The 144,179-nt window shown below is 42.9% G+C and overlaps 5 protein-coding genes across 12 annotated transcripts in view; 3 read left to right on the plus strand and 2 right to left on the minus strand.

The window, feature by feature from the left end:
- Positions 1-17,043: 17,043 nt before the first annotated feature.
- LOC143136461 (crystal protein) lies at positions 17,044-29,141 on the minus strand. The gene is made up of 8 exons (XM_076297184.1): positions 28,659-29,141; positions 28,258-28,459; positions 27,798-27,931; positions 26,816-26,943; positions 25,957-26,075; positions 25,277-25,417; positions 19,846-20,018; positions 17,044-17,496 (listed from the first exon to the last, which is right to left on the minus strand). The coding sequence occupies exons 1-8, from the start codon at positions 29,139-29,141 to the stop codon at positions 17,044-17,046; spliced, it is 1,833 nt and encodes a 610-aa protein (XP_076153299.1).
- Positions 29,142-38,986: 9,845 nt separating this feature from the next.
- On the plus strand, positions 38,987-42,690 carry krr1 (KRR1 small subunit processome component homolog). The gene is made up of 9 exons (XM_076297373.1): positions 38,987-39,119; positions 39,216-39,350; positions 39,478-39,603; positions 40,096-40,179; positions 40,445-40,501; positions 41,186-41,356; positions 41,498-41,575; positions 42,175-42,271; positions 42,491-42,690. Exons 2-9 carry the CDS (start codon positions 39,252-39,254, stop codon positions 42,625-42,627), a joined length of 849 nt encoding a protein of 282 aa, XP_076153488.1. The 5' UTR covers positions 38,987-39,119; positions 39,216-39,251; the 3' UTR covers positions 42,628-42,690.
- A 7,006-nt stretch (positions 42,691-49,696) lies between these two features.
- Positions 49,697-51,796, minus strand: glipr1a (GLI pathogenesis-related 1a). The gene is made up of 6 exons (XM_076296805.1): positions 51,460-51,796; positions 50,827-51,084; positions 50,539-50,654; positions 50,206-50,294; positions 50,073-50,099; positions 49,697-49,966 (listed from the first exon to the last, which is right to left on the minus strand). The coding sequence occupies exons 1-6, from the start codon at positions 51,643-51,645 to the stop codon at positions 49,812-49,814; spliced, it is 831 nt and encodes a 276-aa protein (XP_076152920.1). The 5' UTR covers positions 51,646-51,796; the 3' UTR covers positions 49,697-49,811.
- A 59,036-nt stretch (positions 51,797-110,832) lies between these two features.
- LOC143136216 (uncharacterized) lies at positions 110,833-117,796 on the plus strand. The gene is made up of 6 exons (XM_076296806.1): positions 110,833-111,107; positions 111,532-111,764; positions 112,000-112,072; positions 112,286-112,376; positions 112,840-112,949; positions 115,052-117,796. Exons 1-6 carry the CDS (start codon positions 110,972-110,974, stop codon positions 115,420-115,422), a joined length of 1,014 nt encoding a protein of 337 aa, XP_076152921.1. The 5' UTR covers positions 110,833-110,971; the 3' UTR covers positions 115,423-117,796.
- A 2,196-nt stretch (positions 117,797-119,992) lies between these two features.
- The window catches only part of kcnc2 (potassium voltage-gated channel, Shaw-related subfamily, member 2), a 66,820-nt gene continuing 42,633 nt past the window's right edge, over positions 119,993-144,179 (plus strand). For all 8 annotated transcript variants that reach the window (XM_076297376.1, XM_076297379.1, XM_076297381.1 and 5 more), the window contains exon 1: positions 119,993-120,550. In XM_076297376.1, coding sequence (XP_076153491.1) covers positions 119,993-120,550 — 558 coding nt within the window. The remainder of the gene's footprint in view (positions 120,551-144,179) is intronic.

Raw genomic sequence — 144,179 nt, forward strand, 5'->3', positions numbered from 1 at the left:
ACCTGACTAAAAAAGCAGTAAAAGTTGTTTATGTGGTTCAGACAGCTGTTGTGGTCCCCCAAACCCTGTTGAGTTGTCTTCACTGTGTTGTCTTCACAACCGTAATTTATTACCCATAATATTGCTTAATTTCTCATTTTCTTTCATTTCAATGAACCCACTGTGGAATACAGACACCGCGGTGCTGCAATTCTCTCTTCTCCTCCCCTTCCTTCAAAGGACTTCGTCTCTTCTCTAGGCTGAGCGAGGAACAGAACATTCCAGAATGAAATATGGGATTCAGGAGATGCCACCACCACCGTCCATGCTGTTGCCATGGAAATGGGGACCCTCACAGAATCCTGAGTGCAGATTTACATGCATGACAGACACTTTAGTGCATATTAATTTACCCACAGATCACACCGCAAGGCACATCTGTTTAGGAAAACTGTGCAAAGTGTATTGTGTACCCTTCTTCCCTGTAAAAAGAAGGTGTATGATGATGCTTGTTCCTGAAGCTCTTTTTGGGCATGTGCATGAAAATCACTTCTGGACACAACTTCTCAACCCTACACGACCATACTGTGATGTTTTCAACAATGGGTGCACAGATTATTTTTGTTTACCCAGCATTCCATCTGTCATTATGTCATCTGCATAATGGACATGGAGTGGGTTTCCCAATGTATTAGCATTCCACTTGGAACGTTTACCTTACTAAAATCTGCTGTCCAAGAGGGTAGGCCAATGGGCAACCATAGACCATTTTCACTTCTGCTAGCCCGCTAGTTATATTCTGACTGCTGGAGAACAGGCTTGTAGATGAGGGGTTTTGTTCAAATTCAATACTTGACCAATTTTATTTGTTTATATCCACAATGAAAATGTATACCAAAAATATCTACACATAGGGCCCAGGTTGAAAAGTCCCTTTTACAGGTTTTCGCAGGTTTCAACAAGTTAGAGTCCCAGAATTACTTTCAAAGTAGTAGTTGTAGTTTTATTACAGCATACTAATACCTGTGGAAACCCTGCTTTCAGAAGACTTTGGAAAACATATCACTGACCACTACTGCTTACACCTTGAATTTACTGTAAAGGTTATATGTCTAGAGCTCTCTGGTGTGATATACAGGAACCAAGATTAACAGGCTAAACTTTTCTTTGGAGTGGATTAAGGTGGATCTTTTCTGTCTTTTAGAAAATCCCTGATGTTGGGCATTAGGGGGCAGCCGTGGCCTACTGGTTAGCGCTTCGGACTTGTAACCGGAGGGTTGCCAGTTCGAACCCTGACCAGTAGGCACGGCTGAAGTGCCCTTGAGCAAGGCACCTAACCCCTCACTGCTCCCCGAGCGCCGCTGTTGTTGCAGGCAGCTCACTGCGCCGGGATTAGTGTGTGCTTCACCTCACTGTGTGTTCACTGTGTGCTGAGTGTGTTTCACTAATTTACGGATTGGGATAAATGCAGAGACCAAATTTTCCTCACGGGATCAAAAGATTATATATACTTATATCTTCCTCTGTAGGTCATCTGAGTGTAACCTGAAATAGAGCCAAAATGGGCAAATTCTGGAAGTTTTTAGGGGGGAAATGTTTATTTTGCTCCAATAGCTGGGGTAGCTGTGCCTACAGTATTTAAGCAATAAGCTCCGAGAGGCCGTTCTATATTGTGGATTTGGCACAGCTGAGGGGTGTTGTTAGGCACGAAGCGAGCGAAGCGAAGCTGAATGGCATCTAAAGCGATTCAACCAATCATAATCAAGGACCGGAACTATCCGTTTTATAAACTGTATACTAGTGATGGGGACGAGACCGCATATGTCGAGACCGAGTCTTTAAAGGGTCAAGACCGAGTCGAGACCGAGACCGTTGGTTTTTAAATGTAGCCGAGACCGAGTCTTTGAGGAGACAAGACCGAGTCAAGACAGAGTCTTTAAGAAGTCAAGACTGCATCGAGACCGACCAAAAAAAGAGTAGATTTTCATGATTTACTTACATTTAACATCACCCAAGTATCATATTCAAAAGTCAAATTCCAAATGGTAGAGTGGGAATTGTTTGCTATAGGAGCAGTCTAGCACATATTTGTCTACCAAACTTCTTTTCTGAACAATATTGACTAGGAACTCAGCTGGAGTCAAAATTTCGTATGGCATGATGTCAACATTTCATTAAAGTTGAAGGTGTTGAATTGTGGTTCAAGTAACCAAATTTAATAATTGCGGATTGCTCACTCATCTCGTCAATTATTACAACCAGACGCATGCTTTGGAATGTCAGATTATGCCAAAACCGTAGGTCAGGCTACTTCAACCCTTTCCAGAATAACTGCTGTGCCTTTTGGACAAAGATTATATCTCTCAAAACCTTTGCACTGTGCAGCATAGCACCATGAGACATAATTTAACGCCAGTCAATATCATATTTTTTTATTAAAATAAGAATATCTGTAACGGTGGATATTTTAGAATATACTATGAAATATACTGTTACAAAAAAAAAGGGGTGGGGGGGACTCGTGGTCTCGCTCTAAAATCACGAGTCCACCTCTTTCCAATGTAGGTCGGACCGAGTCAAGATCGAGTATTTTTGCTTTCAATTCCAAGACGAGACCGAGTAAGCAAAAAATGGTCTCGAGACCGGACTTGAGTACTACAACACTACTGTATACAGTACACATATCAATGACTACCATGATGAGATGTATAGATTCCGAAACCTATTGAGTGACCATGAGTGTGGAAAAGTAGTTTAATATCATTTGTTTTACAGTTGGTATTCACAATCTTCTCTGACCCATTAGGCATAATTCTCTCTCTGAATTTCTCTTCCTCATCACCCACTCTCAGCAGTGCTCCGACCAAAATCAATATTCATAATTAATCGCCTTCTCCCAAGCGTGTCCTCGTATATACGCGTGCCTTTCATGAATAAATAACGTGACATCAAACACTTCCTTTTATGTAATCGGCGGCATCGCCGAGCGAAAAGAAGATAGAGAGAGAGGGAAGATGGGAGGATGAATCATTTCATAGACGCAGAGTTAGATTGTTTACGCTTCCCCGACTCGTTTCTTCATTCGTTTCTTCCCTCATTTTTCTTTATTCCTTTCTTTTTTGGGAGAAAGAGAGAGGGAGGGAGGGAGAGGGGCAGTGGCTCCGGCCGGTCGGTCCCTCGCCCTGGCCCTCTGTGAGCGAGCCATGAATAAAACATGTGAGGCAAATCCACAGACGCCCGACACGTGGCAGAGAGGAGGCCATAACTCATTATGAACCCCTGACTTCCTGCATTAGCCGGGCTGGTGTGAGATGGCTGACAATGAGGACAGCCGCTGTCCCCCCGCCACAGGACGTGCACATGGACCAACACGTAAAGTGGCACTAGGGAAACACACGTCTATTTTGTTTTAATGAAAAGCTGAAGTTTTATGGAAAATGGAGGTTTTGCTGCTTGGAATTACTGCTGAGGACACTTATAATGATAAGTGCCTAAACACCCACACGCACACACACACTGACACACACAGATACACAGACACACACACACACACACACACACATACACATACACACACACAAACACAGACACAGACACACAGAAACACACACACACACACACAAAATGGCACTTAGGCTTTGGCAGTAAGTCTCACAAATCTTGATGAGATTTAATGAACGCCTGAAGTCATATGGCAAATGGACTCAAGGAAGTGCCAGGGCTCCCTTAAATTATGGACCTCCTCAATAGACACTGACCCATCCTCATAATTATGTACCGCTCCTCTCCCTGCCTCCCACACAGCCTTCAGTGTGCCTGTGCACTCTGCAGCACCATCACAGACCAACTGTTCAGCAACAAACTTGTTTGCTCAGATAAAAATGATGGCAATTAAGGAGACCCCAAATCGAGTGTGGGTGTGGGGGAGTGAAGCTGCACATTTGTTCCAATATCTCTGCAGAAGGAACCTCCAAAATCCCCCTAATAAAACAGAAGGGGGTTGAAAAGGGGGGGGGGGGCTTTCTGGAACTGTCGCTCTCTCTGAATCCTTTTGCTTGAACCCCTTCTGATGCGCTGTCTCTCGTTATCACAGTGGCTGAGGGTTCCTTCATTTACGCCAATCTGCAGTGCGGCATGATTTGCATCCAAAGTGACACTCACACTGGCTTCTACTGCTTATTCTCCCCATTGAGCGACTTTATTGGCCAGCCAAGATATCATGCATTCTATTCTCATAGCAGAAGTGTGTGCTCCAGCTCAGCGGTTGTCTCCCAAACCTGGCTATGCCAACGGTTGCATAAGGGTATGCAAAGGGTGCACTAACTTTCATGGCTCATTTGTTGGCCGTTGCACAGGGTTTCACGGGCCGAGGAGGGAGCCAGGGGTTTTGATTTATGAAGGTCGGGGAGGCGTTTGTGATTCAACGGCTGTTCACCGTCCTTTCACATTCCACACCACACCACGCTGGACTGACCCGGGCTTGTTTGTGTAAACAGAATATTCCCAAGTCATCCTCTCTGTCTCTCCTTCCCTCTCTCTAACCTGTTCTTTCTCTCTCTCTCTTTCTCTCTCTCTCTCTCTCTCTCTCTCTCTCTCTCTCTCTCTTTCAGTTACACACTTTCCCAAAGTCACAATAGTCCTTTGAGACGGTTGATGTGTGCCACTGACATTTGGAATGCTTTGTTACCTTTTGGTAAATACATTGGTAAATAACCAAAGTTGATCATGATCGTCACTCAGACAGCACATCCATAGGCCACCAGTCAATAATCGTGAAAACAAGGCCAAAAGCAAGTGGAGAGAACTCTTACCATAACCCATAACCAAATCCACATCATATATAATGTGTGTGTGTGTGTGTGTGTGTGTGTATGTGACTGTTACCACCAAAACAGTAGGTCGAAAAGTTGAAAAAAATCATAAAACCATATCTGAAAACATTATTCCCTCTCCTGTCTCGGAGGGGAGGCGCCTTACCGTCAGACCGGTGTTGTCTTCGCACCTGCATCGTCTCGTTGCCGTGGAAACACCACCTGCCTTGACAGGTGGGGACTCGTCGTTCCCATCCTCCTCTCCCACCTTCCTGTCCCTGTGTGGGCCGGCGCCTCCCAGCGGAGTCGCTAGCGCTGTTTCGGCTGCCGCCCTGACAGCTCCTGATATCACCCAGGAGCGGGTATTATCTGAATAGGAGCAGGAGCAGGAGGTGGTGTAGAAGGAGGAGGAGGAGGTGTGGGGGGAGAGAGAGGAGCCTCCTGGGGGTGCTCTGTTTCCTGTCTTCCACTCTCTTTTTTCCTCCCGTCTGCTGGTGTCTGGGGCTGACCCAAATTTAACAGCCAGGGTCAGCGAGGGCCAACTCAGCCTTTATCTAGCATCCTTCCTTTCTCCATGCACCCAGCTTTTCTTCCCATTCCACTTTTCTAAACACCCTGAAGACACACTCCCTCTCTCTTCCTTTCTCTCCCAATTTCTCTTTGGTTTGGCCTTCTCTCTCTCTCTTCCTCTCTCTCTCCATTCTCTTTCCATTCTTTCCATCCCTCTTTTCTAAACACCCTCCTACCTCCACCCTCTCTCTCTCTCTCTACCTCTCTCTCATTATTTCCATCTCTTTCCCCCTGGACAGCACAACTGAGGGTGGAGTGTGAAGCCGTGTCTGTTGTGACTGCCCGTGGCCCACCGGGGGGCGTGAGAGGTGCCGACGTGCCGGCGTGTGGTTTTGTGCACTGCACAATGGTTCCGTCTGGCACAGAGAGTGCCGCTCAGACATGCCGGTTCTATGGAACTGGCCCATTCCCACCCTGCTCGGGTTTCCACTGGCTCCTGGCAGGACACCACAGGAGTCTCTGGTGGTGGTGTCAGATGAACAGGTGAAAGAAGGGAGGAAAAGGAGGGAGGGAAGAATGAAAGAAAGGGAGTAGCGTTGGTGGTGAGCTCTGCAAGAGATACTATTTGCTTTCCTTTTGCTTTTACCTGCCCTGAGGGCAAAAAGAGTGAGAGAGAGAGAGAGAGAGAGAGAGAAATAGAAAGAGAGAGAGGACAGTGAGAGAGAAAAGGAGAGAGAGTTGCAAGGAGATCACAGAGAGAAGCTCACAGCACCTCATAGTGTGGGACCGAGAGCTGATCTGAGATCAGAGTCATTGCCCCCTCCACCTCTCTTTCTCTCTCTCTCTCTCTCTCTAATGAGGAGGCGTTGAGCCTGAGAGGGGCTGAGAAACCCCAGTCCCAGATCTCTGCTCTATGACTAGTGATTACAGATTCTCTGCCCCTGAGTCAGTGGGGCCAGCATAGGGCCAACAGAGGAATCCACTCGCAAAAACTTCCAGCTCATGTAAACTAACACCGGCTTGCCGCTGAACTCGTCACAGTCGGGCCTTTAGAGCCTCATTGTGTGTCCCTATTGTGCAGATGAAAGCCTCTAATGACTAAGTGACACAAAATTAGAGGAACGCAGTAATAGGGTGTGTGTGAGTGCGTGCGTGGGTGTGTGTGTGTGTGTGTGTGTGTGTGTGAGCGCGTGTGGTGGGGGTTGGTTGGTTTCGTACAGAGGAGAGATTTTTGCGCATTTTACAACTGGGTAACAGTCTGCAATAGGAGCTTAAATTACATGATTGCATGTGTACATGTGTGTTTGTGTGTGTGTATGCATGTGTTCTTATTGTCAGGAGGAAACTGGCCCAGGGACCAGGCACATGGTGTACATCCAGCGACTAGCTTGCTTTGTTCAGGCAGTGGCTTATGGGTAGATTAGAGCTGGCATTTTCCTTCTCTGTTCCAGAGGCACCACTGGCACCGCTCTGTCAGCCCGTATTCAGGCCAGTAGCTGTGGCCGTCAGTGGGAGATTCAAACACACACAGACACTGGTGCTCACCCACTTGCATATCTCTCTCGCACACACTCGCCTACAGACACATACTAACACACATATGTGGACACACACACACACACATACACACACTCTCACGCTGAGAAACACACTCACACACACACACACACACACACACACACAAACACTCACTCACTCTTACTCACAAACACACACACACACACACACACACACACACACAAGCGGACATGTGTTATCACTATGCCTGTTTTGTCTTTGTTTGGTGACCTCGCCTCAGGCAGAAGGCGAGTGAGGTTGTGGCACATCGGCGTGGGATGAGGATGTGAGGGGGTGTAGTTCCTGCAGGCAAGAAACAACAGCCATGTCTGGTACTGTGTGTGTGTGTGTGTGTGTGTGTGTGTTTCTGTGTGTGTGGCCACACAAGTGTGTGTGTATGTATGTATGTGTGTGTGTGTGTGTGTGTGTGTGTGTGTGTGTGTGTGTGGTGGTCCGTTGTTTGTGAGAGCAGATAGAGAGGCAGAATGATTCCAGAGAGCAAAAAACAATGCGTCTTGTTTACCACATAAGATTTCCACAGATGAGTTTGTGTGTGCTGTTTGATGTGAAAGTTAATGTCCATGGGTTTTAATGGGAGTAAATTATGAAAGCTACTTCCTACTGGAGTACTGTGTGTTGTGCTTCTCTGTATAGGATATTTTGTGCAGAGGTTTCAGAGGTTGATCCATTCCTCTCTCCGACCATTTTCTTTTCTTTCTTTTCTTCCTTGCCTGTCAGCCTTCTTTCTGTCTATTCTCTCCGTGTCACCTGTCATGGTGGCCTGCCAAAATGTATTCCCTGAAAGCATGGCACTGTACCAAACAGACAACAAGGCCAGTGATTAAGTGCTCTGAAAATGGTGCCATTTTGTGACAACAGAAAACTTTTCCTACCAGTTGAGATAGAAAGCAGGAGAAAGTTTGCTAGGTCTAAAACTAGCCAAAGAACAAACAAATTAATATATTTGCCTTGCAAACACCAAACAAAAGATGTTCAGACATTTTATTTTCATGTCTAACACTGAGAACAAAATATATATTTTGATGAGGTATATTTATCTCTCCTTCACATAACCAAAAACGATCACAACACATTCTGATGTTATCCTAACTAAACTAACTAACTGACTAATCCTAATCATTACCGGTATATACGGTATATATATATATATAATTTTGAAATGTTCCCACAGCACTACCATGACAGGGAACGAAAGGGTAAACGAAGCAGACTAATGACACCGTTCATCACTGCTTGGTGCGATATTTCCCTAAAACGAAACTTCTAAACAAATCACCGGAGAGCGCGCACGCTGTGGTTCTCTACACACACATCTATCAGAGCCCAGCCCGAGCCCGAGTCCAAGCCATCCCCAGCCCAGCCCATAATACTCCTTTTCTGTCTGCCTCCGTGTTTGATTTACGACTGCAATATCACTAAAAGCCACCCTACGATTTTTCCCAGAGAAAAATGGGCGTTTTGGAGCAGCCGCTTTGGTTTGTTTATGGCGTCCGTGTGGGCAGACGGCGTCACAGCTGCACTCACCACGGTGACGGTTAATGTCTGTAAGATTATGAGGAAGCTCAGTGCAGTGCCTCGCCCATGCTATACGCGACTGTCTGGGAGACCATAGAAATTAAGGTGGAGGGTAATGTAAGAGCCTAGCTAAACTGTCTGCTCGGTGTGGGGGGATTTTTGGTACAAATTTGGCCCTGATTTGGCAAGGATCCGACCACAGTTTGAGAACAGGCTAAGACAGACAGACAGACAGGCAGGCAAGCAGGCAGGCATTATGACAGACAGATACATTCACACAAAACATTCAAAGTCAGACAGGTAGACAGACAGACATAAATGAGGGCAGACATACACATTCCCACAGAGACAAAACAGACAGACGAGTACGAGGCAAGACAGACATATTCAGATACACTGATGCACACAGACAGAATACTGTATAAACATACAGGCATACAAGCCAGTCTTTGCTCTAGACTTGACTCACTGTACGGAGCAGGTAATGAAACAAATAGACAGTTGAAACATCAGACAGGCAAATTAACAAACAGACACACAGACGGCTATACAAACAAACTGTGTGTGTGTGTGTGTGTGTGTGTGTGTGTGTGTGTGTGTGTGAACAAGACGAACACAAAGTCAAACAGGTAGAGAGGTTGACTCCCTAGTATGTAAAGTAACATACAATCACACAGACAGGCAGACAGACAAGCTGCCAAACAGACATCTGAGCAAACACTAACGTCTGAAATGGCCAACGGTCAGTGCAGTGGCTGCGTGAGCTCGCCCTGGTCTGCTCCTGTGGCGAGGGAGGACAGAGGCGGTAATTTAGAGACAGCAGGCTGACTCATCGGAGCTAATGGGCTGGTCCGAACCCATTGAGGTCTGCTGTCATTAACTGCCTCGCTACAGCAACAAACCTCTTAATTACTTGATTCAGCCTCAACCTGCTGTTAAGTCGATGTTTAATTGCATTGTGGAGCATGTAATGTGGGTTATGGTCCCCTGTATGGTTGTTTGAGTGCCCCATGTTACAGTCATATTGCTTGCATGGGCTTCTCTGTTTATGTGTGTGTGTGTGTGGAGTTATTAATGAGTGTGTGTGTGTGTGTGTGTGTGTGTGTGTGTGTGTGTGTGTGTGTGTGTGTGTGTAGTTGTTAATGAGAGTAGGTGCATGTATGTGTCTAGATCTTTGCACGTACACTTTGCAGAAAGTTCCTGCTTTTCTCAATTGGCTGAGCATCATGTTAACGACACCCAGGTCATGAGCTCGGAGCCCACGGGGTTTGTGCATACGATAAAATGTAAACTTCGGGGGAGTACTGTAGTGTAGTGCATGCAACTGCAGTGTCCATAGAACTCTCAGGTACATGTACAGGAAGTGTCCACGCGGTCATTACTTGATTCCCACCCTCTATCTCTCTCTCCTTTCCCACATCCTGTCACTCTTCACAGTCATATCTGATTAAAGGTAAAAGCCTGAAAACATGTCCGGTGAGCAATTCAATGTGTATGACAGCTTCCTTTGAGTCTTTGTTTGATCTATGGGCCTTGGTGGTACTGTGCATATAGTAAATAAATAGTGATGAAAATTGCTGCAGACTACCTGTAATGTCACTACACAAAGTTAAGGTAGGGCTACATGCTATAACTGAGTGGTGTGGATTTAATAACATATTAATGGAGAAGAGCTTGGTGTATGAGACACGCACGCACACACGCACGCACGCACGCACGCACGCACGCACACACGCACACACACACAGTGACTTTGACCTTGGCGACAGCCACTTCCTCTATTTGCATGCTGACCTCAGGCACAGTATGGAGCTGGGCAGGTCATCCAAGTGAGAGTTCCCCTTTGGATATTTATGGCGGCGCTGGACTGAGTCACTCCACCTCTGAACCAGACACCGTGCTCACACCCACACCCACCTCCGAGACTGATCTGATCACAGGCTTCCGTTGGACTCTGGCTAGAACTGTTTGTCTTGGAAGGTTGAATAAGCTGCAGCGTGAGGCTGCTTGAGTATCAGTTTGGAGGAATTATAACAACATGTGTCCCTGTACTGGCTGCTCTCATCCTTCTGCCACAGGTGGTCATGTATGGCAAGTAACAGAGTGACAATGCACATGTATATGATGATAATGAATATTTACTTTCTCATGAGCACAAAGGAATATCTGCATTATCATGAGCACAAAGGGATATCAGGATAAGATATAAAACATGAAGACATTAAACATGAACATAGAAATGGTGTCATATCAGAGATACAGAGATGTTGTATTCCACAGTGGAGTTTTTCCCCCCTCTGTTCTTAATTGCGGATGTGCTTTTCTACATTTCTTCTGCTTTTCTGCTTACAGCACATGTTATATTTCATAGTCCTAATGACAATTGACTCTTCCCACTGTCTGAAAAGTAAACACAGTCTGTGTTTGTGTGTGTGCGTGTGCGTGGGTGTGTGAGAAAGAGAGAGAGAGAGAGAGAGAGTATGTGTGTGTGTGTCTGTGTGTGTGTGTGAATGCGTGGGTGTGTGTCCGGGTGCTGATAGTGGTAATGTGTGTGTGAGGGGTAAATGAAACTACCCTCAGTAATATTTGCAATTCTGTGAGCGGTGGCATGTTTACATTCATAACAGCCTGGTGGTTTTGCTCCTTCTGAAAAGCACTGTGGTTTCATTTGTCTTGGAAGCCAATAATGTTTGGCGACAGGCTCACCTCCCTTCCCTTCGACTTGCCTCGCACAGGTCTTTCCCATATCGCCCAGCACTGCATTAGGATACCGTGAAGCATTTGGAAGAGCATGTGACATAATTACCCCCCTCCCCCCCATAAAACGACACCGTAAAGAGACTTCATAACAAGAGCCATAAAATGTCTTCACCCCTGAGGTCTATGGCTGGAGTAAGTGTGCTGTTAACCCTGCGGTTATGGTTAAGGGCTCCAGTGCTCCTTCCTCCCCTTAGCACGAGCACACCTGCCTCAAGAGCACACGGAGAAACTCCACCAGCCACGCACGGGCCATTAGCATTCAGAACAGCACCCACCCTGTCCAGTGTCCACTGCAATCCCCAGAGAGAGAAAGAGTGGGGGGGTGTGAGAGAGAGAGAGAGAGAGAGAGAGAGGATGGGGGGTGAGGTAATGAAAGAGGGGTGAGTATGAGAGAGAGAGGGGTTGGGGGGAGAGGAGGCTTGGAGGAGGAGGTGAGATAATAAAAGATGGGGATGAGAAGGATGAGAGAGAGAGAGAGAGAGAGAGAGAGAGAGAGAGAGAGAGAGAGAGAGAGAGAAACACATGGCCATTAGTACCTGTATGTGTATTAATTAGGGGATAATGGTGGCTGACAGAGCAACACTAATCATGGCAGGAACAAATGCCCTGACGCACATGTCCTATGGGTGGCTCTCTGTATGTATCTTGTGTCATATGGTTGTTTGTCATCTAAATGTGTGTGCATGTGTGTGTAGACAAAATGATACGAAGAATATGTGTGTTTGTGTATGTGTGTGTGTGTGTGTAAATGTGCATGTGTGTGTGCACGTTTATGTCCACATGTGTCTCTCAAATACAGCAACCACGGCTAAATGTGTCACAAGTACAAGTATCACAAGGCTTAGACAGAAGGGCTCTAGCAAACATGCCTGTTAGCACCCTTAGCTATAGTTCACTGCAGAAGAGCCTCAACAACGACTTCTACTCTTTCTGCCTGCTCCAACATAACAGTAGGAGAGCCACAGCAGCAACATTAATCAATTACTGTGGCCAGCAAACACCAAATAGTTGCTGTGGTCCCCACGGGCCCCAGGGCAGTAAATGAGAATGGGATACTGACACCCTACTCTTCCAGCTCCACAGGAAATCAATACACACCAATAGCTACCTTTCAGCTAATCCATCTAATTATTTACCAACACAATTACTCACAGTCACACACAGTACACACACATGTCCGCACACGCATACGCACACGCACACGCACACACACAGATACATGCACATGCACGATTACATGCACATACACACACACACACACAAATTCTTCCTATCATTTTGTCTACACACACATGCACACACACACACATATTCTTCCTATCATTTTGTCTACACACACACACAAACACACACACACACACACACACACACACAGGGAACTCCTACACAAACAAACAAAATACTGTGTATACACATGTGGTGGCCATCTTTAGGTAGGTAAAGGTCTTCAGAAACCTCACCTTTGTTAGCTGCTGTTTGGGGACAGCTGGTCGGTGTGATGTGAAACCAGGGCAAGGGCAAACACTGTGGCGGCATGCACCATAAAAGGGCAAACAAAAGGAGCGTTGTCCAGATGAGGGGGATTTTTCCTCTCCACGACCCGGGGGATGTGGTTTGTGGTGTCGTGTGTGACCAATGCACCGCCACCGTCCGTGACCCCACATTGAGATCAGGTGGCGACATGAGACGTTGTTTGCTCTTAGGTTGTAATGCAACACAAATTCAAATCCAACAGCAGTTGATCAGAACAAGGAAGAGATTTGTTATGTTATGAGCTCAGTTTCTGCTGAGGACTTTGCCCACTGCTTGGTGGCTTGTCAGTGGTGACATATTCATACCTCTGTGGTCTGGTCTCGCTCATATATCATTGCCATCTGGGTGACATGTTTGTCAGATATCAAGTTTCCACATGTGTGGTGTCTTAAAGGCTGTGTGTGGGCCCACACAAGACACAAGACACATGTAGTTGCTGTGCAAACAACGTAACAGAATGCAGTATTGCTATAGTGGGAGCAGAAATGTTCATTACACCCTCATGCCCTCACTGGACATTGTTATGCCTCTCAAGATAAAAAGCGAAGTGCTCTTCGATTTCTAGCCCCCTCGCAGCTTATTACAGCTTAGCCCATTGGTGCAGAGGTGGGCAGGCAGCCATTTTAGTTGGTGCTGAAGTGGGAAATGTCACGTCCGGTCTCTCAAACAGAACTGGAGCTGGAACTGGAAAGGCCATGCAGGAGCTCAGAACACTTCTAGGGCCGATCTCTTAGGAGTCACCAGACCTGAGAGCTGACTAAAGCTCAAGCTGGGCTCTATCGAGTGCCCTCAGGTTGTAGCGTTATTGTAAATAAAAATGGAACTGAATTGAAAAAATAAACTCTGACATGTGAGAGACTGAAGAAGAAATAGAGGCAAAGAGAGAAAGAGAAAGAGAGAGAGAGAAGAGCTAGAGAGAGAAAAGCGAGATGTAGAAGCTTTCATGGTCATGTTTTCATTACATGGCAACTCCATGGAGACCAGCAGCGATCATGCGAGTCAGCACGGCTGGCCTCCTCAGGGCCTGAACAAAAATAACCAATTCAAGAGGACCTCACTTCCGCGCCGCTTCTGCAAAGCCACACCGCACAGCAATAAAAAGCTGATGGCGGCCATTCTTAATTGCCTATCCACTGGGCCCTTACATGCATGAAGGACCGCTGCGGAGAGGATGTCATTGAAAGCAGCCAGGAAGTGGAAGTGTGCTTCAGCAAACTCCATTCAGGGTGATTATGCTGTTTCTGCAGCGAGTGAGTTAGCCATGGACCCCCGAGAGAGAGCCGCTCCTTTTCATCCCACAGTTAAAAGAAAATTGTGAAAAGATGCTGATGCAACCTAGGGAAAGAAAGGTGGTGGTGATGGGGGGGGGGGGGGGGCATGGGTGAATGGACTGTACTCTGAGCATCATAAACAGCAAGAGGAAGGGCAAAGCTGTCATTATACTTCATCAATGCAAGTGTTGGGTTGAATAGGTGAGATCTCTCTCTCTCTCTCTCTCTCTCTCTCTTCTCTGAGCTCAGGGGTATCGGAACTTGGAGAAATGGAAGAGGAAAGCAGAGCGGCCGAAGGGCCCAAAGTGTCAAAGAGAACGCTGAAAAATTCAAGTTCACTTCAAAGTGAGGCCTGGGGGGAGGGGGGCAGTGTCATTACTGCATTCTGATTCTGTGCGCACCCCTTCCGAACCAGCAACACTCCTCCTCTAGCAAGATCTTTTTCTCACCGATCGTCCATCAATCTGCCACATGCAGTGCCCCTCAGCTGTGTTCCCTCTGCATCAGTAAAAGCATGGAAGCAAAACATTACAGGGAGGACCACGTTTTTCAACCGTCTGGCTTCAAATCCTCAGCCTGTCTCTGGCCCACTGTGGGCCGTTTTTATGTGCAAGCTCACGTTTGTGTTGCGCTCTGTGACCCTGCAGTTCAATTGCCCGTGGAGTCGTTGCTCTGTCGGAGCATTTCTGAGAGGTACTCTGTTGTTAATTAGATCGGTCTCTCTCTCTCTCTCTCTCTCTCTCTCTCTTCCTGTGTTAAAGGATTCTGTGTGCATGGTGTCTGCCAGCCTATGCACACACACACTGGGGGCCTGTCCACTGCTAATCTGATGCTTGCTGGACCATGCAGTGGCGCGCATACATAGCTGTCATCTGATTTTTAATTGGTGCCTCCGTTCGGCTGTAATCAGATTGTTCTGGAATGCGATGTGCCCATGTGCCCCTTCTGGTGTAGCACACACACACACACACACACACACGCACGCACGCACACCCAGGCATGCATGCACATACATACACACACACACACACACACACACACACACACACACACACACACACATACATACATACACACACACACACACACACAGCCATAATCAATCACAGTCTCATGCACATGCTTTCAGCTGTTGCACAGTGGAGCACTCATAATTTCAAGGACTCGGCCAACCACTGACTCCAGCAGTGGCAAATCAACACAGGATTCTTGGGAGGCAAAGCCATAAAGGGGCTTCCAAGAATCTGTTGCTTTTTTCATGATGCAGTTTATTAGAACTGATTGGATGGATGTGTTGGAACAGAGTACAATCAGTGAGTCAGAGGTGGACACCCTAACAGACATTAATGACCTCAGCATTAGGATTACATTTTTAAACAGTCAAAAAAGAGGCAATAATGGATCAATGACACATTATGAAAACTGCTCTGATTCATACTTAATAAGCTTAGCAGAAGCGCATTGTGTTGCGGATTTAGGAGCGGGCCCTCTTGTTGGACAAATGTGGGCAGTGCACTTAGACATTGCAGTGTGTTTCTTGGCATCTCTATAATTGGGTGGTTTGTCTGGAGAAAATAGGACACATTTCTGAGCCGGTCTCTTGACATTGAGCCCCAAATCCACGTGTAATTAACTCATTAACACAGATGCCTTAAGACAAAAAGCAGTGATACTCTTTGGGTTGCTCGGATGTAAAGCGCCAATTGAACATGCAGAGGGGCTCCATGCAGCAGAGATGTGGAATTAAAACCACCAAGTTTTTTTGTTCGGAGCTTTAAAAACAGTCTATTAGAAGTCTGTCCCTGTCCCTGGGGCTGTTCTCCATTGCGACTGCAAATTAAATTATGCAAGACTATAACGTTTGGACTCCGCAGCTTCCGAACCCCCCCCCCCCCGGACATTCACATAAAACCACAGGCCTTAACACATAGGTGATACAACGCTTTTTGTAAAATTGCTGTATAATCACACACGGGTACCTTTTATTCCAAATATAGGTAAAATTATGCTTATAGAGGGGAATAAAAGCCTGACTCAGAAGCACTTGCTGAATCACTTCATATAACTGGAATGTACTGTCCTCCTTATTCATGCATGCTTGGTGACAGATGAAAGACTGCACACTCAAGTGAAATAAAACACTTTTACTGTAGAGAAGCTCTGCAGGCAATAGGATGATTATATATGAAAGATCCACGGGTGGTATAGATTTTCATTTAAAACGTTTTATTTTACCCTCATCGGAGAACAGAGAACATCATAGTGCCTCAGGACGTGGCACGTGAATAACACAACATAGTCTTTTTTTTTATCATTCGGAACGCTCCCCCAAGCTTTTATCAACATACACTTAGGCCCTTTGAAATGATTTTACCTGCATAGTCTTCTGAAATAAAAAATGTCCAGTGAGAGCATTCATTCTGTACAGCAGGTTGGTGAGTGAAGAAAATGGTTATTCAAAGCAACAAGAAAGAAAAGAATCTGTGTTAATATATAAAAGGATCTCCCTCTTGCTCTTTCTCTCTTCCCCTTCCTTGAACATGTATCGCACAGCTCCTTTGGTTGCAGTACTTTTGAGTGGGGCTTTGCAGCACACAAACCTTTCATTACCTCTTGCCCCTGGGGTCAGAGGTCAACGAGCCTGTCAGTGTAGAGAGTATGGGGTTGGGGTGGGGGGGTATGTACTCATATGTTCAGTTGCACTGAGCGTGTGCAGACTGTGTTAGTGTGACTAACTGATCCTACAACCGCGCCTACAAAATTGCTCTACCATAATGACCTAAACTGACTCCGGGAAAAGGCCGGGCAAAAAAAAAAAAAACCCTGGGTTCTCTGAATATGCTCATCACAACAGCCCTACAACTATCCTTCTCACCTCACTACAGATTACCTGACATCCCCATTACATTAAACACAGTTTCATCTCATCTTATGACCTCCTTACACCAAACAACTTTGACAAGAGAAGACATTTGAGAAAGATTCTTGAAAGATGAAAGTTGTTTGGTGTAAGGTGACCATTAGGTGTACCTGACCTGGCCTGTGTGCTTACCCCTCCCCCAAAATGTCCTTTCCTGGAGAGAGACTCAGTAGATGCCCAACTTGTCCCAGAAGTCGCAGATGTCGTTGCGAGAGCCGGCCTGCGCGTGCGAGTGCACGGTGAAGTTCATGACGAGCCAGCCGGACGAGCCGGCGTACTGGGGCCAGGCGGGCGGCCGCTGCTGCAGGCAGAAGTTGCTCTGCTCGAAGCGCGAGCTGGGGTTGCCGGCGTGTGCGAACGCGCCCCAGTAGCACAGCATGCGGTTGGAGAGCAGGCGCTCGGGCGGCGCCAGCGAGAAGTTGCCCACGCCGGCCGAGTCGAAGAGGAAGGGCAGCTCGGCGCCGTGGCACACGTGCTCGTAGCACATGGACATGCCCGACCAGATGCGCGGGTCGCTGGCCACGTGGTCGAACACGTACATCCACACCGAGCTGCCCGCCAGAGCGCCGGCGCGAGCCGCGCGACGGGACGGACACAGGAACACGTAGTCGGTCACGATCTACAGAGACAACAGACATAGAGACAACAGACACAGAGACAACAGACATGGGACGAAGAGAGATGGTCAGGAACACTGGCAGTGAATGAACTGAAAACAAACACTGAGATTGCAATGGAGTTTGTATATATGAGCGGTATGGCTGGCAGAAGCTACATTCATCTACAACTGTTGCCTACAGTTCTAAATAGCACAGACACTGATGACACATGCACTTAACACTTAAAGCCCTACCCATGATTGTAAATCTTTGATACAAAAATGTATACAAAAACCTTCTTTTATGGAATGCATCTTATATACTTCACACTGATCACACGCACGCACGCACGCACTTCTCACATCCCCGATTCCCCCTCTTCATTTCCCCAGGTCTCTCATTTTTTAATATTCATGAGACCTGACATTTGTGTGGAGACCTTTTCCATCTCTCTGGCGGAGACCCTACTGACAGGCTGCATTTAAAAGTCAGACCTCAGCCTGCAAGCTGTCACACCATAATAACCCTCTCCTGTTCCAGATCTCAATCATTTCACACACTAATAACATATCTAGTCTAAGTGCTATTCTAGGCATTTACCTACACCATCTATAATAGTAAATCTAATCTTGCGGCTGCTGCTGTAGCCCACTGGTTTAGGGAATCAGACTTGTGATTGAAGGGTGGCCAGTTTGATCCCTGACTGGTAGGGCAGGGGGAGTGATTGAACATCACTCTCCCATGTGCACATCCACAGCTGAGGTGCTCTCTTGAGTAAGGCGCCCACCCCCTACTGCTCCACATGTGCCGCAGCAGTGGCAGCAGTGGTTACATTTATTTCTCTCTTTCTATCTATCTCTCTGAGGCCAAACTGTGATATTTTAGTCTACATATGGGCTGATGAATTCTCTGTGGCTCAACATATTCAAAATCTTCTATTATTAATCAAAGCTATCTCTTGCCCCGTCTCTCTCTCTCTCTCTTTCTGTCTCTCTCTCTGTCTGCCCCCCCTCTCTCTCTGTCTGTCTCTCTCTCCCCTCTCTCTGCATCTCTCTCTCTCTCTCTCTCTCTCTCTCTGTGTCTGTGTCTGTCTCTCTCTCTCTCTCTCTCTCTCATCTCAGTGCTCTAATTCAAATAAAAGCATCACCATCTGCATGACAGTCTGCCTTGGCAGTTAGACATGGGGGGTTCTCATCCATTCCGGCCAGCAGTCTAGAGCAGAATCCTGTGGATGGGCTCAGCGGAGGGGAAACTGGGGCTGACTCTTATCAAGCGTTCCAAAGACTCTAGCGCCCTCTGCTGGCAACATGTGTAGCCAAGTTACTGCCACCATCACAGCAACTGTCACATAACATTGCAGCAGTTTGACAAAGCCAGACTGTCAGCTGAGCTGATTGAAGTCTGTTTCTAGAGATCTCACAGGTCTCATCACCTGTGTAGCAAAGCTATTGACAAAGTTTTACTGATTTTGTAGCTTTAGATCAATCAAATTTAGAATAGCCTACAAAAAATCAAAATGCTTGTAACATCAAGGCAATGGATTTTTATTAATTACTTTTACATTCTCTGTCTGTTTTGATGATAATTTAATTTTGACTGAACAGACCCCTATTAGAGGGTCATTCAGCTTGTCTGGAGTGAATATGTCTAGTTTTGCCTCTGATTTCCAATTAACGGCAAGGACACCTCTCCTCTTAATGCTATGAGGCTGCTATCTCCTTGCATGACTCAAATACTTCTAATGGCTAATAATGGATTGAGTGCTCGTTTTAATCCAATGTGGGTTAGCTACAGCAGCCCAGCGGCACGCAGCAGACAGGCAAAGGAGACAGCTGCGTCCTCGTCACGCTCCGTGGGCCTCCTTGTCGGGCCAACTCAGGAGATCAAGGAACGGATGTGACTGGCCTTAGAATTTTGAGGAGTTACACCACCCCACCCCACCCCCCAGTCTAAGGAAGTTGTGCGTCCTCTATACCATCCAATGTTGTCGTGGATTATTTCTTTCTCACACAAGACATTACCAGGAATCTTTTAAACACTTTTTATTAAGTTGGTGTATTTGGGTGTATTTGGAGTCATAAGATGTTTACCATGCATTGGTATAACATGTATACCAATGCATTGACCCTGAATGTTATGGTAAGGTCACATGATAATATCTGAAATAATTCTATATGGCTCTGAGCACATCACCATGTTTGTGTGTCTATGTATGTATGTATGTGTATGTATGTATGTGCATGTATTTATGTGTGTGTGTGTGTGTGTGTGTGAGAAAGAGAGCGAGTAAGTGAACTGGAACATTTGGCCATGTACACGTGTGAGTGAACACGTGTGCATTTGCATGTGAAAGCTTGTGAATGACTCACCTGAGACAGCATGTCCCTTCGGTCTGCATCCTTGTATAGCGGCAGGTACTTGCGCAGGATGCGGATGGTGTGCTGTTTAAAGATGGCCGTGGTGTAGACTGTGCACTCCACTGGAGACACAGGTTTGGTAAAGACCCCAAACACAAATATTACCCCCTCCTCTGATGTGGTGCCTGCCAAAAACATATTACAATATAACAAAACAATATGGCGGTCTGACAGCGCACAGTGTAGTTTATGGAACATACCCAATATCTTTTTCTGAAGTCCTATGGCCACACCCTAGTATACATAAAGTTCAACTACCTAAAAAAAACTTAACATTATAGAGGGAAGTACTGAGATATTCCATAAATGCTATGTCCTCCATTTTAATGAATTTTCATAAATCATTCTTTTTTATTGTTTTCCTAGTAACTTCAGTGGAACTGTAATTGGGTTATTGTTATTTGATTTATCTTAACTCAATCAAAACACAACTGCATTTTTATTGATATTACCTGAAATACATAATTAAATAACATGACTTGTTAATGTTTTAACCCTTTCGTGCCCGTGACGAACATTCCATTTTTGGTGCTGGATGACCTCCTCACACAAAAAACCTTATTTCTTGAGTATAATACATACCATCAATGGGATATACATACCATTGTAATCAGAAGGATCAGTTCTATGAAATTATGTATAATACATATGGTAATGTTGATATAGTAATGAACAGTATTTGAAAATCCTCTCCAAATGTATATCCGGAATTTGTCAAAATTTAATTTAATTCACATAAAAATGAATTTTCATCATATTTCTCTACAAGATAGAGACAAATATAGAGTGTATGAAATGTTCAGCAAGTTGTGGGCTATTTAACAAAAAAGACTGTATTGGAATATCATTAACCTTTCAAAAGTTATGATAATTTTAGTGATCAGTGTAAAAAAATGCAGGAAACGGGATTTAGAATGTTGACAGAATTCACATTCACTTTCTCACCTACAACATAAAAGTATGTATAAAAACTAATAATCAAGTCAGAAACAATGGTTTAGATGTATTTGGTCTATAAGAATAAACCATTTATTTGTATATAAGCAAATGCTACAGTCAATAAGAATGACATTAAAAAAAAACATACTGTACCTTACCAGTAATACAGGAAGTAAGTATACTGTATTCATTGAAGACCATTTCGGAAAAGAGACATAAAATACATTTGATTCAACAAATACAACTTCCTTATATAAATCAGTATAATATGAAAATTATATACATATATAACATGTATTATTATTCATGAAAAGCTAGGAATACAATCAACATCATTCAAAAATCAATGTGTTCTAAACATTTGAAAGTGGATTATATACTTAGAACAAGCCTGTGGAGAATAAACACATACACACATATACACACAAACTCATACCCACACACACACACACTTACAGAGGAGGATAGGGAAAGGTGGGGTGGGGAACCTGAAGGTTGAACACAGAAGAGCTATGACTCATTACTAAACGCATCCCCTTTTGCAGAATGCCAAATCTGACAGCAATTTGTTTATCAATAAAACAAATTCGCCTACCGTTACACTCCAGGGCCATACAAGCTACTTTAGTTTTATTATGTACGTTTTTTTATAACAAGCTCCTGCTGTACAGGAATATGTACTTGATGGAAAGACGACAGAGTAGTAGTTGGAGCAGCTGAAGGTGAGGCTGAAATTTCAACGGAAATGCCTACCAGCTGTTGTGATAGATTTCCTCCAAATTCTTTCTGGTTGTAGCTACCAAACCTAGGTTCAACACCAGATTCTGCATTGCATTGTCAAACTTGAAATAACAAGAAGCTACACGGCAATGTCAATGGAGAAAAAGTGTTTTCTGGTATTCTGCGTTTTTTGGAGTACACAATATGTATTCATCATTTGGTCAATGTCCCCTGATCCCTGCCAAGACTTGGTTCCCCAGTAGCAATGGATATTAGGGAGGGAAGTGAACCCCCATGTAAATGATCAATCCCAGAAACCTGTGAAACTCTTCTGGGGTCTTTGTCCCATGCCCCTGCACTGTTTGCATACGATGGCCTACTAAGCACAAGCTCCCATTCCTTCCGGTTGGTAAAACCACATATGCCTGGGACAACAATGTGAGTAAAAAAGAACATAACAAGTCTATTGCACACAGTTATTTAGTCTGCACCATCCTACGCACGGCACATAAATCTATACCTTCTTCCTCCATCCCCTCATGGTCTTCAGCATTGTGAGCGCAAGCTCATGAGCAGTCAGCTACCTCTTCAGGCTTGCGAGAAGGTCTGTGTAGGTCTTGTCATCCTCCATCTGAAACAAGAGCGAAATCATACAAATACCTTTATTAATGTAAAAAATGAAATCACAAAACTACAGATTTGTGCATGTATGCACACAAAAGAAGAGGTAGCCTAAACTATTGAAGCATCCTCAGAATATACTCGAAATATTTCTAAGTAGGCCTATGAAAAGTCATTGTATTACACATGGGTTTAGCTACCCTAAATCCAGGGCCGTAGTCACCATAGACTTTGGGGGGGACGTGTCCCCCCCAATATTCAGACGTGACCAAAATGTCCCCCCCAATATTCGGACATAATAAATAAAGAAAGAAACGCTATAGGCTTACAGGAAACCAACAAGTCCCGCCATCTGAAATGCAATCAAACGTAAATAACGCACAAATTAGTGACCTGTTGATGGTTTCAGAGAGAGAAGCCTACACTGTGAGTGGTTTGTCCTGGAGGTTTTGCGTTTATCGTTTGAGGCGTGCGCTATTAAAAGCTTCCTGCACCCTGCTGCGGTGCGGGCTGTCACAATATCGCAAAAGATACCGGTATAATTCTCACAAAACTTGTTGGAAAGGTGTAGCACTGTCTAAGGAAACCCCATTCATTTTTTAAGCTGATCAGACTCAAAGGGAACTTTGAAGCAATTCCATATTGTAGCCTATTTTCTCGCAATGCTAGCGAAAGTGAAAAAGCGAAAGTGTCCTTTTATTTGAATTTGTGCGTGCCTGTGTCATTCATTTATTTCACATGTCTTACAACATAAATAATGTATTCATATGCTAGTAGTAATGTCAGAAATGAACCGGTTTATAAGCCTTAGAAATGGCTGTTGCATCTTGCATGTTACATTTAGATTCGCGCTCAATCACGCATCCACGCAGGCAAAACGTATAGTAGCACTCAAATGTGGCGACGGCACAAAAGTTGAAAAAACGTTTACAATGGCGGTGATAGCCTACAGTTAATGTGAATCGCGGACAATAACCAAAGAAAGGAATTTCCACCTCCAGTCACCAAATAAAGGCTGTGTTTCTACATGTTAACACAAAACGTAATTTCTGTCAGAAACCAGCCTATATGCATTACTTGGGGTGAGTCAGACAGAAGAGGGACATGACTTAGTAGGCTAGCCTATCTTGAATCCCATCCCTTTCAAATTACCTTAAAATTGTGTGATTAGCTGCCAGAATAATAAAATCAAAATACAAAATATTATTGGGCTATAGGTCCAAACCTATGAGTAAGCATTCAGTGTAATATAGAGGTTATCAAAGATACTCTAGTTTGTATTTTCTTTTAAAATATACATTTTGGAGACAAATGGAGTCATACCACAGGTCTATATCCAGGGATGGATTATTGAATGGACCTACTGTGCCCAAGAGCTCAGGGGGCCCTGAAGCCTAAGACTGTGTGAAGTTGCTTCTCCGCCCTTCTCTTCTATTTCCACAAAACTCACAAGTCGTCATAATATAAAGGGTCATTTTTTTTAAGTCTTCCGGGAGAAGTATGCCCCCGGGCGCCCCTATCTTAACAGGGGAGGTTTTTTTTGCATCTATGCCCAGAGGTTCATAATCCATCCGTGCCTATGTCCGTCAAAAGTTTGGTATATCTTAATTGACTGACTTAACTAATGACTTGTTTGTGAATTTAATAATATTTTTGCATGGCAGGAAATGTATTGAAATTCTGCTATTAAAATTCAGACCGCACCACAGATTTGGTCCCCCCCAATGTTGACATCATGGCTACGGCCTTGCCTAAATCTGATTGCCTGGCTGGCATCAAGATAAAGACAGATTACATTTCACCTAGTAACAAACAGCTGAAATGCAATAATGACATTTCTGACAGAATATGTGATTTCACATCATGTTTTCTATAACTAAATATTGAGAGGAGTTGTGCTTCATCTATTTCAAGTCATGCCATCTTAGAAAATGTTGAGACAAGCACGTCTGATGTTTGTCATTTAGAAGTTAGCAAGCTAAAATAGTTCACTACAGACTGCACAACAGATAACAACCGGAGGAAAGGCAATAAGTTAATTACATTTCTGACAGAATATGTGATTTCACATCTTATATTCTACAACTAACGTTACATATTGAGAGGAGTAAAAATATCGCTCAATTTATTTCATGTAAGAGAACGCAACTTAGAAACGCGGCGCCCATTGATTTATTCAGCTTTGGTTTGCTATACTGTCTTGCCAATATAATGCTTACCTAACAAGCAAATTGGTACTAGAAAACAAACTTACCTACAGGTTATATACTAACAGGTTTTTAAATGAAACTGTCAAATGAAAATAACTGACATCAAAAGCAAACGATAATATTGCAATCAGTTCAGAATTATACAGTTACGTGACGATGCACTAGCGCCCCGCTAAGCCATAATGTTGACGCTGATGAGAAAGCATATTACTGTCAAATAACATGATTTAAGGACTTCAAATTAAGATAAACCATAACTAGAAACGATGTAAAAACAATATTACCTCAGTTTATCCAGCTGTGTGGTTTCCAGTCGAGGTAAACTCCAACTTAAGTGCAGGTGGCATCCGGCTGTCCACGTCCAATGCACCGACTCCAGTGAAAATATTTTTTCAAGACTCATCTTCAAGTATCCAAAACATTTCGCGCCATAAACCCCTTAACCAATCATATCAAATTGAAGCTTATGTTGTCAGCATTACGGGGAAGATTTCAGAAATAAAATCAGTCATTGGACAGCTGAGATATTAGACGATTGGCCATCGTTACTTTTGTAACGAAATTAGAACGGTCGGGCTCGTAAGGGTTAAAAAAATAGATATAGCATTTTGGAACCAAACAAATATAACAAGAGAGGCATCAAGAGGAACCACGTAGGGAGCCAGGTCCATATCAAGTCCACCTGAAGTTTGTTTTAAACAGTAACTTACTCATACACATGCTCATGTGTGGCAAATGAATACTTAACAAATGTGCAGAGTTCTCAAATCTTTTCCTTTTTTGTGTGAGATTCGAGAAATGTCCACTTTTTAAGAATTTACTGACCGTGTTTTTTTGTCCCTCACCTGGGATGTGCACAATGACTTCCCTAAACCTAACATGTGTGGCCTTACCCAAGAGCACTGGCTTCTCTTTTTGCCAGTGTCCCTTCTGGAAGGCAGTCACAGCCTGCTCTTTGATGAGCTCTCCATCAATGTAAGGCCCCCAGGTCTCAAAAATCTCCAGGAACCGGAATGGGTTGATCACCTTTGAGCCTGGGGAAACACAGATACATGCTTGTGTCATTTGAGCAATGTTTGCAGTAACCAGTGATGGGCAAAATGTAGTGAGCTAAGCTCTTAAGCTCTAAGACAGTACTTGGTGACCTCGAAAAACAGAGATCTATATGAAAAATGGCTGGATTTCTCCTTCATTTAAGCTACATTTTGTAAGTAGCTTACCCATCACTGGCATTAACTTGCCTTAACATTCTATAGAAACCAAAAAGAACAAAAGCACTGAAAAGGACCCATACAGTGTCTTTGAGCAATACAAAATTGTCTTCAATATTTATAATAATAAAACATCACCCTCAGCTTTTGTAATTTACTGCAATGGAATCATGGCATATGAAACTAAACATGGAGTCATCACAAAGACTATTCATCACACAGCAGATAGACAAAAAGATTAGAGATACAGAAATACTGAGATACTGGAGGCCTGTCTGTCAGTCCAGTCTTACAAAGCATGGCTCTCATGGCCTCAGGTGTAACAGAGAGAGAAGGAGTGAGAAAGAGAGAGATCTTCTTACTGGACTTCATCTGCGCAGCGAGAACAGCCTGGGGGCTAAGGGACAGCAGGCACACAATGTCCTTCACTGAGCAGTTGGCCTGCTTGGCAAAGTCCTTCCCCAGCTTCAGGGCATCATGTCTGCCAGACAGACAAACAAGACACACACACACACACACACACAAAAGTGAAACCAAAAAACACTTTTATTCAGCACATAAGTGAATGTTATTTTTTCTTATTAAAATGTGGCGTAACTGAGGTGAGTGTGTGTTTGAGTGGTGGTGGTGGTGGGGGGTCTTTTCCCTTGTCATTTTCAGTCATCACTGATTATCGGATGGGTTCCATGTTAAAGGAACTGTATGTAAGAAATGTATTTCAATTAATAATAAAATGGCCCTGATATGTCACTAGACATTAAGAAATCATGTTCATTTTAAATACTTATATCACTGACAACAGTAGTACGGCCAGGATATTGTCATTTAAAAAGTGAAGTTGCAGCCCTCAACTGATGTTGATGTTGTGTTTTGTCATTTCATGTTGTGTTTTGGTTTGGCCTGATGTGCCACCTCCCACCTATCTACTAATCACAAAGTCAGTAGTGTTTCGGCATCCGGGTTGGCAACCTCGAGTCAGGGGGGTGGGGGGGGGGATACACCGCTCTACAGTTTGAAAGTGGTTGCAGTACCAGTTTTGGCCACAATCTTACATATGGTTCCTTTAACACAAATAATGAAAAAGCTATTCCTCTAGTCTAAAACATACATTCATACATTTGGATGAATATATAGGCTATATATAATATATGCCCTAGTCATAAACACATACATTCTATGCATTCTATATGCGTGATGTGCAGGCTTTGCCTAAGCGCCTACCTGGTCTTGAGAGGGATGGAGAAGGGCAGACTCTGGAAGACGGCCTGCTTGAAGAGCGGCTTGCTGCTCTGGATCATCAGGTGTAGACTCACACTCTGGGCTCCAGCACTCTCCCCAAATATGGTCACCTGTCTCAGGGACATACAGCAAAATACATGAGGACACACACTCAGTACAGTACATACATACTGACATGGACTGTATCTATTCTGTATATACTAGACTGTATATATGCAACAACTTGTACGCCTCTCTCTCTCTCTAGTTATTAGCACTTTTACTCACACATACAGAGAGAGAGAGAGAGAGAGAGAGACAGAGAGAGAGAGAGAGAGAGAGAGAGAGAGAGAAAGAGAGACAGAGAGAGAGAGAGAGAGAGAGAGAAAGAGAGAGAGAGAGAAAGAGAGAGAGAGAGAGAGAGAGCGAGCATGTGTTAAAGTGTGTGCATGTGTGAAAGAGAGCGCAAGACAGACAGGCTGATGTCTATTTCTGTTCAATTCAATTTTGTTTCCCCCGACGCTGCCTCTGGTCAGAATGGATTGGTATGACTCACAAAATTGTTGTTTAATCTCAATGCAAAGGGAATGGGTTCATTAGAGAAATCCCCCTCCAGCAACAACATGGCATATGAAAGAAGGCCTTGTCTGCTCCGCTAGCGAGTCTCCCAACTCAGCTCTCCTCAATTTTGACAGACTGGGGGGGGGAGTTGTGTCGCATCACTTAATCATGTGAATGATTAATATGAGGCTTCAACGGTGCTCAAGATGTTCCTTCCACATTTGCTGGGGGAAACGCTCAGTTAAAAAGTCAATATACCCTTCACAAATGTTTGCATCCTAAACAGTTATCTGGGTCACCTACATCAACAATCAAGAAACAATTTCCCCCCTGTATGTTGTGTACACGCAGTCAGATAGATGTGTGTCCGTGTGTGTGTGTGTGTGTGTGTGTGTGTGTGTATGTGTGTGTGCTGTTGTCCTGCCTTGGTCGGGTCACCTCCAAACACTGCTATGTTTTGTTGGATCCAAAGGAGGGCTGCCTGCTGATCCAAAATACCATAATTCCCCACAGCCGAGGTCTTAGAATCTTTACCGGAAACCAGGAAACCAAAAGCCCCTGTAATGAGACAATATTGTTTAGAGATGAGTTAGAATTACTGTCACTTAGCATGTGCATTCCTGAAGGTGAAGGTATGATGAAGCTTTGCATTTTTAATCAATAATATTTGCATTTCAGGAACTGAACACATTTGACTACCCTTCAAACTAGTCTCAAGAGTGTATAAAATATATACCATACTGTATAAATATATACATGCAGAGTTTGAGTAATATACAACAAGTCACACAAAATCAATCCATAGCCAACCACAGGGGGTCGCTGGGAGCCCAAATGTCCATGATGAATAGGGGACGTATGACTAAGGGGTCTGGGAGTCTTACCCAGACGGTAGGCCACGCTCACCACCACGGTGTGGGTGAAGTTGCTGATAAAGCGGCCGTCGTACAGGGGCTTGGAGGCTGTTCCGGCAATGAAGTCACCCCCATGGACCCACACCATCACGGGCATGGGGGAGCGCAGAGGGGAGGTGAAGTCCACACTCCGAGGGACAAAGATGTTCAGGTAGAGGCAGTCCTCACTCACCTGGAAGCACACAGTGTAGGACAGGCCTTTATATGGCTGGACATTTAGGGCTGTTTTCACATCCATGGATTAAACCTAGTCCTATTTTGCAGAATATTTATTTTTGCTTGGATAGCAATAGGCTGGGGAAATTATTTCACCCCACTCTAATATATGCATGACATTGTGATGGTTGGTGAGGTCCCAATGCCACACTCACCTTAGCTGGGCACTCTTCAGAGATGGGCCCAATACAGCCCTGCATGCACGCAGCCCTGGGGAAGGTGGCATCATACTCCCCTTTCCATGGGGTCACAGGTCTGGGCGGTTTCCATCGGTATGCGGCCAGTGGCGGATCTGCGAATGGGATGCCGTAAAATATGTGTGCCTTGTCCACGGTTTTGCCTCTAATAATGCCATCTTTGGTCAAGACTTTGGGTCCCTGCTTCGTGGGGTCGGCGTTGGAGATCTCAGAGGCCTGATTCAGCTCTGGTTCCAACATGGGGATTTCGTTACGCTCCACATCCTCCTTTTCCAAATCGTGCAATTCTCTGTCAATCACGACGGGCTCGTTGCGGACGAGAATCCCCGAAGAGAGACTCCTCAGCAACCCTACCAGGCTGAACGAGGAGTCATCAGGCTGCACTGAGGAGAAAAGCAATACCACGATGCAAGCTGACAACCAGTATCTGAAGACGCCCATCCTCTCCTTATTCTTGAGGTGGCCTGGGTTAACTCAGCTGTGCTTACCTGCTGTCATTAATGTCTCCACCGGTTCCAGTTCTTTCTGTTTTCTGCTAGACCATCCTGCTGCTAAACTATAGCCTAGGAGAATGAGCCCGCAACATTCGCCTATACAAATGCCTTATCGTCCTACAGTTTGGGCTGTGTTAGTGCTTGTGACTTCAATTAGTGAAGATATCTTTTGGGGGCTGTGAGCGGGATCGGCTACAACGGATCTTTTGTTGTGTGCCAGGATGAAGGTGGACACATGACGTTGGTTTCAGGGGACAGGCTGTGTAGGTAATTGAAAGCAGCTGGTCTGCCCTTTAGTAGCAAATGGGATAATGCAGGTTCCCATGATGTACATATCCACTTCACTGTTTTCACATTTCGGAGAGACAACTTCTTTATGTCCTCTATTGTATCGGTAATCTGGACTTGTTAAATATAGTGTGTGTGTGTGATAGAGAAAAATAAGGCCAGTAGCCTAAAGAGTATGCGTAATTGTGTAGCCTATGTGGTCTGTCTTGCTCAGTGGTACCACAAAGTCTCGTGTTATGTAACTACAGGCCCAAATATAACTTTACGTACACTTAGACATGCATGGATGTGTATGGGGTTGATATTTGAGTATATTCAATCGATGTCATTACCATTTCTTTGGAAATAAACTCATTTTCAGAAACAGCCTAATTACTTGACGGGAGACGTCAGCTGTGCGCACTCGTGCGACAAGTTTTGATTACGCCAGGAAGTCCTGGAGTGACAACCTTGAAATGAAAGGAAACTAAACGTTTATAGCCAAACAAATCAAAGTGATCAATTAAAACATTGAAAGTAATCAAACAACTCTACGCAAGAATGACGACGATGTGCAAGAACATCGTAATATTTGCGTTGATATCCGTGCACATCCAGTTCTCACGTTCTTTGGGTAAGTAACTTGGCATATTACAAACTGATAATTTTATTAGCCAAGTACAGCATGGCTGTATTTATCCGAAGGTCCACCAAGCCCATGCACAATCTACCCCTTTCTCCAATGTTGATTTACATACAACATTTCATGTAATAAATTGAATGCATTTCTGTGTGGTGTAGGTGACTGCACCATATACAATTTCTCCATATGCTGGTTGCTGAAGGACACAAACGCTACACCTACTGCCAGGTAAACATTTTTTCTTAGACAACTTGATACCACCTGCTTGTTTGATACACGTTAAGGGGCCCCTGCGGTTAATCTCAATCACAGACCAAATATCAGTGCGTGGCTGAATGAAGCTGAACTGATGTCCATTGGGAAGTTCGGAAAATTTAACTCCCTCACCGTCCAAACATCCGAGCGGCACTCTCTCAAACTTCAATATGGAGACCTTGCGCGAACTTGGACATTTTCTGTCAGTGACAGTGAGTTTTCTTCTATTATTTACCCTTCATTGCAGAACAGTCTTTTGGGGTATGCCATATTTATTTGATACCTAAATCATCCCAAAGTAGTACATAACAGTGGTAGAAAATAAGAAAGGAATGAACATTTGAGTTGACACAGTATATAGTGTAAAATGGCTACTGTATTGTGCTCAAAATTATAGGCTTACATACCATAGAGCTCCAAAGTATAGATTCTGCAATAGAGGAAACACCCAATGAATTTTCAGTGGTGAGTGTGACAGACATGCATGACAATTACATGTTTGCACTTATGTATTCTAATAACACTGTAGAATTTTGTGAATGTAGAAAGTGAATTGTGAAAATTCTTGGCCTTCACAGGATGCGTTCAGTGTCTTTTCACCCGAGCAATTTTTTGCATGTGAGAAAGACCCTCTATATCTCCATCAAAGTGAAGACTTCATTCTGATGTTGGGTATGTCACTCTTAAATTAGCAGTCAGATAGTTTGCATTAATGCACTAAACATTTACAACTCATGCATGTGTGTTTATGTGTTTTACTAAGTGTGGAAGTAAAAGCTTTGTGGCTTCTCAGGCCACACCACTCGCTTTCCTCTGAAACTGGAGTCCCACAGCTCCTCGATGTTGCTCGTGTCCTGGAGAGAAACACACGACCCCACGCCCCCTCTTCCTCAGACCCCCCATCACTCCTCTGTCTCCATCTACCACCGGGAGCTGGGGGCCTACACTACACTCAGTGTGGACACCACAGAGGCTCAGTACTACCGCTTCAGCAGTCTCCAGGGATGCATGCCCTATGTGGCTTGCCACGAGCTGCCGGCGAGACCCTCGGTCACCTGTCTGTTCACCATCACAGGTAAAGTTTTGCAATACAATGAATGATGTAGAAATTTCAGTAGTCATTCTGAAGCCATGCTTTCAGTATTTACCGTTGTTCTGGCCTCTGTATAATCAAAACACAAATTTTACTCCCAATGCAATTCCCAGAAATGTTTTAAAACCATCTTCCTTTCACCATGCATTAAGAGTTGAATCATTATGGTAGGCTTGGAAAACTCTCAATATGTGGTAACGAAAGCTAAGTAATGATGTTAAGCCAGTGATGGTGCTGAGCATTCATTTGTGCTGCATAGACATGTTTAGAACGCTAGATATCTCCATCCATATTCATTACAATAAAAATGATATTGTGTGTCTCCTCACTTGATCTCTATTTCTCCCCGTCTCTGTCTGTGATAGATCCAGATGTGCCCAGAAACTTCCAGGTGACGTCGTGGAACACCAGTCAGGTGACCGTATCCTGGGACTGCCCCAGGAACAATAGGTTCTCTCTCTTCCTGCTCACAATGCTACACCTCAACGGCACAGACCACGTGGTCGAGGAGACAATCTACCGGCACACGCGGCAGCCGTTCATCTTCACGGCGTCCGACCTGCCACCGTGCAGCCGCGTTCAATTCGGCCTCCAGACGGTATGTGTGTCTGGCATAGAGTCCCGCACCAGCAAGACCGTGATGATTGACGGGAACTCTGGTAATCCACGATCCTAAAGTCTCTCCAAAGGATAGAACCAACTTCAAGCACACTTATGGTGTAGTGGTGGGGTATATATTATGTATGTACCATGATTTTGGCCTCACTTGGATTTTGACATCACTTTGACACTTGGATTGAGCACTGAAAACATGAATAATGGGTACTGGAGTGTTAGATTAACCTTTCAGTGAAGAAACTATGGCATAATCTGATTAGTTATATGGTCAGGATGCCTTACCTTGTAGGCCAGTGTTATCCTCACAATAATGGGAAAATTCCTTCTGGCACCCAGGACTGGGTAGTAACCTTTCATCTTTATGGCACTTTTTATAGAAATGTAAAAGGTCATTAATCCTCTCTCATTGTTGCCACCCACAATCAAGGTAAATTTCCCCCAAGGTTAACTCAAGAGGGTTCATTCAGTAAGATTGCATATAAGTAGACGGAAGGTCTAATGTGTTTCATTAGATTTTATGTGGAGGAGAGAAAGCAAAGGTATGCAACCTTATCAAATTGAATACCAGTGATGCCTTTTATTTTACACTCTGTCTTTCTACTGCCAATATTATATTATGGCCTGTGGCAAATTTATTTAGTCTCATAATTTACGGTTCAGCATCTCATCTGCCTTTCAGCCCATTCTTCAATCCAAAGCATCCGTCAGTCTTCTGCGGGCCCAGACAACTACACTTTGAGCTGGTCGGTCATGGATGCCTCACTGATCGCAGTGTTCAAAGTGTACCACCAGGGGGCACTGCAGGCCTCCACGTTCCTTACCACCCACACGGTGGTGGGTCTGGTCCCATGTCAGCGCTACGCGGCCAGGGTGGAGGCTGTGTGTGGCGAGAGCATCGTCATGAATGTGAAAACCCTTCAGACACACACAGGTGTGTATAGATGTGTTTGAGTGGGTGTCTATCCCCCACCGACAGTCACCTTACTGGCTCAAGGTCATACAGTCTTCTGTTCAGTGATTGACACGTTTATTTAATTTGGGGTTCATACCATCCTAGAATTATTACATGTGTTTCTAACCTTATCTTTAATATCCATGCACAGCTGTAAAACTGCCATGAATTTTATGTTTTTTTTTTAGTAATTTGGCCCCATACCCAACAGCATCTTCACTCCAGTGTCTTTGTGTGTTTGTTGTGTGTCCTAAGGTCCCAGGGTTGTGTCTGACTTGCGATATCAAGCGGAAGACTCCATCGCTCTGTGGAGCAGCCCCTCCAGCCCCGGCGGGGCCTTCAGTTACAGTCTCACCCTCGAGGATGGCTCGCCGGTCAGGAGCGGACGCCTTCGAGAGCCCCTGCTCTCTCTGGGGCATCTGCCCCCGGGCCTGCCCTACGCGCTGGAGGTGTGGGAGGAGTGCCACGGGTGGGAGTCCCCCAGCAGGGTGGTGCTGTGCTTCGACGCACGGAAAGCGCCAGAGGTGGATGTCCGTCGGACTGACAAGGCCCTGCTAATGGGGAATGGAGACATGACAGGTGGGGCGCCACAAGTGAAATGTGTCTCTTTTTTTTGTGCCTATCTTTATTTATGCCTTTCTTTTTTGACAAGGAAGATCATACCACATAAACATAGGCATCATAAACAGGCCTACATATAAATTAAAGGACCATCGGATCCATGGGACTGAGATGGGAAATGTAACGTGAAACCAAAATGTGACTAATATTTTAACGTTACCATTTTGGTGGGTGATGGGGTCAAGCTTGAAAATTCCCCACATCCAAAGTGGAGAATGACAGGAAAAGTTTGAGAACCACTGGTATAAGCCAACATGTTAACTCTTTAAATGTTTCCTAGCTGATGACTTTATGAGGTCTTCTCTGGCCATGATTGTACCTTGGAGGCTGCCTGCCGAGTTAGAAGACCCAAAGTCACCACCACGACTTCAGCTGAAGCGCATTGTCATAAACAAAGTGAGCTTCTGATCAAAGGAAGAGATGGTCGAATCAAACAATGAAATATTGAAAGGAATGGAAAGATTTTTTCAGTTTGTCCCATATTGTCTCCCCTCAGATCTCAGAGCTTGTCAAAGACTCCCCCCACCCTGAAAGTGTTGATGTTTTGACATTTGAAGACTATGGAAATGGAACACAGACGAAAATTGGTTTTGTGATGAGGAAGGCCTCTGTTAAAGAGGCAAGGGTTCCATCCTCTTCAGCTGAAATGCTAACATTTATCCGGTCTCATTCACAAACTGGAATTACAGTCAATGATGACATTATCTACTGGGATGGTGAGATGGAGATTCCTCTCAATTATCAGTTCATGGTGTATTTCCTATTTAATAATCATTATATGGTGACACGATAGAAATAACCTGCTCAGGATATTTGCCCATTGTAATGTATATCACAAGTGGTCAGTTCTAAATACAAGTGTAAGCAATCACCAAGACGCTTTGTGATCTGATTACTCAAACCACTTGCTGAGGTGTTCTGAGACGCATTTGACCACATCTCTTTTGTAGTGTAAATGCTAATGCATTCTATTGAATGTGACCTTAGCAATAGCAGCAATCTAAACACAAGTGGTCAGCAATGTCTCTGGCTGTACACCTTGAATACATGTGTAAACCATAATGGGTCTCGGCTGACAACTTGTGATTGGATCACCCAGGACACATTCTTAAAACAAATGTAAACAGGCCCCATTTGTACACATGGCATGTTGCATTGGAGAGGGAACCATGACAATAGCTAATACTATGCTTGTTTGGTCCACTTTTGAGTGCGCACTTTGTGGTGTTCTGCTTTTTGCATATTTTTAGACCCGGATGAGTGTTCCATGCTTGAGCTAAACCAGTGCACTCCTCACTCTGTGTGCATCAACACCTTGGATTCCTACACCTGTGTCTGTCAAAGCGGCTACTATGATATCAGTCCCTTCCTAAGTCCAACCACAGCATGCCGTGGTAAGAATCACTAATATAATAAATTTAATATAATTAAATGCGATACAAATCAAAGCATCAAGATCGTAGAAGCCACTTGCTGTGTTCTTTATCTGTTAATCTCCATGTATTTTTTTTTTTAGGGTTTTAAAATCCTATCAGTTACACAGTTTGGTGAAAAATGTGATGCTAAAAATAATCAAAAGTACCATATTCACAAGTAGTGGTATATCTGTATAGATGCCCTGTGGGTTTGTTTGTCTTCTCCTCTGTGTTCCCCATGTCTCCAGAGAAGGGCTTGTTCACACAGTGCTCACAAGCTTTCATCACGGGCAGTGTTGCCAAGGCACACCTGGTGGACTACTTAGGGGGCAACGTAACCGTGGTGCTGAATGACGGGCGATGCCCCATTTCAGAGAGTGGGACCCTATACTACTTCAGGGCATCACGCCACCCCAGTCACTGTGGCACCAAAATAGTGGTAGGTCTACACATGTGTCCCTCTTGTCTGTGTGAAGACATTACCATTTAAAGACGGTTTAACAGAAAGAAGAGGGAGATGAGCACTCTGTGTTGCTATTGAATTATGTATCTAAGAAGATTTTAATGTTATATGAGATACCGAACCCTACAGAGTTCGTGGAGTATGTACTGATATGTAGTATGTACTGATGTTTATTACAAACCACTTTAACAAATCATTCTACTGTCCAAACCTGGTGCCCAGGTGAACAGGACCCACATTGAGTTCATAAATGTGCTGATGGTGACACTGAGCAGAGAGATGGTCATTACTCGGCGAGACCTGAAGGTGGTCTGGAAGTGTATTTACCCCAGGAGCTACCTCCGCAACACCGAGATGAATGTCCCCCTGGAGTGGTGAGACTACAAAGGCTCCGGACTACATCAAGCAATGTGTTATTGAAAGCTGCTTTCTTTCTTCTAGTTGCCATCTTTAGGCCTATTTCCCATTTTTCCCCATCAAAAAACGTTTTCTCATTTATCGGAAAGATACATTTGTCTATCTCTGACCATTGTGTTGAGAAACAAACAGAAGAATTATATATTTGTATTGTTTTTATAAAGTTGGTCTGCATGCTTACCATTTGCCATTATACTGTTGCATGCATGTTGGGGTAACAGCTAACTAGTTCTTTTAGAACTAATCAACAAAAATGTAGGTCTTGACTTGTTTGCGCAAAAAAAGTAACATTTATGATCTACCATGATTTTACCAGTACTCACATGAGTTTTTCATAAGTAAATATCTCAACCTTTTCTTCAGGGTGCCCTCTTACACACTGATAGAGTCCAACTCCTCTCATATCCTGGAGGTTGTCATGGCCTTGTACAAGGACAACTCGTTTACGGACAACTACACAAATGCCGTCACCCTCTATCCGGACGACTTCCTGTATTTGGAGGTGATCCTGAACGCACACAACACCTTTGCATCTGATCTACTTCTGGAAGTGGTGACGTGCTGGGCAACAGAGAGCAGCAACCCTCTGGACAAAACCCAGGGTATACTACTCAGAGATGGGTGGGTGGTCACTTCAAACGACGTTCAAAGACAGAGAGGCATCTGTATTTAGAGAAAGTTAGAGGCAGAACTAACCTCCTGTGCTGTATAAGGATGCTGAACCAGAGTTTAACCATTGGTCTGTGTCAGGTCTGAAATAACTCTTTAATTAAATTTGCATTTGACTTTTAGGAAACAGTTAGCTTAGAAACATTTGAGCACATGTTACGTATATTTGATGTTTGTTTATCTACAAGAATGTATAACTCAGATTTCCATGTTTTAAGTTGACAGTGCAGTATGATCTACCTAAACAAACAAGTAAATGGAATTCTGCCCTTGTGGTACTACCCCTTTAGGTGCCCAGTTGACAGAACATTTATGTGGCTATCAGAAAATGGCATGGCACAGATGACTCGGTTCTCTGTCCAGATGTTTTCTATGCCGGCTGGACTGCCATTCTACATCCACTGCCTCACCAGAGTCTGTGCCCCAGATGAAAACTGTACCACGGTAAAGTTCTACATGACCTGTAGTTCTTCTGTGACCATTGTTAGAATAACTGAAAAAAAAAACCTAGGAATGTAAATATTTGAGGTTCCTACTTTAGTTAGTTAGTTAGTTCTTAGTTAGTTCTAGGCATGCATTTATTCTACCCCCCAGATAAATCACCAAGACACTGGAATGGCTTTAGAGGCACTTTATTTTCATAAAAAAAATCTGAAAGAGGGCACCATAGACAGTTGTCAGCTAATTAACATTAACTGTTTGCAAAGGTTCAGGGACAAGAGGAACCAATTTGGTGAGGTAGTACAGCTTGCAAAAAGCACAATGGCATTACACTTGATGATTTCAGAAAGTGATAGGAAATGCCCACAGCCCTCCCAAAGTTATTTTGATAGAATAATGAGCTGCCAGTAGGATAATGTGGATTGTGAATTCTAGACTTGCCCTGCCAAGATGTCATCCAAAGTCCGCAGGGATCTACGCCAGACTCCATCGACTGTCGTATCTGCTGGGCCGTTGTTGGTTGGTAACATCTCGTCAACTCGCAGCACACACTCAAAATGTAAGTTAAGGCCATGAAATGTATGGGGCTGGATGTTTTTCTCTTTTACCCAGATAGCAAGAGGCTGGCGGACCACTGTCGGTCCATTGGGGGCATAGCAGGCGGTCTGCTGGCATTTTGCTCATCGGTTCTCTGGTGGTCCACTGGCGGGTTGCAGACAAATTGCCCAATATTTTGGCACTATTGGTCTAAAACCTTTTTCATTTGTTCAGTTATACTCCATATATCATTTTATTAACTTTTCTTAATATTCATGACAAGTTAAATTTAAAGAGGTGGTGGTCCAATGGCGGACCACAAGTGGCACGCTACTGGCGGCATACCACCAGCGGTCCGCTATCTGCCAATCTGATTTTGCTATCTGGGTACTTAAAAGAGGTTTGTTCTCTAGAGTGATATTTCAGTAAATGGATGAAACATCACAGATGCATTAGAGGGAAAGAGATGTTTTAGGGGTAGCCTATGCTGATGTTTTGTCTTTGTCAGATGTTGATTCCCCCCCCCCCCCCCCACTCTCTTTTGTAGGGAAGGAGGTTGCGATGCTTGTGACAATACTTGGAGGAAGTATAGGCTTTCTGGTGTTGACCCTCTTAGTTGTAACTGCAGTGAAAACACTTCTAAACCACTCTGGCAGAGTTCAATAAATAAACCTAAAATATTGTGTAATGTTATTTTGTCTCTTTGATTTTAATGTTTGGAAGCCTGTGTGTTTGGGTCTGGGGGCATACATAGCCTACATGGCAGTGTTGGTATACTTCAACCATATTTTACCTGATCCATAGACAGTACAGAGTGGTTAGCCTATTTACCAGAGTAGACTACTGGTAGACTACTGTAGTAGACTACTGGTAGACTACTGACTATTGTCACTAGGTGGCAATAATGCTCCGACGAATGGAAGTCACGCGTTTACAACAAAACGATGAAAAGAACATCCGGTTGTTTCAAGATGGCGCCTCCCGTGGAGGAAAGCGTGAAAGATGCACCACCTGAGAAAAAGGCTAAAAAAACAAAAAATCAAGGTACTTTGGTTAAAATTCCATATGCAAATAGACGTGTGACTGAATTATCTATGATTACAAACTAGTGTTTTATTCGCTGATAACTAATAATCCGCCGACAAACGGTAAATAAAAGCCCCATTCACTTTGCCAGTGTGGCTTGTTTAGATACGTAGCCTAGCTCGTTGGCAAGCATGCCTAGTTTATCATTAGACTAAAACATCGACTTCTGAAGTGTACGTCCAATCACGGTCTTGGACACCTTTGTTTCGGGATCTCATGGTGAATAACCGTAACCATAAAAGTTTCATGCTAACACATGTTTACATTGACAGTTGATGAATCGGAGCTACTGACTGTACCAGAGGGATGGAAGGAACCTGCTTTCACCAAAGACGACAACCCCAGAGGTTTACTAGATGAGAGCAGTTTTGCCACCCTGTTTCCAAAATACAGGGAAGCATATCTGAAAGAATGTTGGCCCCTTGTACAGAAAGCCCTTGGAGAAGTAGTAAGTTAGCCTACTCTACATGCAATTGTGTTCACTGCCACCACAGCAGACTGGGCAAGTAAACACACTAACAACGCAATTGTGATGTTTTTGCAGTTTATTAATGCCAATTTGGATTTGATTGAGGGAAGTATGACCGTCAAGACCACAAAGAAGACGTTTGATCCATATGCCATCTTGAGGGCTAGAGATTTAATAAAGCTACTGGCACGAAGTGTACCATTTGAACAGGTGGGTTTGTGTTTTTGTTCTAATATTTGTCCAACAAGTGAAAATGGGTGATACGATTTGCCAGTGTGTCAGAATTCCTTCTCAGATTCTATGGTAGTATTAATAAATATTTTTATTAATTTCTCAGGCTGTCCGAATACTGCAAGATGACATGGCTTGCGACATCATAAAGATCGGCACATTGGTGCGGAACCGAGAACGCTTTGTAAAAAGAAGACAGAGGCTGATTGGACCAAAGGGATCCACATTGAAGGTGAGAGTCGGCCCTCCCTATGAATGATTCACAGTATGCTAAATTATTTTTCCTCAATGTGATTTTTGTTGGATGCCTCACTAACAACTCAACTATTCTTAGTATATGCTCATGCTTGATCATGTCAGTGAGTTTGATTGTGTTTGATTGTGGAGCATTAGTTCCCTATATAAACAAATATTTATTGATTACTATGAATCAAATGTCCACATTTGTGCTTAATTTTCATCTGAGGGCTGCAATTGAATAAATCAGGGAAGACTCAGAGCTTAGCATCTTTTGAGTGTACCCCTTGATTGTAGCACTCTTGTTTGGTAAAATACTTCAGGAACACATTTAAGAACTTTTATAATGTCAGGACCTCCTGTGTCTGCATCTTTCAGATGAATATGTCTTGACCTGTATTGCAGAAAGTCAATAAAAGAAAGTGTAAAATGTAAAAACCTACTCTTGCCCTTACGTGTTTTACGTCTATTTCCTTTTCCCCCTTAGGCTCTGGAGCTGCTCACAAGCTGCTATGTGATGGTGCAGGGCAACACAGTATCAGCCCTGGGTCCGTTCAGTGGCCTCAAAGAGGTAATAGCCCTAAAGTCTAACTAAAGATAATTTGTTAATGAGGCAATGTCTGTTTGCTAATTTAACCCCATGACCAAGGTCGTAAGCACACACATTGGTTGGTCAGCTCAATGCTCCCTCAAGTCCTGATGCACTTTAGTTCATGCATGAGGCACTTTGCTCATTGAGTGACTTTGCCCATCATTTTAATTAGTGCCCATTGTGTCTGTGATCTAGTTAATGATCATTAGTTATTTATGATTAATCCTTTAACTGCTCTTGACAGGTGCGGAAAGTGGTGTTGGACACAATGAAGAACATCCATCCTATTTACAATATTAAGGTACTTAATAAGATTCCAGTAGAATATTGACTATGATATCAATACTATTTCAGTAGGTTTGAGATGTACTGGAGGTAGAGCTTGTGGTTGCTCTGCAAAAAGTGTTAGGCTGATGGTTGTGCCCACCGACCCAGTGAGGAGTTCCATCCTTGTTCTGGACCACCTGATTGACACACTGTCATCTCTGGGTGCAGTTGCCACTGGGGCATGGCCTGGAGCTGAGGGAATCAAAGTTGGGCACAACATCTTAATATAAAGAATGTCGCAATATCCTCTTATTATTTGAAATATGCATACAAAGATAATTGTCAGTTTTCATATCTTAGCCAAGTCAAGGAACTAGCTATTTTAGTAGTAGTAGTAGTTAGTGGTTGCAGGTAAAAAAAAAACAACAACTTTTAGGTCCACACTGCCCAGACAGTAATTGAGAACAATGACTTTTGGACATGTCAGACTTGAACAACTCCATCCAATAAACACCAACAAACAGACTGATAGTGCACACTGACCCAACTGTTGTTTGTTTGTGTTTGTTTGGACAGTGTGCAAGCACCTTAAGGCGTCATATCAACAACATACATGCAGTCAATTTCTTATTTGTTTTTAACTCTCACTATTGTGTTTTTGAGGAGAAAAAAAGTGTGAACGCTGCCTAACGCACTAAATGTATCGTCCCTGCTCCAGACGTTGATGATCAAGCGCGAGCTTTCCAGCGACCCCGAGCTGCGCACCCAGAGCTGGGAACGCTTCCTCCCCAAGTTCAGGCACAAGAGCCTGGCCAAGCGCAAGCAGCCCAAGAAGAAGGTGGTGAAGAAGGAGTACACGCCATTCCCTCCACCGCAGCCGGAGAGCAAGGTCAGTCACGTGCCCACTACAGGAGGCTAACCTCACCAAACACCCAAATTAAGAACAAAAATGTCCCCTAAGTAAGTAATGACATTTCATGTTATTTTCACTGTCGGTGATTGTGTGTGTGTTTGTCTTTTAACTTTGCAGATTGACCAAGAGCTGGCAACAGGAGAATTCTTCCTACGCGAGAGTGAGAAGAGGAGAAAGAAGATGAGTGAAATAAAGGTAATAGTGGCCATGTGAAGTATTTTGTAATGCCAAAGTCTTTTAAATTATATATTTATCATTATTTTTTTTAACACTTTTTTTAACACTGTTGATGAAATTGCTAGTCTTTTACTCCACACATATACATTTATGCAAAAAGACTTGCTGTAGATGGGCAATTCCATGGAAAATTACATTTTTTGTAACATCCATAACGCCAATAAAATGTGATGGTATGGTATGATGTGAATGATTACATGAAATTTGAGCATTTGCTATTTTTGGCTGAAGAATGTAAATGAGAAAAAATGCACAAAAAATGAATTATCATTCACATCATACAAATGCCAAGGCATTTCACTGGTGTTATGGATGTGACAAAAAGTCAATTTTCCGTGGAATTGCCCAGATAAAGAGTTCTATAAGTGGAATATGATCCATGGGTATCCGTGGGGACCCCTGATCTTGGTACAGATATCTATTTTAAGTTAATGCTCATATTGCCTGGAGTTTTGAAGATGGTGCCTTCAGCTAATTGTTTTGACTTCTGATTACATCTTAATTTGTGTGCGTATGCGTGTGTGTGTGTGGTGTGTTTTTGTTTGTTTTTACCAAAGGTGAAACAAGCTGAAGCCCTGAGTAAGCGACAGGAGGAACGGAACAAAGCCTTCATCCCACCCAAAGAGAAGCCTGTAGTGAAGAAGGACAAGAAAGGTACAGTCTTTTAACCACACCTTCTCTCATTTTCCATTCCAAGGCAAACTGATTGGCATGCCAAATATGCATGTCTAATCATCCTCCCCCCAGACATCATAGTAAATTGTAGTTTGGTACAACTGATGTTGACATATAGCTTGTTTTCCTTTAGTTCTTTAGCTTGTTTATATATACTTTATGTGAAATTACAAGAATGGACCCTTTTTGTCTTTGCAGACACAACAGAATCTAAAATTGACATCCAGGCCATCAAAGACAAAGTGAAAAAAGCTAAGAACAAGAAGCTTGGCGCACCCCCCACCCCTCAGCCCAGACCCTCAGATGAAAAGAAGAAGAAGAAGAACAAAGGATAAGCTTCCCGTAACCATGAGGACCATTATTTTCAGTCGACAAGGACAATGAAGCTGTGAACCACAGTTGTGCCGTGTGTCTTTATTTCGATGAAACAAAAACAAACAAATGGAGTAGAAGTAATGGAAGAAATGTTTTATAAAAGTTTTTTTTTAATAACCTGTATTCCCTGAAATAAAAAAAATGTGTACATATCCATCTGTGAGCTGGAGAAAGATTACTTTATCCAAAAGGGTCTTTTGTTTTATCTCCTGGGCCCTATTATTTAGATCCTTTTGAGTTATTTTTGTTTTCTTTGGTCAAAATTATCAAAGTGGGTCCGGTATTGACCAGGTGCTAACACAAGTGAGAAAGAATATGGAATAATGAATTACTGTTGTTTTCCACACCATGGAAATTTGAGTGAAGGCATAGAATAACTAAAATACAATAGGTCACCCGCCTAGGAATACACAAAATAAAGAACAGTGACAAAGCAATCAGTTTGGAAAAGTCTGAAATGTATTTGGGAAAAGGGCAAAGGATTGATCTAACCCTGAACTTGGAATTTCACCGAGGTTAACGTTTTGTTGGTTTACACTATAGACTGACATGGCAATGCATTATAGCAAAGTCCCCTCTGTCTTTAGTACAATGAATAATTAAAATTTGTTTAAGCCAGCTAAAACACCGACTACCGGGCAATAAATAAATATAATAGCATGTAGCCTTGACGATTGTCTCCATAATTTGCCTTTGGGGATAAATAAAGTTATCTATCTATCTAATTATTTTAAGAATCACCTGATGTCACTAGCATAGGTCGCCTCGGCAACAGGTCGGGACCAAAGATTCTAGAACAGAGCTCTGTTCTAGAATCTTTGGTCGGACGCTTTGGGCAACCTCATTGTGACATCATTCGGTTCTGATCGCATATTGTGACGTACATAGAGAATTCAGAATTTTAGCCGTAAATGTTTAACTTTAACTCAGTTGTAACTTGACACACTTCGAGACGGTCGACTTTTGTTATAGCTTGCGTTAATAACCCACCGCAGTCAAGGCTGCCTTTTTTCAGACGGTGGTCTTTTGCGCCACCTGCTGTAATTCCCTTGGAATTTCTTCCAATGCTGATGGAGACCATGGGAACCATCGGATTTTGGTATTTTATGACATTCTCTCAGAGTGTAAGTCACCTCTCTGATTTAGTCTGGTTCAAGCGATCACACCTATTGAACTAGCCTACTTGTCACTGTCAGTGTTACACAAGACTTGACACAAGCAGTGTTATCGCTTCTGTAGATAATAGTACATTTTATTATAGATTTTGATCTAAAAAGAGCATACTGTACAAGCTATCCTTTTAAACAGCTGAAATTAGGCTATGCAGGCCTAGTCATTGTAGATAGCCTACCTATTATCTGTATTATCTATTATTATGTATGATCTTTCTGAGAAACGGTAATGACCCAGTGCCATCCTTCTGTCTGTCTGCCTGTCTATGTCCTTTCTGTCTTTGCAGCTGTTTTTTATGGCAGCCATAGTACCTCTGCTATTCCTGTTGAAAACAGCAATTAATGTGAGTTTTCAGTAATGGTGCCATCTCGAACAACAATATTTTAGCTTTTTTGTAGTTCAGTTGACCTAATCAGTGTTGACACCATGTCTTCAAGCTAACAAAGTCTTTCTATATCCACAGGGTGTACTGAAAGAACACAATGGTATGTTTGATATTGGTCATATACTCTAGAGCATCTCATTTTTACTCTTTATTTTAGGATATGGATTTGTTTTTTGCTTACAGTTTCATTGTGTCTTAACCCTTTACAATCCTTCTTTGTCTGCTCTCTAGGGTCTGGATCAAAACTGGATGATAGAGTGCTCCAACTCTTTGGGGAGAGCTATGAGGCACAGATAACAGAGCTGCATTTAAAGGTATACCTAGGTTTATGTCAGAGCTCCAGAGAAATAACCTTTTTAAGTGTTGTCATGTCCGATCCAGAGAAATTATGTCAACCTGTATAAGTGTGTGTCATTAATGTCATTATTGAATGTCATAAGTGGGTATGTTTTTTGTTGTTTGTTTAACCTTATCAGTCATCCTATTAGAAATTAACTCCATCTCATAATTACCAAACTTTGTCTATGTTCGTCAATCTTTTCTTTTCAGAATAAAAAAGTGCAAGACCATCTCCAAAACTCTATGGATTCTCAGCTCTGCACAGAGCAGGAGAATGAGAAATTGAAGGTGAGTAGTGTCTTCATTTGAATTTCATTATTTGATTAAGCTATTCATACATTCAGGGTGAACACAGTGAATGCATCATGACTTACATTCTCCTCCAGGGTACTGTCTCCGTATTGCAGAGAGAAAACAAGGACATGAAAGAGAAAATCAAACTTCTCACTCAGACCTTATTGCAAGAGCAAGAAAATAACAGTCGCCTGAAGGAAATGGTAAGTTTATTTTGCAATTATGTTGTTTCACATTTGTTTCACATGATAGGCTAATTCACTGCCCATCCCCTGTGACTGACAGGCATCTAAGAACCAGCGAAAGATCCCATCTGCAAGATCTTTCATGATGGCAGTCTTCTCAATGGTTTGTTCAATCTAAGTTATTGTACTGTAGTACTCCTTTTACACCACATGTGTATACCTTCCATGTTCTATTCTATTCTCTTTCTTCTTCTCTGCTTCTCATCCCCCTTTTCCTTCTCATCACCCTGCCTGTTTCAGACAGGGCTGCTCAAACTCCCTGGCACTTTCACATTCATTCTCAGTGTTAAGTCTAAATAGACATGTGAATATATTTCCTCATGTTGTGAAATACAACTGAAATGTATAATGTCAATTTGTCTTGTGAAAAATTTTTTTCTTTCCTTTCTGTAGATCCTAGCCAGAAATAAAGTGCAAAAACTGCAGAAAGATATCGAGTCCTACCAGAAAGACAACGCCAATCTAAGGAACCAGCTTAAAAGTGTGAGTTTAGATGGATACACTACATTTTGAGGAGCATTCTTGCTAAGAAATAAAAAGAAAAACATAAAATAAAAACTATTATATTATTATTATTGCGAACAGTGTAATAGTCATGCAGTTACTGTAACAAATATGAAATTATATTACAATTGAACAATGGACAAATGTAAAATATTTTCATAGATGAATAAGACACTATTCACTACTCTCAATGTCCATTGTAGGTGCAGTCTGAAATGGAGCTCTGCCGGAAAGAGAATGCATCACTGAAGGGCCAGGTTCAATATGTACGTTTTAACAGCTAGCCTACATGTTGCGATCTTTCAGCTGGCAATATATTGTATGAGTGCTGCTGTTGAACCTAACGATGTTAAAAAGAGAGAGGACAGAGAGTAATGATGTATATCTTGCACCATTAGGCCACAATACAGATAGAAGTTGAGAGACGTCATACGGAGCCCAAACTGACGGCTCTTCAGCACAAGATCCAAAAACTGGAGAAAGAGCTGGAAGGCAAAGAAGAGTCCTGCAAGACTCGGGTGAGTCCCTTCACCTTCCGTAACTTATGGTCCACTCACAGTTCAGCCAACAGATGGGAAAGTTGGTTCAGAAAGAGGGGCGCGTATATTATGCTTTCATTAGTCACATTTATATTTATGAAAAATGTTGCTGCTGTCATTCTCATGTTAGCTGATACTGACAAAGAGAAAAGTAGGTTTATTAAAATAGTTGTTTGTTTTTATTTTTCATAAATTGAGTGGTTTCTATTTACAGATGGCATCACTGGAAAAAACAGCACACAAGAGACTGGTATGAATTTTTGATCAACCATTATGTGACCCCATACCATAGTATAATAACATATTTGTAATCAATGTGCTAATCACTCAGGTGAATGTTTTTGATGTTTTTTGATGTTTTTGTTGACACAGATTAAGGCCTCATCTCTACAACGTGAGCTGAATGACAAGAAGGCAGAGGTCTTCTTTCTACATCATAGGTATGTATGGGCGTGTCTTACAATTACAATTCATGTTATTTTTTTATTTTTCTCTAATTTAAATTATGGCAAAATGTAACGTTCATGCACACACTGAAGCTATCATGTGGTGTGTGGGAGCATTGACCGAAACCTCAGAACGTGTGAAGCGGTTGTATAATATGATCCATGCAAAAATGCATTCTGGATCTCATTGTCTTCTCCGCATGCAGGCTTATGGACTTCATGGACTGGGTGGCTGAGCTGAGGGGAACACAGTTTGTGCCCCTGCCTCTCTACCCTCATAACCAGAAGCCCTCCCACAAAAGAGGTGAGTTGTGGTCAAATGTTAGCCTGGGTGTTCCCATGCTGCCTTGCGCGCGATTTGATTCACGCTGCTAAGGCAGCCTGGAAACTACCGCCCTAATTTTTGCCTCAGATAGGGAACCAATCACAGAACAGGGGGGAAAGCAAGACGATGATGAGCTATGCACAGACGCATTTGATAGACATCCGTGGCACCCAATAAACGGATCTGGGCATTTTTTTCAAATACGAGAAAATGAACGTTTGGTTCCCAGACCACGTCTCATTGAGAAGTGGTGGCGCTAGCCAGGCTAGTCAAATGTGGGTTATTTGCCAGAAGTGAGCTCTCTTCAGATGTTTGACATTTAAGTGCACATTTTTGTTTAGCTAAGATGTGGAACACAATGTTTTTGAAGTGATCAACATGAGTGTATAAACATGTACACCTGAGCAAGTTGACTTGTGTGTGTTAACACTGGTTTCTGTTTCTTGTCTTTAGTGAGAGACGGCTGGAGGGATTTGCTGACTAAAAGCAGGCTTCAGTTGGTAGGTTAAACTGGAGCATGTCATACTGGTGTCAATGTTTGCGTGAATATATTCAGGATGTACAGTACAGTATTCTCAGAGCTTCTGCAATTGTTTCTTAGAATTTCACCATGTTTTCCCTATTTACATACATGTATCTTTGTATTTTATATCCCACTATAATCAGTCACCAACTCTGGACTCTCAGATTAATGCACCAGTTTTATTTTCTACTTCCAACCAGATTCCTGAGGAACAAGGGGACTTTACCTCAGAGCTGGGCCCCAGAATGGCCTCAGTCAACCAGGCCAGCTTCTACCTCTGAATACCCCAGAATGGCCTCAGTCAACCAGGCCAGCTTCTACCTCTGAATACCCAATAATGGCCTCAGTCAACCAGGCCAGCTTCTACCTCTGAAGACCCCAGCAGTGCCCTTTGTCTTACCTTGATCTGCTCAGGGGCCTAAACAGAACATACTTTTTTATTTATATTAAACCATCTTATTGACCCCAAGGCTGACCCTGTTGCTGTATAATGGACCAGCAGTTAACTGTTTTAATGCACTTTACCTTTTCTTACAAAGTTCTTATTTTTCTGTTATTTCATACTCTTATTTTTAAAGCTGTCTTAAATGATGTACATACAATGTGTATGAGTTGTACTATATATAATTGTCATATATATGTAAATGTGTATATAATGTACAGTATGTATGTAAATTATACATATGTAAACAAACGTGCCCTATTTTGCCTTTCACAATGAAGAATCATGTAAAATATCTGATTGATATTCCTTGTGCATTTGTAGATTCATAGATTACAGCGCTTTATGATCTAGAAAATAATGTTTTAATTTCTACCATGGATTGGATTGAATAGTCTTTAATGTCCCCTAAGGGCAGTTTGGTTAACAGCCAGTAGTCAGCACAAACACACTCAATCAACATAAAACATGAGATTTAACCTCTTCATAAACATACTCCATACTGATGGTCAATGGTTATGGTTATGGGATTTGGCAGACACTAAAATGACTTACAAATAAAATAATACAATAGTTAAATTAACAATAAGCCTAATAAAAATAAACAATAAAAACAAACAAATACTATAATATAAATCATAACTGACAGGCTCAAAACATATCATAACATAAAAAATGCTTAATTAACTAAGTGCATGCTGAACATATATGCCTTTAGACCTCTCTTGAAAGACCCAAAACTATCACAGGAACAGAGAGAACTGGGCAACTCATTCCACCAACAAGGAACCACTGAGGAAAAAAATCTTTTGACCTAGAGTTTATGGCTGGTCGACACAACAGACGCTCATCAGAAGACCGCAGTGGGCGGTTGGGGAAGTACAGCTTCATCTGTACGTTAATCTGCCCTTTTTCTTAACATTTTCTCTCTACTGATAATGGCCTACCAATGCATTGTTAAACAGGGAATTCCTTTAGCCATTTCACTTGACGATCAGATCTGTTCTGATATGATTTTGAAGCTAAAGAAAAGGTTCTTTCGCTCAAGGGGCTATCCTGATAATTGGTTGGACACATCACTTAAAGTATACTTACTTGATTAAAATAAATAACCTTACAATTCGGTTTCCAAGTAAAATGATAGATCATATATTTCCAAGCAAACAAAAAGACTGTCTATAGATGATATTAAAAGTATTATTGACACCCATTGGCACATTATTGAAAGCGAGGAACAATTGAAAGAGCTAGATTCATGTGGAAACTGTACATCTTGCATTGTAAGATTTAATTATCTTAAACATTTTACACATGAACACACACTGAAAACATACAGGATTTAGTAATTTAGTACTTGTAGATGGGCTTTAGTCATTTCTCTTAATTTGTTCCCTGTCCATTTCTGTATGATAAATACACCAGCATTATGAGCCAGAGTCTTGGAACATTTGAGTGCTATCAGGAGAATGATGATGCACCTGTGTCATGGCATTTTCAATCGGCCAGTCATTCTCTGATCGACGAGTGCTGGGCATTGAGAGGGCTTCCCCTTGTGGGAGAGGCACTGATTCTAACAAGAAATCACAGTGAGAGGTTCTCTGGATCTTTAAGCTTTGAGGAGATAAATGATGAAAATCTTAAGTAAGTGGGAGCATAGTCTCAGGAAATCGAGAGAAGTTGCTCCTCACAGGAAAACGCCACTCATTATCAATCAGCTGAATACATTGATGTAGTATAACTCTAAAGAAGCTTTGAAAACAATAAATGTAACAAAACCAAATGTGAAACTGGAGCATGTCACTGGAGCACCCCCCCCCCCCCCCCCCAATTTTCAACTTACTGCTTTTGACCAAATAAAGTCATCAGGGTGATCAGAACAGGACAGCCTGTCATGAACCATTAAAGCCCCCAGCCTGTGCATTACGTGTGTCATTCATAGACAAATATGTCTGGGTATTGCATCTTGATTGTGTATGCGGAGGCGAAGATGAGCAGGAGAGCCACTGGCCTCAGGACGAGCACTGCCAGGCAGAAGGTGCCGCAGGTGGTCTTCTCCGGATCCCATTCTGGGCTCCAGTGGTAGCCTGAGCTCGGACAAAAACAACAACAATACACATTTTACCACTGACCACACAGAGAGTTAAATTATATGTGCAAATGGTTGTAAAGGAAAATATATAGCCTACGTACGTCTGATTGCGTCTCGGGTTGGGTCATCTGGAAAGGAAGCACATGGGTGATGATGAGTACATATGAGTATGGAGTAATTATTGATTGATTATCTGATTCTGCACTGTGAGCTACAGTACATGACAGTACTTACGACAGAGTGAGCCGTCACATGTGTCAGTAGCAGCACATTTGCTGCATTTTCCTCCCGTCAGATATGGCTTCTCACCCTGAAAGTTCCCCCTGAGAGAAGAGGTTGAACTTCCTGAGGTCATTCCACCAAAGATCAGTGATAAGACTTAAGACTTACAATTCTGATGTGGCCCAAAAAAAGCCATGTAATGCACATATGATACAGCTTATAATGCCTTTTTAAGGAAACATATGATGCACCAATGGGGTAACAGGCACATAGTCACATGGCCACAGAGCATTCCATATCATTTCACTTGTTTTGGCATTCAGCTTGTTAGATGTGGTTACTTACGCTGGCGAGTAGTTGCACAAAAAATGGGCACTGGCATGACCTTCGCTAAAGCCTTTGACTCCATCAGGACAAAGATGGACAGCACACCCAACTTTATAGCTGTCGGCCCACACCACCTGAACACACAAAATGAAGGTGACAAACACCAGAACTCATTTACTTTCTATGCAAACGTGAGTGAATACATTGACGTACTGTAAGTGTGTGAGTGTCACTCTGCTGATACTTATTTCCTCACATTAGAGACTAATTACATCCAGTAGCATTTTAGAAGATCAGTCCATTTACCTGGGTATAGTGGCCACACGGTTTGCCTGGTGTGCAGTAGTTGTGGTCATAATTATAGTCTTTTAACTCGCCATCCACCCATGACTTCATGGCCTCCTCCACAGAGAAGCTGTTAGGTGGATATCCCGTCCAGAGATTCTCCCCCACAGACGGGAAGGTGGGGTGCACCTTCTTCACATCCTTCAGGTAAATATTGTGGTCGAAGACGCACATTCTTGCCCACGCTCTTGCCGTTATTGCCAGCGCTGCATCCCAAGTCTGAGAGGAGACGGATATCTATTACATTCCATTCTATTTGATGCCATTTGCCTTATTGGTCATTATTGAAGTGTGATGCAGGTACAAAGCAAAAATTGCTCATTTGTTGAAATCATGACTTTCTGGAACATATAATTCTATCCATGTATTGTATGCTGATGCTTAGTTTCACACAAAAGTTTACATGGGTTCATAATTTGTTTGTGAAATCTTTTCACTTTGACTATGCTAGATGTTCATTCAGATGTGAACTGTTTACAGAAGCACCTCTCCTATTTTGATGTTGTGGGGACAATTGCCCAGCCGTAACACCAGTGCCTGACTGACATGCAGAAACTGTGCAAGTTGTTGCAAAAGCTTTCGAGTTTGTCTTACCATATAGCGCATGTTGCCCGCTGCCGGTTTCACCCTAGACCGATTGAGGTTGTGGCTTTTCACACAGTCATCTATAAACTTTTCATCGGTGATGTCTGGCAGTGGCAGACCTGGTGTTGGCATCACCATGGCAGGGAACTCCATAACGATCATCAGACACACCACACCCATCCACCTCCCAGCCATGGTGCAAGTAGCTCCTACAACCTGCTTTTTATCTCTTGCTTCGTCCTCTTCTCTCCACCTTTGGCTATATTTTCACCATCTGACTAGATCTTTTCCTCTCTTTCGCTTTGCTGTTGTTTGAGAGTTTACAGTGTTACCGCTCTCTCAGTTTCTGACCAGGAAGGAAGTGAGTCAAAAAGCACTTCCACGTTTTAAAACCGCTGCAGCTGGTGAAAGAGTCTCATTTTTTCCCGGATGTCTATTTCTTCTCTTCTCTTCTTACTTAGTGTGTGGAATCCATTACTATCTTTTTTTTATGAATAGCACAACTGAACTGAGGTAGATTTTCATTTTACAAGAAGTTCATAGAAAGCACAATGTATATCTATATCCAAAAAAAGTAAGAATGAGTCACAGTGTGAGAGACAGTGAGACACATTTTTAATTGTGTATTTGTTCTACTTTGATTGTACCAAACGTTCATGAGCAAATTACTAGCCACAAAAGCACAGACTTCTTGGAACTATATCTTCCACATGGCCTAGGAGAGTACTGAGGAGAATTTTTTGACATCTTTTGGAGAAGGGGGATATTTGGAGGGGGTTGGGGGGATACCTGGAGGGGGCTTCATACACTCAGGTGGTCCCTCAGAAGTCATAAGGCAGAGTGGGATTTATGAATTCCAAACCTGGGAAATACCAGAGAATACCAAACAACTCAATTTTCCTTGTTTTCCAAAATGCCATTGCTTTCACCTATCTCACTCCACATTACAAGATACGAAGAGCAAGGTTATCTATCTCCATCATACCTCACATGGGCTTCCTTCCAGCTCCTCATCAGATCTCTCCTCTGCCTCTAATGTTGTTGTGTCCCCTTCTCTGTACACATCTGTCTGATTTGCTGTTGCCATTTTCTCATAACTCACAACTCTCCTTTTTTTTGGTAAAATGTATGGGTTTAGGCTTAAGTGACAGGAAATTCACCTGGCAACACATCTTGCTTTCAACTACACACTCAAAACATCCTGTCTCTGTGAGGGGTGCAGAAATGTCATGTCTTGCATCCAATGTGCAAGCTCTAACTGAGTAATGCAGGCATGAGTGAGAGTGGAGGAGTTCGGTCATTGCTGAGGTGTTCTGTGTGTTTATACCTTAACCAGTCATTTCCACTGAATCCATCTCTCCATCTCATTCTGTCCAGGTTCCATTGTTGTTATGAATTTCCTTTGTTGTGTTATTTGAGATAAAGGTTGTCTGCTTGCTCGGCCCTAAAAAGTACTAATATTGTTGTTTTAGTCAGGTGCTCTTTTGGTGTCAAGGGGAAAAGTTACACGGAAAACAAAAATTGCATTTCAAACAGAATTGAAAGCAGACAGAACATAAACAGATGTGGCGGCAGGTTTGGCACATCTTTGCAACAGACACTAGAATCTGTGTCTGTTGCAAGTAGTAGGCTTTGTTGCCTACTAACACGCTTTGCTCCCAATAATTATTAACATGCAGTAGCCTACATAGAATGCCTGTGTGTGGTGTGCAAGACAGATCACTTACTGGCATTATTTAAGGCATAATGGACGACAGGTGTCTCTCTCTGTGTGTGTGTGTGTGTGTGTGTGTGTGCGTGTGTGTGTGTGTGTGTGTGTCTGTGTCTCTTTCTCTCTTTGTGTCTCCTTCTCTCTCTGTGTGTGTGTGTGTGTGTGTGTGTTTGTGTGTGTGTGTGTGTGTGTGTGTGTGTGTGTGTGTGTGTGTGTGTGTGTGCGTTTTGGGTTGCAGTTACAAAACCCGACTACTTACAAAATATAATTATTACATAATATTACATAAGTAAGCAAATTGGCCCAGACAGAATTCTAGGACAGAGTCCTGGTTTTGTTTACCCGAAAAAAAGGCCTTTAACGTAATGGCAGCACGTTTAATTTATTTATTTTCGTGATGACTTCACGAAAATCCTTGAGACTGGGTTGACCAGGCCATCTTCTACCTAGAAAGTTATTATAAAAACATTAGCTAAAGTACATATCTCAGAAAACCTTAGTTATGAAGAAAAAAAGGGAGAGAAGAAACTGTCTCTAAATATCAGTTCACTAGTTCACATTCCAGAATTTGCATCAAGACATAATAGTGGTGGCAGGTAGACTGCGAATAAGTAACCTGACTGATTGAAGAAGGAGGCGTGGTAAATTCTGTCACGCTCCTCCCGAACTTCCGTTTGTAAACGCCATTTTGTGTTTGAGAATGGGGATGGGGTGAAATGATAGTCTGAATGTAACATTCACAAAAGCAGGGGCAAAAGCATCTTTTGGATGATGATAGATAATTGTAAAAGGATACTTAATGTCATATATGTCTGCAGTGGTTAAAGTGGGATTTGGCAGGTGGGCAACCCCTAAAATCCAGTGTTGGTGCAATGGGGAAACATGACTCACCGTTGGACAACATATATGAGTATCATGGTGTAGCAATACTTTTTGGACAAGAATTGCTAGCTATTAACTCACCATTTATTTTAACAATATCATCGCGCTATATTGGTATGAAAGAATATATTTATTATTAATGTATCTGAGGTGGCGGAACTGCGTTCCTCCCCGTTCCCCCCCACTTTAACCCCTGGGTATAGGGCCAGCTATTGATGGATTATAAAGAATAAGGTGAATAATATGGGAATTGGTTCTCTGAACATCAGCCCAACTGTGACATATCCAGTAGTGCCTCCTTGAATATTAGAGGAATAGAAGGTGGATTTAGGACTGTTGGAGGAAAGTGGACAAGTATAGAGTAAACAATATAACAGGAAAATACAAACAGTTTGTAAATGTTTTTACAGACGCATAATACTGATAAGAGAGTAGGAGTAGCCTATGTAATCCCTGAGGTGTAATCCCTGAGGTGGACCTAGCAATACTGTAGCTAGAAAAATTAAATTAAGACCTAGCCGTGTATACTGCTGAACTGGTAGCCATATGGATAACACTGTTGTGGTTAGAGTCTAATAATTGTACAAGCAGTGATTGCCTCATATTCTAGTTCAGCACTGATAAGGATCCAGAACTCTCAGTCTGAAACAAGGGGAGACATCTTATTTGACATTCAAGGATACAAGGATACAATGAAGTTTATTGTCACATGCATATAGTTACTGGAAGTAAGAAATGCAGTGAAATTGTGTCTGGTGTCAGCCTATTTGTGCATTTATGGGGGGGGGGAGGGGGTAAAAAGTGCAGTAGAAGAGGGGTTTAGTAGATTAAGTGGCAAGGGCTGCATAAGAAAGGTGGGGGAGGATTGGGATTGGGGGGGGGGGGCACCAACAAGGAGCACCCAAGAGCAACAGGGGCAAGGAAAAACTCCCTTACCAAGGAAGAAACCTTGGGCAGATCCACGGCTCAAGGGGCTAACCCAACTGCCAGGGGTCTTGGTGTGTGTGTTGGGGGGATGACAAGGGAGATGGGATAGTGTGCTGTGTATGTGGGGAGAGGGCAGTGTGCAATATGTGTGTTGCGGAAGCTTCCTCATGAGACAATGTGCTGTTTATTGGGGGGGGGGCAGTGTGCTGTAAGTATGTTGGGGATGTATGTTGGAGAAGCTTCCTGATGAAATAATGTGCTGTGTATGTAGGGGGGGCAGTGTGCAGCTAGTATGTAGAGGAGGCTTACTGTAGCAAGCAGTGTGCTGTATGTATGCGAGGTGATGACAGTGATGATGTAAGTGTGTGTGTTTTTTGTGTGTGTGTTGGGGATGGGTGTGGGGGGGGGGGGGGCAGAAAGGCTAGGCAATCAAGGACATGGGTAGATAGATGGAGGAGAAATCAAAAATAATAAATAAAAAGTTCTATGGAGATGTGCAAAAGTTGGAGAAAGTCAGATGTGTGTGTGTGTGTGTGTGTGTTTTGACGTGTGTGATGAAATAAGAAAAGAAATAAAAGGTCTGTAGCATAGGGAGAGGGATGTAAAAGTGCTAAAAGTCATGTAGGTGTGTGTGTGTGTGGGGGGGGGGGGTCATGAGTGCTGAGGAGTGAATGAGTGCAAAGTCAGTATAGTGTGAGTTCAGAGTTGGGAAATGTTTGAGAGTGCTGAGGAGTGAATGTGTGCAAAGTTAGTGTGAGTTCAGAGTTCGGATGGCCTGGGGATAAAAACTTCTCCTGAGTCTCTCAGTTCTGGCTTTGTGATTCATTGGCGTCTTCTTGATTTCAGCGGTAGGAATAATCCATTGTTAGGATGAGAAGAGTCCTTCAGAATCTTTTGGGCTCTTAGGAGTACTCTTCTGGAATAGATATCTTGTAGAGCATGGACTTGAGTTCTTATAGTACGTTCAGCTGAGCGCACTACTCTCTGCAGAGTACTACAATCTCTAGCTGTGGAGTTCCCATACCAGGTGGTGATGCTACCAGTTAGAACACTCTCAACCGCTGAAGTGTAGAAGGCCTTCATGATGGATGTAGAAACTTTGAATTTTCTTAGCTGACGAAGGAAGTAGAGTAGTTGTCTGGACTTCTTCAGAACATATTGAGTGTTAAGCGTCCATGTTAAGTCTTCAGTAATGTGGACACCAAGGTATTTAAAACTTGTGACTCTCTCTACAGGTTGCCCGCTGATCATTAGTGGCGTGTAACTGTAGTTCTGCTGCTGCCTTCTGTAATCCACTACCATTTCCTTGATTTTATTGACATTCAGTGTCAAGCTGTTAGATTGACACCACTGTGCCACCTCATCAACCTGATCCTGTGAGTTCAGAGTTCGGATGGCCTGGGGATAAAAACTTCTCCTGAGTCTCTCAGTTCTGGCTTTGTGATTCATTGGCGTCTTGTTGATTTCAATTTTCTTAGCTGACGAAGGAAGTAGAGTCGTTGTCTGGACTTCTTCAGAACATATTGAGTGTTAAGCGTCCATGTTAAGTCTTCAGTAATGTGGACACCAAGGTATTTAAAACTTGTGACTCTCTCTACAGGTTGCCCGCTGATCATTAGTGGGGTGTAACTGTAGTTCTGCTGCTGCCTTCTGTAATCCACTACCATTTCCTTGGTTTTATTGACATTCAGTGTCAAGCTGTTAGATTGACACCACTGTGCCACCTCATCAACCTGATCCAAGTAGAGCTATTCATTGTTGTTACTAATCAGGCCCAAGATCACTGTGTCATCTGCAAACTTGATGATGGAGGTATGACTACTGTTGGCTTTGCAGTCATGTGTGTAGATGTTGTACAGCAGCGGACTCAAAACACAGCCTTGGGGAGCACCAGTGCAAGTGTCAGGAAGGAAGGTGACATTCTTATTGGTACCAGCCCATATAGGAGTGGAGGGGAACGGACTGGCTGGTGAACATGCAAAGAAAGCAACAGGAAAAAACAACATAGACATGGATGTGAAATACAGTAAAGCAGAGGTTTAAAAGTTAAGGCTAGAACCATTCTAAAGTGGCAACATATAGGATACAAGGGAAAGTGGGAAAAGACACACATAACCAGGTCCAGACCGGAGGAAAATGTACTGACTAGGATGAGGCTAGGCCATACCAAGCTGAATAGTACACTGTTTGTGATTTTAAAAAAAATGTTGATGGAAACTGTGAGTATTGCCAGAGCCATACCAGAAACCATAGAGCATGAAGTAGGCCTATACTTCACTGTCATTAATATCATCAGGCAAGGCAACGGCTTGTTACTCAGTTGGAAGCAAATAATGCGTCTTCTTTAGATATTAAGACTTTATTGCAAAGACATTGATGTGTCTTTCTTTTTTGAAAGACACAGGCCTTTTTAAAAGAATAAACTTTATTTTGTTTGTTTGTAGTAGTAGTCAGTGACTCCTGTTCCACACTCCAGCCCAGTGGTGGCGGTAATGCACAAGAATAAAACAAGAAGAAGAAAAAGAAGAAGACTAAGAAAAAGAAAAAGAAGAAACTCTTTGCCATGCTCGTGTACTCTTGTGTTCTTGTTGGATTTGCTGTTTCTGACCAAAGCCTGTGTTTTTGGACTTGTGATTTTGCCTGAACCTTTTTGGAGACCTTTGCTTGGACCTGCTTGGTCTTTCTTACCGACCTACCTATTCTGACCTGGTTCTGACACTTGCCTTGCCTAGCCCAGCTGCTACCTGTGTACCGCGAACTCAGTGGCCTACTTTTGCCATTTTGTGATTATTAGCTGAGCCTTACCTGTACCTCTGCGGCAGAGGCGGTTTCTTTAAGACTGCAAGGGAAGATTGGCTTCCCTTAAAATGTCAAAAAATGAATGGTCAAATAACAGTTAGCAGGGCGACTCGATTTACTTCTCGTACATTCCCGTTCAGTGTATTTCCCTGCTGAAGCCTGGCGTCCATGGGCTGCTTTGAACAGTTTTGTCAGTGCTTCGAAACTAACGTTTGCTGCTAGACAGAATGCTGCGATTATGGGGAGTAGGTTGGTCTGGACGCCGGGCTCTGTGTAATGGTTGGATCTGTCGAAAGACTGCATCTCCATTTGATTGACAGCGATGTTGTAGGCTATAAAAAGTCGCCGAAGCTGCTCGAGCTTAGTCCCATCTCATACACATTCCTTGTTTCTGTTTAACCTAATCTTTCACATTTCCTCCTTCGAGTGTATATTTTTAGTTCATTCATTCATTCATAGGGTAGGAGTGTCGTAGGGGTGAACTAGCCAGCTAAACACTGGCAACTGCACACGATGGCAGACGATGCTAATATTGTCGACCTGATTTTGGCGAAGCCATTTGAAAGTCTTCCTTACGAGGAGCAACTTAGAATTAAACAGCAGGGCAGATCAACACCTAAGATTGATTTAGTGCAAAAGTTAGGGAAAAGAAACCGGTCTTTTCAGTTTTCCTGGTATGACAAAGTTAGCTGGCTGACTGGAAGTGCTGTGACACAGAAAATGTACTGTTGGCCATGCCTCTTAATGAAACCATCTCACGGATGTGTTGTTTGGTCAAAGGTGGGGTTTGGAGATCTGTCTAACTTTGACAGGGCATATAAAAGGCATGAAAAGAGCAATGAACATGTGAGTGCATGTGCAAGATTATGTTGCATAGGCAGGATCATCAAGGTTGAGCATGCAATTAATATTTGTGTTCAAGTGGCTGAACATAATGAAACAGTCAAACAAAACAGGGCCTTTCTAAACCGCCTTATTGATGTGGCATCCTTGCTTGGCCGGCAAGAGCTGTCATTTAGGGGACATGATGAGAGCAATGAATCATCCAACAAAGGGAATTACAGGGAGTTCATAGACACATTAGCTAAATATGACACCGTCCTGTCCACACAATTCGAGTCCTCAACTGTGTTTTCAGGTATGTCCCATACTATTCAAAATGACTTGATCTCTGCTCTTGCAGCCACTGTTTCTGATGAGATCAGAGATGAAATTCAGGATGCTCCCTTTTTTGGATGGCAGGTGGATGAAACAACTGATTTATCCTGCCGTGCCCAACTCTCTGTCATTGTTCGCTATGTGGATAGTGCAGGTACAATTCAGGAGCGCTTTATTGGATTTTTGGATGTTTCTGGGGGGCGAGATGCTCAGTCTGTTTTTGATGTATTAAATGAGAACATGCAGGGCTACAATTTTAAGGATAAGCTTGTGTCACAAACCTATGATGGGGCTGCTGTCATGGCTTCAGCTCTCAATGGTCTGCAGGCCAAAGTGAAAGCAATAGCCCCCAGTGCAATGTGTGTGCATTGCTATGCACACAGACTGAATCTGGTGCTGTCACAGGGGGCTAAATGCTTGCCTGAGTGCAGAATTTTTTTTGCATCACTATCTGGGTTTACCACATTTTTTTCAAAATCCACAAAGAGGACATCTTTTCTGGAGTCTGCAGGCTGTTCAAGGTTTCCCAGAAATGCTACTCGATGGAATTTCACATCACGGATAGTGAGCACTGTGGCAAATAATTATGATGGCCTCTTGCAGACATTTGATAACATCATTGCAGATACGACAATGGATGATGATACACTGGATTGTGCCAAAGGCTTTGTGAGGAAACTGGAGGATTTTGAGTTTGTGTTCATGTTGTACACATATGAACAAATCTTCTCTGAGACTGATGTGGCCTTTGATATTGTCCAGCAGAGGGCTATGGAAGTTCTTTACTGCAAGAAAATAATTGACTCTCTAATTGCATTTGTCAAAGAGAAGAGGTCAGAGGGGGCTTTCCAAGCTGTTTATGCCAAAGCAGCAGATCTCACATCAGACCCACGAGACGAGCCCATGAGAAAGCGCCGTCTGACCCAATTGCAGGATCCCCAAGAGCGCTACAGAAATCTGTACATGGCCGTCCTTGATAACATCGTGGAGCAGATTTCTCAACGTTTTTCAAATTTGGAAAATATGCTCTTCTTAGAATTAGTCAATCCGGGGAAATTTGATGACATGAGACAAGTGTTTCCAGAGAAGGCCTTCCAAAGTGTCCTGAAAAGTTATGGCCATCACTTTGATTCAGGGAGACTGAGGTCTGAACTTCAAGTCCTGTATTCAGATCAGGACTTGCAGGGTAACAGGGGAAAGCTGTGTGATTACTTGGTGTTCCTTAAATACATGGAGTTGGACAGTGCAATGCCTCAGCTTTACAAACTGTTCTCATTAGTGGCAACAATTGGAGCTACATCTGCAGGTGTAGAAAGGAGCTTCTGTTTAAAGCGGCTCAAGTCCTACACCCGTAACACAATGGGCCAAGGCTGTTTAAGCAGCCTAACTCTGCTGGCCATTGAGAGGACACTGGTCAAGTCACTGGAAAAGACGCCTACTTGGTACGACAGGGTCACAGATAATTTTCTTGAAAAGGAACATAGGGAGGAATTTACATATAAAGAAATGGACAATTTGTATGCTGTAGGCCTAAAATGAGCTTCCCCTCTTTGAAAGACCAGCCACTGCTTTGCTGTGCTTTTTTAATATTTTCTGAGTTGATGCTGCCTACCAAGTGGTTCTGCCTGACTGTCTATTTGTGTTCAGCATTAAAACCTACATAACCTACTCTCTGCCTCTGAGTCTGCTTTTTTTTTCACAGTCTCTTACCTGACCTCACCGGCCCTGACATTTTTTTTATTTAACTTTTCTCAATCAAAACACAACTGCAATTTTATTGATATTACCTGAAACACAATTAAATACCATGACTTATTAATGTTTTCAAAAATGGAGATATAGTGTTTTGGAATCAAACTCTTACTTTAGAGGGAGGAGGGGGAATACCTGAAGGGGGCTTTACTAATTCCAAATCTGGGGAAAAAACAGAGAATGAAATACTCACACTGCTAAAAACTCCCGTACATTTATTGTGTGCTGCAACGTTTCGACCTGGCTGGGAGACCAAGAGGGGGATTTATTAATTCCAAATATGGGGAAAAAAAGAGGATCCATCCATCTAGTTCCATTTGCCCTCCACCTCGCCGGTGGGGATGTGCACACTACTACAACTACTCTATAAAAACCAGACAACCAAACAACGTATTCATTGTTTTACAAAATGCCTATGTGTTCACCTATCTCACTCCATAAGACCCTCCAAGAGCAAGGTTATTTCTTGCCATCATACCTCACATGGGCTCCCTTTCAGCTCCTCATCAGATCTCTCTCTGCCTCTAATGTTGTTGTGGTCCCCTTCTCTGTACCTACACATCTGTCTGACTTGCTGTTGCCATTTTCTCACAACTCTATTAGTTTCACTAAAATGTATGGGTTTAGGCCTAAGTGACAGGAAATTCCCCAGGCAACACATCTTGCTTCCAACTACACACTCAAACATCCCTCTGTGAGGGGTGCAGAAATATCATGTCTTGCGTCCAATGTGCAAGCTCTAACTGAAATATAGCTGCAAGCAGCAATGAGGGGGCCAAGCAGTATAGGCCGGAATAGCCACGGTGACAAGATAGAACTCAGCAGACACCCGGGATCAACAGGGCTGAAACAGGGCTGAGTATTGCCACCGCCTCCGCCAGCCAGCCCGTCCCACCTAATCACCCCAGCCCGTCCCACCCCATCCTGCCCTGCCCTGCCCTGCCCTTGCACGCACGCATTAGAATTAACTGGATGGAACATGTTGTCATCAGTTTCACATCAAAAAATAAAAGATTGCTAAAACATCAGCAACTACAGATCAAAATGCAATATTGCTAATTGCAGCACCCCCTACAGGTCAAAGGTCACCGAATTTTTTGAGCGTCCTCCTAATGGGGTCACAAATATATGTAGTAAGTTTGGTTATGATACATGGCAGGGATGCTGAGATATAAACTCACTTCCTGTTTGGCAGCTTCGCCACCAATTTCGATTGGCTGTTACGGGCGAATGCTTTTGTCAATTGTTCCAGAGAGCAATATATTGAAAGGTTATGGTCTGAAGATGGTTTGTGCCAATTTTGGTGAGGATCCGCTGAAATTTGTGACCTGCGAACACTTGTATGTATTTTTGATTAAATCCAATATGGCGGCCGAATCATTTACGATGACATCACAAGTTGGCTTGGGTCAGCCTAAGGACCTCCAACAGTATTACCAGACACCACTAGTGCGTTTTAATTCTAAGCACAACTTCAGCTACAGGCCAAAAGGCATGTTTCTTAATTACAGCGCCCCCTAGAGGTCAAAGGTCACCAGATTTCTTGAGTGTCTCCCTGATTGGGTCCTGAGGCCATGCACCAAGTTTGGCTTTGATACATGCAAGGGTTGCTGAGATATGAGCTCACTTCCTGTTTGGCGGCTTCGCCGCAAACTTTGATTGGCGGTTACGGGAGAACGGGTTTAGTTCCGAAGACAAAAAGGAATAACTTTTGTGAGGCTTTGTCTGAAGATTATGTGTGTCAGGTTTGGTTTTGATCGGACAAAATTTGTGACCTGTGAAGACTTTTAAGTGTTTTTGATGAAATCCAAAATGGCGGAAAATCCATCATGGCGGAAAATGACGTCACAGGGTGCGTTGAACTCGGCTAGGTCCAAGGATTCCAACAATACCTAATTTTTGACAATCGGATCAACGGGTCAAAAGTTACGTGCGTGAACGCACGTCCAACTTTGGCCTGTTGGTGGCGCTAGAGCGCTCAAGGTGCCGGTATGAAACTTGGTGAAATTAATCATGAGACTGTCCTTAATCGGTGTGCCAAATTTCAGAACTTTTCACCAGACGGTTCTATGGGCTGCCATTGACTTCAATGACGGAAGCGTAATAATAATAATAATAAATATAGCTGCAAGCAGCAATGAGGGGGCCAAGCAGAATAGGCCGGAGTAGCCACGGCGACAAGATAGAACTCAGCAGACACCCGGGATCAACAGGGCTGAAACAGGGCTGAGTATTGCCACCGCCTCCGCCAGCCAGCCCCCCCCACCTAATCACCCCAGCCCGTCCCACCCCGTCCTGCCCTGCCCTGCTCTTGCACGCACGCATTAGAATTAACTGGATGGAACATGTTGTCATCAGTTTCACATCAAAAAATAAAAGATTGATGAAACACATCAGCAACTACACATCAAAATGCAATATTGCTAATTGCAGCACCCCCTACAGGTCAAAGGTCACCAAATTTTTTGAGCGTCCTCCTAATGGGGTCATGAATATATGTAGTAAGTTTGGTTATGATACATGGCAGGGTTGCTGAGATATGAGCTCACTTCCTGTTTGGCGGCTTCGCCACCAATTTCGATTGGCTGTTACGGGCGAATACTTTTGTCAATTGTTCCAGAGAGCAATATATTAATAGGTTATGGTCTGAAGATGGTCTGTGCCAATTTTAGTGAGGATCCGCTGAAATTTGTGACCTGCGAAAATTTGTACGTGTTTTTGATTAAATCCAATATGGCGGCCGAATCAATTACGATGACATCACAAGTTGACTTGGGTCGGCCTAAGGACCTCCAACAGTATTACCAGACACCACTAGTCCGTTTTAATTCTAAGCACAACTGCAGCTACAGGCCAAAAGGCATGTTTCTTAATTACAGCGCCCCCTACAGGTCAAAGGTCACCAGATTTATTGAGCGTCCCCCTGATTGGGTCCTGAGTCCATGTACTAAGTTTGGTTATGATAGGTGAATGGGTTGCTGAGATATGAGCTCACTTCCTGTTTGGCGGCTTCGCCGCAAATTACGATTGGCTGTTACGGGCAAACGGTTTGAGTTCCGAAGACGAAAAGGAATAACTTTTGTGCGGCTTCATCTGAAGATCAAGTGTGTCAGGTTTGGTGTCTATCAGACAAAATTTGTGACCTGTGAAGACTTTTAAGTGTTTTTGATGAAATCCAAAATGGCGGAAAATCCATCATGGCGGAAAATGACGTCATAGGGTGCGTTGAACTCGGCTTGGTCCAAGGATTCCAATGATACCTAATTTTAGCAAATCGGCCATACGGGTCAAAAGTTACGTGCGTGAACGCAAGTCCAATTTTGGCCTGTTGGTGGCGCTATAGTGCTTGAGGTGCCATCATGAAACTTGGTGACATTAATCATGGGACTGTCCCTAATCAGTGTGCCAAATTTCACAACTTTTCACCAGACGGTTCTATGGGCTGCCATTGACTTTAATGGCGGAATAATAATAATAATAATAATAATAATAATAATAATAAGAACAAATAGAAAAACAATGGGTGCCTTCGCAGCTTCGCTGCTTGGCCCCCAAATATAGCTGCAAGCAGCAATGAGGGGGCCAAGCAGAATAGGCCGGAGTAGCCACGGTGACAAGATAGAACTCAGCAGACACCCAGCAGACACCCGGGATGAACAGGGCTGAAACAGGGCTGAGTATTGCCACCGCCTCCACCAGCCAGCCCCCCCCACCTAATCACCCCAGCCCGTCCCACCCCGTCCTGCCCTGCCCTGCCCCTGCACGCACGCATTAGAATTAACTGGATGGAACATGTTGTCATCAGTTTCACATCAAAAAATAAAAGATTGATAAAACACATCAACAACTACACATCAAAATGCAATATTGCTAATTGCAGCACCCCCTACAGGTCAAATGTCACCACATTTTTTGAGCGTCCTCCTAATGGGGTCATGAATATATGTAGTAAGTTTGGTTATGATACATTATAGGGTTGCTGAGATATGAGCTCACTTCCTGTTTGGCGGCTTCGCCACCAATGTCGATTGGCTGGTAGGGGCGAATGCTTTTGTCAATTGTTCCAGAGAGCAACATATTGATAGGTTATGATCTGAAGATGGTCTGTGCCAATGTTGGTGAAAATCATATGAAATTTGCGACCTGTGAAAACTTTTTGATGTTTTTGATTAAGTCTAACATGGCGGCCGAATCAATTACGATGACATCACAAGTTGGCCTGGGTCGGCATAAGGACCTCCAACAGTATTACCAGACACCACTAGTACATTTTAATTCCAAATACAACAGCAGCTACAGGCCAAAAGGCATGTTTTTTTAATTACAGCGCCCCCTAGAGGTCAAAGGTCACCAGATTTATTGAGTGTCCCCCTGATTGGGTCCTGAGTCCATGCACCTAGTTTGGCTTTGATACATGCAAGGGTTGCTGAGATATGAGCTCACTTCCTGTTTGGCGGCTTCGCCGCAAATTTCGATTGGCTGTTACAGCCGAATGCTTCTGTCAATTGCTCCAGAAAGCAATGCACTGATAAGGCATGGTCTGAAGATGGTCTCTGCCAATTTTGTTGAGGATCCGCTGAAATTTGTGACCTGCGAAAGCTTGTACGTGTTTTTGATTAAATCCAATATGGCGGCCGAATCAATTATGATGACATCACAAGTTGGGTTGGGTCGGCCTAAGGACCTCCAACAGTATTACCAGACACCACTAGTGCATTTTAATTCTAAGCACAACTGCAGCTACAGGCCAAAAGGTATGTTTCTTAATTACAGCGCCCCCTAGAGGTCAAAGGTCACCAGATTTCTTGAGCGTCCCCCTGATTGGGTCCTGAGTCCATGTACTTAGTTTGGTTATGATAGATCAATGGGTTGCTGAGATATGAGCTCACTTCCTGTGTGGCGGCTTCGCCACAAATTTCGATTGGCTGTTACGCGCGAACGGTTTTAGTTCCGGAGACAAAAAGCAATGCATTAATGAGGCATGGTCTGTAAATGATATCTGTGAAGTTTGGTGTCAATCGGACAAAATATGTGACCTGAGAGGACTTTTTAGTGTTTTTGATGAAATCCAATATGGCGGAAAATCCATCATGGCGGAAAATGACTTCATACTGTGCGTTTAACTCGGATTGGTCCAAGGATTCCAATGATACCTCATTTTTGACAATCGGCCATACGGGTCAAAAGTTACGTGCGTGAACGCATGTCCAACTTTGGCCTGTTGGTGGCGCTAGAGTGCTTGAGGTGCCATCATGAAACTTGGTGACATTAACCATGGGACTGTCCCTAATCAGTGTGCCAAATTTCACAACTTTTCACCAGACGGTTCTATGGGCTGCCATTGACTTCAATGGCGGAATAATAATAATAATAATAATAATAAATATAGCTGCAAGCAGCAATGAGGGGGCCAAGCAGTTGAGCAGGAGTTGTCATGGCAACCCAATGTTGCTACATTATACACACACCCAATTAACCCCCCCTGTCCCACACACACACATATACACAGATAAACTTCTTCCCCCACACACCCCAATAACCCCCCACACATATGCATACCTCAAACATCACCAAATTTATTGTGCGTAGTCAGGTTGTAGTCACAAGTCCACATACCAAGTTTGGTGTCGATACAAGAAAGTGTTGATAATTGTAGCACCCCTAGTGGTCAAAGCTCACTAAATATATTGTGCGTCTTCAGGATGTGTTCCCGAGTCCATGTACCAAGTTTGGTGTCGATACGATAAAGTTTTTCTAATTATAGCGCCCCTAGTGGTCAAAGGTCACTAAATGTATTGTCCTTATTCAGGATGTGGTCCCGAGTCCAGGTACCAAGTTTGGTGTCGATACGAGAAAGTGTTGCAAATTATAGCACCCCTAGTGGTCAAACGTTGCTAAAATTATTGTCTGTCCTCAGGATGAGGTCCCAAGTCCATATACTAAGTTTGGTTTCAATATGTGAAAGCATTGCTGAAATATGAGCCCACTTCTTGTGATTATAGCGCCACCTATAGGTCAAAAGTCATCAAATTTATTGAGCCTCCTCCTAATTGGGTCCTGAGACCCTGTACTGAGTTTGGTGTTGATACGCAAAAGCCTTGCTGAGATCACTTCACTTCCTGTTTGGCGGCTTTGCCGCCAAACCTGATTGGTCAAGACGGGCGATGGGTTTTGAATATGGGTCCAAAAAGCAATGCGTTTGTGAGTCATGGTCTGAAGATCATCTGAACCAAGTTTCATGAAAATCGGATGAACTTTGTGACCTTTGATGCCTTTTAAGTGATTTTGATTAAATCCAATATGGCGGCCAGATCAATTATGTTGACATCACAAAATCACATCTGTCAGCCTTAGGACCTCCCAGAGACATCACTAGTATATTAACATTAACATTAACAGACACCAATAGTAAGTTTTAATTCCAAACACATCACCCGTTACAGGCCAAAATGTAATTTTGCTTATTATAGCGCCACCTATAGGTCAAAAGTCATCAAATTTATTGAGCCTTCTCCTTATTGGGTCCTGACCCCATGTACTGAGTTTGGTTTTGATACGTTAAAGCTTTACTGAGATATTACTTCGCTTCCTGTTTGGCGGCTTCGCCGCCAAACTTGATTGGTCGTCTCAGGCAACCGGTTTTGAATATGTCTCCAAAAAGCAATGCGTTTATGAGTCATGGTCTGACGATCATCTGCGTCAAGTTTCGTGAAAATCGGAGAAACTTTCTGACCTTTGATGCCTTTTAAGTGTTTTTGATGACATCCAATATGGCGGTCGAATAAATTATGTTGACGTCACATGTTGGCATGTTTCGGCCTAAGGACCTCTCAAGGTATTAACAGATATCACTAATATGCTTTAATTCTAAACACATGACCCGTTACAGGCTAAAACATAATTTTGCTAATTATAGCGCCACCTATAGGTCAAAAGTCATCAAATTTATTGAGCCTCCTCCTAATTGGGTACTGAGACCCTGTACTGAGTTTGGTGTTGATACGCGAAAGCCTTGCTGAGATATCACTTCACTTCCTGTTTGGCGGCTTCGCCGCCAAACTTGATTGGTCGTCACAGGCAACCGGTTTTGAATATGTCTCCAAAAAGCAATGCGTTTATGAGTCATGGTCTGACGATCATCTGCGTCAAGTTTCGTGAAAATCGGACAAACTTTGCGAACTTTGATGCCTTTTAAGTGTTTTTGATGAAATACAATATGGCGGAAGATCCAACATGGCGGAAATTGACGTCATGGGGTGCGTTGAGTTCGGCCTCATCCAAGACTTCCAAAGATATTGCGATATTCAAAATCGGGCATACGGTTCAAAAGTTAATTGCATGGATGCAATGTCAACTTTGACCCATTGGTGGCGCTAGACTCTCTGTGGTTCAGGCATAAAACTTGCTCAAATTAATTTTTATACTGTCCCGAATCAATGTGCCAAATTTCACAACTTTTTACTGTACGGTTCTATGGGCTGCCATAGACTTCAATGACAGCGGAAAGATGTGTAATAATAATAATAAATATAGCTGCAAGCAGCAATGAGGGGGCCAAGCAGTATAGGCTGGAATAGCCACGGTGACAAGATAGAACTCAGCAGACACCCGGGATCAACAGGGCTGAAACAGGGCTGAGTATTGCCACCGCCTCCGCCAGCCAGCCCGTCCCACCTAATCACCCCAGCCCGTCCCACCCCATCCTGCCCTGCCCTGCCCTGCCCTGCCCTGCCCTGCCCTTGCACGCACGCATTAGAATTAACTGGATGGAACATGTTGTCATCAGTTTCACATCAAAAAATAAAAGATTGCTAAAACATCAGCAACTACAGATCAAAATGCAATATTGCTAATTGCAGCACCCCCTACAGGTCAAAGGTCACCGAATTTTTTGAGGGTCCTCCTAATGGGGTCACAAATATATGTAGTAAGTTTGGTTATGATACATGGCAGGGATGCTGAGATATGAGCTCACTTCCTGTTTGGCAGCTTCGCCACCAATTTCGATTGGTTGTTACGGGCGAATGCTTTTGTCAATTGTTCCAGAGAGCAATATATTGAAAGGTTATGGTCTGAAGATGGTCTCTGCCAATTTTGGTGAGGATCCGCTGAAATTTGTGACCTGCGAACAATTGTATGTATTTTTGATTAAATCCAATATGCCGGCCGAATCAATTACGATGACATCACAAATTGGCTTGGGTCGGCCTAAGGACCTCCAACAGTATTACCAGACACCACTAGTGCATTTTAATTCTAAGCACAACTGCAGCTACAGGCCAAAAGGCATGTTTCTTAATTACAGCGCCCCCTAGAGGTCAAAGGTCACCAGATTTCTTGAGCGTCCCCCTGATTGGGTCCTGAGTCCATGTACCAACTTTGGCTTTGATACATGCAAGGGTTGTTGAGATATGAGCTCACTTCCTGTTTGGCGGCTTCGCCGCAAACTTTGATTGGCTGTTACGGGAGAACGGGTTTAGTTCCAAAGACAAAAAGGAATAACTTTTGTTAGGCTTTGTCTGAAGATTATGTGTGTCAGGTTTGGTTTTGATCGGACAAAATTTGTGACCTGTGAAGACTTTTAAGTGTTTTTGATGAAATCCAAAATGGCGGAAAATCCATCATGGCGGAAAATGACGTCACAGGGTGCGTTGAACTCGGCTTGGTCCAAGGATTCTAACAATACCTAATTTTTGACAATCGGATCAACGGGTCAAAAGTTACGTGCGTGAACGCACATCCAAATTTGGCCTGTTGGTGGCGCTAGAGCGCTCAAGGTGCCGGTATGAAACTTGGTGAAATTAATCATGAGACTGTCCTTAATCGGTGTGCCAAATTTCAGAACTTTTCACCAGACGGTTCTATGGGCTGCCATTGACTTCAATGACGGAAGCGTAATAATAATAATAATAATAATAATAAGAAAACATAGAAACACAATGGGTGCCTTCGCAGCTTCGCTGCTTGGCCCCCAAATATAGCTGCAAGCAGCAATGAGGGAGCCAAGCAGTATAGGCCGGAGTAGCCACGGTGACAAGATAGAACTCAGCAGACACCCGGGATCAACAGGGCTGAAACAGGGCTGAGTATTGCCACCGCCTCCGCCAGCCAGCCCCCCCCACCTAATCACCCCAGCCCGTCCCACCCCGTCCTGCCCTGCCCTGCTCTTGCACGCACGCATTAGAATTAACTAGATGGAACATGTTGTCATCAGTTTCACATCAAACAATAAAAGATTGATAAAACACATCAGCAACTACACATCAAAATGCAATATTGCTTATTGCAGCAGCCCCTACAGGTCAAAGGTCACCAAATTTTTTGAGCTTCCTGCTAATGGGGTCATGCTAATGGGGTCATGAATATATGTAGTAAGTTTGGTTATGATACATGGCGGGGTTGCTGAGATATGAGCTCACTTCCTGTTTGGCGGCTTCGCTACCAATTTCGATTGGCTGTTACGGGCGAATGCTTTTCTTGGCCTGGGTCGGCCTAAGGACCTCCAACAGTATTACCAGACACCACTAGTACATTTTAATTCCAAACAGAACAGCAGCTACAGGCCAAAAGGCATGTTTCTTAATTACAGCGCCCCCTAGAGGTCAAAGGTCACCAGATTTATTTAGTGTCCCCCTGATTGGGTCCTGAGTCCATGCACCCAGTTTGGCTTTGATACATGCAAAGGTTGCTGAGATATGAGCTCACTTCCTGTTTGGCGGCTTCGGCGCAAATTTCGATTGGCTGTTACAGCCAGATGCTTCTGTCAATTGTTCCAGAAAGCATGGCACTGATAAGGCATGGTCTGAAGATGGTCTCTGCCAATTTTGGTGAGGATCCGCTGAAATGTGTGACCTGCGAAAACTTGTATGTGTTTTTGATTAAATCCAATATGGCGGCCGAATCAATTACGATGATATCACAAATTGGCTTGGGTCGGCCTAAGGACCTCCAACAGTATTACCAGACACCAGTAGTGCATTTGAATTCTAAGCACAACAGCAGCTACAGGCCAAAAGGCATGTTTCTCAATTACAGCGCCCCCTAGAGGTCAAAGGTCACCAGATTTCTTCAGCGTCCTCCTGATTGGGTCCTGAGTCCATGTCCTAAGTTTGGTTATGATAGATGAATGGGTTGCTAAGATATGAGCTCACTTCCTGTTTGGCGGCTTCGCCGCAAATTTCGATTGGCGGTTACTCGCAAACGGTTTTAGTTCCGAAGACAAAAAGCAATGCATTAATCAGTCGTGGTCTGTAAAGGATATCTGTGAAGTTTGGTGTCGATCGGACATAATTTGTGACCTTTGAAGACTTTTTAGTGTTTTTGATGAAATCCAATATGGCGGAAAATCCATCATGGCGGAAATTGACGTCATAGGGTGCGTTGAACTCGGCTTGGTCCAAGGATTCCAATGATATCTCATTTTTGACAATCGGCAAAACGGGTCAAAAGTTACGTGCGTGAACGCACGTCCAACTTTGGCCTGTTGGTGGCGCTAGAGTGCTCTAGGTGCCATCATGAAACTTGGTGACATTAATCATGGGACTGTCCCTAATCAGTGTGCCAAATTTCACAACTTTTCACCAGACGGTTCTATGGGCTGCCATTGACTTCAATGACGGAAGCGTAATAATAATAATAATAAGAAAACATAGAAACACAATGGGTGCCTTCGCAGCTTCGCTGCTTGGCCCCCAATAATAATAATAAGAACAAATAGAAACACAATGGGTGCCTTCGCAGCTTCGCTGCTTGGCCCCCAAATATAGCTGCAAGCAGCAATGTGGGGGCCAAGCAGTTGAGCAGGAGTTGTCATGGCAACCCAATGTTGCTACATTATACACACACCCAATTAACCACCCGTCCCACACACACACATATACAAAGATAAACTTCCTCTCCCACACACCCCAATAACCCCCCATACATATGCATACCTCAAACATCACCAAATGTATTGTGCATAGTCAGGTTGTAGTCACAAGTCCACATACCAAGTTTGGTGTCGATACGAGAAAGTGTTGATAATTATAGCACCCCTAGTGGTCAAAAGTCACCACATTTATTGTGCGTCCTCAGGTTGTAGTCACGAGTCCATATACCAAGTTTGGTGTTGATACGAGAAAGTGTTGCAAATTATAGCACCCCTAGTGGTCAAAGGTCGCTAAAATTATTGTATGTCCTCAGGATGTGGTCCCGAGTCAATGAGCCAAGTTTGGTTTCGATACGTGAAAGCATTGCAGAAATATGAGCCCACTTCCTGTGATTATAGCGCCACATAGTGGTCAAAATTTACCACATTTCTTGAGTGTCCTCCTGATTGAGTCCTGAACCTATATACCTAGTTTGGTTTTGATATGTGAAAGCATTGCTGAGATATCACTTCACTTCCTGTTTGGCGGCTTCGCCGCCAAACTTGATTGGTTGTCACGGGCAACAGGTTTTGAATATGGTTCCAGAAAGCAATGCATTTATGAGACATGGTCTGACGATCATCTGCGTCAAGTTTCGTGAAAATCGGAGAAACTTTGTGACCTTTGATGCCTTTTAAGTGTTTTTGATGACATCCAATATGGCGGTTGGATCATTTATGTTGACGTCACATGTTGGCATGTGGCGGCCTAAGGACCTCTCAAGGTATTAACAGATATCACTAATATGCTTTAATTCCAAACACATGACCCGTTACAGGCTAAAACGTAATTTTGGTAATTATAGCGCCACCTATAGGTCAAAAGTCACCAAATTTATTGAGCCTCCTCCTAATTGGGTCCTGAGACCCTGTACTGAGTTTGGTGTTGATACGCGAAAGCCTTGCTGAGATCACTTCAATTCCTGTTTGGCGGCTTCGCCGCCAAACTTGATTGGTCACGACGGGCGATGGGTTTTGAATATGGCTCCGAAAAGCAATAACATTTGTGAGTCATAGTCTGAAGATCATCTGCGTCAAGTTTCGTGAAAATCGGACAAACTTTGCGAACTTTGATGCCTTTTAGGTGTTTTTGATTAAATCCAATATGGCAGCCTGATCAATTACGTTTACCCCATAAATTGACATCTGCGTTGAGTTCGGTCTCATCCAAGGATTCCAAATATACCTTAATGTTCAAAATGTGGTGTACCATTCAAACGTTATGTGCATAGATGTAATAAAAAATTTGAAATGTTGGTGGCGCTAGAGCACTTAAAGTGCAGACTTGAAACTTTGATAAATTAAAGATATGACTGAACCGAATCAATGTGCCGAATATCCCAACTTTTTACTGTATGGTTTAATGGCAAATTAGCGTTTCGTTATAATAATAATAATAATAAGAATACGTAGAATCACTATGGGTTGCCTCGCAGCTTCGCTGCTTGGCCCCCAAATATAGCTGCAAGCAGCAATGTGGGGGCCAAGCAGTTGAGCAGGAGTTGCACTGGCAACCCAATGTTGCTACATTATACACACACCCAATTAACCCCCCCCCTGTCCCACACACACACATATACACAGATTAACTTCTTCCCCCACACACCCCAATAACCCCCCACACATATGCATACCTCAAACATCACCAAATTTATTGTGCGTAGTCAGGTTGTAGTCACAAGTCCACATACCAAGTTTGGTGTCGATACAAGAAAGTGTTGATAATTGTAGCACCCCTAGTGGTCAAAGCTCACTAAATATATTGTGCCTCTTCAGGATTTGTTCCCGAGTCCATGTACCAAGTTTGGTGTCGATACGATAAAGTTTTTCTAATTATAGCGCCCCTAGTGGTCAAAGGTCACTAAATGTATTGTCCTTATTCAGGATGTGGTCCCGAGTCCAGGTACCAAGTTTGGTGTCGATACGAGAAAGTGTTGCAAATTATAGCACCCCTAGTGGTCAAACGTTGCTAAAATTATTGTATGTCCTCAGGATGTGGTCCCGAGTCAATGAGACAAGTTTGGTTTCAATACATGAAAGCATTGCTGAAATATGAGCCCAATTCCTGTGATTATAGCGCCACATAGTGGTCAAAATTTACCACATTTCTTGAGTGTCCTCCTGATTGGGTCCTGAGCCCATATACCTAGTTTGGTTTTGATACGTGAAAGCATTGCTGAGATATCACTTCACTTCCTGTTTGGCGGCTTCGCCGCCAAACTTGATTGGTCGTCACAGGCAACCGGTTTGGAATATGTCTCCAAAAAGCAATGCGTTTATGAGTCATGGTCTGACGATCATCTGCGTCAAGTTTCGTGAAAATCGGACAAACTTTATGACCTTTGATGCCTTTTAAGTGTTTTTGATGAAATCCAATATGGCGGTCGGATCAATTAAGTTGACGTCAGATGTTGGCATGTGTCGGCCTAAGGACCTCTCAAGGTATTAACAGATATCACTAATATGCTTTAATTCCAAACACATGACCCGTTACAGGCTAAAACGTAATTTTGCTAATTATAGCGCCACCTATAGGTCAAAAGTCATAAAATTTATTGAGCCTCCTCCTAATTGGGTACTGAGACCCTGTACTGAGTTTGGTGTTGATACGCGAAAGCCTTGCTGAGATTACTTCACTTCCTGTTTGGCGGCTTCGCCGCCAAACTTGATTGGTCACCACGGGCGACGGGTTTTGAATATGGCTCCAAAAAGCAATGCATTTATGAGTCATGGTCTGAAGATCATCTGCGTCAAGTTTCGTGAAAATCGGACAAACTTTGCCAACTTTGATGCCTTTTAGGTGTTTTTGATTAAATCCAATATGGCAGCCTGATCAATTACGTTTACCCCATAAATTGACATCTGCGTTGAGTTCGGTCTCATCCAAGGATTCCAAATATACCTTAATGTTCAAAATGTGGTGTACCATTCAAACGTTATGTGCATAGATGTAATAAAAAATTTGAAATGTTGGTGGCGCTAGAGCACTCAAAGTGCAGACTTGAAACTTTGATAAATTAAAGATATGACTGAACCGAATCAATGTGCCGAATATCCCAACTTTTTACTGTATGGTTTAATGGCAAATTAGCGTTTCGTTATAATAATAATAATAATAAGAATACGTAGAATCACTATGGGTTGCCTCGCAGCTTCGCTGCTTGGCCCCCAAATATAGCTGCAAGCAGCAATGTGGGGGCCAAGCAGTTGAGCAGGAGTTGTCATGGCAACCCAATGTTGCTACATTATACACACACCCAATTAACCACCCGTCCCACACACACACATATACAAAGATAAACTTCCTCTCCCACACACCCCAATAACCCCCCATACATATGCATACCTCAAACATCACCAAATGTATTGTGCATAGTCAGGTTGTAGTCACAAGTCCACATACCAAGTTTGGTGTCGATACGAGAAAGTGTTGATAATTATAGCACCCCTAGTGGTCAAAAGTCACCACATTTATTGTGCGTCCTCAGGTTGTAGTCACGAGTCCATATACCAAGTTTGGTGTTGATACGAGAAAGTGTTGCAAATTATAGCACCCCTAGTGGTCAAAGGTCGCTAAAATTATTGTATGTCCTCAGGATGTGGTCCCGAGTCAATGAGCCAAGTTTGGTTTCGATACGTGAAAGCATTGCAGAAATATGAGCCCACTTCCTGTGATTATAGCGCCACATAGTGGTCAAAATTTACCACATTTCTTGAGTGTCCTCCTGATTGAGTCCTGAACCTATATACCTAGTTTGGTTTTGATATGTGAAAGCATTGCTGAGATATCACTTCACTTCCTGTTTGGCGGCTTCGCCGCCAAACTTGATTGGTTGTCACGGGCAACAGGTTTTGAATATGGTTCCAGAAAGCAATGCATTTATGAGACATGGTCTGACGATCATCTGCGTCAAGTTTCGTGAAAATCGGAGAAACTTTGTGACCTTTGATGCCTTTTAAGTGTTTTTGATGACATCCAATATGGCGGTTGGATCATTTATGTTGACGTCACATGTTGGCATGTGGCGGCCTAAGGACCTCTCAAGGTATTAACAGATATCACTAATATGCTTTAATTCCAAACACATGACCCGTTACAGGCTAAAACGTAATTTTGGTAATTATAGCGCCACCTATAGGTCAAAAGTCACCAAATTTATTGAGCCTCCTCCTAATTGGGTCCTGAGACCCTGTACTGAGTTTGGTGTTGATACGCGAAAGCCTTGCTGAGATCACTTCAATTCCTGTTTGGCGGCTTCGCCGCCAAACTTGATTGGTCACGACGGGCGATGGGTTTTGAATATGGCTCCGAAAAGCAATAACATTTGTGAGTCATAGTCTGAAGATCATCTGCGTCAAGTTTCGTGAAAATCGGACAAACTTTGCGAACTTTGATGCCTTTTAGGTGTTTTTGATTAAATCCAATATGGCAGCCTGATCAATTACGTTTACCCCATAAATTGACATCTGCGTTGAGTTCGGTCTCATCCAAGGATTCCAAATATACCTTAATGTTCAAAATGTGGTGTACCATTCAAACGTTATGTGCATAGATGTAATAAAAAATTTGAAATGTTGGTGGCGCTAGAGCACTCAAAGTGCAGACTTGAAACTTTGATAAATTAAAGATATGACTGAACCGAATCAATGTGCCGAATATCCCAACTTTTTACTGTATGGTTTAATGGCAAATTAGCGTTTCGTTATAATAATAATAATAATAAGAATACGTAGAATCACTATGGGTTGCCTCGCAGCTTCGCTGCTTGGCCCCCAATAAATATAGCTGCAAGCAGCAATGAGGGGGCCAAGCAGAATAGGCCGGAGTAGCCACGGCGACAAGATAGAACTCAGCAGACATCGTGATCAACACTTTCAACAAGTGTCACATCAAACATAACTGACTTTGTAGGGTTGAAACAGGGCTGAGTATTGCCACAGCCTCCGCCAGCCAGCCCCCCCACCTAATCACCCCTGCCTGTCCCACCCCGTCCCGCCCCGCCCTACCACACACGCATTAGAATGAACTGGATGGAACATGTTGTCATCAGTTTCACATCCAAAAATAAAAGATCGATAAAACACATCGCAACTACAGATCAAAATGCAATATTGCTAATTGCAGCACCCCCTACAGGTCAAAGGTCAACACATTTTTTGAGCGTCCTCCTAATGGGGTCCTGAACCTATGTAGTAAGTTTGGTTATGATACATGGTAGGGTTGCTGAGATATGAGCTCACTTCCTGTTTGGCGGCTTCGCCGCAAGTTTCGATTGGCTGTTACAGCCGAATGCTACTGTCAATCGTTCCGAAAAGCGATGCACTGATAAGGCATGGTCTGAAGATGGTCTCTGCCAATTTTGGTGAGGATCTGTTGAAATTTGTGGCCTGCGAAAATTTGTACGTGTTTTTGATTAAATCCAATATGGCGGCCGAATCAATTATGATGACATCACAAGTTGGCTTGGGTCGGCCTAAGGACCTCCAACAGTATTACCAGACACCACTAGTGCATTTTAATTCTAAGCACAACTGCAGCTACAGGCCAAATGACATGTTTCTTAATTACAGCGCCCCCTAGAGGTCAAAGGTCACCAGATTTCTTCGACGTCCCCATGATTGGGTCCTGAGTCCATGCACCAAGTTTGGCTTTGATACATGCAAGGGTTGCTGAGATGTGAGCTCACTTCCTGTTTGGCGGCTTCGCCGCATATTTCGATTGGCTGTTACGGGTGAACGGTTTGAGTTCCGAAGACGAAAAGGAGTATCTTTTGTGAGGCTTGGGCTGAAGATCATGTGTGTCAAGTTTGGTGACGATCGGACAAAATTTGTGACTTGTGAAGAATTAGTTTCACTTTCACTAAAATCCAAAATGGCGGAAAATCCATCATGGCGGAAAATGATGTCATATGGTGCGTTGAACTCGGCTTGGTCCAAGGATTCCAACGATACCTCATTTTTGACAATTGGGCCTATGGGTCAAAAGTTACGTGCGTGAACGCACGTCCAACTTTGGCCTGTTGGTGGCGCTAGAGCGCTCAAGGTGCCGGCATGAATCTTGGTGAAATTAATCATTGGCCTGTTCCCAATCAGTGTGCCAAATTTCACAACTTTTCACCAGACGGTTCTATAGGCTGCCATAGACTCCAATGGCAGAGGAAAGATGTTAAATAATAATAATAATAAATATAGCTGCAAGCAGCAATGCGGGGGCCTAGCAGAGCGCTATAGCAGGAATGGCGTTGCCATGGCATGAGCAAGCACTCACAGCAAGAGGCCAAATTACACCAATGTCCTTGTGCGTTCTCACAATCAGCTACCATGTCCCTCTACCAAGTTTGGACTTCATACACCAAAGTGTTTCTGAGATGTGAGCTCACTTTCTTTATTACAGCACCCCTAGAGGCCAAATGAGACCTCTTTCCTTGCATGTCCTCACAATCAGCTAATATGTCCCTGTACCAAGTTTGGACTTCATACATCGAAGAGTTGCTGAGATACGAGCCCACTTCCTGTATTACAGCGCCCTCTATAGAGGCCAAATGATGCCAATTTCTTACTGTGTCCTCACAATCAGATACAAAGTCCCTGTACCAAGTTTGGACTTCATACATCAAAGCGTTGCTGAGATACAAGCTCACTTCCTGTATTGCAGCGCCCCCTGTAGAGGCCAAATGATGCCAATTTCCTAGTGCAACCCCACAATCAGGTACCAAGTCTCTATAACAAGTTTGGACTTCGTACATCAAAGCATTGCTGAGATACAAGCTCACTTCCTGTATTGCAGCGCCCCCTATAGAGGCCAAATTATGCCAATTTCCTAGTGCTTCCTCACATTCAGATACCAAGTCCCTGTATCAAGTTTGGACTTCATACATTAAAGTGTAGCCGAGATGTTAGCCCACTTCCTGTTAGGTGGCATCGTCGCCATGTGTGATTGGCTGTCACGGGCAAACAAACTTGAAAATAAAAAATCTGACAAGTATCGTTTGTGCGGCTCGGTCTGAAGATCATCTCCGTCAAGTTCTGTGAAAATCGGATGAAATTTGTAACCGCTGAAACTTTTCGTAGAGTTTGGACTAAATCCAATATGGCGGAGGTCCAATATGGCGGAAAGTGACGGGATAGGGGTCGATGAACTCGAAATTGTCCAAGGATTCAGACGCTACCTCTATTGTGAAAATCAGACAAAAGAGTCAAGGATCACGCACTTGAACACATGTCCAGCGTTGAACTGGTGGTGGCGCTAGAGTGTTCAATGTATATGCATAAAAATTGCTGTGAGTGATTGGGACAGTGTCCTGACTAATGGTATCGAGTTTTGTTATGTTAACTCAAAGCGTAACCTAGATGTTTGTCCACTTCCTGTTTGGCGGCTTCATCGCCATATTTGATTGGCTGTCACAGGCAAACAAAAATGAAATTGAAAAATCTGACAAGTATCTTTTGTGCGGCTCGGGCAGAAGATCATCTCCGTCAAGTTCCAGGAAAATCGGATGAAATTTGTGAACGCTGAAACTTTTCGTAGAGTTTGGACTAAATCCAATATGGCGGAGGTCCAATATGGCAGAAAGTGACGGGATAGGGGTCGATGAACTCGGGATGGTCCAAGGATTCAGACGCTACCTCAATTGTGAAAATCAGACAAAAGAGTCAAGGATCACGCGCATGAACGCATGTCCAGCCTTAAACTGGTGGTGGCGCTAGTGTGTTCAATGTATATGCATGAAAATTGGTGTGAGTGATTGGGACAGTGTCCTTACTAATGGTCTCGAGTTTTGTTATGTTAACTCAAAGCGGCACCTAGATGTTTGTCCACTTCCTGTTTGGCGGCTTTGTCACCATATTTGATTGGCTGTCACGGGCAAACAAACTTGAAATTGAAAAATCTGGCAAGTATCTTTTGTGCGGCTCGGTCTGATGATCATCTCAGCCAAGTGTCATGAAAATCGGAAGAAATTTACGAACGCTGAAACTTTTCATAGAGTTTGGACTAAATCCAATATGGCGGAGGTCCAGTATGGCGGAAAGTGACGTAGTAGGGGTCATTCAACTCAGTTCAGTCCAGGGATTCCAACGGTGCTTGATTTGTGAAAATCGAACACACCGTATAATTGTTACATGCGTGAATGTGAGTCCAGATTCGACCCATTGGTGGCGCTAGAGTGTTCGGCATAGAGTTCTGTAAATTGGTGAGAGTGATCATGGGACGGTCCTGAATCAGGGCGCTAAATTTCATAATAATAATGACTTGCAAATACCTTTCAACCCAGCTTTTCAACTTTTGGCCAAACTTTGACCTGTTGGTGGCGCTAGACTGCTGGGTTTAGAGGTCCGTAAATGAGTGTGAGTGGTCAGTGGAGTGTCCCGAAACTTTCTGCCAAAAAATCTGCACTTTTTAGCCAGGCGTTCTATGGGCTGCCATAGACTCCAATGGCAGAAGTGTAATAATAGGAAAAGCTAGTAACTCAATGGGTGCCTTCGCAGCTTCGCTGCTTGGCCCCCAAATATAGCTGCAAGCAGCAATGAGGGGGCCAAGCAGAATAGGCTGGAGTAGCCACGGCGACAAGATAGAACTCAGCAGACATCCGCGATCAACACTTTCAACTAGTGTCACATCAAAACATAACTGATTTTGTAGGGCTGAAACAGGGCTGAGAATTGCCACCGCCTCCGCCAGCCAGCCCCCCATCTAATCACCCCTGCCCATCCCACCCCGTCCTGCCCCTCCCCGCCCTTGCACGCACGCATTAGAATGAACTGGATGGAACATGTTGTCATCAGTTTCACATCAAAAAATAAAGGATCGATGAAACACATCAGCAACTACAGATCAAAATGCAATATTGCAGCAACCTCTACAGGTCAAAGGTCACCAAATGTTTTGTGCGTCCTCCTAATGGGGTCATGAATCTATGTAGTAAGTTTGGTTATGATACATGGCAGGGTTGCTGAGATATGAGCTCACTTCCTGTTTGGCGGCTTCGCCATCATTTTTGATTGGCTGTTATGGAAGAATGCTTTTGTCAATTGTTCCAGAAAGCAACATATTGATAAGTTATGGTCTGAAGATAGTCTGTGCCAATTTTGGTGAAGATCAGATGAAATTTGTGACCTGTGAAAACGTTTTGATGTTTTTGATTAAATCCAATATGGCGGCCGAATCAATTATGATGACATCACAAGTTGGCCTGGGTTGGCCTAAGGACGTCCAACAGTATTACCTGAAACCACTAGTGCATTTTAATTCTAAGCACAACAGCAGCTACAGGCCAAAAGGCATGTTTCTTAATTACAGCGCCCCCTAGAGGTCAAAGGTCACCAGATTTCTTGAGTGTCCCCCTGATTGGGTGTTGAGTCCATGCACCCAGTTTGGCTTTGATACATGCAAGGGTTGCTGAGATATGAGCTCACTTCCTGTTTGGCGGCTTCGCCGCAAATTTCGATTGGCTGTTACAGCCGAACGCTTCTGTCAATTGTTCCAGAAAGCAACGCACTGATAAGGCATGGTCTGAAGATGGTCTCTGCCAATTTTGGTGAGGATCCGCTGAAATTTGTGACCTGCGAAAACTTGTACGTGTTTTTGATTAAATCCAATATGGCGGCCGAATCAAGTACGATGACATCACAAGTTGGCTTGGGTCAACCTAAGGACCTCCAACAGTATTACCAGACACCACTAGTGCATTTTAATTCTAACCACAACTGCAGCTACAGGCCAAAAGACATGTTTCTAAATTACAGCGCCCCCTAGAGGTCAAAGGTCACCAGATTTCTTGAGCGTCCCTCTGATTGGGTCCTGAGTCCATGTACAAAGTTTGGTTATGATAGATCAATGGGTTGCTGAGATATGAGCTCACTTCCTGTTTGGCGGCTTCGCCGCAAATTTTGATTGGCTGTTACGGGCGAACGGTTTTAGTTCCGAAGACGAAAAGGAGTATCTTTTGTGAGGCTTGGTCTGAAGATCATGTGTGTCAGGTTTGGTGTCGATTGGACAAAATTTGTGACCTGTGAAAACTTTTTAGTGTTTTTGATGAAATCCAAAATGGCGGAAAAACCATCATGGCGGAAAATGACGTCATAGGGTGCGTTGAACTCGGCTTGGTCCAAGGATTCCAACGATACCTCGTTTTTGACAATCGGCCATACGGGTCAAAAGTTACGTGCGTGAACGCACGTCCAACTTTGGCCCGTTGGTGGCGCTAGAGCGCTTGAGGTGCCATCATGAAACCTGGTGACATTAATCATGGGACTGTCCCTAATCAGTGTGCCAAATTTCACAACTTTTCACCAGACGGTTCTATGGGCTGCCATTGACTTCCATGGCGGAATAATAATAATAATAAGAACAAATAGAAACACAATGGGTGCCTTCGCAGCTTCGCTGCTTGGCCCCCAAATATAGCTGCAAGCAGCAATGCGGGGGCCAAGCAGTGCGCTATAGCAGGAATGACGTTGCCATGGCAGGAGCAAGCACTCACAGCAAGTTTGATTGCAATTGGATAAAGAACGGCTGAGAAATAAGCTCATTTACTTTGTTAGAGCGCCCCTAGATGCCAAATTACACCAATGTCCTTGTGTGTTCTCACAATCAGCTACCATGTCCCTCTACCAAGTTTGGACTTCATACACCAAAGTGTTGCTGAGATGTGAGCTCACATTCTTTATTACAGCACCCCTAGAGGTCAAATGAGACCACTTTCCTTACATGTCCTCACAATCAGCTAATATGTCCATGTATCAAGTTTGGACTTCATACAACGAAGCGTTGCTGAGATTTGAGCCCACTTCCTGTATTACAGCGCCCCCTATAGAGGCCAAATGATGCCAATTTCCTACTGTGTCCTCACAATCAGATACCAAGTCCCTGTACCAAGTGTGGACTTCATACATCAAAGAATTGCTGAGATACAAGCTCACATCCTGTATTGCAGCGCCCCCTGTAGAGGCCAAATGACGCCAGTTTCCTAGTGCATCCCCACAATCAGGTACCAAGTCTCTATACCAAGTTTGGACTTCGTACATCAAAGCGTTGCTGAGATACAAGCTCACTTCCTGTATTGCAGCGCCCCCTATAGAGGCCAAATGATGCCAATTTCCTAGGGCGTCCTCACAATCAGATACCAAGTCCCTGTACTAAGTTTGGACTTCATACATTAAAGCGTAGCCGAGATGTTAGCCCACTTCCTGTTTGGCGGCATCGTCACCATGTGTGATTGACTGTCACGGGCAAATAAACTTGAAATTAAAAAATCTGACAAGTATTGTTTGTGTGGCTCGGTCTGAAGATCATCTCCGCCAAGTTCTGTGAAAATCGGATGAAATTTGTAACCGCTGAAACTTTTCATAGAGTTTGGACTAAATCCAATATGGCGGAGGTCCAATATGGCGGAAAGTGACGGGATAGGGGTCGATGAACTCAAGATTGTTCAAGGATTCAGACGCTACCTCAATTGTGAAAATTAGACAAAAGAGTCAAGGATCACGAGCATGAACGCATGTCCAGCTTTGAACTGGTGGTGGCGCTAGAGTGTTCAATGTATATGCATGAAAATTGGTGCGAGTGATTGGGACAGTGTCCTGACTAATGGTATCAAGTCTTGTTATGTTAACTCAAAGCGTCACCTAGATGTTTTACCACTTCCTGTTTGGTGGCTTCATTGCCATATTGGATTGGCTGTCACGAGCAAACAAAAATGAAATTAAAAAATCTGACCAGTATCGTTTGTGCGGCTCGGTCTGAAGATCATCCCCTCCAAGTTCTGTGAAAATCGGATGAAATTTGTAACCGCTGAAACTTTTCGTAGAGTTTGGACTAAATCCAATATGGCGGAGGTCCAATATGGCGGAAAGTGATGGGATAGGGGTCATTGAAATTAGGTCGGTCCAGGGATTCCAACGGTGCCTGATATGTGAAAATCGGACGCACCATTCAATGGTCACATGCATGAATGCAATCCAGGTTCGACCCATTGGTGGCGCTAGAGTGTTGGGCATAGAGTTCTGGAAATTGGTGAGAGTGATCATGGGACAGTGCTGAATCAGTGTGCCTAATTTCATAACTTTAGACCCAGCGGTTCAATTTTCGGCCAGATTTTGACCTGTTGGTGGCGCTAGATGGCTGGGTTTAGAGGTCCGTAAATGAGTGTGAATGGTCAGTGGAGTGTCCCGAAACTTTCTGCCAAAAAATCTGAACTTTTTAGCCAGGCGTTCTATGGGCTGCCATAGACTCCAATGGCAGAAGTTTTATAATAATAATAAATATAGCTGCAAGCAGCAATGCGGGGGCCTAGCAGAGCGCTATAGCAGAAATGGCGTTGCCACGGCATCAGCAAGCACTTACAGCAAGAGGCCAAATTACACCAATGTCTTTGTGCGGTCTCACAATCAGCTACCATGTCCCTCTACCAAGTTTGGACTTCATACACCAAAGTGTTGCTGAGATGTGAGCTCACTTTCATTATTACAGCACCCCTAGAGGCCAAATGAGAACACTTTCCTTCATGTCCTCACAATCAGCTAATATGTCCCTGTACCAAGTTTGGACTTCATACACCAAAGTGTTGCTGAGATACGAGCTCACTTCCTGTATTACAGCGCCCCCTATGGAGGCCAAATGATTCCAATTTCCTAGTGCATCATCATAATCAGGTAACAGGTCCTTATACTAAGTTTGGACTTTGTACACCAAAGCGTTGCTGAGATACAAGCTCACTTCCTGTATTACAGCGCCCCCTATAGAGGCCAAATGATGCCAATTTCTTACCGTGTCCTCACAATCAGATACAAAGTCCCTGTACCAAGTTTGGACTTCATACATTAAAGCATAGCCGAGATGTTAGCCCACTTCCTGTTTGGTGGCTTCATCGCCATATTTGATTGTCTGTCACGGGCAAACAAAAATGAAATAAAAAAATCTGACAAGTATCGTTTGTGCGGCTCGGTCTGAAGATCATCTCTGCCAAGTTCTGTGAAAATCAAATGAAATCTGGGACCGCTGAAACTTTTCGTAGAGTTTAGACCAATTCCAATATGGCGGAGGTCCAATATGGCGGAAAGTGATGGGATAGGAGTCGATGAACTCGGGATGGTCCAAGGATTCAGATGCTACCTCAATTGTGAAAATCAGACAAAAGAGTCAAGGATCACGCGCATGAACGCATGTGCAGCACTAAACTGGTGGTGGCGCTACTGTGTTCAATGTATATGCATGAAAATTGGTGTGAGTGATTGGGACAGTGTCCCGACTAATGGTCTCGAGTTTTGTTATGTTAACTCAAAGCATCACCTAGATGTTTGTCCACTTCCTGTTTGGCGTCCTCGTCACCATATTTGATTGGCTGTCACGGGCAAACAAAAATGAAATTGAAAAATCTGACCAGTATCGTTTGTGCGGCTCGGGCAGAAGATCATCTCCAACAAGTTTCGTGAAAATCTGAGGAAATTTGTAACCGCTGAAACTTTTCGTAGAGTTTGGACTAAATCCAATATGGCGGAGGTCCAGTATGGCCAAAAGTGACGTAATAGGGGTCAATCAACTCAAGTCAGTCCAGGGATTCCAACGGTGCTTAATTTGTGAAAATCGAACACACCGTTCAATTGTTACATGCGTAAATGTGAGTCCAGATTCGACCTATTGGTGGCGCTAGAGTGTTCGGCATAGAGCTTTGTAAATTCGTGAGAGTGATCATGGGACGGTCCTGAATCAGGGCGCTAAATTTCATAATAATAATGACTTGCAAATACCTTTCAACCCAGCTTTTCAACTTTCAGCCAAACTTTGACCTGTTGGTGGCGCTAGACGGCTGGGTTTAGAGGTCCGTAAATGAGTGTGAGTGGTCAGTGGAGTGTCCCGAAACTTTCGACGAAAAAATCTGAACTTTTTAGCCAGGCGTTCTATGGGCTGCCATAGACTCCAATGGCAGAAGTGTAATAATAATAATAAATATAGCTGCAAGCAGCAATGCGGGGGCCAAGCAGTGCGCTATAGCAGGAATGGCGTTGCCATGGCATGAGCAACCACTCACAGCAAGTTTGATGGCAATTGGATAAAGAACGGCTGAGAAATAAGCTCATTTACTTTGTTACAGCGCCCCTAGAGGCCAAATTACACCAATGTCCTTGTGCGTTCTTACAATCAGCTCCCATGTCCGTCTACCAAGTTTGGACTTCATACACCAAAGTGTTGCTGAGATGTGAGCTCATTTTCTTTATTGCAACACCCCTAGAGGCCAAATGAGACCACTTTCCTTGCATGTCCTCACAATCAGATAATATGCCCATGTATCACGTTTGGACTTCATACAACGAAGCGTTGCTGAGATTTGAGCCCACTTCATGTATTACAGCGCCCCCTATAGAGGCCAAATGATGCCAATTTCCTACTGTGTCCTCACAATCAGATACCAAGTCCCTGTACCAAGTTTGGACTTCATACATCAAAGCGTTGCTGAGATACAAGCTCACTTCCTGTATTGCAGCGCCCCCTGTAGAAGCCAAATGACGCCAGTTTCCTAGTGCATCCCCACAATCAGGTACCAAGTCTCTATACCAAATTTGGACTTCGTACATCAAAGCGTTGCTGAGATACAAGCTCACTTCCTGTATTGCAGCGCCCCCTATAGAGGCCAAATGAATTTCCTAGGGCGTCCTCACAATCAGATACCAAGTCCCTGTACCAAGTTTGGACTTCATACATTAAAGAGTAGCCGAGATGTTAGCCCACTTCCTGTTAGGCGGCATCGTCGCCATGTGTAATTGGCTGTCACGGGCAAACAAACTTGAAAATAAAAAATCTGACAAGTATAGTTTGTGCGGCTCGGTCTGAAGATCATCTCCGCCAAGTTCTGTGAAAATCGGATGAAATTTGTAACCGCTGAAACTTTTCGTAGAGTTTGGACTAAATCCAATATGGCGGAGGTCCAATATGGCGGAAAGTGACGGGATAGGGGTCGATGAACTCGAGATTGTTCAAGGATTCAGACGCTACCTCAATTGTGAAAATCAGACAAAAGAGTCAAGGATCACACGCATGAACGCATGTCCAGCTTTGAACTGGTGGTGGCGCTAGAGTGTTCAATGTATATGCATGAAAATTGCTGTGAGTGATTGGGACAGTGTCCTGACTAATGGTATCAAGTCTTGTTATGTTAACTCAAAGCATCACCTAGATGTTTGTCCACTTCCTGTTTGGTGGCTTCATCACCATATTTGATTGGCTGTCACGGGCAAACAAAAATTAAATTGAAAAATCTGATAAGTATCGTTTGTGCGGCTCGGGGAGAAGATCATCTCCGCCAAGTTCCATGAAAATCGGATGAAATTTCTGACCGCTGAAACTTTTCGTAGAGTTTGGACTAAATCCAATATGGCGGAGGTCCAATATGGCAGAAAGTGACGTAATAGGGGTCATTGAACTTAGGTCAGTCCATGGATTCCAACGATGCCTGATATGTGAAAATCGGACGCACCGTTCAATGGTCACATGCGTGAATGCAATCCAGGTTCGACCCATTGGTGGCGCTAGAGTGTGGGGCATAGAGTTCTGGAAATTGGTGAGAGTGATCATGGGACAGTGCTGAATCAGTGTGCCAAATTTCATAACTTTAGACCCAGCGGTTCAATTTTTGGCCAGATTTTGACCTGTTGGTGGCGCTAGATGGCTGGGTTTAGAGGTCCGTAAATGAGTGTGAATGGTCAGTGGAGTGTCCCGAAACTTTCTGCCAAAAAATCTGCACTTTTTAGCCAGGCGTTCTATGGGCTGCCATAGACTCCAATGGCAGATGTGTAATAATAATAATAGGAAAAGCTAGTAACTCAATGGGTGCCTTCGCAGCTTCGCTGCTTGGCCCCCAATAATAATAGGAAAAACTACTAAAACAATGGGTGCCTTCGCAGCTTCGCTGCTAGGCCCCCAAATATAGCTGCAAGCAGCAATGCGGGGGCCTAGCAGAGCGCTATAGAGCAGAGCGCAGAGCTAGCACTCAGCAGCAAGAGGACAAATTACACCAACGTCTTTCTGCGTTCTCACAATCCCTCTATCAAGTTTGGACTTCATACACCAAAGTGTTGCTGAGATGTGAGCTCACTTTATTACAGCCCCCCTAGAGGCCAAATAAGACCACTTTCCTTCATGTCCTCACAATCAGCTAATATGTCCCTGTACCAAATTTGGACTTCATACACCGAAGTGTTGCTGAGATACGAGCTCATTTCCTGTATTACAGCGCCCCCTATAGAGGCCAAATGATTCCAATTTCCTAGTGTGTCATCATAATCAGGTAACAGGTCCTTATACCAAGTTTGGAGTTTGTACACCAAAGCGTTGCTGAGATACAAGCTCACTTCCTGTATTACAGCGCCCCCTATAGAGGCCACATGATGCCAATTTCCTAGTGCGTCCTCACAATCAGATACCAAGTCCCTGTACCAAGTTTGGACTTCATACATTAAAGCATAGCCGAGATGTTAGCCCACTTCCTGTTTGGTGGCTTCATCGCCATATTTGATTGGCTGTCACGGGCAAACAAAAATGAAATTAAAAAATCTGACAAGTATCGTTTGTGCGGCTCGGTCTGAAGATCATCTCCGACAAGTTCTGTGAAAATCGGATGAAATTTGTAACCGCTGAAACTTTTCGTAGAGTTTGGACTAAATCCAATATGGCGAGGTCCAATATGGCGGAAAGTGATAGGTTAGGGGTCGATGAACTCTGTATGGTCCAAGGATTCAGACACTACCTCAATTGTGAATATCAGACAAAAGAGTCAAGGATCACGCGCATGAACGCATGTCCAGCATTGAACTGGTGGTGGCGCTAGTGTGTTCAATGTATATGCACGAAAATTGGTGTGAGTGATTGGGACAGTGTCCTGACTAATGGTCTCGAGTTTAGTTATATAAACTCAAAGCGTCACCTAGATGTTTGTCCACTTCCTGTTTGGCGGCTTCGTCACAATATTTGATTGGCTGTCACGGGCAAATAAAAATGAAATTGAAAAATCTGACAAGTATCGTTTGTGCGGCCCGGGCAGAAGATCATCTCTAACAAGTTTCGTGAAAATCGGAGGAAATTTGTAACCGCTGAAACTTTTCGTAGAGTTTGGACTAAATCCAATATGGCGGAGGTCCAGTATGGCCGAAAGTGACGTAATAGGGGTCAATCAACTCAAGTCAGTCCAGGGATTCCAACGGTGCTTAATTTGTGAAAATCGAACACACCGTTCAATTGTTACATGCGTAAATGTGAGTCCAGATTCGACCTATTGGTGGCGTTAGAGTGTTCGGCATAGAGTTCTGTAAATTGGTGAGAGTGATCATGGGACGGTCCTGAATCAGGGCGCTAAATTTCATAATAATAATGACTTGTGAATACCTTTCAACCCAGCTTTTCAACTTTCGGCCAAACTTTGACCTGTTGGTGGCGCTAGATGGCTGGGTTTAGAGATCTGTAAATTAGCATTAGTGGTCAGTGGAGTGTCCCGAAACTTTCTGGCAAAAAATCTGAACTTTTTAGCCAGGCGTTCTATGGGCTGCCATAGACTCCAATGGCAGAAGTGTAATAATAATAATAAATATAACCGCAAGCGGTGATTTACGGGGTCCGAGCAAAACGAACATGATGGCATAGCTTTTTAGTTTTACATATGCTTTGATTGTTTGGGCACAATTGTTCAAAAGAAACGTGATCGGATTTCGGTTATCGGATTTCAGTTACCGGATTTCAGCTATCGGATTGGATCAAATCTTGAAAATGGGTTGTTCAAAGGGAAACAAGGATCCTGAAATTGGATTAGATCACATAATCTACTCTTGGTTTTGATCTGGATAAAACCTTCACTTTGTGTCGTTCAACACTTTTGAGTTGGATTGGAATAAATTTGATGCATAAAATTAGGATTACCCTGTGCTGTAACATTATAGTGTGCTAACCTCCACAACCCAACAGTATTCTAACAATACTTGATTCTACAGGACTATTTATTTGTTGTGGATAAGATGAAGGGTTTGATAATGGAAGGCAGTGTTTCCCACAGAATTGAATTGTATTTGTGGTGGTGGGTTCTGTGTCGGAATCAATAAGATAAACAGCGTATAATTATACAGTTATACTTGCCTTGCACTACAAGTCCATATTGACAAGTAGCTGTAATGCTGTAATGTTATAGTGTGCTAACCTCCACAACCCAACAGCATTCTATTCTAGTATGCTAACCTCCACAACCCAACAGTATTTTAACACTAATGCTTCAGGTGGGATTTGAACACTCAACATAAGGATGACCAGTACAAGGCATTATCCCACTAAGCCACTGATAATCCTACATCTTTGCCAGTCACATTCACATGGTGAAAATGTGTATTGGTAAACACACAAGAAAAACTCCAAGTATACATTTGACAATAAAATGAAGGGCTTTCCTGAAAGAGAACACCTGAAAACGTTTGGAAATTCTGGGACAATTAGACATTTGTAGAGAAGAACAGTAATGGATGAAATATAAATATGATAGACTTAATGATGAAGGAAAATTAGTAAACGAAGAAGTTCCTCTATATGTCTTCGAGTGTGTCGGCATTCTGATTCTTGGCAACTAATGAGTGTGAATGTTGATTGCCTGATGTCATTCAGGTGCTGTTCAATGGTGTGACTCTTCAATAACCAATAGCATGTGCATCTTGAGCCTAAAGCTCTAGCAGGATTCGAACTCTCAACCTAACAAACACCAGCACTAGGCATTATCCATCTGAGCCACTAACAATCCGACATATTAGGCAGTCACATTCACATGGTGAAAATGTGTGTTGGTAAACACACAAGAAAAACTCCAAGTATACATTTGACAATAAAATGAAGGGCTTTCCTGAAAGAGTACACCTGAAAACTTTTGGATATTCTGGGGCAATTAGACATTTATAGAGAAGAACAGTAATGGATGAAATATAAATATGATAGACTTAATGATGAAGGAAAAATAGTAAACAAAGAAGTTCCCCTATATGTCATAGAGTGTGTCGGCATTCTGATTCTTGGCAACTAATGAGTGTGAATGTTAATTGCCTGATGTCATTCAGGTGCTGTTCAATGGTGTCAATCTTCAATAACCAATAGCATGTGCATCTTGAGCTTCAAGCTCTAGCAGGATTCGAACTCTCAACCTAACAAACACCAGCAGTGTGTAATGAGTGTGAATGTTAATTGCCTGATGTCATTCAGGTGCTGTTCAATGGTGTGACTCAGAAGGCTCAATGGTATGGAGTGATGACACGGAGATGGCAGGTTTCGGTGCAACACAAGTTAACTTTATTTGAGTTTCAATTCATCTGTTCTTTTGTTCTTTACTTGTATGTGTGCTGCATCAAAGAGGAAACAAACAGAAAATGGAGTAATCAGTGAAATGGGGTAAATCAGTACAGATCCCAACTCACAAACAAACCAATTGACATTTGAACAATAAACTGAAATCATATGGCTATATAAGGTACAACTAAACAATACTTGACATCCCAAGTCAACCAACATCACCTAATCATCTCTCACATGGGACTCCAACACACCAAACCAACAAACAAAGACCTTAACTTTACACATGATGGCAGAGCTACTCTACAAACTGATAAACATCACAAAAGTCATAGTGAGGGTGATTAAAGTGATGACTTACGTTAACTTAAAGACGCACACAGAGCAGGACACACTGGAGTGCTGGGTTGAGATGAACAAAAGAGCGAACTGAGGGCGAGCAAACAATTTATCCTGGTCTGAGCCCCTGCTCCGGAGCTACAGGGTTTCCCAGCGGGTAAACTTTGGAAAGATTTGCAAAGATTTGGAAAAGATTTTTGAAAGACTACAGTCTCAGACCCTCTCACATCTAAAGACAAGTAGTAGAGTTTTAAGTCACAGACTATGATTTTGCAATGACTAGGGATCTTGCAGGGTCACTATTTACAAGACTGCAACATGATTCCTTTAAATTATTACCCATTGTGCAATAGATAAACAGGAACTGAAAATTATAGCCTACTAAACTCAAAGTCGTATTTTCATGTTTCTGCAGCATTGTTTCATGCGTGACATCCTTAACCGATATAGAGTTGTTCTGTCAAGTGGAAGAGCCGACTAAATATGTATAAGAAATGACAAATATTATAAGAATAACAAATAATTATAGGCTACAGCTTATAATTACAGTAATACTTGCCTTGCACTACAAGTCCATATTGACAAGTAGCTGTAATGTTATAGTGTGTTATCCTCCACAACCCAACAGCATTCTATTGTAGTATGCTAACATCCACAACCCACTAATGCTTCAAGTGGGATTTGAACTCTCAACCTAAGGATCACCAGTACAAGGCATTATCCCACTGAGCCACTGTCAATCCTACATGTTGACCAGTCACTTTCACATGGTGAAAATGTGTATTGGTAAACACACAAGAAAAACTCCAAGCATGGAGGGGCGATTAGACATTTGTAGAGATGAACACTAATAGATTAAATATAAATATGATAGACTTAATGATGAAGGAAAAATAGTAAACAAAGAAGTTCCCCTGAATGTCATAGAGTGTCTCGGCATTCTGATTCTTGGCAACTGATGAGTGTGAATGTTGATTGCCTGATGTCATTCAGGTGCTGTTCAATGGTGTGAATCTTCAATAACCAATAGTATTCGAGCTAGATCCTAAAGCACTACCGGGGATTCGAACCCTCAACCTAACAAACACCAGCACTAGGCATTATCCCACTGAGCCACTGACAATCCTACATATTGGGTAGTCACATTCACATGGTGAAAATGTGTGTTGGTAAACACACAAGAAAAACTCCAAGTATATATCTGACAATAAAATGAAGGGCTTTCCTGAAAAAATACACCTGAAAACTTTTGGATATTCTGGGGCAATTAGACATTTATAGAGAAGAACAGTAATGGATGAAATATAAATATGATAGACTTAATGATGAAGGAAAAATAGTAAACAAAGAAGTTCCCCTATATGTCATAGAGTGTGTCGGCATTCTGATTCTTGGCAACTAATGAGTGTGAATGTTAATTGTCTGATGTCATTCAGGTGCTGTTCAATAGTGTGAGTCTTCAATAACCAATAGCATGTGCATCTTGAGCCTAAAGCTCTAGCAGGATTTGAACTCTCAACCTAACAAACACCAGCACTAGACATTATCCCACTCTGCCACTGACAATCATACACATTCAGCAGTCACATTCAAATGGTGAAAATGTGTGTTGGTAAACACACAAGAAAAACTCCAAGTTTACATTTGACAATAAAATGAAGGGCTTTCCTGAAAGAGTACACCTGAAAACTTTTGGATATTCTGGGGCAATTAGACATTTATAGAGAAGAACAGTAATGGATGAAATATAAATATGATAGACTTAATGATGAAGGAAAAATAGTAAACAAAGAAGTTCCCCTATATGTCATAGAGTGTGTCGGCATTCTGATTCTTGGCAACTAATGAGTGTGAATGTTAATTGTCTGATGTCATTCAGGTGCTGTTCAATAGTGTGAATCTTCAATAACCAATAGCATGTGCATCTTGAGCCTAAAGCTCTAGCAGGATTCGAACTCTCAACCTAACAAACACCAGCACTAGGCATTATCCCACTCAGCCACTGACAATCATACACATTCAGCAGTCACATTCAAATGGTGAAAATGTGTGTTGGTAAACACAAGAAAAACTCCAAGTATACATTTGACAATAAAATGAAGGGCTTTCCTGAAAAAATACACCTGAAAACTTTAGGATATTCTGGGGCAATTAGACATGTATAGAGAAGAACAGTAATGGATGAAATATAAATATGATAGACTTAATGATGAAGGAAAAATAGTAAACAAAGAAGTTCCCCTATATGTCATAGAGTGTGTCGGCATTCTGATTCTTGGCAACTAATGAGTGTGAATGTTAATTGTCTGATGTCATTCAGGTGCTGTTCAATAGTGTGAATCTTCAATAACCAATAGCATGTGCATCTTGAGCCTAAAGCTCTAGCAGGATTCGAACTCTCAACCTAACAAACACCAGCACTAGGCATTATCCCACTCAGCCACTGACAATCATACACATTGAGCAGTCACATTCAAATGGTGAAAATGTGTGTTGGCAAACACACAACATCAAGAAAATTCCTAGCATACATTTGACAATAGAATTAAGGGCTTTATAAAAAAGAGTACATATCTGAAAATGTGCACTGTTAATGGTATCCACCTAATGATGGTTGTATGGTTGTTATCCAAGAAAAAAAAATTACTCATATAGGAATATAGGTGATATAGGAGAAATGGGCTGAGTGGTCGAACTTTATTGGCCTATATCTCTGAAATGGAACAACGTATCCAAATTCTTTTGATAACTTTTGTGAGGCTTTGTCTAAATATTGTCTGTGAGAATTTTGGTGAAGATTTGATAATTTTTGAAGCCTGTGAAACTTTTTATGATGTTTGGCTTTTCTCTGAAATTGTGGCAAAAGTAAACATTTTTAGAGCATAAGACCAGGGTGAAAAAGATGCATCTGAATGTAGAGATTAATATGATGAAAGAATTTTGAGTCTAGGTGAATCTGGTAAGGAGAAATAAGCGTTTTTGACAAGAGCGCCACCTTTGGGTGCAGTACCCCAAATTTGGGTTATGGGTAGTGGGGGGTACTGGTAACAATACTTGAAAATGTCAAGTTTCTAGGACTTACGGTTTATAGGAATATAGGTGATCTAGGAAAAAAGGCCTAAGTGGTCTAACTTTATTGGCCTATATCTCTGAAATGGAACAAAATATCAAAATTCTGAGCGATAACTTTTGTGAGGCTTGGTCTAAACATTGTCTGTGAGAATTTTGGTGAAGATTCGATTATTTTTGGAGAGTGTGAAACTTTTTATAATGTTTGGCTTTTCCATGAAATTGTGGAAAAAGTAAACTTTTGTAGACCATAAGACCAGGGCCAAAAAGATGCATCTGAGTTTAGAGATTAATATTCTGAAAGAATTTTGAGTCTAGGTGAATCTGGTAAGGAGAAATAAGCATAATTAACTTTTTTTTTCAATAGCGCCACCTTTGGGTGCAGTACCCCAAATTTTGGGTTATGGGTAGAGGGGGGTACTGGTAACCATACCTGAAAATTTCAAGAGTTTTGGAGTTACGGTATAGGCTGCAGTATGACTTTTACAGAATTTTGGCCAAAAAATGAACGGTACAGAAACAATAGGGTTCCTGCAGCTACGCTGCTCGGACCCCTAAATATAGCTGCAAGCAGCAATGCGGGGGCCTAGCAGAGCGCTATAGCAGAAATGGCGTTGCCACGGCATGAGCAAGCACTTACAGCAAGAGGCCAAATTACACCAATGTCTTTGTGCGGTCTCACAATCAGCTACCATGTCCCTCTACCAAGTTTGGACTTCATACACCAAAGTGTTGCTGAGATACGAGCTCACTTCCTGTATTACAGCGCCCCCTGTAGAGGCCAAATGATTCCAATTTCCTAGTGCATCATCATAATCAGGTAACAGGTCCTTATACTAAGTTTGGAGTTTGTACACCAAAGCGTTGCTGAGATACAAGCTCACTTCCTGTATTACAGCACCCCCTATAGAGGCCAAATGATGCCAATTTCCTGCTGTGTCCTCACAATCAGATACAAAGTCCCTGTACCCAGTTTGGACTTCATACATTAAAGCGTCTCCGAGATGTTAGCCCACTTCCTGTTTTGCGGCTTCATGGCCATATTTGATTGGCTGCCATAGGCCAATAAAGTGGAATCTGAAAAATCTGACAAGTATCGTTTGTGCGGCTCGGTCTGAAGTTCATCTCTGCCAAGTTCTGTGAAAATCAAATGAAATTTGTGACCGCTGAAACTTTTCGTAGAGTTTAGACCAATTCCAATATGGCGATGGTCCAATATGGCAGAAAGTGACGGGATAGGAGTCGATGAACTCGGGATGGTCCAAGGATTCAGACGCTACCTCAATTGTGAAAATCAGACAAAAGAGTCAAGGATCACGCGCATAAACGCATGTGCAGCATTAAACTGGTGGTGGCGCTAGTGTGTTCAATGTATATGCATGAAATTTGGTGTGAGTGATTGGGACAGTGTCCTGACTAATGGTCTTGAGTTTTGTTATGTTATCTCAAAGCGTCACCTAGATGTTTGTCCACTTCCTGTTTGGCGTCCTCGTCACCATATTTGATTGGCTGTCACGGGCAAACAAAAATGAAATTGAAAAATCTGACCAGTATCGTTTGTGCGGCTCGGGCAGAAGATCATCTCCAACAAGTTTCGTGAAAATCTGAGGAAATTTGTAACCGCTGAAACTTTTCGTAGAGTTTGGACTAAATCCAATATGGCGGAGGTCCAGTATGGCCAAAAGTGATGTAATAGGGGTCAATCAACTCAAGTCAGTCCAGGGATTCCAACGGTGCTTAATTTGTGAAAATCGAACACACCGTTCAATTGTTACATGCGTAAATGTGAGTCCAGATTCGACCTATTGGTGGCGCTAGAGTGTTCGGCATAGAGCTTTGTAAATTCGTGAGAGTGATCATGGGACGGTCCTGAATCAGGGCGCTAAATTTCATAATAATAATGACTTGCAAATACCTTTCAACCCAGCTTTTCAACTTTCAGCCAAACTTTGACCTGTTGGTGGCGCTAGACGGCTGGGTTTAGAGGTCCGTAAATGAGTGTGAGTGGTCAGTGGAGTGTCCCGAAACTTTCTGCCAAAAAATCTGCACTTTTTAGCCAGGCGTTCTATGGGCTGCCATAGACTCCAATGGCAGAAGTGTAATAATAATAATAATAATAATAGGAAAAACTACTAAAACAATGGGTGCCTTCGCAGCTTCGCTGCTAGGCCCCCAATAATAATAGGAAAAACTACTAACTCAATGGGTGCCTTCGCAGCTTCGCTGCTAGGCCCCCAAATATAGCTGCAAGCAGCAATGCGGGGGCCAAGCAGTGCGCTATAGCAGGAATGGCGTTGCCATGGGATGAGCAAGCACTCACAGCAAGTTTGATGGCAATTGGATAAAGAACGGCTGAGAAATAAGCTAATTTACTTTGTTAAAGCACAACTAGAGGCCAAATTACACCAATGTCCTTGTGCGTTCTTACAATCAGCTCCCATATCCGTCTACCAAGTTTGGACTTCATACACCAAAGTGTTGCTGAGATGTGAGCTCACTTTCTTTATTGCAACACCCCTAGAGGCCAAATGAGACCACTTTCCTTGCATATCCTCACAATCAGCTAATATGTCCATGTATCAAGTTTGGACTTCATACAACGAAGCGTTGCTGAGATATGAGCCCACTTCCTGTATTACAGCGCCCCCTATAGAGGCCAAATGATGCCAATTTCCTACTGTGTCCTCACAATCAGATACCAAGTCCCTGTACCAAGTTTGGACTTCATACATCAAAGCGTTGCTGAGATACAAGCTCACTTCCTGTATTGCAGCGCCCCCTGTAGAGGCCAAATGACGCCAATTTCCTAGTGCATCCCCACAATCAGGTACCAAGTCTCTATACCAAGTTTGGACTTCGTACATCAAAGCATTGCTGAGATACAAGCTCACTTCCTGTATTGCAGCGCCCCCTATAGAGGCCAAATGATGCCAATTTCCTAGTGCGTCCTCACAATCAGATACCAAGTCCCTGTACCAAGTTTGGACTTCATACATTAAAGCGTAGCCGAGATGTTAGCCCACTTCCTGTTAGGCGGCATCGTCGCCATGTGTGATTTGCTGTCACGGGCAAATAAACTTAAAATTAAAAAATCTGACAAGTATCGTTTGTGCGGCTCGGTCTGAAGATCATCTCCGCCAAGTTCTGAGAAAATCGGAAGAAATTTGTAACCGCTGAAACTTTTCGTAGAGTTTGGACTAAATCCAACATGGCGGAGGTCCAATATGGCGGAAAGTGACGGGATAGGGGTCGATGAACTTGGGATGTTCCAAGGATTAAGACGCTACCTCAATTGTGAAAATCAGACAAAAGAGTCAAGGATCACGCGCATGAACGCATGTCCAGCATTGAACTGGTGGTGGCGCTAGAGTGTTCAATGTATATGCATAAAAATTGCTGTGAGTGATTGGGACAGTGTCCTGACTAATGGTATCGAGTTTTGTTATGTTAACTCAAAGCGTCACGGAGATGTTAGTCCACTTCCTGTTTGGCGGCTTCATCACCATATTTGATTGGCTGTTACAGGCAAACAAAAATGAAATTGAAAAATCTGACAAGTATCGTTTTTGCGGCTCGGGCAGAAGATCATCTCCGCCAAGTTCTGTGAAAATCGGATGAAATTTGTAACCGCTGAAACTTTTCGTAGAGTTTGGACTAAATCCAATATGTCGGAGGTCCAATATTGCAGAAAGTGACGGGATAGGAGTCGATGAACTCGGGATGGTCCAGGGATTCAGACGCTACCTCAATTGTGAAAATCAGACAAAAGAGTCAAGGATCACACGCATGATTGCATGTCCAACATTGAACTGGTGGTGGGGCTATAGCGTTCAATGTATATACATAAAAATTTCTGTGAGTGATTGAGAAAGTGTCCTGACTAATGTTATCGAGTTTTGCTGTGTTAACTCAAAGTGTCACCTAGATGTTTGTCCACTTCCTGTTTGGCGGCTTCATCACCATATTTGATTGGCTGTCGGGCAAACAAAAATGAAATTGAAAAATCTGACAAGTATCGTTTGTGCGGCTCGGGCAGAAGATCATCTCCGCCAAGTTCCGTGAAAATCGGATAAAATTTGTGAACGCTGAAACTTTTCGTAGAGTTTGGACTAAATCCAATATGGCAGTGGTCCAATATGGCAGAAAGTGACGTAATAGGAGTCATTGAACTCAGGTCGGTCCAGGGATTACAGCAGTGCCTGATTTGTGAAAATCGGACCCACCGTTCAATGGTCACATGCGTGAATGCAATCCAGGTTCGACCCATTGGTGGCGCTAGAGTGTTGGGCATAGAGTTCTGTAAATTGGTGAGAGTGATCATGGGACGGTTCTGAATCAGTGTGCCGAATTTCATAACTTTAGACCCAGCGGTTCTATTTTTGGCCAAATTTTGACCCGTTGGTGGCGCAAGACGGCTGGGTTTAGATATCCGTAAATGAGCGTGAGTGGTCAGTGGAGTGTCCCGAAACTTTCTGCCAAAAAATCTGCACTTTTTAGCCAGGCGTTCTATGGGCTGCCATAGACTCCAATGGCAGATGTGTAATAATAATAATAGGAAAAGCTAGTAACTCAATGGGTGCCTTCGCAGCTTCGCTGCTTGGCCCCCAAATATAGCTGCAAGCAGCAATGCGGGGGCCAAGCAGTGCGCTATAGCAGGAATGGCGTTGCCATGGCATGAGCAACCACTCACAGCAAGTTTGGATAAAGAACGGCTGAGAAATAAGCTCATTTACTTTGTTACAGCGCCCCTAGAGGCCAAATTACACCAATGTCCTTGTGCGTTCTTACAATCAGCTCCCATGTCCGTCTACCAAGTTTGGACTTCATACACCAAAGTGTTGCTGAGATGTGAGCTCATTTTCTTTATTGCAACACCCCTAGAGGCCAAATGAGACCACTTTCCTTGCATGTCCTCACAATCAGATAATATGCCCATGTATCACGTTTGGACTTCATACAACGAAGCGTTGCTGAGATTTGAGCCCACTTCATGTATTACAGCGCCCCCTATAGAGGCCAAATGATGCCAATTTCCTACTGTGTCCTCACAATCAGATACCAAGTCTCTATACCAAATTTGGACTTCGTACATCAAAGCGTTGCTGAGATACAAGCTCACTTCCTGTATTGCAGCGGCCCCTATAGAGGCCAAATGATGTCAATTTCCTACTGTGTCCTCACAATCAGATACCAAGTCTCTATACCAAATTTGGACTTCGTACATCAAAGCGTTGCTGAGATACAAGCTCACTTCCTGTATTGCAGCGCCCCCTATAGAGGCCAAATGACGCCAATTTCCTAGGGCGTCCTCACAATCAGATACCAAGTCCCTGTACCACGTTTGGACTTCATACATTTAAGAGTAGCCGAGATGTTAGCCCATTTCCTGTTAGGCGGCATCGTCGCCATGTGTAATTGGCTGTCACAGGCAAACAAACTTGAAAATAAAAAATCTGACAAGTATCGTTTGTGCGGCTCGGTCTGAAGATCATCTCCGCCAAGTTCTGTGAAAATCGGATGAAATTTGTAACCGCTGAAACTTTTCGTAGAGTTTGGACTAAATCCAATATGGCGGAGGTCCAATATGGCGGAAAGTGACGGGATAGGGGTCGATGAACTCGAGATTGTTCAAGGATTCAGACGCTACCTCAATTGTGAAAATCAGACAAAAGAGTCAAGGATCACGCACATGAACGCATGTCCAGCTTTGAACTGGTGGTGGCGCTAGAGTGTTCAATGTATATGCATGAAAATTGCTGTGAGGGATTGGGACAGTGTCCTGACTAATGGTATCAAGTCTTGTTATGTTAACTCAAAGCGTCACCTAGATGTTTGTCCACTTCCTGTATGGCGGCTTCATCACCATATTTGATTGGCTGTCACGGGCAAATAAAAATGAAATTGAAAAATCTGACCAGTATCGTTTGTGCGGCTCGGGCAGAAGATCATCTCCAACAAGTTTCGTGAAAATCGGATGAAATTTGTAACCGCTGAACCTTTTCGTAGAGTTTGGACTAAATCCAATATGGCGGAGGTCCAGTATGGCCGAAAGTGACGTAGTAGGGGTCATTCAACTCAAGTCAGTCCAGGGATTCCAACGGTGCATGATTTGTGAAAATCGAACACACCGTTCAATTGTTACATGCGTGAATGTGAGTCCAGATTCGACCCATTGGTGGCGCTAGAGTGTTCGGCATAGAGTTCTGTAAATTGGTGAGAGTGATCATGGGACGGTCCTGAATCAGGGTGCTAAATTTCATAATAATAATGACTTGCAAATACCTTTCAACCCAGCTTATCAACTTTCGGCCAAACTTTGACCTGTTGGTGGCGCTAGACGGCTGGGTTTAGAGGTCCGTAAATGAGTGTGAGTGGTCAGTGGAGTGTCCCGAAACTTTCTGCCAAAAAATCTGCACTTTTTAGCCAGGCGTTCTATGGGCTGCCATAGACTCCAATGGCAGATGTGTAATAATAATAATAGGAAAAGCTAGTAACTCAATGGGTGCCTTCGCAGCTTCGCTGCTTGGCCCCCAAATATAGCTGCAAGCAGCAATGCGGGGGCCTAGCAGAGCGCTATAGCAGGAATGGCGTTGCCATGGCATGAGCAAGCACTTACAGCAAGAGGCCAAATTACACCAATGTCTGTGCGTTCTCACAATCAGCTACCATGTCCCTCTACCAAGTTTGGACTTCATACACCAAAGTGTTGCTGAGATGTGAGCTCACTTTCTTTATTACAGCACCCCTAGAGGCCAAATGAGACAACTTTCCTTCATGTCCTCACAATCAGCTAATATGTCCCTATACCAAGTTTGGACTTCATACACCGAAGTGTTGCTGAGATACGAGCTCACTTCCTGTAATACAGCGCCCCCTATAGAGGCCAAATGATGCCAATTTTCTTGCTGTGTCCTCACGATCAGATACGAAGTCCCTGTACCAAGTTTGGACTTCATACACCGAACTGTTGCTGAGATACACTTCCTGTATTACAGCGCCCCCTATAGAGGCCAAATGATGTGAATTTCTTACCGTGTCCTCACAATCAGATACAAAGTCCCTGTACCAAGTTTGGACTTCATACATTAAAGCATAGCCGAGATGTTAGCCCACTTCCTGTTTGGTGGCTTCATCGCCATATTTGATTGTCTGTCACGGGCAAACAAAAATGAAATTAAAAAATCTGACAAGTATCGTTTGTGCGGCTCGGTCTGAAGATCATCTCTGCCAAGTTCTGTGAAAATCAAATGAAATTTGGGACCGCTGAAACTTTTCGTAGAGTTTAGACCAATTCCAATATGGCGGAGGTCCAATATGGCGGAAAGTGATGGGATAGGAGTCGATGAACTCGGGATGGTCCAAGGATTCAGACGCTACCTCAATTGTGAAAATCAGACAAAAGAGTCAAGGATCACGCGCATGAACGCATGTCCAGCATTAAACTGGTGGTGGCGCTAGTGTGTCCAATGTATATGCATGAAAATTGGTGTGAGTGATTGGGACAGTGTCCTGACTAATGGTCTCGAGTTTTGTTATGTTAACTCAAAGCGTCACCTAGATGTTTGTCCACTTCCTGTTTGGCGGCTTCGTCACCATATTTGATTGGCTGTCACGGGAAAACAAACTTGAAATTGACAAATCTGCCAAGTATCTTTTGTGCGGCTCGGTCTGATGATCATCTCAGCCAAGTGTCATGAAAATCGGAAGAAATGTATAAACGCTGAACATTTTCGTAGAGTTTGGACTAAATCCAATATGGCGGAGGTCCAGTATGGCGGAAAGTGACGTAGTAGGGGTCATTCAACTCAAGTCAGTCCAGGGATTCCAACGGTGCTTGATTTGTGAAAATCGAACACACCGTTCAATTGTTACATGCGTGAATGTGAGTCCAGATTCGACCCATTGGTGGCGCTAGAGTGTTCGGCATAGAGTTCTGTAAATTGGTGAGAGTGATCATGGGACATTCCTGAATCAGGGCGCTAAATTTCATAATAATAATGACTTGCAAATACCTTTCAACCCAGCTTTTCAACTTTCGGCCAAACTTTGACCTGTTGGTGGCGCTAGACGGCTGGGTTTAGAGGTCCGTAAATAAGTGTGAGTGGTCAGTGGAGTGTCCCGAAACTTTCGACGGAAAAATCTGAACTTTTTAGCCAGGCGTTCTATGGGCTGCCATAGACTCCAATGGCAGAAGTGTAATAATAATAATAAATATAGCTGCAAGCAGCAATGCGGGGGCCTAGCAGAGCGCAGAGCAAGCACTCAGCAGCAAGAGGACAAATTACACCAACGTCTTTGTGCGTTCTCACAATCAGCTACCATGTCCCTCTACCAAGTTTGGACTTCATACACCAAAGTGTTGCTGAGATGTGAGCTCACTTTCTTTATTACAGCCCCCCTAGAGGCCAAATAAGACCACTTACCTTCATGTCCTCACAATCAGCTAATATGTCCCTGTACCAAATTTGGACTTCATACACCGAAGTGTTGCTGAGATACGAGCTCATTTCCTGTATTACAGCGCCCCCTATAGAGGCTAAATGATGCCAATTTCCTAGTGTGTCATCATAATCAGGTAACAGGTCCTTATACCAAGTTTGGACTTTGTACACCAAAGCGTTGCTGAGATACAAGCTCACTTCCTGTATTACAGCGCCCCCTATAGAGGGCACATGATGCCAATTTCCTAGTGCGTCCTCACTATCAGATACCAAGTCCCTGTACCAAGTTTGGACTTCATACATTAAAGCATAGCCGAGATGTTAGCCCACTTCCTGTTTGGTGGCTTCATCGCCATATTTGATTGGCTGTCACGGGCAAACAAAAATGAAATTAAAAAATCTGACAAGTATCGTTTGTGCGGCTCGGTCTGAAGATCATCTCCGACAAGTTCTGTGAAAATCGGATGAAATTTGTAACCGCTGAAACTTTTCGTTGAGTTTGGACTAAATCCAATATGGCGGAGGTCCAATATGGCGGAAAGTGATAGGTTAGGGGTCGATGAACTCTGTATGGTCCAAGGATTCAGACACTACCTCAATTGTGAAAATCAGACAAAAGAGTCAAGGATCACGCGCATGAACGCATGTCCAGCATTGAACTGGTGGTGGCGCTAGTGTGTTCAATGTATATGCACGAAAATTGGTGTGAGTGATTGGGACAGTGTCCTGACTAATGGTCTCGAGTTTTGTTATATTAACTCAAAGCGTCACCTAGATGTTTGTCCACTCCCTGTTTGGCGGCTTCGTCACAATATTTGATTGGCTGTCACGGGCAAATAAAAATGAAATTGAAAAATCTGACCAGTATCGTTTGTGCGGCCCGGACAGAAGATCATCTCTAACAAGTTTCGTGAAAATCGGAGGAAATTTGTAACTGCTGAAACTTTTCGTAGAGTTTGGACTAAATCCAATATGGCGGAGGTCCAGTATGGCCGAAAGTGACGTAATAGGGGTCAATCAACTCAAGTCAGTCCAGGGATTCCAACGGTGCTTAATTTGTGAAAATCGAACACACCGTTCAATTGTTACATGCGTAAATGTGAGTCCAGATTCGACCTATTGGTGGCGCTAGAGTGTTCGGCATAGAGTTCTGTAAATTGGTGAGAGTGATCATGGGACGGTCCTGAATCAGGGCGCTAAATTTCATAATAATAATGACTTGTGAATACCTTTCAACCCAGCTTTTCAACTTTCGGCCAAACTTTGACCTGTTGGTGGCGCTAGATGGCTGGGTTTAGAGATCTGTAAATTAGCGTTAGTGGTCAGTGGAGTGTCCTGAAACTTTCTGGCAAAAAATCTGAACTTTTTAGCCAGGCGTTCTATGGGCTGCCATAGACTCCAATGGCAGAAGTGTAATAATAATAATAAATATAGCTGCAAGCAGCAATGCGGGGGCCAAGCAGTGCGCTATAGCAGGAATGGCGTTGCCATGGGATGAGCAAGCACTCACAGCAAGTTTGATGGCAATTGGATAAAGAACGGCTGAGAAATAAGCTAATTTACTTTGTTAAAGCACAACTAGAGGCCAAATTACACCAATGTCCTTGTGCGTTCTTACAATCAGCTCCCATATCCGTCTACCAAGTTTGGACTTCATACACCAAAGTGTTGCTGAGATGTGAGCTCACTTTCTTTATTGCAACACCCCTAGAGGCCAAATGAGACCACTTTCCTTGCATATCCTCACAATCAGCTAATATGTCCATGTATCAAGTTTGGACTTCATACAACGAAGCGTTGCTGAGATATGAGCCCACTTCCTGTATTACAGCGCCCCCTATAGAGGCCAAATGATGCCAATTTCCTACTGTGTCCTCACAATCAGATACCAAGTCCCTGTACCAAGTTTGGACTTCATACATCAAAGCGTTGCTGAGATACAAGCTCACTTCCTGTATTGCAGCGCCCCCTGTAGAGGCCAAATGACGCCAATTTCCTAGTGCATCCCCACAATCAGGTACCAAGTCTCTATACCAAGTTTGGACTTCGTACATCAAAGCATTGCTGAGATACAAGCTCACTTCCTGTATTGCAGCGCCCCCTATAGAGGCCAAATGATGCCAATTTCCTAGTGCGTCCTCACAATCAGATACCAAGTCCCTGTACCAAGTTTGGACTTCATACATTAAAGCGTAGCCGAGATGTTAGCCCACTTCCTGTTAGGCGGCATCGTCGCCATGTGTGATTTGCTGTCACGGGCAAATAAACTTAAAATTAAAAAATCTGACAAGTATCGTTTGTGCGGCTCGGTCTGAAGATCATCTCCGCCAAGTTCTGAGAAAATCGGAAGAAATTTGTAACCGCTGAAACTTTTCGTAGAGTTTGGACTAAATCCAACATGGCGGAGGTCCAATATGGCGGAAAGTGACGGGATAGGGGTCGATGAACTTGGGATGTTCCAAGGATTAAGACGCTACCTCAATTGTGAAAATCAGACAAAAGAGTCAAGGATCACGCGCATGAACGCATGTCCAGCATTGAACTGGTGGTGGCGCTAGAGTGTTCAATGTATATGCATAAAAATTGCTGTGAGTGATTGGGACAGTGTCCTGACTAATGGTATCGAGTTTTGTTATGTTAACTCAAAGCGTCACGGAGATGTTAGTCCACTTCCTGTTTGGCGGCTTCATCACCATATTTGATTGGCTGTTACAGGCAAACAAAAATGAAATTGAAAAATCTGACAAGTATCGTTTTTGCGGCTCGGGCAGAAGATCATCTCCGCCAAGTTCTGTGAAAATCGGATGAAATTTGTAACCGCTGAAACTTTTCGTAGAGTTTGGACTAAATCCAATATGTCGGAGGTCCAATATTGCAGAAAGTGACGGGATAGGAGTCGATGAACTCGGGATGGTCCAGGGATTCAGACGCTACCTCAATTGTGAAAATCAGACAAAAGAGTCAAGGAATACGCGCATGAACGCATGTCCAGCATTAAACTGGTGGTGGCGCTAGAGTATTCAATGTATGCATAAAAATTGCTGTGAGAGATTGGGACAGTGTCCTGACTAATGGTACCGAGTTTTGTTATGTTAGCTCAAAATGCCACAGAGATGTTAGTCCACTTCCTGTTTGGCAGCTTCATCGCCATATTTGATTGGCTGTCACGGGCAAACAAAAATGAAATTGAAAAATCTGACAAGTATCTTTTGTGCGGCTCGGGAAGAAGATCATCTCCGCCAAGTTCCATGAAAATCGGATGAAATTTCTGACCGCTGAAACTTTTTGTAGAGTTTGGACTAAATCCAATATGACGGAGGTCCAATATGGCGGAAAGTGACGTAATAGGGTTCATTGAAATTAGGTCGGTCCAGGGATTCCAACGGTGCCTGATATGTGAAAATCGGACGCACCGTTCAATGGTCACATGCGTGAATGCAATCCAGGTTCGACCCATTGGTGGCGCTAGAGTGTTGGGCATAGAGTTCTGTAAATTGGTGAGAGTCATCATGGGACAGTGCTGAATCAGTGTGCCAAATGTCATAACTTTAGACCCAGCGGTTCAATTTTCGGCCAGATTTTGACCTGTTGGTGGCGCTAGATGGCTGGGTTTAGAGGTCCGTAAATGAGTGTGAGTGGTCAGTGGAGTGTCCCGAAACTTTCTGCCAAAAAATCTGAACTTTTTAGCCAGGCGTTCTATGGGCTGCCATAGACTCCAATGGCAGAAGTGTAATAATAGGAAAAGCTAGTAACTCAATGGGTGCCTTCGCAGCTTCGCTGCTTGGCCCCCAATAATAATAGGAAAAACTACTAACTCAATGGGTGCCTTCGCAGCTTCGCTGCTAGGCCCCCAATAATAATAATAAATATAGCTGCAAGCAGCAATGTGGGGGCCAAGCAGTGCGCTATAGCAGGAATGGCATTGCCAGGGCATGAGCAAGCAATCACAGCAAGTTTGATTGCAATTGGATAAAGAATGGCTGAGAAATAAGGTCATTTACTTTGTTACAGCGCCCCTAGATGCCAAATTACACCAATGTCCTTGTGTGTTCTCACAATCAGTTATGATGTCCCTCTACCAAGTTTGGACTTCATACACCAAAGTGTTGCTGAGATGTGAGCTCACGTTCTTTATTACAGCACCCCTAGAGGTCAAATGAGACCACTTCCCTTGCATGTCCTCACAATCAGGTAATATGTCCATGTATCAAGTTTGGACTTCATGCAACGAACCGTTGCTGAGATATGAGCCCACTTCCTGTATTACAGCGCCCCCTAAAGAGGCCAAATGATGTCAATTTCCTACTGTGTCCTCACAATCAGGTACCAAGTCCCTGTACCAAGTTTGAACTTCATACATCAAAGTGTTGCTAAGATAAGAGCTCACTTCCTGTATTGCAGCGCCCCCTATAGAGGCCAAATGATTCCAATTTCCTAGTGTGTCATCATAATCAGGTAACAGTTCCTTATACCAAGTTTGGACTTTTTACACCGAAGCGTTGCTGAGATACAAGCTCACTTCCTGTATTACAGCGCCCCCTATAGAGGTCACATGATGCCAATTTCATAGTGCGTCCTCACAATCAGATACCAAGTCCCTGTACCAAGTTTGGACTTCATACATTAAAGCATAGCTGAGATGTCAGCCCACTTCCTGTTAGGCGGCATCGTCGCCATGTGTGATTGGCTGTCACAGGCAAATAAACTTGAAATTAAAAAATCTGACAAGTATCGTTTGTGCGGCTCGGTCTGAAGATCATCTCCGCCAAGTTCTGTGAAAATCGGATGAAATTTGTAACCGCTGAAACTTCTCGTAGTGTTTGGACCAAATCCAATATGGCGGAGGTCCAATATGGCGGAAAGTGACGGGATAGGGGTCGATGAACTCGAGATTGTTCAAGGATTCAGACGCTACCTCAATTGTGAAAATCAGACAAAAGAGTCAAGGATCACGCGCATGAACGCATGTCCAGCTTTGAACTGGTGGTGGCGCTAGAGTGTTCAATGTATATGCATAAAAATTGCTGTGAGTGATTGGGACAGTGTCCTGACTAATGGTATCAAGTTTTGTTATGTTAACTCAAAGTACCACGGAGATGTTAGTCCACTTCCTGTTTGGCGGCTTCATCACCATATTTGATTGGCTGTCACGGGCAAACAAAAATGAAATTGAAAAATCTGACAAGTATCGTTTGTGTGGCTCGGGCAGAAGATCATCTCTGCCAAGTTCCATGAAAATCGGATGAAATTTGTGAACGCTGAAACTTTTCGTAGAGTTTGGACTAAATCCAATATGGCGGTGGTCCAATATGGCGGAAAGTGACATAATAGGAGTCATTGAACTCAGGTCGGTCCAGGGATTACAACAGTGCCTGATTTGTGAAAATCGGACCCACCGTTCAATGGTCACATGCGTGAATGCAATCCAGGTTCGACCCATTGGTGGCGCTAGAGTGTTGGGCATAGAGTTCTATAAATTGGTGAGAGTGATCATGGGACGGTTCTGAATCAGTGTGCCGAATTTCATAACTTTAGACCCAGCGGTTCTATTTTCGGCCAAATTTTGACCCGTTGGTGGCGCTAGACGGCTGGGTTTAGAGATCCGTAAATGAGCGTGAGTGGTCAGTGGAGTGTCCCGAAACTTTCTGCCAAAAAATCTGCACTTTTTAGCCAGGCGTTCTATGGGCTGCCATAGACTCCAATGGCAGATGTGTAATAATAATAATAGGAAAAGCTAGTAACTCAATGGGTGCCTTCGCAGCTTCGCTGCTTGGCCCCCAATAATAATAGGAAAAACTACTAACTCAATGGGTGCCTTCGCAGCTTCGCTGCTAGGCCCCCAAATATAGCTGCAAGCAGCAATGCGGGGGCCTAGCAGAGCGCTATAGCAGGAATGGCGTTGCCATGGCATGAGCAAGCACTCATAGCAAGAGGCCAAATTACACCTATGTCCTTGTGCGTTCTCACAATCAGCTACCATGTCCCTCTACCAAGTTTGGACTTCATACACCAAAGTGTTGCTGAGATGTGAGCTCAATTTCTTTATTACAGCACCCCTAGAGGCCAAATGAGACCACTTTCCTTGCATGTCCTCACAATCAGCTAATATGTCCCTGTACCAAGTTTGGACTTTGTACACCAAAGCGTTGCTGAGATACAAGCTCACTTCCTGTATTACAGCGCCCCCTATAGAGGCCACATGATGCCAATTTCCTAGTGCGTCCTCACAATCAGATACCAAGTCCCTGTACCAAGTTTGGACTTCATACATTAAAGCATAGCCGAGATGTTAGCCCACTTCCTGTTTGGTGGCTTCATCGCCATATTTGATTGGCTGTCACGGGCAAACAAAAATGAAATTAAAAGATCTGACAAGTATCGTTTGTGCGGCTCGGTCTGAAGATCATCTCCGACAAGTTCTGTGAAAATCAGATGAAATTTGTAACCGCTGAAACTTTTCGTAGAGTTTGGACTAAATCCATAATGGCGGAGGTCCAATATGGCGGAAAGTGATAGGATAGGGGTCGATGAACTCTGTATGGTCAAAGGATTCAGACACTACCTCAATTGTGAAAATCAGACAAAAGAGTCAAGGATCACGCGCATGAACACATGTCCAGCATTGAACTGGTGGTGGCGCTAGAGTGTTCAATGTATATGCATATAAATTGCTGTGAGTGATTGAGACAGTGTCCTGACTAATGGTATCGAGTTTTGTTATGTTAACTCAAAGTGCCACAGAGATGTTAGTCCACTTCCTGTTTGGCGCTTCATCACCATATTTGATTGGCTGTCACGGGCAAACAAAAATGAAATTGAAAAATCTGACAAGTATTGTTTGTGCGGCTCGAGCAGAAGATCATCTCCGCAAAGTTCCATGAAAATCGGATTAAATTTCTGACCGCTGAAACTTTTCGTAGAGTTTGGACTAAATCCAATATGGCGGAGGTCCAATATGGCGGAAAGTGACGTAATAGGGGTCATTGAACTTAGGTCGGTCCAGGGATTCCAACGGTGCCTGATATGTGAAAATCGGACGCACCGTTCAATGGTCACATATGTGAATGCAATCCAGGTTCGACCCATTGGTGGCGCTAGAGTGTTGGGCATAGAGTTCTGTAAATTGGTGAGAGTGATCATGGGACAGTGCTGAATAAGTGTGCCAAATTTTATAACTTTAGACCCAGCGGTTCAATTTTCGGCCAGATTTTGACCTGTTGGTGGCGCTAGATGGCTGGGTTTAGAGGTCCGTAAATGAGTGTGAGTGGTCAGTGGAGTGTCCTGAAACTTTCTGCCAAAAAATCTGAACTTTTTAGCCAGGCGTTCTATGGGCTGCCATAGACTCCAATGGCAGAAGTGTAATAATAGGAAAAGCTAGTAACTCAATGGGTGCCTTCGCAGCTTCGCTGCTTGGCCCCCAATAATAAGAAATCATAGAAACACAATGGGTGCCTTCGCAGCTTCGCTGCTTGGCCCCCAATAAGAAAACATAGAAACACAATGGGTGCCTTCGCAGCTTCGCTGCTTGGCCCCCAATAATGCAGGCATGAAGTGAAAGTGGGGGAGTTCGGCCATTGCTGAGGTGTTCTATGTGTTTACCTACAAGATAATAAATACATAGGCAACCGGACGTTGAGGAGTTCCATAAACAGTGGAAATATAAGTCTTATATTTTACATGTACAATACATAATAATAAAAGTGTTGTGGAAGTATTACACGTTTACTGTTTAATAGAGAATCTGCGGGACAAGGCAAACCGAAATGGTCACAGTTAGGCTAGCCTATGTCTTTTCAAGTTCATTTGGGGACAAGCCAGCATCTTTTAAATCATGGGGCTTTATGTTACAGTTGTGTCCGGCCTGATATTAGAAACGGCATTCAATAATAAAAAAAATAAAATACAATAAAAAAACTTGAGCGCAATCTCTTGTAGACAGCTGGATTTAGTCCTTCTGGATTTTGTGTTGAGGCGCAATTTGTATCTTCTTATGTGTAGCCTACGTTATTCATGCTATGACACTCCAGTCCAGTAGAGGGAAATAAAAAGTTGATAAAGCACTATGGGAAGTCCTCATAATCAGAGAAGAAGACCCAGTGAGAAATAAACGCAAAAGCAATTTAGCACTTTTCGCTCCAGGAAAACTAGGTGTATCTACTTTATTTGTTCTTTCGCTATTTTCGGGTGGTGCACTGTCTAAGATTTTTATTTTTGAAATCGTTGGTACAACAATGGTCCTGTCGTCCTCACAGCAAGTTGTTGTTGCCTTCACTGCTGTTCTGTTCGCATTTGTGGTGTTCCCCAGAATGTTTGGAGGTGGGACAGGGTCGAGGGAACCCAAGTCTTATGAACAGCGATACAAGAAAGGTACGGCCTAAGTTCCCTAGCTAGGCTATTTCATTATTTTTGCGAATTAAGTTTTTGTGTTGACATGCTGTCCTCGCGTCTTACTTGCAAGCTTCCACATGATGCGAAGATAACATTAGCTGCGCATGCAATGTCTGCGTCACTAACGTTACAATAGCCTATGTATTTTATTTATTAATTTATTGTATTTAATGATATATATGACATGTATTTAATGATATATATGACATGTATTTTTGGTGCCATATTTTGCTGTATGTTATAGCCCAAACATTTGTTTATGTGTCTTTGTCCAAAGACCATGGCTGTTGTTGAATAATCTCCGATTATGTGGGCCCAATCTCTCCTACCATGAAAGTATTACATGTAAATAATGTTGATCGTGCTCCCCTGGCTGTCTGTCTTCATGGTTGTGTTGTATCAGGCCCAGGCCCAGGGGCATTAAAGGGGCAGCCGTTCAGCATGAACCCCACCTCCAAGCCTGGCCACCAGGGCCAGAGTGCAGAGAGCATAAAGCAGATGAGGAAGATGGTGGAGCAGGAGATGAAGAGTGATAAATATAAATCCAACAGTAACAACAACAAAGGCTACGTCTTCACCCTCATGCCTATGTATGCCATCGGTGTGGGGCTGTTTGCAGTGTACAAGTTCTTGAAGGTGAGGGGATTTCATGAGACTGACTGGTTGTTAGACCTGAACTTGAACTTTAAATCACATGTTTATTTCTCTCTCTCTCTCTCTCTCTCTCTCTCTCTCTCTCACACACACACACACACACACACACACACACACACATACACACACACGCACGCACACACACACACACACTCTACATTCTCTCCTTTATTGTTAATCTTTTACATCAAAACATAAACACTGTGTTTTTATGCAGATTAAATCGGCAGACGACATGCAAGCCCAGAAGGACAAGCTTACAAAAGGGGCCAAAAAATCTGAACAAACAGGTGTGTGTGTCTGTGTCTGTGTCTGTGTATGTCTGTGTGTCTATATTTGCTTAGTGGCAGAGCTACTCCCTTGTGTTTGCCTATTTCATTGAGCATGTGAACTGCATGAATGTGTGGTTTTGTGAAGGCAAATGAAGCCAGGTCTGTGTATGTGTACATGTGCATGTGGATGTTGCCAAGATGACCGCTGTTTTGTTTGTTCGTCGCTCACAGAAAGCCAGTTGAACGAGTTGGAGCAGCGGCTAGCGCAGACGGAGAGAATGCTCAATTCCATTCTTACCCAGCTGGACCCTTTAACAAACTGGTGAGTGTGTACAGTCGAGGGTTCATCTACTGTCCAGCAGTCCAGTATACACTTCTCTGCAGGGTGTATGTAACGGAGGCGAACTGAGCTAGCATGCTAGTTGGCTGTGTAAATCCTCACACCTTGGAAGCCTGGGCTTTTAGCTCAGTGGCTAGAGCGTTCGACTCCCATGCCGGTGTGTGTTGAAGTGGCGGGTTCGAGGGCCGTGAGTGGCGGACAAATTACGACCTCTGTTACATGTAGGACTGTGAGGTGCACAAGCATCACCACAATGTGGAATAACATTTTTTAATAGATTAATGAATTTGATTTATTAAATTGGTGCATAACTGTCCTTTAAATTTATATTTAATTATATTTTAATTTATAGACCATTTTTGTTTAATGTTCATTGTTACTGCCACTGTGTGAATCAATCTAGTCAAATGCAAGCCCATCTATCTCCTCTCACTCACATTAACAGTGTGAAGTCCGTGGCCATGGACCAGAAGAATGAGATCATGTCCCAACTCCAGAGTATTCGCCAACTGATGAGAAAAAGGGGCATGGAATGCCCTCCCCTCAATATAGAAGGTATTTCATTCTGTTCGGAAATTAACATTCTGTTCTGTTTGCATGTGAATATTTGCATTGGTCCAGAAAACCACTATATTGTCATTAGAGCTGTCACGATCATGACATTTTACTTGTACATTGTACATGTTTTTAATTGGTAGTGAGAAAAGGCGCACTCAACTTCAAAACTCACAACAATTTCGGGTGCGAGTTAGACAGTTACATGTTTTTAGTTGTCATAAGCATATTTGCACTACTTTAACTAATTACATTGTTAAAGTCTGGCTACTTTAACCCTTAGAACCCGATTGACGCAAAGTGCGTCAAAAAACACACCCTTTCTTCTCTGTTACATTGCTCCGGAACTGTTCATCGCAGCGAGATGAAACCTTTATTGCGTGACAGAGCAGAATTGGGGCTTTCCAACGAGACTACACACTTGTCTGTAAAAAAAAATCATGAAATTAAATCAAATTGCATCATATTTACAGTCTATACTTCTCTGCGTTCACCTGCGCACCCATTACTCTCGTTTGAATTACTCGCAAACCCGTGATCGCATAGATATGCCACGCATGTCAGATGAAAGAGGAGACTCAGAGCTATCATTTGATACCAAGTACATCCTTCTGGGTTATAAAACATACGAAGTGACAGCAAAATAATAACTTCATATAGCTGGACTTACCCCACGTTTTTGTCTGTTTTTGTGGCAAAGCATGCCACAAATCCAACGCTATCGTGTGTTTCTCTATGTGAAAGCATGTTCATAATCCGGTTTTGAGATCCTAGCAAATTCCTGCATGGCATCCAATTCAAGGCTCACATTGCATCCCAATTTGTTCACCAAAGAAACACCTTTTTTGCCTTTACTTTGTTCATGGCAATGCAGTAAAAAGTTGAGAATCATTATGAGTGCATACACCATATGCACGCAGGCTAACACGCAACCTCGGGTCAAGTCGGGTCAGATCAGTTCGTGTCAAAGATATGGAGCGCAGAAAGGTAATTTTTCATCACTAAATAAAAAATGGCATTTATTTCCGTAAATTACACACCACATATTTCTGTAAATTGCTCAGCCCCAGAGTATCCCTCCAACATGGCAATTATATTGCCTGATTCAGGACAGTCTGCCCTACACACACATGAAATGCATGTAGAGCTAAGAGCTTGCTGTGGTGAGATACATGTCAAAATATAAGAATTTTTATAATACGCATTTTATATTTTAATTCTTTAAAAATCAAAATAAAATCAATGCTAGTACTAATACATGAAATGAGATCTGGAGAAATGAGAAATGAGATCTGGATAGCCTAGACTCAAACAATATATAATATGTGTGTGTGGCACAATGACCAGAATAAATCCTTATGAATAAAGGTAGTGAAAATGCCCTAAAAACAGCTTAGGGTTCTAAGGGTTAACAATGTAATTGTGTCTCTTATTGAGAATTGTTATTCTCAAATGATGGTGATCAAGCGATTATGTAATAATTGTCACATGCCTAATTTTCAATGATTGATTGTGAATGTTTATATCTAAACTTCAGCAGTAGTCAACATATAGGTAGGGGGAATCAGTAGGCTTGTTCATCAATGCTACTTTGACACTTATGAATGTCTCAGTGACCATGACGACAATGTTGTATTTTGACATCAGGTCGGATTCAGGTGTTTTGCTTATTATTTCAATGTGTGTAGTCATAGTGAAGATTAATGTTGACAGTGTTGTGATCTTGTTCATTTACATTTAGTGAATGTGGGTACTATGTTTGAGTAAGCAAATCAGTGTGGTGACCTGGATAACAGGGAGGGGGAGGGGAAATGTGTAAAACTGATTTGTGTTTGTCTGCAAATAATTGCTGTGCTTAGTAATCAGACAGTAACTATAATAAACGATGTGTATACCCATGTCATACTTTTTGTCAACATGTTGAAGATAGACTCACTAGAAACTAGGTACTGGGCGTATGTTTGTGTAATATAAAATATAGTGTTGTGTTATGTCATTTAAATGGAAGGAACTTAAATGATTTTTTATCTATGTGCAGCTGTTATGTATCCGTTTTGATGGTTTGCACATTGCTCAGAATTTCCTGCTTTGTGTCCTCACAGAGCCGGCCTGCCAGAGGAACCTGGACGAGCTCATCGAGACCCTGGCAGCACGGCAGAAAGTTCCAGAATCCGCAACGGTACAAGAACAGGAAGGGGAGACAACTTTGGATCCGGAGTGTGCCACCTCTCAGCCGGTGAAGACAGGAAATGACATGGACTCGGATGCTGCCATGGAGGTGCTAAGAGGTGGAGAGAAGGAAACGAGTGAACGAAAGGAAGAGGACGAGTACGAGGAAGGAGAAGACAGTGACCACAGCATGCCCTCCCTGGAGGACCCCAGTGAGATGTCTATAGAAAATATCGGGGCCACCTCTCAGAATGTCGCAGAAAGTTCTTTGATCGGTTTGCGGAGGCGCAACAGACCTGAATGAATTGATTTGCCCTTCATGCAAACGTTTGATGTAATGAAAAATATTTATTTACCATTTATTTAATGCAGTCATTGCTTTTAATTGATTTCAACAAACACTACGTGTGTGTGTGTGTGTGTGTGAGTGTGTGAGTTAGAGAGAGAGAGATCTGAAACCTGACTTGTCATATCATAATCATGAAGATGTTACTTTTTATATTTCACAAGATACTTTGATAGTTTCCTCACTTAATCACTGCAAGTTTTTTTTTAAATCAAATTTTTTAGATCATTCTAGAGCCTTGCGGTTTGTTCAAAGTTGCTGTGTAGCTTCATGTTAAAGGAGAAATCCAGACGATTTTTACATGGATCTTGTTCATCGACAGTACTCGGCGACGTCTAGCGATCAAGATCAATGTAAAAATCGGCCGCATTTCTCCTTTAAAGTATAAATCCAGCCATATGCTTTTCACTCTGATGCACTGATATAAATGATTTTTTGGCATACACTTCTGGGCAGTCTGGACATGCAGTATGGCTATACTGTATGTCTCCATGTCCTCTTGCAAAGAGTGGATTGAAGGAAGAAGGCTTCCATCATTCATTTTCTTATTTAAATCAAAATGGTCTCTTCTTATTGCATAATGCATGAATCAGTTGGCTCAAGCACTTTTTTTCAGTGCAATGTTGTCTTCCTCTTATCCATTATTGATTTATTGGGTATGCTATATATTATGCAATGTTTTTGTTATAACGAAGAATATTAATCTTCACCCTCTCTTGTTTTTTATGCATGATGACAATCATTGCTGTTTTTTTTTTTTTTTTTTAAATCACAAGTTACATTTTACATTAAGAACCAGATGACACTTAAAGCAGCTGTTTCTTGTTTCAGTTGGTCAAAGGACAGTGGGCATAAGTACGGTTTGATGGAACGTTTGCTGGAAATCGTTTGACATTGCTTTAAAAACAGAACGTATGAATGGCATGCTTGCTCTCGTTGGCTGTCGAAGGGATATGTTATACCTCAGTGTGCTCTGAATCTCTTCAGAAGCATCACAGTTCGATCACCTATGGTGAAATCACATTTAATGTAGTAGCCTGTTTTTCTTTTTTTAGATCCTAGTTGATCTAGTTACACATAAAACAGAATCAAGTTTAAAAACATCTTTTAGTGCTTGAGTTCTTCAGAGTTTTGCAGCCCCTCATTGTGCTTCTAAGCAGTTTGAAGTAGATATAGCAAGAGGTCTGCCCCACTGTTCAAAGTCTGCATGAAAACACTGAAGTTTGTGTGAAGAGCTATGACTATAAATACATGTCCCTGATTAGGCTGCTCATTTGAGTGGTGATAATTAGTCGTTCCACTGTTTGTCTACTGTCTTCTTGTCTTGTCGTTTCAGAAGTTAATATGTACGATTGTTAACTAAAGTGTGCTTATTAATAATATGTATGCCTTGTGTGAAATGATATGTGACATTGTTTTCGTTTTTATCATACAGTGTAAGTTTTCTTTTTTTGTCTCCTGCTTTTCTGCAAGGAAACTTGTCTGCATCTGCAAAGATACATCTTGACACGACATTTTACCACTTGGCAAGACTGGCATCCCAAAGGAAAATCTCTTGTCTCGAAAATGTCTTTTTTTTTGGCTCATGACAAATTAATCACCTCTTACTGAGATCTCATCTGTTTCTCCTAAGGGACCCCCAGGAGAAATAAGGTGAGATAAGAATAGATTGAGAATATCTTAAATTGAACTTAAATTGGACTTGGCCTGAGACTAGAGGAGAGCTATTTCTCAGCTGCTGTGGAATGGTAGGCCTATGTTTATCTTCCATTAGAAATATTTGTCTGCTTCACTGTATTCAGAGGTTAATGAGAAATATTTTAATCAATGCTGATTTTTCCCCCCTGAATATTTTTTTAAAAGGTAATGTGCCATTTCACTCTGTCGCTGACATTGTTTTGTCATCCCCCTTTCATGGTATCAAGATGTACTCCAGCATAGATTCTCATGTGTTTGTTTGTATTAGTATATGTTTGTATTACTTTTTTCATTTTCATTGTTTGTAATTTAAAGTTTGTAAGTGGTACTGTTAGAATGATAGAATGCATCTAAGACAAGAGAAACAACATGTTGTATGCCTTACTTTAATACAAAATGACAATGAAAAATATTGTTGTTACTGTTGTTTTTTGTGAGCCCGCACCACTGGATTTTACTTTCAAATGGTTTTGTGTCAAATCAAAATAGTGCATACAGACAACGAGCCGTGTAGACCAGTGGTTCTCAAATGGGCGTATACGCGTACCCCTGGAGGTACATGAAGGCACTCCAGGGAGTACGTGAGATTTTAAAATATACATATCATTTGCAAAATATATAATCATTTGCAATACATTTAGTAAAGGATTATTAAAATGTTCAAAATAGTTTTTTTTTCAAATGTTTGAATTTTGTTTGTGTTTATCAGTTCCAAAGTTTAATAAATTAGACACTGATGGCACAGTGCTCTGTTTTAAGTATTTTTTTTCTCAACTAAAAATGCTTTGCGCTGGTAGGGGGGGTACTTGGCTGAAAAAATATTTCACAGGGGGTACATCACTGAAAAAAGGTTGAGAACCACTGGTGTAGACCAATTAGCGTTTGTTCAGCAGTAGGCCGCTTCTTTCCCTGGATGGTGTGCTAAACTCGGTGAACAGCAGAGGGCGCTATGCCTTTGGCAATTATTTCTGATAGGCTATTTCACGGGCATGGGATCTGTACAGAAGTTATTCAGAAGATGAAGGACCTCAACATGTTTGTGTGGCTACTTTTTTCTCTTAGCAGGGCCAAAGAATCAGCAAGAGAGTGAAACATTCATATTCATTGAATTAAATGACATGCTGTCTCCAAATAATTCCAGGCTATTTTATTTTCGAACCATGAGCATGTTATCACAACAATGCGATTTTAATAAATTAATTAGATAAAAAGTGGTGACGCCTATCTACGGATAAATTACGAGCTCTCAGTAACAAGTTGAAGTTCTGTCTCTTCAAATAGTAGGCATTCCCGCGTTTACTTTATTTCGTCTTTAGATCTCTTCTGCAGTCGTCAGATGTGCAGTTTGCATTTATGTTCTAGACATCATTCATGCATCATATTATTATTTCGAATAACGCATAATTTTCATTGTTATGAAGAAATATACTATTTGAAGTAGGTCGTAACGTTGCATTCTATGATAAGAATCAGCAATCACGCGCGGCGCGTCTAGCTGTTCTATTTTTAGAAGAAGCGAGTAAGTGAGCGAGCGAGTGAGTGAGCAAGAGTGTGAGAGAAAGGACTTGTGTCGTAAACGCATGCAACTCCATGATAAGCGAACCTACTAGAAGTTCGTCGCCACCACGCCGGAGAAGGAGAGAAACCCTCTAAACACTGGCCAAATTAAATCCTGCGTGTCCAGGTGGAATAACTAGTTCAAGTATCGTAATGAAAAACCCTATAACCACTGGGCAATCCGATATACTTTGTCCAAAATTTAAGACCGGACCGGTTATTTGCGCACGCAACATTCCTTTACATAGAAAGTTCCATAGGTCTCAAATTCAACTTAAAGAGACACTCAGTTTAATTCTAAATGAAGGCAATTACTGGCTAAGACCCTAATACTGAGCGAATCCAACACGTATAGAACCAACTTCAAATAAGCACGACCAAAATGAACGGGCAAATGAAATGGGATTGTAACGCTACTATATCGAAGCGAGCTGTCATGTTAGTTTTTTTTAATAAGGGTTTTGGATTATTTTGAGTTTTCTGACCTGAGACTGACTGTTTCGTGACAGAATATGTACAGGCTCGTGTAAAAATAGCAAAAGCAGAAGTGTATTAACCTATACTATCATTAACCTATACGAATGAGAAAACGAATGCTTGGATACACTGTTTGCTATTACACTCGCATGGGTTTTCTCAGTTACAGGCAACAGTTTGTTGATCTTAGAAAATGCAACCTGAAATGGGCGTGTATGAAAGCAACTGTCTGCGCTGTAGAAACAAAGCACGCCTTGAAGAAGGGAGGAGAGTAACCGTGTTGCCCTTGACGCTGTTACCGGAGTAACACGCACATTTTTAGACAGATGGGAGAGAATCCAAAGACGCCTCTTGCTTGTCTGTATTCTCAGTGCATGCTGTTGAACGTGACGGATAAATATTCTGGGTGTACCTTTGGCTGCATCCGAGTTCACCTCGGCGCCTGGTAAGAGTGAAGAGGTCACAGAGACAAATAAAACGCTCACAGCATGTGTTGTGACTTCACATAGGGCCACATAGAGAGGAAGACATGCGAGAGGCTGTGAGAGGCAGGACATGTGTGTAGGAAAGTGAGTGCGGGAGATTGAGAGACACTTTCAAAAGATTTCACTAATGATGTGATTTCCATCTCCATATGAAATCAGAGATCCTTTCGGGCAACGGAGCGACTGCACCTTTTTGGATTCGGATAGCTATTTGGTGCTCATAAACGGACAGGGTGTGCGCGCGCCGTAGCTCGTTGTTGCTATCGACTCGCTCGATACTTTTTCCAGCAAGTCATGTCTTACCCAGAGCTATGGGTAAGTTCGACGACAACGAGAGGATAATCCTCAATGTTGGGGGAACCAGGCACGAAACATACCGAACCACATTAAGGACTCTGCCAGGCACACGGTTGGCTCTCCTCGCCTCCGATTCTGACATCGAGTCTGTTCTGGACCACCTGCAACAAGTTCCTGGCTTTATTGAGTACAATGCGCGTAACAACGAATACTTTTTCGATCGCCACCCGGGAGTTTTCGCATATGTCCTCAACTACTACAGGACCGGGAAACTCCACTGCCCGGCAGATGTCTGCGGTCCACTCTTCGAGGAAGAGTTGTCATTTTGGGGCATCGATGAGACGGACGTGGAGCCTTGCTGCTGGATGACTTATCGCCAGCACAGGGACGCAGAGGAGGCTCTCGATGTCTTTGAAATGAACGTGGACAACGGGGACGATGAGGATGAGATTGGGAAAAGACTAGGTATCGAAGATGTATCTCCCACTCATGGCAATGTCAGCTTTTGGAAAAAGTGGCAACCGGTGATGTGGAATCTATTCGAAGATCCCTACTCTTCCAGGGCAGCAAGGGTAAGAAGTGCGCTTGGAAAGGTTGATGGCTTTTTGTGCCAAGTTGCCAACACATGGAATTTCCCAATTCTTTCTTCCGTTCTTTCTTTCTCCATACTCTTTCACTTCTCCCTTTCCTGTAATTCTACATATAAGTCCCTCTATGTCCTTGATTATAGCATATGGTTTACTGATTTGTGCGCCCTGAGCGCAGTACTTGGAGAGCAACGGCTCCCCAAAATATGCGGTACAGACATACTGCGTATACAGTCCAAACGCGCGTAGAAACAGCCCCAATTATTTATCAGTGACGTTAAATAGACATGCACCCTGTTTGTTGTAACTTATTGGGGTATCCAGTGCTCTATTAACTTTAGCTAAAGATGGAAATAACATCAAACTGACATCTAAGGTAGACGCAAATGTACATAGTAGGACGCAGGATTGGGGAACAGATGTGATTATTTGAGGAACTAATTGAAGATCATCTTAGATCATAGATCATCTTAGATCATATCAGCAACATTTTGACACCATCATATCCAAATATCTACTGATATATTAATAACATAAATTCACATCTTCTGCATATTATAACGCATATTTAACTACACTAGCCTATGTGTTGAAAAACGACTTTGGGCCCTTGCATTAATGTTCTATTTACTTAACAAATAAAAAATCCCCTATACCTATGTCATGTCCATGAAAATGTCAAAGCTGTGACTCCACACACCTCAATGATATATTAAAATGTATAGCCAGAAAGCAGTGAAATTATGGTTGCCTGTCCAATATGGCATATGAATAACATGCTGGTGGAGGGGTTAAAATGTAGGCAGATATTTAGATTGGGACATTGTGTACAATCTTTATTAAATTGAACAGTGTCTAAGATCTACCCTCAACAGGTTAGATGTAAGACTCAGCAGTGTGACCTTGCCACACACTTGCCACACACACACACACACACACCCACACACACACACACACACACACACACACACACACACACATGGAGTGCATGGAACTGCAAGGAAGTCAATACTGTGTTCGGTAATTGCACTGTTAAGTGGTTCTTTGAAGTATTTTAGTTTCACCGGGTATTACTAATCTAATATTGCCAGAAGTGGCAGATCGACTTAGACCCAGGAGATTCGTAGACTATATGCGTGTGTGTGTGTGTGTGTGTGTGTGTGTGTGTGTGTGTGTGTGTGTGTGTGAGTGTGTGTGTGTGTGTGAGTGTGTCTGAGAGGGCTGGATAAAGTAAGCCAGTGTAATATGGCATGCTTTGATGCTGCCAGCTCCGCACATGTCTATTGGGATGTTCAGCTTTAGTTACTGAATGCTGTCTCACCTTGCCCTGGACAGCAGTGGCGAGGGAAAATGCAGCCACCTAATCCCTCCGTGACAGGGTGTTACAGCGGAGGAATAACAAATTATCCCTCTATGGAAATGAGGCTGCTCCTCTTTTAGCGCTTCCCTTTCTCCTCGACAGAGAGAGGGAGAGAGAGAGTGTTCCCTGCTTACTTTTGCCACAGGGTGAGAAGCCCACTAACCACAGGCAGATTTTTACCCTTCAGATCAGGGGTTACGAAAAGGCTTTGGCTTAGGCAGGGGTAACAGATCGTCATGTTGAGCGAGGCCCTATTGCTTCTAGTAATGAATTGCAGTGGCACACACACACACACACACACACACACACACACACACACACACACACACACACACACAGGTTCAGGTTCAGGTTCAGGTTCAGGTTCAGGTTCAAACACCACTGCCCTCTCCCTTATTTTAGATTGCACAGTTATATCACTGCTATCAATATCTATTTACCTCAAACATACCTCTACCTCAACCATTATTGCCAGCCTAAGGGTATCTGTCCAGCAGGTGAAATATCTAACAGTCTGTGGTGAAATGTCAACAACTAGTGTATTCACTATTGTCAGAGCTAACGGATATCAGAGAGCTATGAGAAAGGGTTCCATCAATGTCTTGGTGTGATGACATTCAGGTGTCATCTTCCACTATTCCCGGCAACCCAGAAATGAGTAAAGTCTGAGGGATTTCATTATTCATCTGAAATAAATAAATTGTGTCATGTGAGGCTGTTAAGTCCATGAATATTCCAAATGTAGAGCTGTTTTTGAGGAGACACAAATTAATTGCCTTACCTCTTTTTCTGTAGGTAAAGACCTAGTGTTCATCTTGTCCTTGTGGGCAGAGACTATAGAATAGCCCAGAGAGATTTCTGGATGAGTTGTCTAAATTGTATGTTGGTCCATAGCTTAGCAAGGACATGATGTGGGGAGAAACACATTGTGTTTATCACTGTGATCCCTTTCCTGATGTCCATGAATGAGTTCAGAGTGTTTTCTTTTCTCCAACAGGTGTGTAAGGTTGTATCAGTATTGGTTCAGTGCAATGGCTGTATAATCATTGGTTCAGTGTGTCTGTTTTTGTCGTAAGTGCTTCATTAAGTTTATGTGTCTGTCCTTGTCTTTATTTTCACTTCCCATTGTTCATACTGCTGGGGCCTGATAAACAACTTCCCATTTTCTTTCTTTCTTTCTTTCTTTCTTTCTTTCTTTTATTCCATCATTTTTTTCTTCCATTCACTTACTCAGCTTTGTCTCTTGCTCGTTCTTCTCTCTGAGTCGACATGTTGCTCGTGTAATCTGTCGAGCTGTTGTGAGAGACCGATTTGGCTGATGCCCCCCACTTAAGAGGGTTTTAAACCGCCGTTGCCTGGTTGCTTCCCAGAGACGGCCCCCCCCCCACCCCACCCCACCCCACACACCTCCCCTCGACTGGCTGGCTGGCTGCGGAGCCCGTTGCTATGGCAACACCATCGCCTCATCCCTATGCCTTCCTGTTTTCATTGAGGGTTGCCCGTTTCCACGAGACTGATTGATTTCAGCAATTTGCTCAACCATGAACTTCGGTGCATGAAGCTGTTTGTGTGCCACGCATTGTAATCAGTGGGGGGGGGGGGGGGTAATGACAGGGGTATGTGTGTGTGTGTTGGGGCTGGGGGGTGCGTGGTAGTAGAAAGGGGTCGGGTGCATTCAGAGCATGAATCAGGCAGGCATCCCTCCACCCCAATCTCTTGATTTGACCTGCATGATACGCCACAGTGTCCACACACTAACCCAGAGATACACTCTTCAGTAATACGGCTCCTCAGTGAGGACAGTACATACTATGAATCATGAAAGTGTCTGCCTTTGACCATGTCAAGCCTGCTGCTGCACAAACAGCGGACAGCCACCCCATACCCCCCACCTCCACTCACCCACCCCTCATCTAGCCAGCAAACCGGGCAGTGGTGTGGCATGTGTAAGGGCCAGGATGGCACACCGCAGGGTGTGTTTGCAGCCAGTGCCAGTCTGAGTCATGGGTGCTGTCAATCAGTCTGGCTCTCCTTAACAGCCAGCCACGCATTCCAAACTGGGGCATGAAACAGGTCCAATACATGTGTATGTGCTGCTGTATCTGTGTATTGTCATATGTTTGTGTTTGTGTTTGTGTTGGGCAAAGAGCATACAGTAGATAAAACTGGAGGGTGAGGAGCGAGACAGGGAGAGATGGGATGGAAGAGGGATTAAAGGGAAAAAAGATGAATTATTAGACTACATGTGTCTGTTTTCATCCAATTTGAAGTTGTTAGTCAATCTGTGCCCTTGGCAAAATGTGCTGTAAATATCACTTCACTGATAAAAACAAACTATGCTCATTATCGCACTTGTGCAAGGTCTCTCTCTCTCTCTCTCTCTCTCACTCTCTCTATCTATCTATCTATTTATCTATCTATCTATCTATCTATTCTTCTCTCTCACACACACACACATACACACACACATATTCACACACATTCATTCTTTCTCCACCTTTTCTTTTTTGCACACAATCAGACATGCACACACACACACACACACACACACACACACACACACACACACACAGACACACACACACATTACCAAGTGCAAGTGTGTTAGGTCGTGCCCAAGATGAAAATAACAGGAGCCGCCATGGCCCCAGCAGGACAGTTACGTGATGGATGATGGGAAATCTTTGGCATGCAACTCCTCTCGTCCTTGGGAGACGCGGTCCGTGTCAGGGAGACTCGGCACGCAGTTGGAATGCCAAGGGTGCGGGAGGGGTCGATACATAACAGCTTAGTCTTTTAATTGGCTATTAAAAATGACTGCAGCGCTTCGCGTGCTGATGTCTATGTACGGGACATACCCACGTGGTGGCATTAGATGAACGCATGTGACAGATGTGGTGCCTGCCTGCTTCCGTGGAGTGCTGCTGTCATGATGATTAGCCCAAGGGTGGACACACGGCCGGTCAGCACGCACTGCCTATGCACTGGGGGTTGGATGGATGGATGGGAAATAGTTTGATTCCACAGCGCAGATGGCACATCTATAGTATGGCACACCAAATGTATTACATAACTACGAAACATTCAGAATTTCCATTCACAAAGTATGTAGTGTAAACTATGCGTGACATACGCGCCTGACTGCAGCTTGACCTGTCTGGGTGCCCTATATAGTAAACCTGCAGTGCACTCTGAGCACTTCCCCGACACAGACCACCAACAAGTGTAACCTCACTTTGTGTAAAGTCCCCAAAAAAAGTCAATTCCAGGCGCTGTTTTTTCCCCCACTGTAACATGGGCTCCTCATGCATTTATGGATGTGGTAATGGGGTGGGGTGCTTGTGAAAAAAAGGTGAGCCCTGGAATGCACTTACACTCCGGTGTGTCGACTCAGGGGCCGCCAGGCGCAAGCCGGTATGCACGGGGGTCCCATTAACTTTAATAGAAATACCATTTGTCTGGGAGGATAGATGCATTATTGATGCACTCCACCATTCACTCGAAAAGATCGCCTGCCTCCCGAGGACAATGGCCTTATTAAAAATGCCATTTCCAGGCCAATTGCTAAGCTTGTGCACTCACACATTAAAAGTCGATTAATAAAACAGATTTTCTGCCAGATTTGAATTTTTAAATCCCTCTTTTATTTATTTTTCTTTTGTTGTTTCTAGCTTTCACTGGATCTGTCTTTTTAATTTTCTTTTCTGTCGTTCACATATTTATTACACATTCGGGACACAATTGCTTACTTTTCTCTGTCAGTATTTATATATTGTGTCGACCTTTTCTATTTGCAGTTAAAAAGTAGTGTATTGAGGGTCTTTTAGGGTAGACACAAAGAGGCAGCAAGGTGGCTAAAATGGCATGTCTTGGAATTCATCCATCCACCACCAGGGGGTTTGAGGTATCCAGGTGTGAAAAGAGAAAAAAAAAATAGCAAAACACTGTTAGAAGTTCTTAGATGAGAAAAAATAATGACAGAATACCAAACATATGTTATCTTCACACACCGCTCTCAACTCAGCTTTGTGTGTGTCAATTATAAGTATAAGTATATATACTCTTTTGATCCCGTGAGGGAAACTTGGTGTCTGCATTTATCCCAATCCGTGAATTAGTGAAACACACTCAGCACACAGTGAACACACAGTGAGGTGAAGCACACACTAATCCCGACGTAGTGAGCAGCCTGCTACAGCAGCGCTCGGGGAGCAGTGAGGGGTTAGGTGCTTTGCTCAAGGGCACTTCAGCCGTTTCTACTGGTCGGGGACCGGCAACTCTCCAGTTCCAAGCCCGAAGCCCTAACCAGTAGGCCACGGCAAAACATTTTATAATGAAAGAGTTTTACAGCACTGATGAATATCTGTGCACCCATTTGTACATGCCAACTAAACAGGTAACATGATCAATTGTAAAGAAGAATATGCAATAACATAAGAGCAGGAGTATAATCTGAGCATTCATGATTTACGAACAGACAACGACCTATGGAAAAGTGGCTGCTAATCGGACACGCTATTCGGGTGAGAACGCGCCAGTGAGCTGTGGGCCTGCAGCGTCACATCATAAGATGAAACCAGTCACATTGAGTATGACCTTTCATGAGGCTTGGTCACACTATTTGGGCACATGGTCACCTCAAACAGTGCTTTGATTTGATTATCCAAATATGTATCTGTGTGTGTTTGTGTGAATGTGTGTGTGAGTCAATGTAGGGAGGGTGACAGAAAATGTCACCATCGTGATGAAACAACGCATGGTCCTTTGACAGAGGTGAAATTGAATAGTCATTGCCTAGCTGGGGGATCCGAGAGACTTGTGGCAGTCCCACTTAGTGGCGAGTCTGAAGGTGTCCAATCTCTTCCTGAGGTGAATTAATTCCCTTCAATCCCCACACGGAGTATCAATGCAGGCCTACCATGCAGAGTTCCTGCCTGTTATATGCTAATACCATCCGGGCATTCCAGTTCAGTGTGTTTGAAGTCTGAGCTTTCAGCTTCTGCACTCATCACATTTCCTTGGGTTCAAACAGGAGGCTCGAAAGACTGATCCGGCATTTGTGGTAAAGCGTAGATATCACCACCCAGAAAACTGAAATTAAAGTGTGTGTGTGTGTGTGTGTGTGTGTGTCAGGGGGGAATGTGCTCTGTAACATGTGGAAACAGCCCAGTCACATTACTGCCTGTTAAACTAAATTGGACAGAAGCTGGTGAGCAAACTAAAGGACGGAGTCTTAAGAAATGAAGTTTTTAATGTGACATGCATTAAATAAATATAAGAAATGAGGTCATCTCTAAGACAGCAGCTTTATCAATTATGTTCATTAATGTCAGTGCAGGATAAATGATGCAGGTAATATGGCATGTCTTCCTTCTTAAATATTAACTGACTCATTCTCTTAGAAATCCATGAAGATAAATGGATGAAATATATGACCGTTACTTCTCTTGAAGTTTCGTCAAGTAATTAAGTAAGAACTCATTTACAAAACATTCCTCTGATATTTACAGTTGATATTTACAGTAATATTTGAATACGAAAACACAGACATTAGTTTAATTTATCAGTATCACCATGGTATAGCAACTGAACTGAAGCAATTATGGAAACCTCTTTAGTGTTTTGTGAACTTGTTCTTTTCAGTCAGACTTGAGAACTGAGAGTTTAAAACCAGGACAGTTTATTACACTACAGTTACCTCATGCGCTGAAATAGGGGCCCTTTCTACTGGAGAGTTTTTGTGCCAGTGGCCAGAGTGACTGAAGGGGACTGGGGGGGAGTCTAAGAGCGCATTCCCACTGAGTCCATTTAACTGATGTACCTGAGTGTGATTACTCCCCCTAGCCCTGACCCAGCTGCTCTCTGTTCACATTACATTTTTGTTTTGCGGACCTGGGTCCGTTTATGTCATAAACACTAGCTTCTTTTTACCAATATCGCTTGGCAACGTCGCAAAAAGGCAATTTATTTCCTGGTTTTGGAACAGATAGCATTCGAACTGCACGGGAGTTCTAACGAACCGTACCCCAGACCCCCGTTTTCTAGCAGACCCTGGTCCGCACCCGGGTTCGGTAGACTGTGTTCACATTAACGGAATCACTGAACCATCGGTCCGAAATCGGGTCCGGACCAAACGGTCTAGTGAATGCACCCTAAGCCTCAACCCCGGGGCAGGCACAATATATCACACACAGCCCTGCCAGGGAGACTCAGTGGCCACTCCAACACAGAAAGATCCACATCAGAGAACAAAACATCTCACAATTCAGCAATGTCTCCTACAAGGTACCTACAAGACAACAGCATAAAACTAAAGCCCATGTCTTATAAAGAGAGGACAACACAAATACAATCTGGCCTCATTATCTAATGCTGAGTCTTTACGTTGTGTTCCTGGCTTTGACCCTTTCTGAAAGACACAAATTATTTTTACTTCTCAGCACATATACCTAAGTGTCACCTTGTTCACGTTGCAACCCAAAACTGTTCTTAAGGTACTTTATATTTTGTCTACCTGGCTAGTTTACCTGCACTTTCTTTGTCTGATGCAGGAAGTCAACAGTCACCTTCACTAGCCCTGACCATACTTTGCATAATAAACTTCACAGAGGCTCCCTTAGCAGAAAGGTCAACGGTGTCAACTAACAGGAACTGCTCCTTTTAGGAAACAGGAAATAGCTGGGATAGCAAAGGATGTGATTCCGGCAGCTCTTCACTTGGATGTCACTTTCGGTCAGAGTTCGGCTTGTCTTGTGTGTGTTCACACTCTTCAAAGTGGATCTGTGCTGTAGATTGGCTTAGGTAGTGTTACACCTGGAACTAGCGTATACTTAAAACTCTGCTTTCTCTGTGCATGAAGGTGTTTGTCAAAGTAAATCTACTATATATTAGGTCTGTCAAATTCTACACTCAAATTCAGACATCTTTTCACCTAGGACTCCCTTCTCTCCCCCAAGCAATGACCTATTTTCCTGTGTCATGTTTACACTGATCTAAGTAGAATAGATGGTTATGGTTAATGTTATGGTTATGGTTATGGTATTTAGCAGACGCTTTTGTCCAAAGCGACATTCAAATAACAACAATATAAAGTTAAATTTAACAGTAAACAAAAGTTGGTAAGAATAGCAATAATAAACAACAATGTCAATTCAATCAATAGCCTAATGAAAATACTATAATACACTATAATATCAAACCATAACGCATCAGAAACGCAAGTGCATGTTGAACAGATATGCCTTTAGACTAGGGCTGGGCGATATGGCTGAAAACTGTATCACGATATAAGTATTTAATATCAGTCGATATCGATAATTGGGTGATTCTCCAACTATGGTACTTTTTGGACCTGAACATTTTCAGAAAATGAAACATTTTTAATTAAAATATTACTGGCATAATTTGTTTCCCCAGTATGCCTAGATACTTGCCCTGAAGTTGGCTGTGCTGATTTTTATGGAATAATATGACATTTTTCCAGACAATGGCAAAAGCAATGGTCATTTCCACAACCGAACAAAAACAAGCCAACCTGTCTACCTATCACTACCATGGAGACAGATGTGGAAAAGACGGTCGTGGAAATGACATTTTCCCACTTTCCCTCTAATATCTCATGTTTGACTAGCCTGTTAGTGTTAGTTTTAGAGTTAGCATTAAATAATCTCAAATTGAATTGGTAAATGAAATGGTAAAAATCCAGAATTTTTCCCATCGGAATGAATTATGAGTGGTTCAGAAATGACGTACAATAAACATACTCGCGGTATTTCTCATATTTACCTTGATATATCTCCTATGTATTAACCTCTGCTGGGATCATTCTTTCATTCAGCCATGTGGATCCCTCTGGAGTGTCAGTTGCTATGGTTAATGAGTATACAAATCTAGAATACTGAGCCTGGGATTGCATTTTATGCAGAGGTGTGGAAATGACGGTGAACCCAAGGGACAAGTGTTTAACATGTTTAAAATATGCCAAATCGAAAAGAAATATAAAAACAAATAGTAGATTTGAATGAATTGGGTTATAATGCATACTTTCTGTTTGAATTTAAAATTATATCAGTATTAGATTTTAAGTGAGATAAGGTCGAAGACCCAAAGTCTGGCCTAGGGACAGAGGCAAAATAGTAAAAAACGCATATAAAATGTCTTATATTTTATAAAAAACAACATAATTGAACAATGATTTTTTATATATAGGTTCCCCTAAATATGTAGTAAGTGTGAAAAAAATAAAAAAGTAGAAATGTTTTTTATTTTTTTAAATATATGTCAAGGACAGAAAAAGTATAGTTGGAGAATCACCCAATTATTGATTTCCCCCAGAAGGGGGAAAAAGTTCAATTTAAACACTTTTATTTTAAACTTAACCTTCCTCTGATTTTAATCACCTCAGTTATCAATCAAAGCAAACAGGGAAAAGAAATAGCAACACAATCATGAAAAACACTCAAATAAATAAATGTGCACATAAGTCTGAATGAAAAGCAGCACTGGTTGAAGCCTGGAAATATTGTAAACAAAGTAGCTTAATTTGCTAGTTTAGTCTACTGGTTAGACTGTTCAGTTTCCCCACGTGTGTTTAAGTTTCAAATACTTTTTCTCCTTGGGACAGGCCCGTTTGAGTCTTGGAAAATAGTTTTCCATTTGCATCGGGATTGAGATGATTAGAATTTAGCAGTCAATGTGAATGCAACAGTTTTGAACAAATTCGTGCAGCGTGCTAATGACGCTATCCGGATTTAATAGCAATTTAGCCAGTCGTCTTGCACGATTGTGAATGTTTGGATAACATGTGCATGCTGAGAAGGGATGCGCCTTTTGAGAGAGAGAGAGAGAGCGCACGGGGCAAGGACTCGAGTCTATGAGTCTGTCTCAAATGGTGTACTTACGTGAGTACACTTTCGTGTAGTACACTATGTGCACTGTGTGCTTACTGGCGGAGTGCACAAATTTTAACAAAATAGTATTGTCTCATATCAAACACTAACTCCGTGCACTTCACGGAAATGACGATCGCAAACATTTTAACATAACTTTATTGGCGTCCTCAACTCGACAGTGACATGGTCATACTGTGTCAAAACATGAACCGTTTATGTTATAACTTGCTTGTACCTCTGTAAAGTCTGTTTTCCACTGCTGCTGCTTCAGCTTTCTCAACCGCGATTTCCACGAGTTTGAAAACGCTCCCTCCCCTTCCGCTATCTGGCCAAGATGGCGTCCGTTAAGGGCGAAAAGTGTCCAGCGTTGCACACTCAGCTTTTTGACCGTTATGAGTGCACCATCCGGGAACTTGCAGCGCCCTTCGTGTCGTTGGAATTGTCAGTGTGAACACCCTCATGCACTCAAATTAGGTATTGTAAGTGCAGAAGTACGCGATTTGAGACAGGCTCTATGTTGAGGTAGGCCTACTTCTATCGCCTACTCTGGTAGAGTTGCACATACTAGCTACAATGCAAGATATAGCCTATTTATTTATAGACAACGTAAGGCGGGAGGGTGTGTTGCTTTTAAAGCCTGTGTTGCAGGTTAACCACCACTGTTGATTAATGGGTACATAAAGCACTCAATCTATGTATATCATTTTTAAAAATGTCTCCAAATGGTGTTAAATGCCAGTTTTTGTTGTTTTTAGCATTAGCAGGTTTTTTGTACGCAATTCGGTGATGACGTCACTTTGGGGACTACTTGATCTGCGCTTCATTCATTTCAATGCATTTCAATGGACATCGCGGTTACACTTTCAACATAAAGTTTGTATGTTTACACTTCGAATTTCGTCACAGCATTTATATCACAGCTACCCTATGATCTACCAATGGTAATAATGGTGCTTGATATCAATTTAGTATTTTTTCTGAATTTCGGTCTCGTTTTGGAGGGTATGTTTTACATTCATTCTTATGGGAAACGGTCGCGGTTACACTTTCAACATAAAGTTTGTATATTTACACTTTTACACGAATTTCGTTACAGCATTTATATGACAACGACCCTATGGTCTAACAAAGATAACAATATCTTCCGATTTTAGTTTAATGCAATTTTCTGAATTTGAGAGGCCTCATTATGAGGCTACATTTAATGCACCTATTCAGTTCAATGTATTATGCTTATAACATTACGACACTTTTTTGTTACTGTCAGTGAACAGCACCGAATGAAAGTCAACATTTTCTTTATATCTAGTGATAGTGATCATGTCGTTAGTTCAGATAAGTAGGCTACCGGGCAAACTTAGTCAGAAGATCAGAATATGAAGCATCATGATAGCTAGCTGGGCTAACTTTTTAGTCCCACCTGTGAGCCACCCCAGTTAATTAGCTTCTAGCCGCCGCCGATTAGGCTGGTCGTGTCTTCAGCATGAATATTTTCGAAAACTACTGCTCGTGATTGATTGCCATTGACATCGTCAGGGTACGGCTTACCAAAGAGGGAGATAATATGGGCAAGTCGCAGTTTTGCAGGTGCTTGTGTGGGCTGTGCTGTCCTGATGGAAACTGTGGTGGAGAGCTGCAGTAACTAGGGAAGCGAGTGCATTTTGGCCGCTGGTCGAGGAGCTCCCCTGTGACCAGCACATGATCTATCTAGCTATCTATCTACCTGTCTATATACATATCTAGGCTATCTATAGCCTATCTATTTATCTATAATCTGCGCTATCTACTGCTGAACAATCCCTTACTCGTCTCTCTTTACTCCTCTCTCTCGTTACTCTCAAGGGTCTCCAGGTGGGCTTTGGTCTGTAGTCTCCCCAAGGTGACGTAATGCAATGCATTGTGGGGGAAAGGAGAATCACTTCAAACGCTGTGAAATAGTATCTGCTTTTTCGTATTATATTCCGTTTTGTGATACCCAACAACATCAAATACAATGGATAACAGTTTAAATGTTTATTATCAACAAGCAAATTGTGCAAATTCGTTGGAAAATGAACCCTGCAACACGGCCTTTAATTATCGAATGTTCTATCGAACGTATATTTTATTGATATCGATTACATGTCTATTGCGATACATATCGCTATCGTTTTATCGCCCAGCCCTACTTTAGACCCCTCTTGAAAGACCCAAAACTATCACAGGAACGGAGAGCACTGGGCAACTCATTCCACCAACAAGGAACCACTGAGGAAAATAGTCTTGAATTTGACTTGAGATTAGAATAGATTAATGCTGCAGATCAGTTAAGGCGTCCTGGCCGCTGCACAAGCTGTGTCCACTCTGGCGGGGTCACCTCAGACTGGTTCCTCAGCCATTGGCCAGCCCCTGGAATTGCTCCAGAGTCCCCCATGGAGGTTCGCTCCCAGGGGCTGTGGTTGTCTGGTCAGGCCGGCTTTGGAGTGCCGCCCGCACGGCTCACACACATAACAGCCGCTGGAGTGAAGACAGCTCAGTGCCAATCACAGCAGTGTCAGGACTGTAATCCCCCCCCCCCACTCTCTCTCACTCGTTATTCTCATCTCCCCTGACCCTTCTTTACCATTTGTCTCTTTACTGAAAAGCCATTATGTTTGTGGACAGCTTGGAGAGAGACAGACGTAAGGTGTGTTTGTGTGTGTGTGTGAGTGTGTGTGTGAGTGTGTGTGTGTGGAAGATGTGTGTATAGACAAATAGAGATAGTAAGAAAGAAAGGAGGGAAGAAAAAAAGAATGAAACCAAGAGAAAGGCAAAGCAAGGCCAAGCTTGAGAACATAAATGACGTAACCAAGAGACACTCTGCATTATCTCTCAGGTCAAGTGTTCTCTCAGTGTCCTTTTCTGAGTTTAGGTTCTCATTTCTCTGCTGCTGCTGTGGTAAAAATCCACATTAACAGAGACACGACTCACCTGCCTCAGGGTCACAGTGTAGGAGACAAGGAGACAACTCTCCCATCTCCCTGTCTAATTTGTGTCAACCCCCCCCCCCCCACGGATAACTGGGAAGCCCAAACAGTTTATTGACAAGACCGTGCCCCTGGCACTTCCCCACCCACCAGTAAAAGATGCCATTTGATATGTAACTTCCCCCCTCTGATGTGGCCCCAGGTATCTCTTTTCCTGGAGAGCAAGGAGCTCAGATCTTGAGAGGCCCTTCAAACCCGACGGAGCGTGATTCATTATTCACGTGCCCTTGATGCAATGTCAGTCATAAAAATTGGTCTTGGATATTTCTTGCAGCCGTAATGTGTTTCATGTGGTCAAATGAAACCCTTCATACAAAGGATCCGTGGCCAACGAATCACAGGGGGTGGGGGCAATCACACTCTCATACATGAAACAGCAAATGAGGAAGATTATGGGTAAAAATCAAAAGGAAAAAAACTCACCTTCTTTGAAGGTGAGCCGACATGCTGTACAGTGATCAATAGTACACTCTTAAAATTAATATGTTGAAAACAACACAACTGTGAGGGACAGCACAGTTTGTGTTGTTCCCTTTTTTTATTTGTCACACAATATGTGTATTTGTCATACAACTTGCATAGAAAACAACGCAACTTGCATTGTTTTTTAACTCATCTCGGTGTCCAGATACAGTAGGGACAACACATTCGTCTTAAGAGTGTATCTGTTCAGGCTGTAGTGTGTTCTGCCTTTCCTGTGTTCAGGTCCCGCCTCCTCCTTGACTGACCAGGAAATGGAGTTCCTGGTTCAGCTGATTGGGCAGCCTTTAAAAGGCCTGAGATGGCATGAAGACCATGAAGGCATGAGGGCCATTGTGCCAGACAGCAGATTCATGGTTGTGGGAATTGTGGATGTGCTGTGCAGGGGCAGAGTGGGGCACTAAAATCCACGTGGAAAATTCTGACAGCACCGCCTACACACACACACACAAAAATCAGCATGGGAGAGATGAGTGTGCAGGGTAACCATGAATGACATATAGACAGTGAGAAAGTGGTATAAATATTGGTTGGACTTCCTAACATTAAAGATAGAGATTTTCGCGGAAAATTCTTAGTGCAATTGCAAGGATGATGGCCGCGGACGACTCACGGCCGCTATAATAGCTCTATGGGCCGGCCCGCACCACGCAGATTCATCGGCCGGCCCACCGGGAAAACTCCCGATCGTCTCGATTGCCACTCCGCCCCTGGTGCTGTGTGTTGTGTTGAAGTACAGAACAGTATTTACCGTGCATTCCTTATGACCTTGTGCCGGGGTTGGCAATTATACTCCTTATCTGGAAGGTGTTGGTTAGTTTGTTTAGTTTTACTTTTAGCTTATTACTTAATTACTTAGTTTTGTTATTGACCTTTTTGTCACCTTTTAATGCCCCTAGGGCCAAGGTTAACACAACTTAGAATTTCACCAAAGATTTGCAAATCCATCCCTGTCTCTGTGCTGGTAGTGATGTCGGCTTTGTTCAGGTTATTCCTGTCTCACCATGCTCACACATGGCTCGGTCTGGTTTTGTTTGGGTGGCACTGTCACTGTTGTCATCGATGTTCTCGTCGTCGTTGTTTTTGTATGTCGCTAAGAGATGAGACATCTCTTTTCATCCTCCTAGGAGCGCGTCTCGATATGCTGACATCTCCTCAGCATCAGCAGGGGGAGGATTTGTTATGCCCGGAAGGTTCCGCCAAGGCACCACTTTTAGATCCCGCAAACAACATCGCCGGTCCCATTTAACAACAATAAACAAGTTAAAAAATATAAAAACGAACAAATGAACTGTCATGCAATGCCCTTCAGGAGGGTGAGACTGAGAAGGGTCACTTTCAATCCCATTTTTCTTTTTACAAAAATAAAACATTAAACAAATCAAATTAAAAACAAGGCCCAGGGAAGAGTTGTTTATATGTCGGCCAAAGCTCTTAGCGCTCAGACAGAGTTAGGTTGCCCAAGTTTGATCGCTTTTTAAAGGGAACAAGCTTCTCATTTAAATCTTCAATCACTCTTGTCTCAGCTCAGAGAGGTGATAAAATAATTGTTTCCTGTCCAGCTCAAGGTTACAAAGCATTAGACTTGTCTGGGATTTAACAGTGAAAAAGCTTGTGGTGACAAAGCTGTTCCTTGAAGCTCTCCCTGCTGCCAGCCTGATAAAACACTTGAGCATTATAGAAATGCTGGAAACGATAATGTCCACATGAATAATGCCTCAAATCAAAACAGTTCCAAGCGTCATATATTAACACCACCCTTTCTTAGTGTTTTGGATTCATCCAGTTCAGAGAAACGCACGTCTGGAAGCAAAGAGGGAAGTGTGCGTGCAGATGTAAGATACTGGGCTGGGTTATGTATTCTGTATTGTCATGTAATTAGTTCATCCAAGGTTACCTCCAGGGCAGCTGTTCTCTAGGACCCATGTGACCTGTGAAGGGAGGCCAGGAGACCCCTCACCTTCCTTGGCAGGGTCCATGAAGGCTTCCCTGGGGTGGTTGTTTTTATAGAAGGGTATATTGAGCGATGTGAAAAGCTGTCACAATATACAAGACATTGGGGAAATGTCTTTCGCTCACTCAGGCTTTCACAGATGGCATTATTTCTGACTGACTGACAGAGGTATCAATCAATCAGTCACAGAGATAAAAATATGTGGAAGGCAATGTGTGTCTTTGTGTCTCCATTCCATTGTGTGTGTGTGTGTGTGTGTGTGTGTGTGTGTGTGTGTGTGTGTGTGTGTGTTTGTGTGTGTGTGTGTGTGTGTGTCTGTGTGTGTGTGTGTCTGTGTGTGTGTGTGTGTGTGTGTGTGTGTGTGTGTGTGTGCGTGCGCGCATAGATGAATACATGTGTATATATGTGTGTGTGTGTGTGTGTGTGTGTGTGAGAAAGAGAGAGAGATAGAGAGCGAGAGAGAGAAAGAGAAAGAGACTGCTGAAGTCTATTTCAAAGTAGTGAAAAAGAAACATCTGCAGTAGGTTTGACAATTCAGTTGAAAGACTTATTATTGAGCATCCGCCCAATTGCATGTATTAGCATATTCTAGGGGCCATGTCAGCACTTTTTAGGGTTTCAGAAGGGTAAAATGAACAGACACACAAGATGAAACTTGTCATGTCTTGCAGTCACAGAGATGTTTATAACAATATATTATAGTGACAGAAGTAAACAGAGAAAATAAAAGAGTTTTTGGAAAGTTTTAGAAACACAGTTTAAAACAAACTCTTGTTTGGTATCAATCTGAATACCAAACTTACAGATCAGTGATCCAATATTTGCAAATGACAATTATTTATTGTTTGTGTTTTGTGAATAAATGCTTGGATAGGCAGCTGCTTCAACCTAACACAATTTGGGATGTAATGGAGGTTACTGGATGGGTTCTTTTGTAATGATCAATCAGTTATGTTTTGTAAGAGGTCATGATTGCTCCTGCAAAAATGCTTTATATTCTACGTTACATGAATTCCCTTCAAGCGGATCCAAAAATAGCCTAAGAAACTTTCACAAGTCATTCTCCTCCTGTCCCTCAGAAAGAGAGAAAGAGACAGAGAGAGAGAGACACAGACAGACACAGACAGACAGACAGAGAGAGAGACACAGACAGACAGAGAGAGAGAGACACAGACACAGACAGACAGAGACAGAGAGAGAGGGAACTGAAACGAAAAGTCTAGCCAAAGTCACAGTCTCTGACTCATATCTGGATGGCCCATCATAGGCCTATCACTTTCTCTGAGATGCTGAATTAACCTTGGTCTAATGATCTCACTTTTCCACCCTAAAACTTTTGCCACTTTCTTGTAGCCTTGCAAGCTCATGTCTCTTTCCACACCGTGGCTTTCATCAAACAACATCCCCAGAGTCTTTGGCTTATCACCTTGCTATCACCATATTACAAAAACGCTGAGAGGCGGAAATATGAAATAATAATTCAGACAGAGAAAAAAGAGTGGCTACTAGCGAGTGAATCAAAGTCCACAAAGTCACTTAACACTGTGGCTTTCAACCTAACACAGTTTCAGCAGGGGGCAGCCGTGGCCTACTGGTTAGCGCTTCTTACTTGTAACCAGAGGGTTGCCGGTTCGAACCCCGACCAGTAGGCCTTTGAGAAAGGCACCTAACTGCTCCCCGAGCGCCGCTGTTGTAGCATTAGTGTGTGCTTCACCTCACTGTGTGTTCACTGTGTGTGCTGAGTGTGTTTCACTAATTCACGGATTGGGATAAATGCAGAGACCAAATTTCCCTCACGGGATCAAAAGAGTATATATACTTATACTTATACAGTTTGGGATGTCACTTAACACTGTGGCTTTCAACCTAACACAGTTTTGGATGTAATGGAGGTTACTGGATGGGTTCTTTTGTAGTGCTCAATCAGGTATTTTTTACCCAGAGTCTTTGGTTTATCACATTGCTATCACCTATTACAAAAGTGAAATTTCGAGACCCTTTAGATCTCAGCACAGCTAAAAAAAGAATTGCTGGCCCCAGCTGTGGCACAACTGGCTGGGGCACCTGCACCGTACGCTGGCGACCCGGGTTCGATTCCCGCCCCGTGGTCCTTTCCAGATCCCACCCCTGCTCTCTTTCCCATTCGCTTCCTGTCACTCTCCAATGTCACTATCATTAAAGGCACAAAAAGTCCAAAAAAATATACTTAAAAAAAAAAAAAAAAGAATTGCTGATAGCAATTACAATAAGAATAGATCCGTTTCATTCAACGTTTCATCTAATTACAGAACACAAAATAATTTCTAACCCGCCAGGCCATTATAACACAGTAGTAACATAGTGACAAGCTATTCATTATGATTCACAACCTATAATTCATATTCATATTTTTAAAAGCCATATCACTTGACTGATGACATTTCTCAGGCTCTTATTTGAGTGAATACCTCTCGCCGTGGCTGGAGAGTGCTTGAATTCTCCACACACATGTAATTATGCCGTTCAGCGGGAGTGAGGTATGATGGTTGCCTCTTGACTTGGACTCCATCAGTAGTCACTTCAGCGACAGTGCTGGAGAAAAGTGTGTGAAGTTGTGTGTGTGTGTGAAGTTGTGTGTGTGTGTGTGTGTGGGGGGGGGGGTCTTTGTGTGTAAGGAGTGGTTCAGAACCAATGATGAGCCACCTTGTGGACTTTGATTCACTTGCTAGTAGCCACTCTTTTTTCTCTGTCTGAATTACTTCATATTTCTGTCTCTGCGTTTTCCTCTGTACTTTTTTTCTGCCTTTCTGTTTCAGTCCCATTGTGTTTTTATATTGTCCTCTCTCTTTCTCACTTTGCCTCTCTCTCTCTCTCTCTCTCTCTCTCTCTCTCTATCTGTCTTTCTCTCTCTTGTTGCGTTGATCCATTCTACTCACATTGTTTGCCCGGGTACCAAATATGTTCTTCTTATAATGCACTATGAGGGCATTATGAAAAGACGGACCAGGATAGCCTCTACATTCTCTGACTGTGGTAGTTTTTTCTTCCACTGTGGAAAGACACCTCAAATGATGTGACGTACAGAAAAAGGAGACTGTGTAAAATGAAAAGGTTAGGCAAAGTGAAATAATAGGCTAAATGGACTTGTTGTCGTGACATGTATTTATTTTTCCTGCTTGATTGTGAATGTTTTTGCTGCCTGTAGAGTAGGCTACATTGCAGGCTGACATGTTATGCTGTGCTTCCTCAACGGAATATTGCCGGACTTCTGACAAACCACAGGACACTGATGGCTATGTGGATGTCCTGCTCTGACACCATCTGTGCAGTGCCTCGTCTTCGCACACAGTAAAAACAAAAAACAACAACAAACAAAAAAAAAACCTTAGCCATAATCATATGAGGACAAGAGGAGATTAGAATTGCTAATCATAAGACTTAGAGCTGCCAAATAGTGATAGGCATAGTCATAGTTTGACTGCCAAGAGGAGTGATTAAATATAACAAATAGCTAATAAATAGATATATAAATAAACATTTGTCACACTCCGCTGAATGCTAAGAGATGAGGTCAGGAGACGTCTGAAGGAAGGGTCTGTTGTCTGGCCACTTCTACCCTAATCAACTCTGTCAGCTCCGAGGCCTTGCTGGCTGAACTTGCCATAGTTACTGTTTGGATCTGTCCAACGATGTGTCCGCTATAGCACGACGCAAATGGAAACGGAAATGGCAAGGTCCCGGGGTGGCCCAACAGTGTCGACGAGACTGTGGCAACGTTGATGGTAGAGGTGTTTCTGGAAGCTTCGTCAGAGGATACTTCCTACTCCAATATACTTGACTACTCCACTACATGTTATTAATGGGGTGCTGAAAAGACCCGAGCAACACCCGAGTGCACTAGTCAGTGTTGGGAAAGTTCACTTTCTTTGTGAACTAGTTCAAAGTTCAGTTCACAAATTTTAAAATGAACTAGTTCAGTTCATAGTTCATATTTCTAAATTTTGAACTAAGTTCACACTTTCCAAAAATGAACTAGTTCATAGTTCTTTTTTTTTTCATATGTTGCTGCGAGCTATTATTTTTCAAAATTATTGCCACAGCCCATAGAATGCAGTTAATTTGGGTTGAGGATCTGTCTTGACAGTCTTGATTTTTTATTGGCTTGCACATACCTTGAAAGGCTGGCCAGGTGCTTCAGTTCAATGTGCCGTTTCAGGTTTGCTGTGGATGTGACTGAAGTGCGGGCAATGTTTGCACAGAAATGTAAGATTTTTCCCATCCTCACCGACCTTGTCATAAAACTTGTTTAAATGATCATACGACGCCTCCTTGCTGCTTTGTCGTCTACATCAGCCTTTCTCAAATTTCTTTGACCTGAGGTCCAGTCAAGGCATACTTTGGGGTCATAGGGCCCACCTACATGCATGAACCCACCCCTCCTCCCACCCCCCATCAAATTATCATAATGATATCACAATTATTATTATTTTTATACTATATTGCTATACATGCACTTCAAAACAGTCAATGTTTAAAGTGCTAAGATTGTTCACAAAAGTTTGTGAAAACATGCACATCAGAGTACTGCTTTACTAATGTAAAATGTAATTAGGCAGTTTCATTGTTTTTGCATTGTTGCATGATGCTTGCATGAGAAATTCTCAAAACAACAGCAATTATATGGGTGCCGTTGTTTTGGGATGTTACCCTCATGCAAGCATCATACACTGATAGAATATTTATAATTATATTTCATTTGAATGCCTGAATTTAAGGATTCAGGAAACACAATACCAGCTTTTGTGAATGGTAAATGGCGGATCAGATCATGCGTAAATCACTGGAGATCTTTAACTATCTTTAACTAAGACTAATTAATAGCTTTTGGCTGACTTTATACTTAATGCTAGACAGTGTTTTATATAGTCTGTGCTGTTTTTTATGGAAGTTGCATAAATCCACGTCGTTCTATTAAATGTCGTTTCATAATTAAATAGCCTTCCAATAGGTTGAAGCTTAGCTTTGCTAACGTGCACACGCATGCATTGAATAAACGCTCATACCACGACTTAATTCTATGCCTCTATGTTTGATGACACCAAATTAACATGTATTTCCTACTAATTGCAGAAACTGTTTTCTTTTTCTGTCCGCGGTTCCTTGATCAATTGCGCAGCAAATTATCAGACGAAGCCCCAGGAATAATTTCACTCGGCAGACCAGCATTGTCCACGTTGTGGACCGCGGCCCATAGTTTGAGAAATGGTGACCTGCATGCTGCCATAATTAAGGCCTTTTTACGGTGTGTTCAGTTCATAGTTCATATTTCTAAATTTTGAACTAAGTTCACACTTTCCAAAAATGAACTAGTTCATAGTTCTTTTTTTTTTCATATGTTGCTGCGAGCTATTATTTTTCAAAATTATTGCCACAGCCCATAGAATGCAGTTAATTTGGGTTGAGGATCTGTCTTGACAGTCTTGATTTTTTATTGGCTTGCACATACCTTGAAAGGCTGGCCAGGTGCTTCAGTTCAATGTGCCGTTTCAGGTTTGCTGTGGATGTGACTGAAGTGCGGGCAATGTTTGCACAGAAATGTAAGATTTTTCCCATCCTCACCGACCTTGTCATAAAACTTGTTTAAATGATCATACGACGCCTCCTTGCTGCTTTGTCGTCTACATCAGCCTTTCTCAAATTTCTTTGACCTGAGGCCCAGTCAAGGCATACTTTGGGGTCATAGGGCCCACCTACATGCATGAACCCACCCCTCCTCCCACCCCCCATCAAATTATCATAATGATATCACAATTATTATTATTTTTATACTATATTGCTATACATGCACTTCAAAACAGTCAATGTTTAAAGTGCTAAGATTGTTCACAAAAGTTTGTGAAAACATGCACATCAGAGTACTGCTTTACTAATGTAAAATGTAATTAGGCAGTTTCATTGTTTTTGCATTGTTGCATGATGCTTGCATGAGAAATTCTCAAAACAACAGCAATTATATGGGTGCCGTTGTTTTGGGATGTTACCCTCATGCAAGCATCATACACTGATAGAATATTTATAATTACATTTCATTTGAATGCCTGAATTTAAGGATTCAGGAAACACAATACCAGCTTTTGTGAATGGTAAATGGCGGATCAGATCATGCGTAAATCACTGGAGATCTTTAACTATCTTTAACTAAGACTAATTAATAGCTTTTGGCTGACTTTATACTTAATGCTAGACAGTGTTTTATATAGTCTGTGCTGTTTTTTATGGAAGTTGCATAAATCCACGTCGTTCTATTAAATGTCGTTTCATAATTAAATAGCCTTCCAATAGGTTGAAGCTTAGCTTTGCTAACGTGCACACGCATGCATTGAATAAACGCTCATACCACGACTTAATTCTATGCCTCTATGTTTGATGACACCAAATTAACATGTATTTCCTACTAATTGCAGAAACTGTTTTCTTTTTCTGTCCGCGGTTCCTTGATCGATCAATTGCGCAGCAAATTATCAGACGAAGCCCCAGGAATAATTTCACTCGGCAGACCAGCATTGTCCACGTTGTGGACCGCGGCCCATAGTTTGAGAAATGGTGACCTGCATGCTGCCATAATTAAGGCCTTTTTACGGTGTGTTTTAGCCGGGTTTTCGCATGGAAGGCTCTGTAGAAATCTGGCACCCTATTGAACGAAGTTAAACTGAAAGAGTGTGCCGTTCACAGACACCAGAATGAACGAGTTCACAGTAACGTTCATCAGGCAGTAATACAGTACGTTCAGTTCACGTTCGCTCAAAATATGAACGAGTTCATGAACTTTCGTTCAATGAACGCGTTCAGGCACAACACTGGCACTAGTAGATGGTTGTATCCACAGTTGTTCCAGGCTTTCCAGTCGGGGACACTGACAGGCCTCTCAGATCTCAGATGCACAAGGAACTATCAGAAGTGTTTCTGAGAAGCTCCTATCCTCCCTGTCACCTTTATGAGGTGTGTGATGGTGATGATCAGACAATTCTGTTAATTTGGTTGGTAATTTACACACTATTAAGCATTTACTAAGCATTTGTAAACAATTACTAAATGCTCCTCATTTGTAAAGCATTGTTTCTACATTAATTCTCATCAGAAAAGCACAGTGTACTCACAGTTCTAAATTGTTTGTTCATAGCAAATAAGCTTATGTCTAAAATATGTTTATAAATTGTTTTTAAAACAAATGATGCAATAATAATTTGTTAATGAAGTAATATTGCAATTATTATCTAATGGTTGTTACATACATATGCACTAATGATTAGTTAGGGTGTGGATACACTTCCTAATACTATAATTCATGATTAACTCAGTAGTTACAAGCATATAGTTAACGATTTTTGTTAGCTCTTCTGAAATGAGAACATTCAATGCATTACAACGCCTTTACAAATGAGTTGTAAAGGTTACACATTTATGTATTAAGCAGACACTTTTATCCAAAGTGACTTACACATGTCAATTAAATTAAAGGCCAACAGCACAATAGTGAAAGCCAGGAATTGAACCCACAACTTTTCAGGCTACTGCATGCTAGCCCAGTTCCTTATCCACTACACTACCTCCACAGGTACTGTATAAACAAACAAGCCTTTCTCAAGACAAACACGTTCTATTTATGCTCCCTTTGAGTGCAAGATTTCCATGGGAACATGACCTCATCAGTATGCCACACTGACGAAGGCACACACGCACATGCACACACACACACACACACACATATCTGTGGCTACACGTGCGGAATAGCCTGCTCTGGTGGCACTGGCGTCAGATGAAAGGCAGTACAGGCAGTAAGGGCTCTAATGGCCCCTGGTACATGCTGTACGTGTGAGGGAACACACCTTGTGGCTGGACAAACCTGCCTCTCCCCATGTTCCTTACTCCTGGTCCTTTCCAACCC

Source organism: Alosa pseudoharengus, unplaced genomic scaffold (assembly GCF_046254945.1).
Source record: "Alosa pseudoharengus isolate Yale_2024_CS ecotype anadromous, Long Island Sound unplaced genomic scaffold, YU_APseudo_1.1 YU_APseudo_1.1_scf_20, whole genome shotgun sequence".
Taxonomy (NCBI): domain Eukaryota; kingdom Metazoa; phylum Chordata; class Actinopteri; order Clupeiformes; family Clupeidae; genus Alosa; species Alosa pseudoharengus.

Excerpts from the sequence above, each read along its gene's own strand:
- krr1 (XM_076297373.1), top strand. The coding sequence starts at position 39,252 with ATGACCGTCAAGACCACAAAGAAGACGTTTGATCCATATGCCATCTTG. Across the intron at positions 39,351-39,477 it reads GAAGTGTACCATTTGAACAG|GCTGTCCGAATACTGCAAGA; the intron begins GTGGGTTTGTGT and ends TTAATTTCTCAG. Across the intron at positions 40,502-41,185 it reads ATCCTATTTACAATATTAAG|ACGTTGATGATCAAGCGCGA; the intron begins GTACTTAATAAG and ends TCCCTGCTCCAG.
- LOC143136216 (XM_076296806.1), top strand. The coding sequence starts at position 110,972 with ATGGTCCTGTCGTCCTCACAGCAAGTTGTTGTTGCCTTCACTGCTGTT. Across the intron at positions 111,108-111,531 it reads TGAACAGCGATACAAGAAAG|GCCCAGGCCCAGGGGCATTA; the intron begins GTACGGCCTAAG and ends GTGTTGTATCAG. Across the intron at positions 112,377-112,839 it reads CTGGACCCTTTAACAAACTG|TGTGAAGTCCGTGGCCATGG; the intron begins GTGAGTGTGTAC and ends TCACATTAACAG.
- LOC143136461 (XM_076297184.1), bottom strand. The coding sequence starts at position 29,141 with ATGGGCGTCTTCAGATACTGGTTGTCAGCTTGCATCGTGGTATTGCTT. Across the intron at positions 26,076-26,815 it reads TCCATCCCTCTCAAGACCAG|ACATGATGCCCTGAAGCTGG; the intron begins GTAGGCGCTTAG and ends TCTGTCTGGCAG. Across the intron at positions 17,497-19,845 it reads GAAGGGACATGCTGTCTCAG|ATCGTGACCGACTACGTGTT; the intron begins GTGAGTCATTCA and ends TTGTCTCTGTAG.
- glipr1a (XM_076296805.1), bottom strand. The coding sequence starts at position 51,645 with ATGGCTGGGAGGTGGATGGGTGTGGTGTGTCTGATGATCGTTATGGAG. Across the intron at positions 51,085-51,459 it reads CGGGCAACATGCGCTATATG|ACTTGGGATGCAGCGCTGGC; the intron begins GTAAGACAAACT and ends GTCTCCTCTCAG. Across the intron at positions 50,100-50,205 it reads ATGTGACGGCTCACTCTGTC|ATGACCCAACCCGAGACGCA; the intron begins GTAAGTACTGTC and ends CTTCCTTTCCAG.